The 122,609-nt window shown below is 40.3% G+C and overlaps 1 protein-coding gene across 5 annotated transcripts; it reads left to right on the forward strand.

The window, feature by feature from the left end:
* Positions 1-5,657: 5,657 nt before the first annotated feature.
* LOC149324094 (rapamycin-insensitive companion of mTOR-like) lies at positions 5,658-117,917 on the forward strand. Of its 5 annotated transcripts, none has more exons than XM_089496305.1 (39): positions 5,658-5,746; positions 5,934-5,981; positions 31,380-31,477; positions 40,506-40,570; positions 44,317-44,448; positions 46,388-46,451; positions 50,149-50,275; positions 53,580-53,749; positions 55,125-55,192; positions 55,295-55,362; positions 57,130-57,212; positions 58,031-58,118; positions 64,803-64,893; positions 65,000-65,066; positions 65,183-65,263; positions 66,183-66,283; positions 69,930-70,092; positions 71,402-71,503; positions 71,593-71,639; positions 73,502-73,637; positions 77,889-77,936; positions 78,551-78,753; positions 80,082-80,208; positions 80,808-80,972; positions 81,692-81,768; positions 81,860-81,938; positions 90,700-90,809; positions 90,932-91,019; positions 92,828-92,920; positions 95,383-95,489; positions 97,392-97,621; positions 99,216-100,245; positions 103,449-103,629; positions 104,701-104,785; positions 106,097-106,321; positions 106,705-106,863; positions 107,412-107,535; positions 109,125-109,263; positions 109,803-117,917. In XM_089496305.1, the coding sequence occupies exons 1-39, from the start codon at positions 5,698-5,700 to the stop codon at positions 109,875-109,877; spliced, it is 5,193 nt and encodes a 1,730-aa protein (XP_089352431.1). In that variant the 5' UTR covers positions 5,658-5,697; the 3' UTR covers positions 109,878-117,917. The 5 variants fall into 5 exon arrangements, with proteins under 5 accessions (XP_089352431.1, XP_089352439.1, XP_089352459.1 ...); XM_089496313.1 differs by having other exon boundaries at positions 78,554-78,753; XM_089496333.1 differs by lacking the exon at positions 106,705-106,863.
* Positions 117,918-122,609: the final 4,692 nt, after the last annotated feature.

Here is a 122,609-nt window from a genome sequence, read left to right on the forward strand (position 1 = left end):
CATTATTTCTGAAGAAGGAATAGCCCTCTTTCGTTTTTAGGTGTTCTTGGTGCAAAAAGGTATGAGTGAAGAGGGCTGATTAAAGATTCGATAAATAGCAAATGCTTCTATGATACTTTGGAGGTTCCTTCTTGTTCATGGTTACAAAGAGGCTTCACTTTCTGTGGTGCTTTACCCACTTCTATGGTGCTTTACCCATTTCATTTGCCTCACAGTCTATATGCTTGTGTCTAAACATACCTTCACACTGAGTGGTACATATGATTTTCTCCAGAGCTGCACTTCTGCAAGCCAAATTTCATGTGCTCACAGGCAAAACCTGGCTGCCTATTGCTTCACAACCATACTGCCAGTCTCTCCATTCAATAGTGTTATTTTTAAAAAAAGGCAACAAAGGTTGAACTGGATAGATTTGCATCCTACTTTAAAAAAAAAAAGGGCCTGACATATGAGAAGATATGAGATAGACAATCCATACTCTAATACATTGATAGAAATGTCTGTCAAAATAATTGCAATCTCTCTGTGTGTAAGACTGGGGGACAGTATTTGTCTCTTAAGTGAAAATATATTGTGCCCTCTTTAAGACATATTAATATGAAATCTAACAAGTGTAGTCGATCACAATTTTGTATTTTTGGAAACATTGGTCCAAAATTGACCGGCCCAAAGAGGCGGTGTGATGCCACCCCTGAAAGAGCTGGGTGGGCACCGTGGCAACTGCATGCCATGGCCCCATTCTGGGGTTTTTTTTTGTCACAAAAGGCGGCAAAATGCGGCTCCTTTTTGCACCCGAAAAGGGTGACTTTTCTGCCATAACGGCGCCTTTTCAGTGCTCCTGTGGCATATGAACACCATGCTGCAATGCTGCCTGCCATCTTTAGGGCAGTGTTGGGGTGTGCATCATCCATACACCATGCCCCCATGCCACTGGGAAGCTGGCATATCATGCTGGTCTGTACTGGCCCCTCCCCCCTCTGGAAAAAAAATTACCCCCCAAAACTTGTTCTCCTGGAGAGAAAAATTGCTGTGACCCCTTTCTCCAACTGCCTTCAGCCCTCTGAGGAAATAAAGCATATACACATTTTCATTGTTTGTATTCTTTAGTTTAGAAATGAAAAAGCAGTTTCATCTCAGTAGTCAAAGCAAAATTTTGCTTAGGATAAACAGGAAGTATGTTACACTTTTCAAAGAAGAACAGTCACTTTTCTGAGTAAAACCACACCCTCACAGTCTGAAACTTTGCACATACTATTTATATGCCAAAGTTGCTCTCTTTTATTAGTAGTCTTTTCTAAATCTACAAGTTTTACATTACAATTCTCACAGTCTTTAATATCAGAATACCTCAGTTAACAAAGGCCCCATACAGACAGGCCAAAATAAAGCTGCTTTGGGTCACTTTGGATGTATGCTGTTTAAATGACACATGCATCTTAAGAGGCCAGAAGCTGTGCCAAAGCTGTGCTCCAGTCCTTAGAACTGGAGCATGGTTTTGGTGCAGCTTCTGGCATCTTAGGACACATGCATTATTTAAACAGCAAACCCCCAAAATGACCTGAAGCAGCTTTATTTTGGCCAAAGCCTCTGAAAACAAAGTTCCTTTTGAGTTTTTTATGCCAGCCAACCTCACTTTTCCTCCCTATTCTCTGTCTAGATTGAAGTGTTTTTAGCAGCATCAATATTAGGAGAATGGTAAAGGAGGATAGGTGCCTGCAATAAGCAATTCAATTAAGCTTGTGCCAGAAAAGAGTAGGATTCTATTCTAGCCAATCCTACTGTACCCATTTGTGGCTACCTACAACAGGAAAGATAAACAACTGCTGCCTCCAGGATTTTTGTGTGTGTGTGAACAACAAAGGGGAGAAAAAGGGAGAGCAGATAAACCTGTTTCTCTAGCTAACCCCATATTGAAAAAGCATAGATTTAGAAATCTGAGCATCAAAATGGAAAGTATAAGAAAAGCAGAGGCTGGTGAAAGAAAAAAAGTAATCCCTGGAACAAACCTTCAAATGATCTCCAGAAAGTTCAAAATTTGGTTTACTTACGCAACACATACATGACCTGGTTGGTCAATTTCATGTGTGCATATTTTTAGATCCAAACAAGGAAATTTGCTGAAGTATGTTGAACTGCTATTCTTTTTTGTGGTGCATAAAACTATCTTTATTGTTTTCATTTCATTTTTGCTTCTGGGACCATATTTTCTTTTAAAGAAGTAAAACCCAAGAATACATATACTGTACGTTGTTATCTGAGGTACAGCTGTATACAAATATTGTATTTCTTAAAGTGAGATAACAAGACTAGGACTCTTGAGAAATCTGTGTTTGAATCTAGACTCAGTCAGGAAAACACACTGGGTAATCTTGGACAAGTCACACTGTCTGAAGCCTTGGAGGAAGGCATTGTCAAGCCTCTTCTGAATAAATCTTGTCAAGAAAATCCTGTGATAAGTTGCTGTAAATCAACATCTCATTTCTCAGGGGTTGAGAACTTGTGTCCCTCCAAACGCTGTTGGAGTGCACTCTCCATCATTCCTGACCTCTGGCATTGGAATTGAACAAGATCTTGAGGGCCACAGGTTACCTGTCCAATTTTCATTTCAATGTTTTACACACACCCTCCAGTTCTATGCTAATTTGCAATGACACAAAACTAACATCAGAGGTAAAGAATCTCATGAATGTCCCTACAAACTGGGTTGTCTTGAGAGTACCCATATAGAATCTACCAATCTGGATAGTTACATAGGTTGGTTCTTTTAAATCAGTGCTTTTAAAGCTGCCTGATGCACAGAACTGGCAGTATCCCTCCATGTCTCAGGGACTGGTACCATATTTGTCTCCACTGTGGCAACATTTCTTTCTTTCCTGGAAAATTTGCAGACTTCAGTAGCAGATGGCTTAGGAACCAATATCAAAGACCACCACCTTTCTTCATTCTAAACTTCATCCGGGGATTATAAGGCTTTGAAATGATCATATAAAAGTGGCAATTGCTACAGGGAGTCGCATGATTTAGATCTTCAAGCCTTTTGTAGGGTTTATCCTTTTGAATACTACAAAACATAAAAAGGTGCAGCAGAGCTTAGTGGCCCCATTCATCTACTAATGTTTCTTTACCAGATCTCTGGCACCTTCATGGAGCTTGCTTCGAATTTCTTCTCACCAGGAGTCATCAGTTATTGAATTATCAGAAATGGTTATCACTGCACAGAGATTGATAAGGTATCAAATATAGGCTGCAAACCTATGGCTCTTTGTTGTAAGCAGAGTTTAACTATACTGTACTTAGAATTGCAGTGAGAGCCAGCGTGGTGTAGTGGTTTGAGCATTAGACAACAACTCTGAAGATCAGGGTTCAATTCCCCACTGAAGCACTGGGCAAATCACATTCTCTCAGTGGATGGCAATAGAAAACCCTCCTCTTGACAAACCTGCCAAGAAAACCCTGTGACAGGGTCACCATGAGTCAAACATGACTTGGAGGCACACAGCAATGAAGGGTCAAAGCACAAGAAAGGTCAGTTTCAAGAAAAAGGTACATTTTGCAAATGAGAATTGGTTTAAGACCTTTCTGGCTTTCCTTAATTGAAATTGGCTTAGATGCTGGTATTTCATGGCATATTTATGAACATTCCAACATCTAGGCACACAAGAAATTCTAGAAGTGACTTTGGAATTGAGACAGAAGTATTAGAAACAACATATTCATGCTTGCAATTCCCACTTCTTGCTCCTTCCTTTCTCTGAGGTCTTAAGCCCAAAGCGGTTACTAAAACGTTTTTGGAACAGTAGGTGTTGTTGTTGTTTGTGTCAAAGTCATTTTAGTTTTACGGTGACCCTAAGGTTTATTTATATTTATTTATTTAGGTATTTATATCCCGCCCTTCAGCCCTAATGGCTCTCAGGGAGGCTTACAATTATTATTTTTAATCAGACAGTTCCCTGCCCTCAGGGTTACAATCTAAAAGACACGAAACAAAAGGAGAAAGGAATGGTGGTGGGAAAGGGGATGAGGTCCAGTGGTTCTTCTCTCCCTCTGAGGCCTGGACCAAGGCAGATGGATTGGAGGGAGGGCTCTTCCTTCTTCCAGGCTAGTCCTGATGGAGCTGGACCTGCCTGGTGAACTCCCTCTAAGGTTCAACTATCATAGGGTTTTCTAGGTAAGCTTCTTCAGAGATTTCCCATTCCCATCCTCTGAGAGAATGTTTATGCCTGGTACAATTCGTTCTCTATCTGTTTACCTATAACCACTCTTTAGTACACACAGACCTTGTGAAAGAATTCAAAGACATAGGTTTGTTAGTCTGGAAAATCAGTATGCAAAGGGATCCTGTAGCACTTTTGAGATTAAAAGACAGAAGGAGGTTGGTAGCATGAGCTTACATAGACCAGAGTTTACTTCCTCAGATGCATGCATCAGTAACCTCTACAAAAGCTCATGCTACCAATGTCTTTCTTTCAGTCAGGCTGCATTAAACTACATTAATGAATTTCGACACTGCTTTAACTGCCACGGCTCAATGCAATGGCATTCTGGGACTGGTAGTTTTGTGAGCCATTTAGCCTTCTCTATCAGAGAGCTCTGGTGCCACAACAAACCACAGAAAACCCAGGAATCCACAGGATGGAGCCATGATAGTTAAAGCAGTGTCAAACTACATTAATGCTGCAGTGCGGCATTTCTCTTAGGTGCTACAAGTTCCTTTGCATACAGACCTTGTGAATAGGTTACTTCTTCAAACTACAACTGCCAGAATCCCCCCTCCGACGCAGCAAGGGGCTACACTGGAAGGTGGACAATGGGAAGCATAGTCCACAAAAGGTATATTCCCCAAGGTCTCATACTGTACTTATCAGTTATAATACTTATTATTGCCTGCCCTTATTATTATTATTATTATTGAAGAACTCATATATTATACTGGTAGAATTCAAAGATCTAGCCATGTTAGTCTGTAGAATCAGTACTTCAGAGAGATTTCGTAGCACCTTTGAGAAGTTGGCAGCATGAGCTTTTGTAGACTTATTATTATTATTAAAGTAACAATATATTATTATTACCTGCCCTTGTTATTATTACAAGTAATCATACGTTATACTGATTGCTAATTATATAATAGTAACATTTATTATCACCTGCCCTTATTATTATTATTATTAACAATAATGTTACAAGTATTATATTATCTTTATATATATGTGTGTATATATATATGATGTTGTTATTTGTATTATTGTAAGTAATACTATGCTACACTCCTTACTACCTGCCTAGGACCATAAGCAATGCCAGTACTGATGGCCACCCGCCCAGTCGGAGGACGGAGCTGAAGGAGGAGCATTCCTAGCCGCCCAAAGCTTCACAAGAGTCTGCTCTGAGTGCTCTCAGCCCTAGCGCTAACGGGGCGCTGCCTATTCCCAGCCTCCCTCCCGATCCCCCCTCAGTCTAAGGAGGGAGGGAGGGAGGCTCTCTCAGAAAGCGAGCGAGCGAGGGCGCATGCGCAAACCCTGCGCGAGCCGCAACGGCCCTCTCCAGGGCGACCCTCCTTCCCTCCCTCCTCCTCCCGGTCTCCCAGTTCCAGCCCAAACCCGGGACGCCTTCTAAGTCTCGCGAGATCGGGCGAGGTGTTTCCGGTGTTGTGAGGGAGAGTGTGCGGCGGGAGGAGGAGGAGGAGGGCGGCCGTCCAACATGGCGGTCAACCTCCGCGCCCGCTCTCTGAGGCACCTCCGCATCCGAGGTGAGGAAGGCTTAGAAGCCTAGGCTTTGTGAGGGAAGGGAGGGAGGGAGGCAAGGCGGCGGAGGATGCTTTCCCCCTGCGCTGTCCGCCATGACAGGGCTCCCCTTCTGCTGCTGCTTCCTTTCCCTCTTCACCGCTCGAATAACGCTGCTGTTCTCTTTCCCCCTCTCTCTCCAAACGCCCACAGGGAGGAACGACAGCGGCGAGGAGAACGTCCCCCTGGATCTCGCCCGAGGTAAAGGCAGGGGAGGGGATTCCAAAATGGGAGTGAATGGACCCTGAGAGGCGGGAGAGAGAAGGGCAGCCAGGCAAGGCCTACCTCTCCCTCCCGCTCTCTAAGCCTTTGGTATCCGCTGGGGTTTGGTCCCAGGACCCCAAAACTCCTGGATGCTCAAGTCCTATGAATCATAGAATGGTAGAGTTGGAAGAGAGCGCAAGGGCACCCAGTCCGACCCCCTTCTGCCGTGCAGGAACTCAGAATCAAAGCACCCCCGGCAGATGGCCATCCAGCCTCTGCTTGAAGACCTCCAAAGAAGGGGACTGTCACCCTCCGAGGGAGTTTGTTCCAGAGTTGAACAGCCCTTACTCTCAGGAAGTCCCTCCTAATGCAGAGGTGGAATCTCTTTTCCTGTAGCTTGCATCCATTGCTCTGGGTCCTGTTCTCTGGAGCAGCAGAAAACAAGCTTGCTCCCTCCTCAGGATAACATCCCTTCAAGTATTTAAACAGGGCTATCATTTCACCTCTTAACCTTCTCTTCTCCAGGCTAAACATCCCCAGCTATTTAAGGCGTTCCTCATAGGACATGGTTTCCAGACCCTTCACCATTTTAGTCACCCTCCTTTGTAAACGCTCCAGTTTCTCAATGTCCTTTCTGAATTGTGGTGCCCAGAACTGGACACAATATTCCAGGTGGGGCCTGACTAAGGCAGAATACAGTGGCACTATTACTTCTCTTGATCTAGACACTATACTTCTATTGGAGCAGCCTAAAATCGCATTGGCCTTGTTAGCTGCTGCATCACGCTGACTAATGTTCAATTTATGGTCTACTTGGACTCCCAGATACCTTTCACACATAATCTTGTTCAGCCAGGTGTCTCCCATCCTATATCTGTGCATTTCATTTTTCCGTCCTAAGTGCAGTATTTTACATTTCTCCATGTATGGAAGGCCAGCTGTAATGTGACAAGTTAAAAATTTCCAGCATCTAAGCCCTGTAATTGTTGCAGTGACTAAACCACTGTCTTGAGTTGTTTAATGCCGGTACTGCAGCCACAAGGTTGTGAGTTTGATGCCAGAGGGGCTCCTAGGTTGACCCAGTTGTCCAACCTTTCGCAGGTGGGTAAAATGAGTACCCAGCTGGTTGGGAGCAATTGGTTTACAGACTGTAAACCACTTAGAGAGTGCTTAGTTCACTATGAAGCAGTATAGAAATGTAAATGCTATTGCTTGTGGGCTGGGAGTGCTGAAAATGTCAACCTTGACACTTTTAACTGTCCATTCTCAAAACAGCCTTTTGCCCTGACTTCATATCTAAATCCTTCAGCCATTTACATATGGGCTACTACACTGGTTATATATTTAATATATTTGAGTACTTTTAAGAATTATTATTATTCTTTAATTTGTTTATACCTTCTTCATGAGGCCTCCTCCCACACAGCCCTCCTTTTCCTCCCCAAATGGTGGTCCAATGTGGCTGTATACTGATGTTTTCTTTTGCCAAACAATTTGTGAAGTCGAAGGCTTTCACTGCTGGAATCCATAGGTGGGTTTTTGGGTGAGGTTTTTGGGGGCTGTGTTCTGGAAGAGTTTATTCCTGATGTTTCGCCTGCATCTGTGGCTGGCATCTTCAGAGAATGCTGGCATGCGGGTGAGTGGTGTGTGTGTATACACACAAACACTTGTCCCTCCATATTCGCTAGGGTTAGGGACACAAGAACCCTTTGAATATGGAAAAACCACAAATAACCAAAACACTGTGTTTTTTCCTGAGAGGACACCTCTCTAGGTCCTCCAGTGCAACTCTGTGGTCAACGTCTGGCAGGCACTACCCATAGAACTGCACTGGAGGAGCTACAAATGCCTAGTAGATTATTCTCTCTAGGAATCTTCAGGTCTTTCAGTGCAACTTTTAGTTAAAGTTGACCATAGAGTTGCACTGGAGGACCTAGAGATTCCTAGAGAGAACGTATGAATCAAATCCGTGAATAATCGAAGCCACAAATATCAAAGCCGCAGATGTGGAGGGATGAGCGTATACTGTGTGACCGTTGGTTGAGAGGGAGCAATTTACATGTTAATCTGTGTGTTGGTCTGTTTTTGAGTGGCAAGGCCTCAGGGTGTCTATTTAATTAATGATGCATTGTCTGCTGGCAGACATGTCTGATCCTGGGTGGTTTTCATTTGCACTTGCTGGGTCTTCATTTTGGTGTTAACACAGATTAATATGTAAATCACTTCCTCACAACCAAGGGTCACATAATATATATTCCCCACTCACTTAGCATTCTCTGAAGATGGTAGCCACAGCTGCTGGCAAAACGTCAGCAATAAACTCTTCCAGAACATGGCCACATAGCCTGAAAAAAACCACCAAAAACTATGTGCTACCATGCTACTATGTGGCTGCCATCTTCAGAGAATGCTGGCACAGAAGTGAGTGGGATGTGTGTGTGTGTGTACACACACACACTGTGACCCTGGGTTGAGAGGGAGTGATTTACATGTTAATCTGTGTGTTGGTCTGTTGTTGAATGGCAATTGTTTTATTGCAATATGTTTTTAGAATTGTGAAGCCAAAGGCTTTCATGAGCGGCATCCATAGTTTTTTGTGGGCTTTTCGGGCTATGTGGACATGTTCTAGCACAGTTTATTCCTGACTATATCCTATAAAGTAGCACAATTCTGTGCATCTGCTATCACTTGCAGGAAAAGCATAACAAACCAAAGATGGCAGAACTTATTGAGCTTTTCTGTATATATGCTCTTATGTTTGTTTTTATGCATCTGAATACAATTGTCTCTTAATAATAATAATAATAATAATAATAATAATAATAATATTTTATTTCTATACCGCTATTCCAGCGATCAAATATTACCTTATTTGAATTTATTTTTTACCAAATGGAAAGGCATTTTTTTATTTTTCCCTAGTCTGTGGATTTTTATCCTCCTGCTATTTTAAACCAAAACAGTTTATTCTGTGTGCTTTTTTACTTTTATATTGTGTGTATTATTTTACTATTGGCTTGCTGGTCATCGACCATAATAAAATTATTCATTCATTCGTATTCCTGTGGCTGCCCTCTTCAGAGAATGCTGGCATGATAATGAGTGAGGTATATATACAGTTTATATGCTGGAAGCCGTGCCAGAAAAAAAACCCTGGCGTGCCCCAGAAGAAGTAATGGGGCGTGCCGCGGGCATGAGACCCATTACTTCTAATGGAGCTTGAGCATACACGTTTTCCCGTTATGCGGGGGGGGGTGGGTGGGTCCAAAACCGATCCCCCGTGTAAGGGAAGGGCCAACTGTATTGTGTGGCCATTGGTTGAGAAGTTTACATGTCTGATTTACAAGAATCAGCAAGTGCAAATGAAAACCACACAGGGTCAGGGGATTTCCCAACAGACAATGATAACTAATTAAATAGACACCCTGAGGCCTTGCCATTTAACAACAGAACAACACACAGATTAACATGGAAATCAATCCTCCCTATCCTGGGTCACACAGTGTGTGTGTGTGTACGTGTACACACACACCCAACTCTCTTCAATGCCAGCATTCTCTGAAGATGCCAGCCACATGCTGGTGAAACATTATGAATAAACTCTCCTAGAACATGGCCACATAGCCCCCCAAACCCAAAAAACTTATGTTTTTAGAATTGTTAGTGTGTGCCGCTTTGGGTCTCTTTGGGGAGAAAGATGGGATAGAACTTAAATAAATAAATAAAATACTGTGTGACCCTTGCTTGAGAGGGACTGGTTTACATGGTCTGTTGTTGAATGGCAAGGCCTCATGGTGTCCATTTAATTAGGTTGAGGGGAAGCGATTTACATGTTACACTCATCCCTCCACATTCACTGGGGTTAGGGGCACAGGACCCCCATGAATGTGGGAAAACCCCAAATAACAAAAACTATGTTTTTACCTGAGAGAACACCTCTTTAGGAATCTCTAGGTCCTCCAGTGCAACTCTGATCAACATCTGCCAGAAATTGAATTGATCTGGATGAGCTACAAATGCCTAGTGGAGTGTTCTCCCTAGGAATCTCTATAGGTCCTTTGGTATGACTTTTGGTTAAAGTTGAGCATAGAGGTGTGCTAGAGGACCTAGATGTTCCTAGAGAGGATATAGTAATAAAATCCGTGAATAATCAGATCTGCAAAAGTCAAAACAGCAAATGTGGAGGGATGAGTGTATATACTGTGTGACCCTTGGCTGAGAGGGAGTGATTTACATGTTAATCTCTGTGTTGGTCTGTTGTTGAAGGCAAGACCTCAGGGTGTCTTTTTAATTAATGATCCAGGGCATAAAATGCTATTTGAAAATTCTGGGCCATGCCAACACCTATCAAATCAGAATGCACAGGGAAGCCATTTAAATCCACAAACACCTGGAGAACTCCAACAGGAAAGAAGAAATCCTTAAAGTAAACAGACTTTGGCTATTAGTCATGAAAAACACCAAAACCAAGACCAGCAAATACAAATGAAAACTACCCAGGGTGAGGGGTATTCCCAGCAGACAATGGATCATCAATTAAATAGATACTCTGAGGCTTGCCATTCAACAACAGACCAACACACAGATTAACATGTAAATCAATTCCTCTCAACCAACAGTATATATACTCCACTGTCTTCCATGCCAGTATTTGCTGACGATGCCAGCCACAGCTGCTGGTGAAACTTAAGGAATAAACATCCACAACATGGCCACATAGCCTGAAAAACCCATAAAAGCTAACCATACCTTTATGGGGCCAATCAAAATGCACAATTACACGTTGCAAGCTTTCAAAGTTCCACTGACTTCTTCATTAGGGAAGGTGTTATAAACTATACAGGAGATGTTTTCTTTGAGACAATTGTTAAATGTGGGTAGCATGCCAGCTGTGAGCGTTCACATCTGAAGGGCTCCCCAGTAAGGCAAAGGCTTCCACATGTTGTGTGCATAGGTTCATTGTCAATACTTTATTTCCTCCCACCCCCAAGAAAAATCAGTTTTACAGAGGTATACAGTGGGCCTTGGTATCTGCTGGAGTTCGGTTCCAGGAGGACCAGATTGGTTCCAGGAGGACCCTTTTGACATAAGGGTTATTTAATGCCTTTAAAACCCCAGGACTCATAAGTGCAATTTCTAGAAAGATAAGAGATCATATCATAAACAGGAAAACATTGTTAAAAATCACTGTTGAAGTACAGTGGTCCCTTGGTATCGGCTGGGATTTGGTTCTAGGATCCCTTGTGGATATCAAAATCCATGGATACTCAAGTCCCATTAAACACAATGCCATAGTAAAATTGTATCCCCTATATAAACTGTACTGGCACTCTCTGTATGTTGAATCTTTGGGTCTTTGTGTCCAGTACTCCTTCCCTTCATTGGACGGGAGATATTACTGCACTACGCTCTTATAGTGCTGCTGTTCCACTTTAATTGCTCTGGCTGCCTCCTGTGGAATCCTGGGATTTGCAGTTTGAGGAGGGGCATTTAGAATTCTCAGCCAGAGAACTCTTAGGCTTCACTGAACTACAAGCCTCAGAATGAAACTACAAGCCTCAGAGGCAGCCGGAGCCACAAAAATGGAATAGTAGCTCCATAATATAAGAGTGTAGTGTGGTATTCTTAAATATCACACTGGGCTGCCACCTGTGGAAATCTGGGGTTTATAGTTCAGTGAAGCATAAGAGCTCTCTGGCTGAGAATTCTAAATGCCCCTCCCCTGAACTGCAAATCCCAGGATTCCACAGGAGGCAGACATAGCAGTTAAAAGTGGAATAATCATGCTATAACAGTGTAGTGTGATATTGTCCAAGCTAAGTTTGCTGAGATAAAGAAACTTGCTGCATTTTCTACCTTTGCTGGGTTTGTTGGAATAATAGAAAAGACCTCAAGGGGTATCCTGTCCAACCCCCTGCCATGCAGGAATAGACAGTCAAAGCACCCCTGACAGATGGCCATCCAGCCTGTGTTTAAAGACCTCCAAAGAAGGAGACTCCACCACACTCCTAGGCAGCATATTCCAGTGTCAAATATCTCTTACTGTCAGGAAATTATTGGAATCTCTTTTCCTGTAGTTTGAGCCCATTGGTTTGGATTCTATTCTCTGGAGCTGCTGGAAACAAACTTGCTCCATCTTCAGTATGACATGCCTTCAAATATTTAAAGAGGGCTATCATATCACCTCTTAACCTTCCCTTCTCTAATCATAAACATATCCATCTCCCTAAATCCCTCATCGTGGGGCTTGTTGTGTTGTTGTCGTCATTGTGTGCTTTCAAGTCATTCCCGACTTAGGGTGATCCAGAGGCAAACCTTGTAAACCACCCCTGCATCAAGAATATAATCCATTCAAAGGTCTTTCAGAAATGCCACTATGTATGAAACTCCAAACATCACCTTGTCTGAAGGACTAAATCCAGTCATATTTGAGGTAAGCTTGCCTACAGGGACAGGCAGGTTTGAGTTTGACTGCAACTATAAACAAGCTTAGGCAGCGACAGACTATTTCCAGGCAGATCACTGACAACACAGAATCAATCAATCAGAAGGAGAGTGAAAGGGGAAACAGAATATCTTTGGAAAGACCTGCTGGGATTTGCATATTGGCAACTATTATTATTATTTTATGGTATTTATACCCCGCCCTTCAGCCCTAAAGGCAATCAGAGTGGCTTACAATTATTACTTTTAATTAGACGGTTCCTTGCCCTCAGGTTTACAATCTAAAAGACATGACACAAAAGGAGAAGGGAATGGTGGTGGGAAAGAGGATGAGGTCCAGTGGTTATTCTCTCCCTCTCTGGCCTGGACCAAGGCAGATGGACTGGAGGGAGGGCTTACTTCTTCAGGCTAGCCCAGGTGGAGCTGGCCCTGCCTGTTCACTCCCTCACAGACCGAAGAATGACAGTTATCATGGAGGGAGGGCTACATCAGTGCACAAGCTGGGAAAAGCTCAAATGCTGTTAACAGCTCAGCCAGCATACAGCAATAAATAATAAACTGCAGCAAAGTAAATGATACAAGGCAAGCCCCCTCTGCATCTTATTTCCCAAAGAAAACTCTATTCCCCCCCCCCCCCCGGCCGCCAGTTTTATCACTTGGCCAACGTAGGGGAGAACATTTTACTGCTGTAAAATGAAGTAGTGTGGCATTTGTTTTGAATCAGAAATTGGTAAAAGAATGTGAAGGAATGGAGACCAAACGAAATAGTGAAAAGCAAACAGTTAAAGTTTATCATGTAAGTACTGGGGTGATAGTATTGTTGTGTTATAGGGAAAACAGCATGTAAGACAATGTAAGTATTGGAGTAATATTATTGTATTATAGGGAAGAGGATAGGTCTTCCTCACAGGAGGAAAGAGTGAATTGTTTTCCAAGGGCAGTTTTAATAATGAGGGAAGAGGAGAAGTGGGACCATGAGAACAGCAGGCAGTTGATTTATTGGGGAAAGGGGGCCATGTGTAGGAGAGCTGACATGGTGTAGTGGTTTGAGCATTAGACTAGACTCTGGAGAAGAGGGTTCAAATCCCCACTCAAGCATAAAAACCCACTGGTGACCTTGGGCAAGTCACATGCAGTCAGCCTCAGAGAATGGCCATGGCAAACCTCTGAAGAAACTTGCCAAAGAAACCCTGTGATAGTTTTGCCTTAGAGTTGCCGTAAGTCAAAAATGATGTGGAGGTACACAACATCAAATGTGGTATGTTTTTTGAGTGTTGGACTATGATTCTGGAGAACAGTTCAAATCTCCACTTGGCCATGAAATCCATGGGGTGACCCTGGACAAATCACATTCTCTCAGCCTCAGAGGATGGTAATGGCAAGCACCCCTCTGAAGAAACCTGCAAAGAAAACCCCATGATAGGGTTGTCTTAAGGTTACCATGAGTCCAAATGACTTGAAGGCACATAACAATGTTGCTCTCTCTGTATGCTTTCAAGTCACCTGGTGAGTTATGGCGACCCCATGAATTTCATACGGTTTGCTTTGGCAAGAAAAACTCAGAGGTGGTCTGCCTTGTATGATTTACCTTGCTGCAGTGTTTTTATTTACTACTGTATACTGAACGGGCTAACAGTGTTTGAGCTTTTCCTGGCTTGCGCGTTGATGTAGTTACTAATATGCAAATCCCAGCAGGTCTTTCCAAAAGTATCCTGTTTCCTACTCTCTCCTTCAGATTGATTCTGTGTTGTCAGTGATCTGCCTGGAAATAGTCTGTCACTGCCTAAGCTTGTTTATAGTTACAGTCAAATTCAAGCCTGCCTGTCCATGTAGGCAGGCTTACCTCAAATATGTCTGGATTTAGTCCTTAAGACAAGGTGATGTTTGAAGTTTTCTTCATAGTGGCATTTTTGAAAGACCTTTGAATGGATTATAGTCTTGATGTAGAGCTTTGCTTTGTAGTACATTTGCAGGAATATGCATTTTTCTGTGCAGCATGTTAACTGTTGATGGGCTGTACAAACATAACTAGTTATCAGTGGTATGCAGTACGACAGTTATTTCACTGTTTCAGTCTACTTATTTTTCACAAGATTTATATTCTTGCCTTGTGATTGAATAATCCCCAAGATTGTTTACAATAGATTAAAATAATACACATGTTTACAGCAAAGGTCAGAGTGTGCTTCCTTTCAGCTTCACAGTTCCGGGAAAATAGATAGTCAAAGCAAAGTGTGTTGTTACTTTGCAAGAAGGGGAGAAGCAAGATCGCTGTGCTTCTCCTTCTTTTGCAAATGGATGTGATAGGCTGGCCCACCTTCTTTCCACTATACTGTTGATGGGAAGCAATGACTGTAAGCCTTTAATACCCTGCCCAGTGGCTGGAGTGTTGGTGGGCTTCTTTTTAAGCCCAACAGTCCCAGGGTAATTTAACCATGATTTGTAAATACATTAGCAGCTTACACTTCAGATACAAAATTGCTTAGGTATATTTAATAGGTATTGAGTAGGTCTATTTAATGGGTTCAAGAGTGCTGCGTGCTATAATTCTTAGGTCCTCTTCAGACACTTAGGTACTTGTGCTACCAACAGAATACTTGCTATACTTATTTTCTTGTGAAAACCAATCAATATGGCAATATTGAAGTAGCTGACAAAATAATATGCAGTACAAAGGATAACAGAGTGCCATGTTGAAAATACCTTGTAAAATTCATAATGCTTTCAGGCTTGTGGTCAATGCCTGTTGATGTGTGTATGTATGTAAGAGAGAGAGAGAGAGAGAGAGAGTGCATGCGCGCAGACACACAGATCACCTTTATGTAGGATGGTATCATGTTGGTATCCCTATGCATGTGGTTCTGTCAAAATTTTTTGAAGTCATATGAGACTGGGAGTGGCAACAGAAAATTGGTTTCCATATTGCTGTAATAAGTAAGTGGTATTAGAAGATAGAAGCCAGTGTAGAAATAGTAGGGACTGACAATTGAATTTGTTGATTTAGTAAAATATGGTTTGGCTGTATGGATTAAAATCATATAAAAATTTCAGGTTTTTAAACTTTTTGAAATATCTACATATTTTATTTATTTATTGAAGTTCTCTAGGGAGGTGCAGATACTTTGTAGATAAGTCATTTTGCTTCAAGACAATTTTTTGTGTTTCTTTAGTTTTCTGTATCGAGAAATGCATCCCATCTTGGTGTCATGGGATACTGAGAATTCTTTATTTAGGGCTTCTTGTTTTTCCTGTGTAAATGCAATCATGTGTTGGAGGTTCTGTTACTATAAACAGGTAAAATGAGTGGCAGTGGCTAAGTCTGCACTACAGAAATAATCTAGATTGACACTTCTTTAACTGCCCTGGCTCAGTGTTAGGAAATTCTGGGAACTGTAGTTTTGGGAGACATTTAGCCTTCTCTGACAGAGAGCTCTGGTACCACAATAAACTACAAATCCCAGGATTCCCTAGCACTGAGACAAGGCAATTAAAGTGGTGTCATCCTAAATTATTTCTGCATTGCGACATAGCTAATATTGTATCAGCCTGTTCCTTTTCCCAAACTTGTTTTTTTGGGTTATTCACTGATTCTTGTATAATAGCACTTCGTGTCCCCCCCCCCCAAAGAAATACATTTAACCTTCTTTAATGTTAAATTGTTAAATAAAAGTGAGCTGTGCTTGGTGCTTGTTTATATATTCAGTACCCAAAGGTGGTTATCCCAACACACACCCAGTGTAGAATTACAGCTTGTTTCCTTGACTGTTTCTCTTGTCTTGAAAATAAGTATGTGCATATACAGTGTCAGAATATGTAAAAATGTACGAATTTTTGTTTTATTTCACTGGAAGTTGTATGTTTCTTAATTTTCAAACTATAAAATTGGCATGAATCAGGACACAAAGAGTGAACTACATTCCACATTACCAATATTTTGTGAAATGTCTCTTTGAGGACAAAAGTCTAAAGGAACTATGGCCAGCACCCCACAAATATGCAGTCACAACAAATTTGATTGCAATCAGTGTTAAGGGTTCTGTCTCTCTGTGCCCATCTCATGAAGAATTTCCTGAGAGCCTTCGTGCACCACAGACAATTGGGATGAGGAGAAATATGTACCATATATACTCAAGTATAAGTCGATTGTGTGTATAAGTCAAGGGTGGGTTTTATGGCCAAAATTACGGATTTTGATATTACTCGTGGATCAGTCGAGGGTATAACTTAAGGACATGTAATGACGGATGTGAAGGTTGAAGCAAAGGAAAGAATGCCTAAGAATTTATAAAATTCTAGCAGGCGTAACTACAGTTGGCCCTCCGTTTTCACAGGAGATCCGTTTCGGACCCCCACCCAACCCACCCCCACACCGCAAAAACAGAGACTGACGATATTTAAGCCTCATAGGCTTGATTGGGAGGTTGCCCCTCCATGAATATTCAAGACCATGGATCTCAAGTCTGTGAGAACGGAGGGGTGACTGCATTTGTGCTTATACTAAGGGCTGGATGCCCAAGAGACTAAAAGGGGGTTGTTAGTACCAGGGCAGATTAAACTCTTGCCTTTCACCAGGGGATAGGTGTGTGTGTGTGTGAGAGTGAGTGAGTGAGTGAAAGTATAGTGCTTACATTGACCTGTGGATAAGGCGACTCAGTTTTTTGAAGTCAATTTTTCAACCCACATTTCTAGACTTACACATGAGTATATACAGTAAGCTTCTTAATCCATCCCAGTCCTCTCTACCATCCTGTGCATAGGGATCTGGAAAGGATCATACCCAAGAAAGGTTTGTGGACTGATGATGACTGTGATAGAATTCTGAATTGGTTGCTCCTTTAACGAAGCTTATACCTTATACCCGAAGTCCTGGTTGACTTCTGAAATTGAGTGTTGCCAGGATGGCATGACAATAGGATGGACTGGTTTTTTTATTATAAAAAAACCCTTCTATCTGATAAGTCTAAACATTTAAAATTAAACCGATGTCAACAGGTTATACTAGCAATAGGCAGGAATTGAAAGCCTCATATTTGATATTACTGGTTTAATAATGGTCTGCTAGGGAACATATATGCCCACTATTTAATATATCTCATAATATTGAAGGCTCCCTCTTTCTTCATACTTTTATTGCTTTGTCCTTAGGTTAACAGCCCATCAACCCTAATAGACCCTAGCTCACCATTTGGGAATAACTGTTCTGCATGATTCACATCAGTTAACACTGATATCAAAAGTACTTCTGTTGAGGTCAAGGAACTCAAATCCTTTATAAGTTTTAAGTTTGTGTCCTGTTCTTAACAAGGAGCTCAAAACAGCATGCACTTGGATTGCCTGTGTCTACCCATATACCAATATTTTGAGGTAAATTAGACTGAGAGATCAGCATTATAGTTAAGCAAGGATTTAAATCAAAGGCATCCTGGTCCAGGATGAATGCTGTCCACTACACTGCTTTTGTCACTCAGTTTGTGGATGTAGAAAATAAGAAGTGGAGTTCTGTGGCTATTTTCTCACAGTACCTTCTCCTACTGTGGTTTAAAGGATAAAGAATGAACTGGCTGTGCCCACCCCTTCTTCCTTTTGTGCTAATCTGGTCTTATATATCACTTTCTGGTTTGTGACATCTGGTTTGTGACATGTGTGATTGTTCCAAAGTAGATATGTGAACTGGTTTGGAGTATGTGGGAACATGACATAATGCCGTCATTATCTCATAAAGATTCTGTAACGAACAAGGCCAAATAGATACCTATGTCCTCCACCTGCCTTAACCCTGCAATGTCTTCAGTTCTCAGATTACATAGACATTTTACTCTTATTGAGGAATACTACTTTTCTGCCTTGCTTTTGGAAAGCTACAACAATTGTTACAGTTTGATCTTATGCAAATTTATTCACAAATCAATATCATTTTGTTCTGATAAGTGTATGTAGGCTTGCAAGTAATCTTGCTTCACAGCCTTACATAAAAGCTGCAGTCTCTTTTTTTCTAACAGGAGACAGAATTCTACAGTGTAAATTTTTTTAAAAAAAGATTGTAGACATTATGACCAAGGATTTTTGATTGTGGTCCTAGATTATTGACAACCCTTTTTTGTTGTTGAAAAACCCAATTTTTTCAGTAGTTCTAGCAACCACGTAATGTGTGCCTATTATTCCAAAATCATTGCTTTAAATCAGTTGTCACATTTTGAAAATTTTGTTTTTCTTATTTAATATGTATCAGTAGTTACATACAGTAGAGTCTTGATTATCCGACATAAACGGGACCGGCTTGTAGTCGGATTACCGAATATATCGGATAATCCAGATTTCTCCCCTCCTGCAGGTGCTGGCGCTGGAGCAAACACTGCATGGGGAAAAGGGAAGGGGGCAGGGCTCCCTCCTTTCCCTTCTCCCTGAGATTGCCAGCACTGGCACAGGCACTCGCGGAGAGAAGGGGATGGGGGCAGGGCCTCCTCCTCTCCCTTCCTTCCCATGGGTGCAGCCACCCACGGGGAGGAAGGGACGGGTGGGGGCCGCCTCCTCCTCTCCCTTCCTTCCCGCGGGTGGAAGCACCCACGGGGAGGAAGGGACGGGTGGGGGCCGCCTCCTCCTCTCCCTTCCTTCCCGCGGGTGGAAGCACCCACGGGGAGGAAGGGACAGGTGGGGTCCGCCTCCTCCTCTCCCTTCCTTCCCGTGGGTGCAGCCACCCACGGGGAGGAAGGGACGGGTGGGGGCCGCCTCCTCCTCTTCTCCCCGGGGCTGCCAGGCAACTGCGGGGAGAAGGGGACGGGACTGCACGCCCCAGCGGGCCTCGCGGCTGGAAGTCCTGCCCCTTTCCCCTCGGCAGCCTCCCTAATTGGTTGGGGGGCTGGGAAGGGGCGGGACTTCTGGCTGCAAAGCCCCCTGGGGCTTGTAGGCAGCCGAAAGTCCCGCCCCTTCCCAGCCTCCCAACCGATCAGGGAGGCCGCTGAGGGGAAGGGGCGGGACTTCCAGCCGCAAGGGGAGGCGAGCCGAGAGACTTTTGTCCCCAATCTGACATCCCATGCTTCTTCTCACGAAGAAGCGTGGGACGTCGGATAATCCAGAGTGTTAACCGAGACTCTACTGTATTTGGAAAATGTTTTCACAGCCATTCGATTCCTCACCAGTGGCTGAGAAAGTTCATGTTCCAGCTTTTTAAGTTGACTGACCTTTCCAGTTTTACATATCCATTGGAAGGGAAAGCATTCTTATTTCTTCGTATTTCCTCCACCTTGTTCAGAAAGAGATACTATGTGTGACTATGAAATCATATGAATTTGGTATATTTGCTTTTCAGCAAAAAAAAGTTTCAAACATCAAGTGTTAGCTGTTTATTCTTCCTTTGCTTTTCTTCTTTGGTTTAGGACATGCAGCTCCATTGCATGCCATAAATACCTGCGGCAATTTTGTTCACTGCATGTGCTGCTGTCTGGCTTTTCAGGAGGAGTTGTAGCCACAGTCAATCTAATGTAGATGCTATGTCAAGAAGCCTAGTCACTAGTTGAACTACCATATCTATTTTGATTCTTGTTTTTTGTTTCAGTATAGGGAGTGTTGTATTGCTTTCTAAATGTTGCTTATTATTTTTTAATTCTAAAAATTTAATTCTACATAAAAAGAAGTTGGTCAGAATTGGTGGGGATGATGTGTGTCTTTGCAGCTCCAATTTGATGTTAGATGTCTGAAGAATTGAGTAGGATGCACTTTAAAGCATGTCAAATAGTTGTGTTAGAATTTAGAATAATATCTGATTTATTATCCATGATCAGATATTTAGATTTCAACCCTACATGGATCTGAAAGAACTTTGTTCCTGGATAACTCGGTAACCAGATATCTGGGTTACTACAAGGTTTGTTGTAGTTTTAGACCAGGGGTAGGCAACCTGCGGCCCGCGGGCCGGATGTGGCCTGGCAAGGCCTTGGGACCGGCCCCAGCCCGGTCCTGCCGCCGATTGCCACTGGGGCCTTTGGCCTCTCACGCGAGGGGCATGGTGGGGCAATTGTCTATAGAAGCCTCAGAAACATGCATTTATCTTAACATTTTTTAAAAAATCAGCAATTTTTTTCACGTATCCTCCATTTTTTATTTAAAAAGTGCCCTCCATTTGAAAATTTTGTCCTACATTTGTCCCGGTTTATTTTTTAAAAATTATTTAATTATTTATTTTTTGGCTTTGGCCCCCCAGTTGTCTGAGGGACAGCAACCCGGCCCCCGACTCAAAAGGGTTGCCTACCCCTGTTTTAGACGATAGATCAGAGTTAAGAAGCATAACTTGCAGTAACAAGCTAGAATGGAATTAATTTTTTGCCTATAATCACCATGGCTGCAGTTTACTACTTCTCAGTGGAATGGTAATGAGTTATCTGCCTGTTACTCAATACAAGGTGTGTGTGTGCTATTGCTGAGGGGAAGAGAAAGAGTCACATGGGTAGCTAACTTGAGATGGCAGCTGGGAAGAATTTTTTTATGTGTGCATTTTTCTCAGAATTTCTAATTACAATATTTGTATTGGCGATGTGGAGGAATCAGAGAGCACTTTCTTGCATTTTCTGATAGTGCTGTAGTAACATAAAAGATGACTTGTTAGTACAGTCGGCCCTCCACATCCGCTGGGGTTAGGAGAACAAGACCCCTGAGAATGTGGAAAATCTATAAATCTATAAATGGGAGGGGCAAGAGTAGCGTACACAAGTCCTAAGTCCTCCACCTCCCTCAGGCCAGCTGTCCTGAGGCATTGGAAGGAAGGCGGGGGACTCGCTTACGCACTTCTCTTGCTCTTCCTCCAATGCCTTAGTCACCCACCTCCCTTCCAATGCCTCAGACAGTTGGCCTGCGCTGTCTGAGGCATCAGAAGAGAGGCAAAACAAGTGCACGCTCACCCTTTCTGGCTCTTTCCTCCCTCCTGGGCTTTCCCCCTCTCTCCCAGGGGAAAAGCCCAGGAAGGAGGGAGGGAGGGAGGGAGGCGGAGGAGCACACACAGCAAGGGACTTGCAAATAATCAAATTCATGAATGACAAAGCCACGGAAGTCAAGAGATGAGTGCATTGTATAAATGAGCAGTAACAAAGTGGCAAGTAACACAGAGCCAACATGGTGTAATAGTTTGAGCATTGGACTATGACTCTGGAAAGCAGGGTTTGAATCCCTGTTCAACTGTGGAAATCTGCTCATTGACCTTGGACAAGTCCCATTCTCTCATCCTCAGAAGAAGGCAAGGCAACCCTCTCCAACAAATCTCGGCAGCAAAACACCATAAGTTCACCTTAGGTTTGCCATAAGTCAGAAATGATTTGAAGGCACACACACGTGATGACATGTTGGAGTCACCAAAATACAGGTAAGGCCTATGCTCAAGTACCATGCAAGTGAATGGGGCTTGTGCACGCGGCGGCATGGCGGCGCGCCATGGCGCATGCCCCATTCGTTTTAATGGGACGTGCTGCCCCTTGAGGCCCGTGCGCTCCTGCGCGGCTTGAACACATATGCTCAAACCGTGTATAGTACGCCCGCGTATAACGCGGGCGCACTGTAATAACTGGTTCTTTTTAAAAAGTAAGATTCCAAGCTCTGAGATTCACTATTTCATTGATAAGAGACAAATACTAAATGCGTATTCCTCATGAAAACACAGTCATAACCAAATGTTGCCTTATGTAATGCTAGCTGACTTGAAAGTCTTTCTTAAAATTATTATGCTACACAGTACACTGTAGAGAGCCTCAGTACAGGTAAAACAACTGACTTTGAATGCTATAGTTCCAATTTTGATAGTTTTTTCATGCAGTCTATCCAACAAGAGTGGCAAACATGTACTCTGCCCTCCTAAAATGGTATATCTGTTCTTAGGGGAGAGTTTGACCACAAGGTAATACAGTGGGGCAACGTTATCCATGGGCTTGCCATTCATGGATTTAAATATCCATGGATGGCAAGCCCTGTTGTTCCCAATGGCAGAACGTGCTTGTAGCCGCACAAGCAGATGTGCATGTCACACCAGCATTAAAGACAGTGGGAGTTGAGGTCCCACATTTTTTGGTATTTGTGAGGGGTCTGGAACAGATCCCCCACAGATACCAAGGTCCGATTGTATATAACATCTGTTGATTGGGTAGGCCATCTACTGTAATTCTTGTTATTTACCCTTACTTGATTAATTTGCTGGTCCAGGTCATTCATTCAAAGGTTTAATTGTCAGACTTGAATAGCTGAAAAAGAAATGCCACATTAGGCATTGTCAGCATTCTGATAATACCATTCTTCAAAATAACTTTCCATGTTTTTTATGTGTCTGTATCTCTAGAGTCTAGTGTCTGTATCACTAGAGCATTACTCATATTTATGTTTACAAGGGCCACAGACATCTATTCTGAGTGCCCTAAATGGAATGCTGGAATAGAGGCTCATGACAAAATGATTTTAGCTATTGACTTGCAACAGTGACAGCTTAAGTGATGCTCAGTTGGCTACCTCATGAGGGAAGTATTCAGTCTGAAGGGACTGAGTCAATTTTTTCCTGGTGTCCATAAAGTACCTTCAACAGGAGTTCTTGAAATTGAGAAGCAGTGTTTACTTTCTTCAGCAAACAGTTATCATCTTCTTTGACAATGATGCTTTTTTGATGAAGGAGAAACCACTCTTTCATCTTTAAAAAAATATGTGAGTAAGTTGAGTATGGATAAGATGCAGTAGACCTGCAGTTTCTTAGGTTCTTTCTTTGCTACAGATGCTGACTGAGAGTTTCGGTACTAACTCATGTCCCCCTGCATGTGGGGAAAACCATGGGACCTCAAGTCCTGTTGATTTCATGTTCGCACGTGCCATTTTGGCCCCCCCAGGCTTGCTGTGCACGTGAGCTCAAGTCAGTGTAGAGCAAGCCCACATATGGGGCAGGTGGACTGTATTACAGTGGTCCCTTGGTATCCACTGGGGTTTGGTTCCAGAACCCCCTGTGGATAAAAAAATCTGAGGATCCTCAAGCCCCATTAAATACAGTGATGTAGTGAATTGGTGTCCTTTATGTAAAATGTTTAATTCAAGGTTTGTTTTTTGAAATGTATATATTTTAAAAATATTTGCAAGCCATGTATGCTTGAATCTGTGGATAAAAAGATCTCTGTATATGGAGAGCTGACATTAGAAAAGCCAAGTAGTGCATTGAAACAATACAATTAATTTACAGGATAAAAGACCTTAAAACTATTCAGTCAGTGAACAAATAAATGTATAAATGTTTTTAAAAACTGAAATGTAAAAACACCCAAAGAAACAAACATTTTGAGTCAATGTTGAAAAGAACGCAAAGGCCAGTATCTGACTGAATGAACCATTTGCACAATGAATCATAATGCAAGCAGTTTGACTGTTTTGATAAGGTGGTGTCTTTGCACTGAAGGAAGAGTAGCAATGGTAGCAGTGAAGAGTGGTAGGTAACCCTAGCATATACTGTATGCATATGCTGCTCCTAAGAATAGAGGTGGCCACTTCTAACATGCTTCCTAGCTGATAATATCTGCAGTGCAAAAATTAATTACATGTGCTCCTTTTACTAATTCAAAAAGAAATCTGTAAAGAAGACTGAATCACACAAGGAGCAAACTGCTGCTCTGACCCCATACTAATCTTTGTAAAAAATGAGCCTCATTTAATTTGAAAACCTATTGAAAATTTAGATGGCTCTTGTAATGGATTCTTCTGCATACCATGACTTCTCCCCAAGCTTCTTTCATTTCATTGTTTCATATATCAAATTGTCTGTAGCAAATTTTGTTTAAAAATTGTAAGTATCGTGGCAGACTAAGACATTATCTACATTAGTTTAATTTTGGTTTTTATGTTGACTTTTTGTATGTTTTAAATAGTCTTTTTATATGTAAGGCACCTTTTATAGTTAGAAGACTTGTGACAATGGAGATTATTGCATGAGCTTCCACCTGGCCCCAGAGCGGACTGAAAATTTGGGAAATCTTTTTCAGATCGGGTGTTATCACACAACTCGATCCTCAGACCAGAGGCATCACGATCTGATCTTAGCCAGATCCGTCCCCTATAATTTCCAATTACTGTATTTTCTGGCGTATAAGACTACTTTTTAACCCAGGAAAATCTTCTGAAAAGTCGGGGGTCATCTTATACGCTGGGTGCTGAAACTTCCGAGCTGGACTGGAGAATCTGTGGTTGCCGCATATGGTAGGGGGAGCTCAAAATGGCCGTGGCTGCATCCCCTCCATATGTGCCAACCATATGAAAGCAGGAAGGGAGGCGCTGTACAAGTATAGTAGAATAAAATCTTGGAGACAGGGAGGGCTGGGCAGGCAGGGAGAGCTGACCAATTCAAGCAGGCTTTGCATACAACAAGTTTTCCTGGTAAGTACCTGCATGTCATAAGCACTTGAATTAAAATTACCAGATTGAAATCAAATCTGATGTTTTTTAAATTTTTATTTGGTGTGTGTTGAAAGAGGGGTAGTCTTATACGATGAGTATATCCCAAACTATATTTTAACTGGAAAAGTTGGGGGTCGTCTTATACGGCCAGTCGTCTTATATGCTGGAAAATACGGTATGTGCGATAATCTCCAATACTTGCTAATTAGTGTTACCCCTTATTTTATTTTGTAAAACTATTTCACATTATGCTTTCCCCTTGCTCATAGTGGTTCACATAAAATCAAAGCACCATGAAAGGAAAATACAGTCATCCCTTCCAATTCGTGGGGGATCTGTTCCGGACCCCCCCCCCCCAGCCGCGAATGGAAAAATAGTTGATATTAGGGTCCCATTTATTTCAGTGGCTTATGCGTTTTTTCTTTTATGTGGGGAGGGGTCCGAAACTGATCCCCTGCGTAAAGAAAGGGCACACTGTATCTGTTTCAGATTTTTTCTCTTAGTGAAAAAAATTGTTTTGAAATGTGAAACCTCAGTGAGATAAAGGTCTTGGTTATCTTACAGTTCTCAGAAAATATTTGAGTAGCATTTTCTAACTTAGCTGTATCTTAAAATACTGTTGGTTTCCTGGAATAATTGGATCTACATATTAATATGATTTGACTTTGCTGATTGAACTGTTCTATAATTTTTAGAAGCAAGATAAAATAACAGCTAAAAATAAAATGTGTCATCAGTCAGGGTGTCTCTCTTCTTTACAGCAAGGTGTGTAAGTGTTGTGTACCTTCAGGTTATTTCCGATTTATGGCGACCCTAAGGAAACCCATCATGGGATTTTCTTGGAAAGATTTGTTCAGAGAAGGTTTGCCATTACCTTCCCTTGGGGCTGACAGCATGTGATGTGCCCAAGGCTACTCTGTGGGTTTCATGGCTCAGTGGGAATTGATCCCTGATCTCCAGAGTCATAGTCCAGTACTCAACCCACTATGCCACAATGGAAATGGGTGGGTTGGTGGATTTAATCCATTCCATCTATGTCATTCTCAACAGTTGAAATTACTCTTCTTTCTCCTTCCAAGTCATTAATAGCTCCAGCAAGAAAAAAAGATGAGTAGATAATGGATACCTGCCCCACCCCACCGCATCCCGCCCCAGAATACTTAACAATAATTGGGACGATCTAATTGTTCAGATTGTCTAGGAAAGGGCCCATTCCCCAGCATCACTTGTGTATTTAAATTAACTACCTCTAGCGTTTTCAAAGAAAACATGTCATGGCTAGTGTGGTGTGAAGGCTATTAGTTGCCTTAATCCAAATTACCTTATGTCAGTAGTTCCCAACCTATGAGTCAGGACCCCTTTGGGGGTCCAATGACCCTTTCATAGGGGTCACCTAAGACCATTGGAAAACACCTATTTAATTATAGTTATGAAGTAGCAACTAAAATAATTTCATAGGTTTGGATCACCACAACATGAGGAACTGTATTAAAGGGTCGCAGCAACCACTGCCTTATGTTAACTGTGCAGCTAGTAATATAGGCCTGGTACAGACTGCCCCAAAGTGGCGATCTGGAGCTGATTTTAGGGCTCGGGAATGCAGAGCGTCTGCACGCTCCCAAGCCCTACTACACACCACTGGTGCCATCATGGTGCAGCCCCATCCACATGGGGGCCACCATGATGGCATGAATGTGCCGCAGCGCCCAAATGGCAAAGGCAGGAAGTAATGCCAATCACACTCCTTCCAGGAAGCTGCTTTCAGCAGCTTCTTTTTGCTCCCGAGAAGGAGTACATCGTTGCCACGCCATTTGGAAAAACTGGTGGCACAGAGCCGCTCATCTGTCGAGCCCCATAATTATCTGTGTTGAGCCATATCCACCTAGATACACAACCTTTTGTGTGTCTGAGGATTTCATCTGGTGTTGGGATATATGCACACATTATTACTTATGCCTACTCTTCTCATCTAGTAGTCTTCACTCTTTTGAAGCCAGGGTACAGCACATTTTTCTTCATGTCTAAGCAGAGTAGTTGAGGGAAACAGAATTTGCAGCCTGGCTCATCAGGACATGCACAACTCTCAAGCTTGTGCATTCCCTTTCTCCTCTGGCTTGGTCATCAAGTGAGCCTTGCAGACTATTGCTTCTGTTTCCACCCAATAAGGTTTGTTATGTCCAAATCTGTACAAATACAAGGTAGGATCTCTAAACATATGAGGTGAATTACATGATGCATTGTTTTGGACAAGACACATTTAAAAACAGAAGCAAAAGCTAAAAGAGGAGAGGAGGATAATGCCTCTTCATTTATTGTTATTTCTCAATCTAGGTTGAAAACTGTTGAAACTCATAGCTCTGCTTTATTTATTGTATATCTCTTTGCATTATACATAATACTTCCATCATCTAGGAATGAGACATAATACAGGTGGCTTATGTAGTAAACACATTGCAATATACAGTTGCCCCTCCGTTTTTGTGGGGGATCCGTTCTGAACACCCCCCCTCCACTGCGAAAATGGGAAATTGCTTATATTCAAGCCCCATTGGCTTGAATGGTGGCATGCCTTCGCGGGCGCACATCCAATTTTGTCCCTCTCCATTTGCTTCCTTTGAATGGGCAAGGATGCAGACTTCAAGTCTGCGAAAACAGAGGGGCAACTGTATTATTTTGTAAATGGTAAATTTGTTTAAAGTGTCAGGGGTGGTCTTTTCTTAGTTTGCTAAGTTGAAAATATTTTTCCCCCAATCCACTTCTGTTTGTGTAAAGGTTTACAGGATTTAGAAGTGTTGTTGTTTGAAGCTTATTCAGTGTAGGTCAGCTTATGTAAAAGGCTGGATGTTGTCTGAAGAACTCTCAAGGCAAGATTTTTCTGTGCTTCAGGATGAGTCTTATTCTGGAGAAAAAAGAGCTGTTTTCATCTGCTTTGTTCTTTAGTTTCTTGCTCTAAATCTTTTCTACTTGTTACTACTTGCACAAACTGATGATGGTGTATGCTTGAATGGATGGATGCTATGACTCTTACCTTTGTATACTTTTGAAGTGGTAATCCTATGAGTGTCTGCCTGGGAATAACCTTGGAGTAGTGCGGAAAAATAAGTTTTTAAATTACTGTATGACCCATAGATATCGTCGGTCCAGATGTTGACAACACATTCAACCATCACTTCTGCCTAGCAGGATGTTTAGCACACGGGACATGCCTTACAGGAGAGACCTTTGGTGGCCCAACAAGACCTGTACTGTCGAGAACACTACCAATGCAGGAAGTTTCCAAACAGGCCATCGAGGTGATTCAGCCATCGGCAATGTGCACCTCCTCTTGGACAGAGCCCACTGTACCAGCACAGTTATTGCAGCCTTTCACTTCAGCTACCTGCACTTCACTACCTGGATTGGATTTGGATTGTGATATCATCCTGAGAAAGTCTCATCTGATTCTTGAGTCTTATGTTTGGAAAAAGGGACTGCACCAGACCACAATATATATTACAAACAAACAAATAAATAAACAAACAAACAAGGGCTGTGAGCCAGAGTTGCCTGGAGAACAATTAGCTCCAGATGTCTTGAGCAGGTTTGCAGATAAAAGGAAGTGTTGCATGGAGTGGGGCTTTGAAGAAGGCTACCCCTCACCTAGAATTTTAGGAATTTGATTTATACTAGATTGGATTATTAGTCCACTTATCTCGATACTACCTGTTCTTAACTGGCAGTGGCTTATTAAGAGATCACACAGAGATCTTTCTTATCAGTTGCTACAGTAGAGTCTTGGTTAACCGACCTTCGGTTATCTGACCTTCTGGATTATCCGACGTCCCATGCTTCTTTGTGAGAAGAAGCATGGGATGTCGGATTGGGGACAAAAGTCCTTTGCCTCGCTCTCCCTCCCTCCCTCCCTCCCTCCCTCCCTCCCTCCCTCCTTACTATCCCTGCTTGGGTCAGGCCTCTCCTCGGCGGCTTGGTTTTCTGCAGACTCCCTTCGGCCTGAGGAAAATAAAGCCACCAAGGAGAGGCCTGGGGCTGTCCTCCGCAGCCTTTCCCTTTGGGGGAAAGTGGAGGTCCGGGAAGAAGAGGACTAGGCAGGTTCCCAGGCCTCTCCTGCCTCCCTTACCTTCCCCCTTTGGGGGAAAGGGGAGGTCCAGGAAGAGGAGAACCGAGTGCATGCCCAGGCCTCTTCATCCCTGCTCCAAAGAGCCCTTGGGAGAAAGGGAAGATCCCGCCTCACAGAAGCCACCGCAGAGAAAGCAGGAAATAAGCAGGGAAGGAGGGAGGGAGGGAGGGAGGGAGACTTTTGTCCCCAATGGTGGCGCGGGTGCATGCACACCGTCATTGGGGACAAAATGACCCTCCGGATTATCCGAGATTTTCGGGTATCCGACTATCAGTCGGCCACATTTATGTCGGATAATCAAGGCTCTCCCGTATTTTATCCACTGAACTGGAGATGCCTGGGATTAAACCTCTTGTCATAGATATGCAGAGCTTGTGTTCTAACACTAGTTAAAGTCTCAATCAACTTCTAGCAATATTTTTGGAATTGAAGAAAGGGAGAAAATACAGTGAGAGTTTAGGTAAGATAATTACATTCTTTTAGCAGTCTGGATTGCTCATCTCTTGATAAGAAATTGACAAAGCATAGTTTGTGTTTAGATGCAGCAAGACTCTTTGTACATGATATGTTTTGGTGGGATAGGAGTTTGCTATGATTAAGCTGGTTTTTTGTTGTTGCAAAAAGCTTTACCAAGGTATAATAATAATAATAATAATAATAATAATACGTTTTATTTATAGACCGCTATTCCGCAATGATCATAGCGGTGTACAATAAAAATTGCAATACAAAATTAGTCCCTACCCACCCCCTCACTCCCTCCAGGCTGGACAATGACAGTTGGCTGTGGAGGGAGGGCTCTGTCCCTTCAGGGCGGTCCCGATGGTGTTGGACCCGCCCCCTCGCTCCCTCCAGGCTGGACGATGACAGTTGGCCGTGGAGGGAGGGCTCTGTCCCTTCAGGGCAGTCCCGATGGTGTTGGACCCACCCTCTCACTCCCTCCAGGCTGGACGATGACAGTTGGCCGTGGAGGGAGGGTTCTGTATGCCAAACCTCACCATAGTATGCCCTATGTATTTTGAAAGGGTCCCCTCCCCTCAGTTATTTTTTAAAGGTTGTGTTGAGCAGCTTTTTATTACACAGAAAAGAAAACCACAATTAGTTTTACTTTACTTGCTCATACGACCATGTTAAAATGTTTTCCTTTAGAGAAACCTCATTAAAAAGGCATCCTATTTCATTTTTGTTTTCAAGAATAAAAAACATTCTGGAGAACTTAAAAGACTGGGATTTGGTGCTTAAGGGATACAACAACTCATTTCCAGAGCCAAAAGTTTTAAAAACTAGGGTAGTTCTTCACAGTATTATGCTGAAAGTGCAAAACAAAATAATATGAACCAGTCAAATTGTATTTTCAGTGATGCTAAATTATAGGGAAGAGACTTCTCCCATCTGTTATGTACCCATAAAATTATGGGTTATAAAAAACTGTTAGTGGTACATGTGTATCTACACCATTCTTTTTAATATTCTTTTGCTTGTGGCTTGTAATACTGGATCAAGTGTTCTCTAAAAGGTGTTTTTTTCCACTAGCAATACCAAACAACTCAGATGCAGTGAAGTAGAAATCAGTTCCTTTTTTAAAACATGGAAGCCTCCATATTCTGGTATAATGTTAAGGGAATTTCAACCACAGTGAGGATATCTCATGAGTTTTAATATGTTGCTCTTCACTGAATACTTAATTCTGTCATTAATTACCTCATAAAAGCTGGTTACTGGGTTGGAGAATATCTGTGTGCATGATTGTTGCAGCCATAACTCTTAGAGACCTTGTGCAAGACACCTCAAAATTTAACTGTGCTCATTTGCAGTGTCACCTTCAAGGCATTGCTGTTAAGGTTCTTGAAGTTTAAAAACAAGGCAGGAAAGTGGGAGATGGCTCTTTGAGGTATTGCTGGTAAAATTCCTGAAGTTGTGGAAGAAGAGATATTAGATATGGATATGGTACACTTCAGCTAGTAACATAAATTGGTGTTTTATGCAGTTTTACTTTGTAAAAATTTTAATTTGGCCCTCTTAGGGCATCCCCTCCAAACCTTTAAATTCTCAAGATGGCTGAAGGAATAGTCCACAACCCAGTACACTTAACAAAAACGAAACACTAAGACAGGAATGCGAAAAATGTGGCCCTCCAGATGTTGCTGAACTATAGAGTGCTGAAAAGGGAAATGTTACATTTCACAGGAAACCTACATAAGTAGAAGTAATTCCCTTGCACAATATTGCTTTTTTGAGCAAGGTACTGTGGTATTTTTTTCTGCCTCACTTGCCTCATCTTTAAATGTTGACCTGTGACCAGGTCATTGACAGTTGTCTTAGAAATAGAACATGTTTTAATAAATGCAATGCCTAGTGTGTTTTCAGGGAATAGTCTCTTGGAGGAGATGGTGTGGATACTGTTTCCTTGCACCTGCTAATACATATCTCTTTTGCAGACCCCTCTGATAATCTGAGAGAGATTCTCCAGAATGTGGCCAAATTGCAAGGGGTTTCAAATATGAGAAAACTGGGCCATTTGAATAATTTCACTAAGGTAAGTATTTTGCTGACTGGTACAATGTATGTGTTTTAATTTGTATTAAGTTTTCAAAATCAATAAAAAAGTATTAAGGAAAACTTTTCATGGATGATTGATGTAATAATGGGATAATCAAGGTAATCAAGGGCAATTAGTCACGGATTAATGTATGATTTAATGAATTGTTTTCTATCCAGTTATTAATTTCCTAGCCATTCACAGGCTTTATAATACAATAACATGACCAAGGATTTAAATTTAGTAAGAATAAATTGTGTTAAATAACTTGGCAAATAACTTTGAGGAAAATATTAGCATAATTTATGTATTATCTTTTTAGCTGTCTGTTGAAAGTGAGGTTTTTGTAGCAAAAGGACAGAAATACTGAACATGATGTATCAGTCATCTAAAGGCATGTCAGAAATCCTTGAAATTGTGCTGAATAGATGTATGCAGTTGTGGTGTATGAGCTACATTAATTGCCATTGATACCTGTGGGTATCAGTATTGCTTAAAACATTCTGTTTTGTTCTAACAAATAATAATAATAATAATAATAATAATAATAGGCTGTTGCATAGGAATATGAATTTTCTACCAGATAAATTAGTATACGAAGTATTAAATAAAAGGCTGTCTGTTCAAAATCAATACAGTATTATTTCCCCAACTTAATGTGTATTATTAGATGACCTCAGTTTCCTTAATGATCTTTTGTTGGCAGTAGTGCAAAGGATCCTAAACAGAAGTGCTGCCATCTTATACATATTTATCTTGGAGGAAGCCACAAAACTTACATCTGAGTAAACATGCCAAGGATTATGCATTTGGTCTTCTGACTATAATGTGACTAAATATAAAGGGTTTTTTAAACATGAGAATTTTCTTCTGCTTAAAGTTTCTTCAATTTTGAGGGCAGAAACCAGTGATGGATTTTTGCTGCTGGGAGGATAGTGGATTCCAGTGGAACTGAGACTGGGAACTGCTGTCTCCTACTTGGTCCAGGGCTGAACTGGAGTCAGGCAGGGAGGAAAAAAGTTTGAAATGTTTCTGCAGCAAAATACTAGATTTTGCTCCATACATCTCTCAAAAAGATATATTTGCTTCAACAATTTTATCATGCTGTTAGTTCTAATTTAAAACAAGTTTTTCTTCTGTATTCATGTGATATGTCCCTGTATGTTTTGCTTGAGATCTTACTGTTTGATAAAGCTAGTCTGCAGTTACAGTTGGAATTATATAGTTGGGTGCTGAAGAAAAAAGGGGGGATCTGTTCCCTTCCTCAGAAGAGACAGGCACTTTGATGTCAGACTCTTGTGTTAGAAGTAGTCTTTCTTTCTTTCTTTCTTTCTTTCTTTCTTTCTTTCTTTCTTTTGTTTTTAAGAGGCCTACTGTGTCATCTGTTATTTTCAAGCAATTCTTCATATCTATTTGTACCCCAACTTTTATGGTATATGATACTGCAAATGTGAGAGAAACTGATTTGATCAGTACTTTAGAAACCTATGGTTTAACTGTTATGATACTGTAAAGAGAAACAGCAAAGAATGCTTTAGCTGTGAATACTTGCAGGGAGTTGGATTAGATGACCATTAGGATTATTTCAATGTGTATACAGTTTTGTGATTCTATTAAGCTTGTATTTTATTACTGTTTGTATAGGTAGCATGAAGACACAATCTCATTTTACTGACCAGTGTTAAAATACATTTGCATTTGTATTTTCCTTGCCTGTTACATGTTTATCTAAAATATGATATGTGATGTATGTCACATTGAGCAGCCAGTACTGTGGTACAATTTTCCTAGCTACGTTTTGGAACATCAAGTATTATATGGAAAGAGAAATCAGTGTTTTGAAGCTTTATTCCATGTATTTCTGAGACAGTTTTTACTGAATACAAGCCACTACCTCTCAGTGCTGTCATGTGATGCAAATTATCTGAAGTATATCCTGATAACTAAATCTTCTATTCAAAGGAAAGACAGAGTGAACTAGTGATGTGATCTCCCAAACATGTGAGAGTCACACATTTGTGTCTCACTTGACATGAGTTCACCATATCAAGTTACAAGCATAGTTGACTGCTGACAACCAGAAAGTTAAATAAAAATTTGGAATTGTTTTATCTCCTTTTTCAGCATTCCCAGGAATAAATTGTGTACTTTTAAAAAATTGTTTTCATTAAATTCTTAGACCATTTCTAAGCAACTGATACTGTAAGTCTTACACAGGCTGGTGGTGTACTGAAAAGTTTTAACCACCAGCAGTATGCTAATAGCTGTTTTGATCCTTTTTAATACCAGAGTACATAATTCAGCAAAACCCTCTTTCATATAGACACGTGTACAACTAAGGAACATCTATAAACCTAGAGTTTATAGATCACACCCTGTCACAGCTGTGGAGTTGGATCCAGTACAATTGTCTATTCTCTGTCCAGTAGTTTTTTGGTGTGTTTGACCAAGTTCTTTGACAATAGTCTTTCAAAACTGTGGATCCTAGTTCCTGACATCTAAAAGCTCCATTTCAATCAATCTCCTTATGTCTTACTTGTCAGGGATGATGGGAGTTGTAGCTCTTCACCTCTGGCTCTAACTCACCACCTTGTTATGCACCGGCGCTGACCAGTTTTGGCCAGTGGTTAAAGCTTTGCTCAAAAGCAGCAGAGTTTCAGAGAATAGGCTGAAGACCCTGACAAACTCTCCAAGCCTTCTCACTCTTCTTCCACAGAAGTCTTCCCACTTCTTCAGGATCCTGCTGGCTCTTGAATCTTCACTCAAGACACCAGACAACTCAGTAGTCTTATATAAAAGATCTACTTTATTCTACTATATACAATACTAATGCCCTCACAAATCACAATCTCTACAATCTCCAAACTACTCACAAAACTCCACAACTATCCAACAACTACCCACAAAGTACATTGGGAATCAAAGCAATTATTATAGTCATAGTAAAACACCACCCACTTAGCCAGTTTCCACCCAGTGGGCGTGTACATCTATTTTGATTGGCTCTCATGGTTCAACCCATAATTAATGATTTCATCATTTCACCTTGTCCACTTAACAATTCTCAGGTGCTTTCAATTATACCCTCTACATTTCTGTCCTTGGCATTTAGGACTGCTAATTACATTACCTTTTACACCTGTGTGGCTCCTTAATTGCTTTTGCTTAGTCATGCTGACTCTCACATACATGTTTTATTTCTTTCACTGTATATCCCATGTTGCATTTTCCTTAACATTACTCACTTTGTGAATTTTTTTGAGAATTCATGGCTGTAAAATTATGACACTAGTAAACTAGTAAAACATTTACTATCAAAACAGGAATTGTTTTACATTTGAATTTATGACTTCTAACAACAGTTTATGAGTTTAACATTAGCAGACACAAAATAAATTATGCTTTCCCCAAAAAGCATACTGCTAAAATAAACAAAGAAATCGATTTTGAGACACGAGTACCATGAACTCCATAACATACTCATAACAAATTCCTAATGCCAAAAAGATAAATAAATGGGTTCATTTGCAAATTAAGCCTAAAGGATTACATAGAAGTTTTGGAGATATCAAGAGTGGACATGATTGACTGAGAAGATGATAAAACTTGGTAGTGGAAAGTTGAAGTGAAAGAGGAAGACCACATTGCAGAACTGAGTCAATCAAGAAAGCTATGGTCCTGAGTTTATAAGACCTGAGCAGATATCTTAATAATGGGGTCTCTTGGGAGTCTCTCATTCATAGAGTTGCCATACATTGAAGTCAACTTGGTGACAAATAACCACAGTAGAGGCTGTTTTCAGGTGATCCTTCTGGTTAGGTTAGTAGTTTCTGCAAACTTGAAGTCTCAGTCTCGGGAGTAGGCCATCCCTTGATCCCAAACTGTAAGGTAGGAATGGCCAAAGTGTGACTTTGGGATCCCCAAACATGTTTTTGTGGTCCTGGAGTTACCTACATGGTTCATAGCCTTTAAACAGATTGCAGGGGCCCCTCCACTGTTACTTTTCTCTCAAACCAAAACTAGAAGTGGAGTTTCCTCCTACTTATAGCTTCCCCTCCGCACCCCTTATTTTGGCTTTTGGGGAGAGTCCAAGAGACAGAAAACTGGCTCCAAAAACACATACAAGTTTGACAGCCTCGTGTTCTTTTACTACCATAATTAAATAAGAGGCCGTGGCATAAGTGGACAGTATGTCTATGTATTTGTGCCTTAAAGTCTCCTGTTGACTTATTGTGATCCCATGAATCTCCTAGGGTTTTCTTAGGCAAGAAATACTCAGAGGTGGTTTTGCCATTTCTTTCCTCTGAAATACAGCCTACAGCACCTGGCATTCATTCCTAATTTCCCATCCAAGTGCTAACCAGGACTGACCCTGCTTATCTTCCAAGCTCAGATGGAATCTGGTGCCTTTAGGGTATTTATGCAGAGTACTGCAACTTATATTGAAGGATGGTTCATGTTCTGTTTGGTTGAAAGGGGGATGGGGAACTCAGCTATCTGGTGGTAGTATCAACAGTCATGAAATTTGAGCTAGAAGGTATCAAGGAAATGCTTTGTCCCCTGCCAACATCCGCTTCCTAAAAAAACAGAAACGCTACAAGGACTACTGGAGTGTCAGGTTTAGCCTTTTTCTCTGGGTAATCTTTGAAGGGATAGTGATGATGACATGGGAGGATGATGCAGTCTCCAACTTCAGTGGCATATTGTGGGGAGTGGGTTTTAACTCCACCTTCCCAAATGTTATATCTCTACCCTCCCAAATATTATATCTCTACTCTTCAAGTTGAACATTAGTGAGAAAATGAATGGTTTCCCTAACTTGCATTGGTATCTGGGATAGATCTTTTTGTTTTCTTCATTAAAGGTAGTGGAGAAAAATTGTTTACAGTAAAGCTTGTCTTTTTACTTATAGCTGGTAGGGCAGCTATGTATAGGGTGTGTTTGACAAACTAAACTATACCTGTGCGTTTGACAATCTAAAATTCCTGCCAGTTTGGAAAGTCTTTTGAGAAACCCACTAGATTCTCAGTGGGTAATCCTTTCTACTTCACTAATGGTTGAAAGAATACCAGCAAATATGATATTAGAAGGAAAGTGATAGTTCTTTTTCTTCACTGTTCTGCTGTTGCCAATCTCTTATTCTAATTTTACAATGTGGTTTAAGGCATGGTGACATGAATTGCTTTGACTCAGCTCTGTATGTTCTGACTCAAAATGTTCTAAATCAAACCTGAGAAGTAGCAACATTTAAATATACTTATATTTGAAAAAAGTAAACTACCCTGGTCTCTAATATCCAATACCATGTAAACAGCAGAAATGGTATCAATAAATAAAAGTAACTTCTTCAGAAAGTGCCCTTTTATTAAAGTTAAAGCTTCAGATCCTTGTAAGACAGTATGCCTTAATTTCATGGAACCGTTTTGAAAAACATATTTCAGTCAGCAACCAGACAAATTAGACACAGTTAAGGTTTTGGTAGGCAGTGTATATATGGTAAAGAAGTGTGGCTTTATAATACATATCTAATCCTGTTAGTAAATTTCATCATCACAGTTTGTAACATGATATATTTGCAGTATTAAAAGTGGTAATGCAAAAATGTATGCACTTTTATGCATACATAATTTTTTATGCATCCAGATTAAAGCCATATGTAATTTAAGCAAGATCAAAACATAATGAACAATACAATAGTTACAATTTTAAAAACTACAACAATTTAAAACTATGTATTTGGTAATTTCAAAGTAAATTAGCCCCCAAAGGCTTTTTTTAAAAGCCATCTTTTGGCTTGGAGCCTGAAGGAAACCAGTTTAAGTGCCAGTCAGACCTCTGAAGGGAAGGCATTCCACAATTGGACCACCCCAACCAAGAAGGCCGTCTCCCATGTCATCTCATCCTCATGCAGCCCTCATTTCTCAGGAAGGTATATACAATCATCCCTCCTAGTGTGCAGACTTCCTGTTCGTGGTCTTGAATCAGGAATATTTTTTTTACATGATCAAAAAATGAAACCTGGAGAGATAGAGCCATAGACACTTCCTCAGACTTTATAGTAGCTGTGGAGTCAAGTTCAGAGTGAATTCAAACTGCTTTCCCCTTGAAGTGTCCTGCATAGTTGAGGGTCCACCACAAGACTGTCTGAACTTGATTTCAACAGGCTCTTCATTACTTTATGGTTCTGCGGGATGGCATGTTGATATATGGAGACATAATAAGACTTTTTTCCTCCCCTCAACACTACAGAATTGATACAGTGTTCCTGTCTGTAGTATTCTCAAAATCCTGTTAATCAGTTCCATTAAAATACAGTATAGTGTGCCTTCTGTATCGGCATACTAACCATCTACAGACTCAAACGTCCATAGATTGCTTTGTCTCGTTATAGTTAGTGGGTGACATGTGCACATGGCCATGCATACCCATTGACTATAATGGTGCTTCAGCATAATGGTATTTTTTATCTGTGATGGAGGGGAGGAATGGAATCCTCACAGATGGAAAGGGCACACTGTAGTATGTTTTATTCCTAGAGCCTTCAGTTAGAATTCTCAACATTCTTTGTAGACTTGTTTTCCACAAGCAGTGGACAATAACATTCCATGAACAGTGAGAAGACCATGAAATGTAGGGAAAATTTGAGATGTCTTTTTATGAAATCCGAGAGTAAGAAAATCTTGGAAAATTGGTATGTGGGCACAGCCCTCTGTGCACTCCTAAAGAGCTTTTAGGATTATGCTATCTAATGCTAAAAACAGTTTCTACTAGGAACTCATAAAAAGTATTTTCTGTGCATCTGAAAGAAGGCACTTAAGATAATGCACAAAACAAAATAACCTTTTACCGCCACATAGATACTAACATTTAAATGCAGATTAAGGCTTCAGTAAAAATATAGAGGCTTGATTACAACATTTAAGAGATTACAATACAATGAGCCCTTAGTATCCACTGGGGTTTGGTTCCAGGAAACACCCCCCCCCCCATGGATAGCAGAATAAATGGATGCTCAAGTCCCATTAAATTCAGTGGAATAGTAAAATGGTGTCCCATATATAAAATGACAAGAACAAGGCTTGCTTTTTGGAATTTATATTTTTTTGTAATATTTTCAATTTGTGAATAAAAAAATTGTGGATATTGAGAACCAGCTGTACATGCCATTTAAAGATCTGTACTGAAATCTAAGGCTTTCTTGGCCGGCATCCATAGTTTTTTTGTGTTTTTTTGTTTGTTATGTGGCCATGTTCTAGAAGAGTTTCTTCTTGACGTTTCGCCAGCATCTGTGGCTGGCACCTTCGGAGAAAGCTTTCCTGGAAAAAGTGTGTGTGTGAGCCTGGGAATGCAGGAGTGATTTGCATGTGTATTGTTCTGTGCTGATGGCAGGCTTCAGGCTGGGAGGCTAATGCAAAAGAGGATTAGTGTCTGCTTATTGGTGATCTGATTCCCAGCAGATAATGATCACCAATTAGCAGACACTAATCCTCTTTTGCATTAGCCTCCCAGCCTGAGGCCTGCCATCAGCACAGAACAATACACATGCAAATCACTCCTGCATTCCCAGGCTCACTATATATATATATAGATAGATAGATAGAGAGAGAGAGAGAGAGAGAGAGAGAGACACTTATTTTTCCAGGCAAGCTCCCTCCATAACTGTCATCTTTCGGCCTGTGAGGGAGAGAATAGGCTGGCCCAGCGTCATCAGGGGCTAGCCTGAAGATAGAGCGCCCTCCCTCCATAACTGTCATCTTTTGGCCTGTGAGAGAGAGAATAGGCTGGCCCAGCGTCATCAGGGGCTAGCCTGAAGATGACAGTTATGGAGGGAGGGTGCTCTGTCATCTTTCGGCCTATGAGGGAGAGAGTAGGCTGGCCCAGCTCCATCAGGGCTAGCCTGAAGAAAGAGGCTCCTCCCTCCATAACTGTCATTTTCCAGCCTGTGCGGAAGTTGACCAGGAAGGCCCAGCTCCATCAGGGCTAGCCTGAAGAAGAAGAGCCCTCCCTCCGGTCCATCTGCCTTGGTCCAGGCCTCAGAGGGAGAGAAGAATGCTGGACCTGATCCCCTCCCCCCCTCACCATTCCCTTCTCCTTTTGTGTCGAGTCTTTTAGATTGTAAGCCTGAGGGCAGGGAACTGTCTATTATTCCCTCTGTTGTAAACTGCTCGGATTCCCAGTGATTGGACGGTATATAAATAAAACCTATTATTATTATTATTATTATTATTATTCTCTGAAGATGCCAGCCACAGATGCTGGCGAAACGTCAGGAAGAAACTTTTCTAGAACATGGCCACATAGCCTGAAAAACCCACAAAAAACTGTCTGTACTGAAACTGATGTTCTTCTTTCTCACGTCTACCCAGGATGATTTTATTGGCAACGTCACTGAATAGCACTGCTTTAAAACATTGTGCCACTTTCTTAGATACAAGCTTTTACACTAAATGGTGACCTACTTAATTTCATTTCTGACATTTAAACCATTTTTATCCCCTTTTGTACACTTTTTTTTAAACAAAACAATGACAACACAAGATCTTTAAATATATATATATATTAGAGTAGTGGCAGTGGCCACAAGCACTCCAGAATAGTATCGCAACAGCAGAATAGACAAATGTGTGATACCATTTTTATTAAAATGATAAAATTAAATCTGGATTTACCATTTGTAGAGACTGAGAAAGAAAATAAATTAGTTGTATTTTTATATCTTTTGTTCTGTGTCAAAATTTGATGGTCTTGTAAAAATTTTGCATTGCTTTTAAGATAATTACAGAATTCATGCTAATAATAAAAGGGAAATTTTTCATTTCTATTATATGGTATATTGCTTGCTTTTTCTTGTAAGGATATTTTAAAAGGTGTTGGCTATTATAGAGTGCCAGCTTGGCCATTTTTCTTTTGCTAGTATCTTGGAAAACAGCTCAGATGTAGCAAGACAAGAGAAATCTGAAAAATGTGAGAGAAAAATAAGAGGAAACTGTGTAAAAGAACTTAAAATATATGTTTTAACCTGCAGCTGCTTTGTAATGCTGGTCATAATGAAGAAAAATTAGGTTTTACTTATGAAGACATCATCATATGGTAAGTCTCTATTCATTTTTAAAATACTATTTGAACTAATTATGCATTTTAAAATAGTGTTCTAAATTAACATGTACCTTAAACAACATTTTGAAGGATAATAGATAGAAGTCATGAGTCAGGTAAATGAGTAAGAGGGGTTTTATCTACTGCAGAGTCCTCATATCTGACAAAGAGGAGATGACCAGAGACGTCTCGATCACGATCAGTTGAGGATGATCGTGAACATATCCCAGAAGACTCAGAAAGAGGGCAATGACCTAGATTTTGACTAAGTGCATCTTCCCTCATTTCCTGCCCCTCAAGTAATGTGCAGTTGAAATTTTGACCTACAAAGATGCCTAGTATGTGCCTGACTCCTCTCTCAGATATACCTGCAGAGTGCTGTTTGCTAGTTTCCCATAGTTACTAGTTGCAGAAAATCTGTGTAATTTGTTAACTGAAAATTTGTTTTTGCAAAGTTGGCTAAAGAGCTAAAAAGTACTTCATTTCATTAAGAAAACTTAAATTTTTAGTGTTAAAAATACATACTTTTGAGAGAGAGAACGAGAAAAATTAAGCAAAAAGTGTTGTGAAATATTTAGGCAATTAATTTTTTTAAAAAATATGCTATCGTCGAATTTTTTATGCTTGAAAGAAGAGATACATTCATCATCCTTTAAAATATAAATGGTAAAGGTAGTCTCTTGACATAAATGTCTAGTCATAACCGATTGTAGGGGGCAGTGCTCATCTCCGTTTCTAAGCCGAAGAGCCAGCATTGTCCAAGGACTGCTCTGGTGATCATGTGGCCAGCAGGACTACTTATCTATCTACTTCAATTTGCATGCTTTTGAACTGCTAGGTTGGCAGAAGCTGGCACTAGTGACAGGAGCTCACCCCATCATGCAGCACTTGGGCCTCAAACTGCCAACCTTCTGATCATCAGAACTGGCGTCTTAACCACTATGTTCCTTTTTGTCATAATAGCAGATCAAAATTATGTTTTAAAAAAGCTAAGTAAAAGGTCTTAATATTCAGAACAATCTGTGCTTCTTTGTTAAATTTGCTTACAAGAATATTTATATTTTCCTCCTTTTACCGCTTTACTGTTACAGTAAAATTACTGTGTACCACTACATTTATGATAAATGGGAAATGTAATCCACAACTCATTTCATTTACTGCTACATTCAGCAGGAGTTGTATAGTCATGGGCAAAATACTGCTGTACATTGATATCTAGTCTTAGACATGGACTGGGAGTTTGATTTTTAGTTAATAATAACGAGAAGAAGGAGGAGGAAGAGGAGGAGGAACAACTTTGCATGAGCTTTAATATTTAATTATCATTTCGGTCACAAACACTGTGGCTTTAGTTAATTTATGTTTGTTGTTGCCTTGTGAGACCCTCTGTGGTGTTTTTACATTTGAAATTGCTTTAATGCTCTAAACGTGAAAAAGTTTTAGAGAAAGTATATGTTGCACCAGTGTAACATAAAGGCATTTATTTACCTATTTAGTGTGTGTTCCCTTCCCCCCGGTTAATTGCTGTCAAATTACTTTGACCTGTAGGGACACTTTGAATGAAAGATCCCCAAGTTGCTCAGGTCTTGCAGACTCAGGGCTCTAGCTTCCTTGGTTGCTTTTGTAGTTCATGACCATTAATGGTTTAAGATATAGTTCCTTCTGAGAATAAAAAACAGATCATGCCAGACACTGGAAACATATTGCTTCTAGATAACTTCTGATGCTAGTCATATTAGCAGATGACTAAAAAAGAAGTAATTTACTTTGCAAGATAGTATAGTATGATTTATCTTAGAACTTCTAAAAAAGAAATCTATCGTATTTTCTCGCGTATAAGACGACTTTCTAACCCTGGAAAATCTTCTCAAATTTTTTTTGGGGGGTCTTATATGCCAGGTGCAGAAACTTCCGAGCTAGACTGGTCACCGCATATGGTGGGGGGAGCTGAAAAATGGCTGCGGAGCTCTGCTCTGGGCCCCACAACAAGCTCCAACTCCCAGAATTCCATAGCAAAGAGCCAGACCTAGAGTTAACGCGCTGCCAAACCTCGTTATTTCTCCAGTGTGGATGCAGCCACAGTTCTCCTCCTCCACCTCCTCTTTCTCCCCCTGGATCCCATCCTCCATTTCATGCTCCTATGCTCCTCGGCTTCACAGCAGCAGCGGAGCAATGCAAAGCTCGCAGCTGCACCATTTTGCAAGCAAAGCAAAGGCAAAGCAATGCAAGGCAATGGAGAAAGCGGAGCCAAAGCCTCTCTAAATGGAATGCATGAGGCTGGGGCCGGAGAGGAGCCTCCTTTTTTCCCCTGGCCAAGTCCTGGAAGGGGGGGGGGGTAAAAAAAAGAGGCCTGGCTTTCTTTCTTTCTTTTTTTTTTTTTTTAAGTATCCTCCTCTGACCCTTCTCTCACTCACTCATATAGAAGGAAAGCCAAGAGATAGGGAAAGAGGGGAAAGGAGGGGGAAAGGGTGGATCTTTTATTTTTAAACCCCAGAGTGGGTTTTGTGGTGCTGCAAGGACCCACCTCAATGGCAGGAAATGAGGATTTTGCACTAGAAAGGGAGGAAAGGGAGGCTGCATCCACACTGGAGAAATAACCCAGTTTGGTACCGCTTTAACTGCCCTGGCTCAAGGCTATGGAATTCTGGGAGTTGGAGTTTGTTGTGAGGTCCACTCTGGGCCCACAACAATCTCCAACTCCCAGAATTCCATAGCCTTGAGCCAGAAAAGAGTTAAAGTGGTACCAAACCAGGTTATTTCCCCAGTGTGGATGCAGCCTGAGTATGCTGAGGGGAAAAGGACACCCCTCTCTGAGGCATCTCTTAGCCTTAACATGCGTTGGAAGAGGGGTTGTCTTATATGCCAAATATATGCCAAACTCTAACTTTTAAATGGAAAAGTTGGGAGTCATCTTATACACCAGAAAATACGGTAGTTAATATGTGCTGCCAAGTATTATTCACAATAAGAGCTAAAGGTCCTAAAGTAGATAGGATAGTTTCCTGATATAGCTATAGAGGTAAGTAAAAACCTCTGTTACTGAGCAGTGTTTTCATTGGGAAATAACTTCCATAACCCTGAAGTTGGTGAACAATTGGCCTCTGTACTAGCAGTACCATCCAGCTGAGACTTTGAGAAGTTTAAGCTCTTTAGTACTGAATTTTTTGTAACTAAAGAAGCTTCAAAACAGGAAGCATTGGGCCACACACATTCCACCACCTCTCACTCCAAATAATGACATCACAGATTGAGATGGTAGGTGTTGTTTAACATTCTCTGGATTGTTGGTTGAATTTTGACAGCCAGCTTTGAAGCAAACCAAATTGCTTGTTAAGTTGTGTAAAATTTTGTGTGTTCCACAGTTGTATAACTCCTTAAAAGGAGTGCAGGCATGATCTTTCTCTCCCCCCCCCCCACCTCCCATGATACCTGGTAGTCTACTATGTTTTCAACATTAACATTTTCAGTAGAGAGTATGTTATTTTATGTTCTTCTCTTTCCCTCTGGCTTGCTTTTTGCTACTTTTAGTGTGCTATATGTTGAGTTTACTAATACTTTATGCTTTGTATTATTTTAAAACTTACTGGTGTTAAAGGTCAAACTATAGTAAACATGACTAGCCATGTATTTAAGAGCAGCTCTGGCCCGTCAAATATATGGTATGTGCATGTTGGTTTAAACAAAAGAGATCGGCTTAAGAATTTAAAGCCTGAATGACTTTGTCATCATTTGCATTACAGTTTGCGGTTAGCTTTACTGAATGAAGCGAAAGAGGTGAGAGCGGCAGGACTGCGAGCCCTTCGATATCTTATCCGAGATTCCAGTATTTTGCAGAAAGTATTAAAATTGAAAGTGGATTATTTGATAGCAAGGTAATAAAAATATATGTTAGAATTGTATTGTTTTTTACGATTTGCATAACTTGCTACCATTTATATCAGGCTTGAGCACAGTCCATGCATCACTTTAGGGAGCTAGTACAAATTTGTAACGTCATGACCTCTCCCATGCAGACTTTTATACTATTCCATACAAACAGTTTTGTGACTCATGAAAGAAAAGTTTTTATTTTATTTTCAGTTTATATTTTCTGCATTTCAGAAACTATACCATAATCCACTCTTTTTTCCCGCAGTGACAAGCTCAGGAATTTTTCTTCTCTTAGTTCCTGAGAAAGATTGTGTAGAATTAAGGGAAGCAAAATTTCAAAGTACAAATCCTCTTTTAACTGCACCAGCATACTTTCTCAGTTCTAGAAAAGGGACTGGTCAGCAGCCCATTGTTCAGGCTACTGCTTGTTCAGCTGTAACAGTGAAATAGATACATAAACATGAGGGGATGTGGAGGGAGAGATTCCATAAATACCATCAAGCAGGATCTACGTTTTTCTTGTTTTCACCAATTATGGCAGTTATTTATTTATTGAAAATATTTATGTATCACCTTCCAGCTCACATGAGCTGCTGAAATGAACAAATAATTTTTTTTACAATATTGTTTAAAAACTTTTAAAAGAAATCTAAAAAAATAATCCTTAAAGAGCAGTTAAATGCCATGTAGAACAGCATCATTTTGGCTTCCTGCTGGAAATTCAAAAGAGATGAAGCCAGCTTAACTTCCTTGCATAAGTTCCACAGTTGGGGTGCTGCTACAGAGAAGGCCCTGTTACATATAAATACCAACTAAATTTTATGAGGTGTTGGAACATGCAACAGGATCTCAAGTTTTGGCTGAGTTTATATGGGTTGAGTTGCACCCTGGATCTTTAGGCCCTCACAAAATCTTTCCTGTGCTCTCTGTATGTGAGCCCAGCCCATGGGATGTTCTTTTGAACAAATCTGCACTCTATGTGAATGTTAAGGGATATTTATGTTGAGCAACACAACAACCAACATGTCTATCTTCAGGTTTATTTTAGTTAGGAGTCACAAAACCAAAGATTGATTATGAAGTAGTTATTGTATATCCTGGCTGTATTTTTTGAAAGAGAGACAGTTGCATATAGGTTGAAATGGCTGTGTGGAATCGTTACAGTTGGCCCTTCATATGCAAGGAGGTTTTGTTCCAGACCCCCTTGTCAACGGCAAATTTCACAGGACCTCAGGTCCAGTTCTCCTCAATGATGATGCATTGTGTATGCAACTGTGTTGGCGAATGGAGTGAGGCCATATGAGAATGCTCCAATCCGCAAAGGGCAAGCCCACAGATAGGAAGAGCTGACTATATATATTTAAATAGGGAGAACTAAAAGGCTGCATGGAAAACCTGTGTTAACATAGTGTTAATAATGTACCTTAACTCCTATCAAAGAAGGAGCCATCCTGTTCTCTGAGTAGAGTGGTGAAATGTGAGAGCTTAGTCCATCCTAGAACAACCTAAACAAAGTGCCAACACTTTCTATTTTCTCTGCCATTGCTTTTGATCTTTTTGAATGTCTCGGTGGGCAACTGGCAGCAGCAACTCTTTGGTGTTCTCCTTCAAAGCAGCACCAAGAAAGTACAGATGGGTGGGTGGTGCTTATTTTAGTTTCTCCCAGGACAAACTAAGCTCTAGCCTTTCACTACACTACTTAGAGAAGGGGATGGTTCCTTTTTTGATAAAAGTTAATATTTAACTCTTTACATTCTCCTTGACGTGCACATTTTTTAGCCTCACCCATGCCTAGGTGCCTCCCTTGCACATCACACAGCCTCCATTTACCGTAACTTTTTCCTTATCCATTAAGCCTTTAGGGTGAGCATAAAAAATTATGCTTGCCAGAATGCTAGCTGTAAAAGAATAATATATTTAATCCATATTTTTATTTTTAAGGTGCATTGATATACAGCAAAGTAATGAAGTAGAAAGAACACAGGCACTTCGATTAGTCAGAAAGGTATGTAAATACACTGTTTAATAACAGTTTTGCATGAAATGTTTCATATACACCTTACACACACAGCCTGAAGGTAATTTTATTCATAATATAAGATGGGCAGAGACTGATTGGAATCTGCTGGTAGATCATTAGATGAATGCAGAAGTCTGGAAGTCGATAGCTTTAGAATTCTATTCAGGATTTTTTTTTCATAGCCCCGCTTGGAAACTCTGATATTCTCTGGTGGTATTTGATCCAGATAATAGCCCTTCTTGACCATGTCTATTTTTTGAAAATGGGAGAGAGCCTTCTCAGCTCTAATAATAATAATAATAATAATAATAATAATAATAGTTTTATTTATATACCGCCCTTCTTACAATCAGGGCGGTGCACAACAAATCAAATACAAATTACAAATGCAAATACAAATACAATATAAATACAAATACAAATACAAATACAATAAGACTATTAAAACCCGTATTAAAACCCCATTCTAGCCAGCTACCACTGCTGTCAGAGGGGGGAAAGACTAGTTGGAACTTGTGTCTGGGAATGCTAGCTGGAACAGGAAGGTTTTTAATTCCTTCCTGAACTGGGCCAGGGAGGTGGCCGAGCGGAGCTCTATGGGCAGCGTGTTCCAGAAGGTCGGGGCAATGATGGTATATGACCTCCTTGATGTGGAGGCTAGTCTAGCCCCTGGAACCCTCAGTAGTTGCTGCCCAGATGTTCTGAGGGTGCGGGGCGGAATGTATGGGGAGAGGCGGTCCTCTAGATATCCTGGGCCCAAGCCATGTAGGGCTTTATAGGTTATAACCAACACCTTGTATTGCGCCTGGAAGCGAATGGGCAGCCAGTGCAGATCTTTAAGTACAGGTGTAATACGACTGGCCCTGGATGTACCAGTGACCAGTCTGGCTGCCATGTTCTGTACCATCTGTAGCTTCCGGGTATGGTACAAGGGTTGCCCCATGTAGAGCGCATTGCAGAAATCCAATCGAGAGGTTACCAGAGCATGTACTACCATTTCAAGGTCCCTCTGGCCCAGGTATGGGCGCAGCTGGCAGATAAGCCAAAGCTGATAACAGGTGCTCCTGACCGTCGCATCCACCTGAGATGTAAGGTGAAGCGACGAATCAAGGAGCACCCCCAGACTGCGCACGGAGTCCTTCACAGGAAGGTGATCCCGTTCAGGACAGGTGGAACCACCGCCATTCCCGGACCAGGGGAACCTATCACAAGTACCTCCGTTTTCTCTGGATTCAGACTGAGTCGGTTTTCCCTCATCCAGCCCATTACCGACTCCAGACAGGCCACGAGAGGAGAGACGCCATCCTCAGTCACTGCATCAGTCGGAGACATAGAGAAAACTATTTGGGTGTCATCAGCGTACTGATAACCCCACGCCCCATGTCTCCGGATGATCTCTCCCAGCGGTTTCATGTAAATGTTGAAAAGCATGGGAGACAGAATGGCTCCTTGAGGGACCCCAGTTGTGAGGGCCCTCTTATCGGAGCACACGTCTCCCAGCTGCACCATCTGGAACCTCCCAGAGAGGTAGGAACGGAACCACTGGAGCGCAGTGCCCCCGATTCCCACCTCTGCCAGGCGCTCCAGAAGGATACCATGGTCTATGGTATCGAAAGCCGTTGAGATGTCCAAGAGCACCAACAGGGACACGCTTCCCCTGTCGCTGCCCAGACGGAGATCATCGACCAAGGCGACCATGGCCGTCTCAACCCCGTAGCCCGCCCGAAAGCCAGTTTGAAATGTCTAATTGTGGTATACTCTCCTCTTGGAGGTCTGACTGGCAGAAACATTGGTTTCTTTCTGACACCATGTCAAGACATGGATGTTTAAAGCCGCTTGGGTTTGATTTACTTTGAATGTACCGTATATACTTGACTATAAGTCAAGAAATTTTTGTCCCAAAATGATGTCCAAAATCGCGGGTCGACTTATCTACGGGGCAGTGCGGTACTTTGACCAAGCCTCTCCCCAGCTGGGCTACCTCTGCAAGAGATATCCCAGCTGGGGAGGCGCTGGCAAGGGTGACCGATTACCCCGCAGCCCCCCCTTGGCTCGGCTCCCTCCAATGAGAAAAGCCCAGCGAGGGAGACGATTGCGTGCCCTGCAGCATCTCTTTGGCCAGACACTTTCCCCAGAGAAGGGGTCTGGCAGAGGAGACGCTGGGGAGGGCGATTGCCTTCCCCAAAGCCTCTCTTCAGTCAGGCCCCTTCCTTTGGGAAGGAGCCCTGCCGAGGAGACGCCAGGGAGGGCGATCGCCTTCCCCAAAGCCTCTCCTGGGCAAGGCCCCTTCCCTTGAGAAGGAGCCTTGCCGAGGGGACGCCGGGGAGGGCGAGCGCCTTCCCCAAAGCCTCTCCTGGGCCAGGCCCCTTCCCTTGGGAAGGAGCCCTGCCGAGGGGACGACGATCGCCTTCCCCAAAGCCTCTCTTCGACCAGGCCCCTTCCCTTGGGAAGGAGCCTTGCTGAGGAGATGCCGGGGAGGGCGATCGCCTTCCCCAGTGCCTCTGTGGCGAGGCCCCTTCCCTTGGGAAGGAGCCTTGCTGAGGAGACGCCAGGGAGGGCGATTGCCTTCCCCAAAAGCCTCTCCTGGGCGAGACCCTTTCCTCAGCGAAGGGGCCTGGCTGTGGAGACGCCGAGGAGGGCACACGATTGCCCAAAAGCCTCTCCCTGGTTGGTCTTCTTTTGCGAGGAAAGCCCAGTGAGGGAGACGCTGAGGAGGGCACACCCTCAATGTATCCACAGGTCATAGAAAAATCCATATTTTGGCCCTAAAAGTTGACCTCGACTTATACATGAGGTCGATTTGTACACGAATATATAATAAATAAAAATAAATAAAAACTTTATTTATATACCACTTTCCTGTAGATCAGTAGATATACACCTATATAGCTTTTAATTCTTGCAGCCTTTTAAACTGTTCTGACTTGTCATGTTTGGTATGTTTCTTTCCTGTCTTAATCTGGAATTATTTTAAATTGCATTTTTTTAAACTGCCGTGAAATCTTATGGTAAAGGATGAACTATAAATATTTTAATAAATAAAACCAACTATATTTGAGGTTGTGCTGTATCTAGTTTCTCTACAGACCATGTAAACTTTCACCTGTTACAAGGTGGGAAAAACATTTGGGCGTGGGCCATCTCCTTTCTTAAATGTTGTGCCTGTGTGCGGTCATGGAAAGCTTGGATGAGTACAGTAACAAACTGCATGGCATTTTAACTCACATTTGGTACTATGTGCATATCTTATGTTCCCACATTTGCCACAAAGCTTATTCTTTGAAAATATGTCAGGAAAGGAGTATACACTGATGGGCATCAGCTTTAGAAGCAACTTGTGACTGCTTATCTGCTGTACCCCAACTTCTGTAAACAAATTGAGCACAGTCAGAAATTGTTCCTCATGTTTTAACAATAGCTTTTTTTCTCTTACTATGAGTTCTTCCTCTGGTATGCAAAAAATAAGCCTATCTATTTACTACTGTAGAAACAAAATTAATTAGGGATCTGCAGGTTGAAGAGAAGAGTGCTGAGTCAAAAGATGTCAAGGATGGAGGGAAGAAGAGGTTATTATAAATAATAAAATCATAAAGTTGATCCTATAATCTTACTGTATGTGCAAGCACGGATTCTTAAAATATTTCTGAACAAACACAACACTTTCTCTCACTTTTCTTTCCAGATGATCACTGTGAATGCTTCAATATTTCCTAGTTCTGTTACAAATTCTTTGATAGCTGTTGGAAATGATGGCCTTCAGGAGAGGGACAGAATGGTTCGAGCATGTATTGCTATTATCTGTGAACTAGGTAAGATTTTTTGGGGGGAAAAATTATAGATAAGCACTGAGTGCGGACTCATAGCAATCTGTTTCTATAGAAATGTTCAGAATATCACTAAAATGTGATTGCATGGCATAGAACAATGATGGCGAACCTCTGGCACGCATGCCAGAGGTGGCACTCAGAGCCCTCTCTGTGGGCACATGTGCCATCATCCCAGCACAGAGTTTGCCAGAGTTTGTTACTAGAAAGCCAGAGGGACATGGCACTTTGCAATAAATAAGTGGGTTTTGGGTTGCAGTTTGGGCACTCGGCCTTGAAAAGCTTCACCATCACTGGCATAGAACAAGAGGCATTCTGTGGGGTGGGAGAAGAATATAGTAATACCAAAATAGTAGATGAATGTATGAACAGAAGAATTATGTTACTTGGTGAAACCAAAGTGTTAGTGGTCAGCTAATGGGAAACTCAGACACAGGTAAAAGAGGATTCAGTCTTCTTTCCTCATCATCTTGACAATCAGGAATCTAGTAAACCTTCTTTGAACATGGAAATTCAACTTCTCGACTATACAATAAAATATGCTTCAATTCTATATTTAGTCCTTTTTAAGGTCACCTGTGCTTTGGCCATTACAGGAACTCTGTGACTATGCATTGCATGAATATATACTTCCAGGTTTATTTTCTAACCTGCTTATTTGTATATTTGATTTTATAATCCTGTTGACAGACCCCCATAGGCCGGCTGCTGGTGACAGGTACCTGTGGGTTACACCTAGGTGTGTAGCTTTTAGACATCCTTTTTTTGTGTGTGTTCAAGAGTAGGTTTGTCCAAGAATATGTGCAGGGATGGATAATAATGCAGTTTTCTCCAGTTTCATGCAACCCTCTTTCCTCATTTTCCAAATAACCAATTTTTGTGTGTAAAAGTACTAGGGCTTTCACAATAAACAACACTGTTCACAAACATGTGGAGTTCTGGATACAGAGTCTGGATGCAAAATCTGTTTTTCGTGCAAAAATAACATATTTGTACTAAATCACTTTTCAAAACTACCTGTGGGTTTGTTTGTTTTTTGCAAAGTTGCTGGATTTTACACAGAAAATATGGGTGTAAAGAGGTTTAACAAACAATTATATGGATATATGGAAACCTTTTTCATAAAAAACTACAATTTTCATGCAATAAACTACAGTCCCTAAACCCATTTTTTGTGCAACATTGCTGTTTTTGTGTGGAAAAATTAGAAATATTGCAGGAAAAGATATTTGAAAACCCATATGCATTTCTGCATAGAATAATTTCCTCATGAAATGTGCATTAAAACAGTGCAGAATTTTTACCCTTGGAACATTATTGCTGATAAGGATTTCTGGTATTCTTTTCATTGAAGATTAATGTTGTTTCCACCTCTACTCAAGAGCATCAGGAATGAGCTTGGGGAGTCAGTGCTTTCACATACACAGACCTGTAGCTATTGGTGCATATGATGGGAAGCACCCGGGAACAAAAAAGAGCTTGCAGTACAAAGTATCACGGTGTTAAGATCTTAGGCGCATCTGTACTGTAGAAATAATGCAGTTTGACACCACTTTAAGTGCTGTATTGCCATCCTATGAAATCCTGGAATTTGCTGTTTTACAGGGTCTTCAGTCTTTTCTGACAAATTGTGCTAGTGTCTCATAAAACTACAAATCTCAAGATTCTGTAGGATGGAACTATGGCAGTTAAAGTGCTGTCAAACTGCATTATTTCTACAATGTAGACACACTACTTATCAAAAGAATTTTAAGAGAAGCTTCCAATAAGTACTTGAATCAAATTCATTCCTAAAACAGCTTTTAAAAAGAAAAAAAATAATACAAATTCAGAGATGAAAACTGCTGGTTGAGTTCTAAAAGATAACTTTTAAAAATCCTTTTAAGAAAACTAGAATCGACCTGTTAAACTTTATAGCATGGACATGGCTCCTGACATAAATTTGCACTTCATTCCCAGTAGTCCAGTATCTCACAAGGAATGCATATTGTGCATTGATTACTCTTCTGATATTTTATGGGTGTAAGATGTGCCATTTTCACTATCTCTTGGCTCCTTGTGTTGAGTATCAGCCAATAACTGAAACAGATGAACAGTTTATAAGGCTAGTTTTCAAGCTGTGCAAATGCATTTGGTTCATCCACTTGGGAACCTAAAATCAGTTCGCTAAAACTGTCTTAATAATCTCTGGCATAGATAGAGTCAGACTGCAATCCTGTATTTAGTTACTTGGAGGTAAACCTCATTGAACACAGTATGGCTAGCATGAGATGAACATGTGTAGGAAAAACTTGACAATTATTAAACTACCTAAAGTATCTATTAGCAGAGTAAATGTGTCCGTTCATTTGTTTATTATATTGAACTAAGTATGTCTAAAACGGGTTCCCAACCAGGGGGTCGCAACCCTTTTGTGGGGGTCACGCGGTTGGGAATCCCCCCTCCTCCTCCCCTTTTCTCTGCGGGTGCCGGCACTAGCGCAAGCACCGCGCAGGGAAAAGGGGAGGGGGTGGGGCTCCCTCCTCTTTCCCTTCTCCCTGCGAGTGCTGGCCCTGGCACAGGCACTCGCAAGTAGAAGGGGATGGGGGCGGGGTTGCCCCCTCCTCCTTCCCTCCCTTCCCGCGGCTGCCAGACAGCCACGGGGAAGAAGGAAAGAGGGTGGGGTCCTCCTGCTCCTTCCCTCCCTTACTGCAGCTTCCAGACAGCTGCGGGGAGGAAGGGCCGGTCGGGGCTGCCTCCTCCTTTTCTCCCCGCGGCTGCCAGGCCACTACAGGGAGAAGGGGACGGGACTGCAAGCCCCAGAGGCCTTTGCAGCCAGAAGTCCCGCCCCTTCTCCCCTGGTGGCCTCCCTAATTGGTTGGGAGGCTGGGAAGGGGCGGGACGTCCGGCCGCAAAGCCTGCTGGGGCTTGTAGGTGGCTGGAAGTCCTGCCCCTTCCTGGCCTCCCAACCTGTCAGGGGGGCCACGGGCGGGACTTGCCTCCCCAATGGGGGTCGCGGCCCAACAAAGGTTGGGAACCGCTGGTCTAAAAGATCTCTATCTCTATATGTGTCTATATAGTGAAATGACTATAACTGTGGAAAAATTTAAGGAAATTATAAAATCTGTTTCAGTGTATAAGAAAATAAATTTAGAATATATTTTAAATGAGTGTTGAAACTACAATTTTCTCTCTTTATTAATATTAATGTTTTTGTGAATTGTGATACAAAAATATAAAGTAGATCTTAGTCCTAGAAAAGTGGATGATGATGTTACATGCTTTCATTAGTTGAATCATTCTCTTTCAGCAATTCAGAATCCAGAAATAGTTGCACTTCGGGGTGGATTAAGTACCATTTTAAAAAATGTGATTGATTGTCAGTTAAGCCGTATAAACGAGGCCCTCATAACTACAGTCTTACATCTTCTCAATCATCCAAAGACTCGACAGTATGTACGAGCAGATGTAGAATTAGAGGTAGGAACCTTCTTTTCTACACTCATACTGCTTCTATATTTACTCATTTCATTTCGAAAGAAAGAAAGAGCTGTATGCATTTGACTCCTCTGAAGTATCCTCATGTCACTTACCACTGCCTGGTTGATACAATGATAGGTTAGAGCAGGATTTTTCAAACAAGGTTCCCTGGAAGCCTAGTGTCCTGTGAGAAATTACTAAGGGATCCCCGAGAGATCATGATTTTAAAAAAATAAACATGCTTTGCGCTAGAGATATAAATTCTTTTATGCGGAGGTTCCTTGAGACCTGAAAATTACAAACATTCCTACATCTGTGATCACAATCTGAATATCTATCATGCTCACTATTTTTTTTCCTGTAAAAAGTGTTTGCTTAATAAAAGCTAAAACAAAATAATTATATTAAAAGTAGCAAATACACGCACGACTGCCAATTCAGTGTCTAACTGTTGACAATTGGACTGACAGGGGGATGGACTGGATGGCCCCTGCAGTCTCTTCCAACTCTATGATTCTAGTTTGCTCAGAAACAAGCTTATAGTTTTGATCCTATTCTTTATTTCCCCTTTACTAATGAAATTATTTTGTTGACCCAACAGTCCAAACACTTATTGTTCTTTGTGGTGTGTCTTCAAGTCGAGGGCCAGCATGGTGTGATTTGAGCTTTGGACTATGAATCTGGAGACCAGGGTTCACATCCTGGCTTGGCCATACAAACCTATTGAGTGGCTGTGGAAAAGTCACACTCTTAGCCCCAGAGGATGGTAATGGCAAGCCCTCTTTTAAAAAAACTTGCCAGGAAAACCACAAGATAGGTTTACCTTAGGATCGCCTTAAGTTAGAAACGACTTGAAGGCACACGACAACTAACAACAAAAGCCTTCAAGTCATTTCCAACTTACAGCGACTCTAAGGTGAATCTGTCATGGAGTTTCCTTGGCAGGATCTCTTCAGGGGAGTTTTGCCATTGCCTTCCCTTGAGGTTGAGAGCATATGACTTGTCCAAGCTCATCCAGTGGGTTTCATGGCAGAGCTGGGTATTGAACCCTCGTCTCCAGAGTTGCAGTCCAACATTCAAACCACTTTATGGTATAGTTGGCCACAAGCATATTTCATAACTTGAAAAAAGAAGTGTTTTGTGCTTTTGTTGATAGTATGTATGTTTTCAATTTAGTTAAAAGCATCCTTCAGTAAACCCCAGATTGACTCTATTTTGTGTCAGTTTTTTTAACAAGTGATGATGGCAAACAGGCGGAAATCCAGGCACCTAATAGGAAGAAACTGTATTCTTTTCTAAACCTTTTAAAGTGCATAAGAATAAAGGTGGTATAGTGCTAATAGGAATGAGTGCATTTTTTTCTTATTTCTTTTAGCGGATTTTAGCTCCATATACAGACTTTCACTACAGGCATAATCCTGACACTGCAGAGGGACAGCTCAAGTAAGTACAGTTGCCACTAGTCACATTTTAGTAAGGCTTAAAGTATCAATCTGCTTTGGACTAGAGCGGCTATCTCATTTCACAATCTCATTCTCCAAACAGAGAGGACCGAGAAGCACGGCTCTCCGCTAGTAAAATGGGAATTGTGGCAGCATTTCGTTCATGGGCAGGTAAGGTATTTTTCACAAGATATTAAATGGAATGATAATGTTCTTTGGAGTGTGCAAAAATTCCTATCCTGTTGTTTGAATTCTTTTACTATTGCAAACCAGCACATAAACAGCCTAATTCATTTTACAACTTTACTGCTGTATTGCTTTGTCATCCCACCAGCTCTCCCTGCCTATGCAGCTTAAGCTCTGGCACCTATAGTTTGTGTGAGAGATTGTCACATGTCTCTCACTGCTTCTCTTTATCATTACTCTACGCAGAAGTTCCACTGCTGAACCACTCTCACTGTCATGAAATTCAATAAAAATCTACTGTACTGTAACAGAAAACCATTAGATCTAGTTCTACTCTCTGAGGCAGCAGAGAAAAAGCCTGTACCCTCCTCTTTGTGGTAGACCTTGGGGTATTTAAAGAAGGCAATCATGTCACCTCTCAATCTTCTCTTCACCAAGTTATTCAGCTTGGTTCTCAGCTCCTTCAACCTCTCTTCATATATTTTGTTCTCTGTACCTCTTACCATCCTTATTATCCTTCTCTGAACTCATTCCAATTTGTCTATATCCATCTTAAAACTCAGACCTGAACACAGTACTCCAGATGAGGCCACCTGATCAGCAAAGAATATAGTGTGATTGTTACTTTCCTTGACTTGGAAACTATGCTTATGTTAATGCAGGCTAAGATAGCATTTGCCTTCTTCGCTACAGCATCACATTTTCTGGATCATATTCAACTTATGATCAACATTGATCCCAAAATCTTTTTCACATGTTGTACTGCCTAATCAATTATCCTCCATTCTGTACTTATTCAGTTTTGTTGTCTAAATGTAGAATATTACATTTGTCTCTGTTGAATTTCATTTTAGTTATTTCAGTCCAGTTTTCACGTTTATCAAGGTCCTTTTGAATTCCCATGTTTCAATGTGTTAATTACTCCTCCCAGTTTTGTGTCATCCACAAACTTAGTATGGATTCCTTCCACCCCATCATCTGAATTACTGATAAAAATATTGAAGCGTATCAGCCCCATCACAGAATCACAGAAGACAACTCTTTGAGCACACCTTTCTGCTTGTAGTATGCTTTTCCAACCAGTTATGGACCCGCCTGGTGGTGTTTCAAAGTAGAAAAACCTTAAACCTGGCCTAGTAGCATGTGCAGTTCACTCAACTTGGATTGAGCCACTCCCATTACCAGCCTACCTGTGACATTTCTGCACCAGCCTTGGGGACCAACTTAGAAGTTTAAAGTGCACTATAGTAATCCGGTCTTTAGTTTACCAATGCATTGATCACAGTGTTCACACTATCCTTTTCTGATAACAGCTGTGCCAGTCTTACAAGCCAAACCTTGTAGGGGCATTCCTAGAGATTGAGGATACCAGTGAAAACAGGTTGAAAAGAGAGTGTTGTAGTAAAATAGTTCTGTTCCAAAATGTTGTCTAGTGGCATTCCAATATTTTTTCATTACAAGATTATTATTATTTTTTTACTTTCAGATGTGGAAAAATTCTTATTCAAATCCTGAGCTGCCCTCTTGTACTGCTTCTATGATAAAGAAACACTTTTGGTCATGACCATATAAATCCTCATGATAGATCACTTTTGAACCAATGGTACTTAACTATATGTTGCAGGTTTCCCCTTAAATAATTACCCTGTGGCTCAAAAAAAGAAAGGCCACATGGAAATATCAGTTGAATATTTGCATATGGGTAATTTTATCAGTGTGCTGTTGTGTAACTGCATTTCATTTTGACTTTAGGTATTATTAGTTTATGCAAGCCAGGGAATTCTGGGATCCAATCTCTTATTGGAGTGCTTTGTATACCTAACATGGAAATACGGGTAAGTGATTTCTACAGGAATAATTGTCAGTCTTGGTAGTTCTCAATTCTTCTGATATTTTTGTAGGGAGATGTATGATTTTTTTTTCTCCCTTTGGCATCTGTTCAGTATGTTTCTGAGCGGGAGTCAGATTGTACATGCCCCTTGGGCAATCCTGTTCTTGCGGCCAGAATGCACAGTTACTACTTGTGACTGAGTACACTAAATTTAGTTGAAGGCATTATCATTCACTTTTGATTTTAATTATTATATATTAAAGTTTAAACACTTTATATACCCCCTCTAATGTAGGTACGGTGCCTGCCTACATGATGTTGGTCACTGTCACATTCATTAGAGCCTAGTTTTCCATGTTCTGTCTCTTTGGCATGTATATTCTGAGTACAACAGTCTATGATTGGGTACGATTGGGGATTGGGTAGTCCAGTTTTACTTCTCAAGCTTGTGAATGTTATTTGAGGTTGAAGTCTATAACTTTCTAGCATGTGTGCGGCATCTTGGGCCAAGAATCTGCATGTTTCAAGAAGTGTATCTGTTTAGCATAATGGTAATTTTTCCAACAATCACACTGTACCTGTACATCTCTGGGTGATATCAAAGGGTATTTTATTTCAGAAGATACTTAACTTGGGCTATGTTTCTAAACAAATGTGGATTTGAGATTTAAGAGGGAGCATAAACTGTTGTTAAAATGGTAGCCAATGTGGGGAGTATTTTAGTTGCATTTTCATGCATTTTAACATTTTGAAACCATATGCTCAGTAAAGATTCTTAGTTTTCTTCTGATTTTTGTAATCCTAACCCTTTTATGTTCATAGAGAGGGCTTCTTGAAGTTCTTTATGACATATTTCGGCTTCCTCTTCCTATTGTGACAGAAGAATTTATAGAAGCTCTTCTCAGTGTAGGTTAGTATTGAATGAGGGGGAATGTCCTCTTTTATTTTTTGGTACAGTATATAAGTGGTGATCATATACAATTCATATTTATGCTTGCACTTTTATAGCAAAATGTTAATAGCTTATTCTTGTCATATTTAATCCCATTTATATTGATTACACTTTGCACACCTTTTAAATACCATATATACTCAACTGTAAGTCGACCTCGTGTATAAATCGAGGTCATGTTTTGAGGGCAAAATTTTTGGATTTTGCCATGACATGATAGGTTGAGGGTAAAACTTGGAGGCTCCTTATGTGTGCATATGACAAGAGAGACTCTCATTGAGCCTTTTCTTCATCATTTCAGATTTCATTTCAGCCAGACATGTGGGCAGGAGAGGGACTCTTAAAAACAAACAGCAATATCAATCAATCACCCAGGAATCTTTCTGCTTGGCTCTTTCTTGCTAAACTCTTCTCCACATGGCTTCTGAAAGAGCTGCTATCATGTTTCCATAGTGACCCGTAAATAAGTGAACTTGGGATTTGGGGGTCAATTTTTGGGCATACATTTTTAGACGAGTATATACAGTACATACAAATATTATTATGAAATACTTGCCCTTTCAGATATTGTTGGTTTGTGCCTTCAAATCATTTCTGACTTATGGTGACCCTAAGGCGAACCTATCATGGGCTTTTCTTGGCAAGTTTCTTCAGAGGAGGATTGCCATTGCCAACCTCTGAAGCAGAGAGAATGTGACTTGCCCAAGGTCACTCAGTGGGTTTCATGGCTGAACCGGGATTCAAACCCTGGTCTCCCAGAGTCATAGTCCAACCCTCATACCACTATGCCACATTTAAATTGTGATCCGCTTTGAGTCCCAAATCCCAAAATTGAGATACAAATAAATATATTAAACAAATAAATAATTTTTTCTTAGGTATGTTAGTTTACTTCTAAGAGACTTGCATTTCCTTTTTTAAGCATCAAAACTTCATAACCTTTGAAACAAAATTATTTTATTGAGAATTGCTAACTGTTTATTCTGTGGATGACTGAAGGAGCAATACATGACATACAGGTTTATCTCCACGCACCATCAGCTTGAGGGAGGAGTAAAAAATATTTTCATTTAGGAACGCTGACTCCACTCTCCTCCAGGTTTTAATTTCCTAGTTTGCCAACAGGTAGTTGCTGGGTTTTTTTTGTTTGTTTGTTTTTTGTTTTTCATTTTCTCTCCTCCCTTTTGTTCTCTGGTAGTATTTATAGAAATGGCAAATGAAATTTTTAAAGAAAAAGAGGGAAAAAACCTGATTGTGAGATGGTAGCTAGTGATCTGCAAATGCTATCTGACAAAAGAAAAAGCAAGTGGAAGACAATTTAAATAAATCTCCAGCTCCTATGACCACAGCTCAGTAGGTCACAGAGTGACAGACCGTTAAAAATAATGCAAATCTATTGACCATTGAGAGGTGAGCCTTTCACCTGGCATCTGAAACAGTACTAAGGAAAATATTTTTAGCAACAAATGAGAGTGGTTCATTGAAATCAGTCTTAAAATCACCACTGCAGAAAAACAAACTGGGCGAAATCTAAAAAGACTGCAGATAATGTTTTGTCATTGATGGTAAGATACACTGAACAGAGACTAGAGTTAGCTAGGAAGGGAAAGAAAAACAAAAATAAAGATGAGTAAGTGAGCCGACATATCAGCAGTAAAACCTCTCAGTGTCACTTCAAGGTGATATTTTAAAATGTAGATTCTAAGCAGAGAGGCAGTTCTGAAGCTGAAGATGCACATGGGCATATAACTTATCTGTCAGAAATTGAAGGCTCAAATATGAAGCTTGATTGACAATACAGAGAGTAGGAACAAACCATTTCAGTTTGAAATGGGAAGCTGATAGAGGGTCGTTGCCAACTAGTGGAGCTCAAATGCAAGGAAAATTTATGCAGTATCTGAAAACAGTATTTACCAATTTATATACTGATACCTCATTCAAGCTTTGTTTTCCAGTCAATTCATATGGAATCTCAGTGCACTCAGCTTTTTGAAATGAGTAACATAAACAATTTAACAAAAGAGATGATAAACACACAGAGACAACAGCCCGGCACAGGCCTGGGGCCGATTTTAGTGCTCCGTAGAGCTGGGTGTCCATATGCACCCAGCTGTCCGGGAAAGCAGCCAAAGGGCTGATAAGGCAGCTAGTTCTCAAACAAACAAACCCCCTCCCAGCACAGCAAAGTCAGTGTAAGCTACACAGTCCTGGAGATTCACAGTAGTTCTACCAAAAGGGATTACCAAGAGAATTGTCAGACGGTCCGAGGTTCAGGGCAACAGATAGGCAGGTCGATAAAGCAGTCCAAGGTCAAGGTTTCCGGGTAGTCAAGACAAGAAGCCAAAGGAGCCAGAGACAGAGTCTTTCCTCTAAAAGAGTCAGATATCCACTGGCAAAGAACCACACATGCTCCAGGTGCTTAAGAAGGCAAGGAGCCGGCCTTCAGCTGTGTCTGATTACGAAGACGCTTCTGATAAAGCCTCCGAGATCTTCGAAGGCCCTCTCTTTCTGCTCGACGCTCATTGAAGGTAGGCACACTGCCCAGATCCTCCTCCATGTCCACAGCCTCGGCACCAGGCAAACTTGACTGCTGAACCTCTGGAGGGGCCATAGGCTCTGCTCCAGCAGAACTAGGGCCAGCCTCTGGCTCCTCCATTACAGGTTCAAGCCCCAGGGGCTCTGGCTCCTCCATTACAGGTTCAGGTCCCAGGGGCTCTAGCTCATCCTCTGAGTCCTCCAAGCCGTCCTCCAGGCTGGGCATGACACCAGCCCTACTTTCGGCAACCGTTCTCCATCTTGTTGCATCTCCCGTCCACATGGGCATGTGATGATGATGCACGGGTGTCCGAGCACCCAAATGGCACTTGCCGGAAGTGTTGCCGTAATGGCGCGCCAGTGACATTATGTCGCCCTTAAAAAGAAGCCACCTAGAGTAGCTCCTTTTTAGGGAGCGTGTCGGTGCCACACTGTGCGGCTGGCGCAGCATCGACAAGGGGCAAAAATGGGGTGCATGGAGCCTCCCATCTGTATCCCCCCCCTAAATTAGTAGAACCAGTAGGTAGTTCACAAGGAGACATATTAGGGAAGGAAATTCACAAGTTGAAAACATAGATATGAATGCAATAATTTAAAGAATTTGATGACTTTTTAAAAAAATTGCTTTTAATGAAATCTAATATGCCACGTAGTCCAATATTAATGAATTTAAACACATCTAATGCTCCAAATAAATAAGTTAGGCCCAGTACAGACCATCATTTTGTGGCAGCTTGGGGCCCGAAATTAGGACTTGGAACTTGCTGTTCCGGCACCATTTTGGATGCACACCAATGACGTCCCCTGTGCGCCACATCCAAATGGTGCAGTGCACAAGAGACATCACCGCGCCGCTCCAGGGTGCTAATGGTGCCTTCACAGGGGCGCAGAAAGGAGCTGCGTTTCGCAGCTCCTTTTTGGAGCAGATCGTTGCTGTGCCTGTGCTGTTGCCTTGGCAACAATCTGGGGGAGAAAGGGGCGGCCTCTGGTCACCCCTTTCTTTTCATCTGTAGAGCCCCTTCGTTACACAGAGAATATGATGAGAAATACAGGTGAACAAAATATTAATACAGTATGAGAGAATATATTAGTAAACAATCGTAGAAGTGAGATAAAGGCTGAATCCACTGCAAAAATAATTCAGGTTGGCACCACTTTAACTGCCATGGATCAGTGCTGTGGAATTCTGGGATTTGTAGTTTGTTGTGGTGCCAGAGTTCTCTGGCAGAGAAGGCTAAATATCTCACAAAGCTAGAAAAAATGGTTGAAGCAACCAAGGAAATGTAAAGAGAAGATAAACCATTTGTCTGGCAACAAGCAGTGACTGGAGGAGCAATAAAAGAGCAACAGATGAAATTAATAGGCCATGGTACAGGACCCCTTCTCAATTAGCACTTTTCAATAAAAATCTATCAGCTAAATGTTGGCACTGCGGTGGGTCCATGGGTTTTTATATGCACATGTGGTGGTATTGTCGGTGTGTTCAGAAGTTTTGGGGTGAAGTGATAAGAGAGATTAATAAAGTTATAGGCAAGGATGTTTATTTGAGCAAAGAATTGTATAACATTAAACGTGAAGAATAAGGGACTGAAGAATAATGAAGAGAAGGCAATAAAGAATATATTAAAAGCAACACAGGCTGTGATAGCATCAGGATGGAAAGAAAGTAAAAATTGGAACTTCGCCAAGGTAGATTATTTGGCAGATAACCTGTTGTCTGATATTATTAGAGATAGAAGATTAAAATATACTGGAGAAAGAAAAATAGAAGCTTGGAATTTGGGCTGGGAAATCCTGCTTGAGAAGGTTAAAGGGAATATGGAGTACAATGAAGTCAATAATGTAATTAAATTCCACATATTGAATATTAGGTATTAATTGTAAACAGTGTATTGATTCTAAACTCTATCAAGCCACGTGGGAGGGGGAGGGCAGAGTAGGGAATGGGGCATACAGAACATTGTTATATATGTTAAAATAATTTAATAAAGACATTGCACAGAGAAAAAAACCTTGCACTATCATCCCAAGGAAATATAGTGTGCTGTGTCTTTCAGAACCTTACAAAAACAAATCATTGTTTTTGTGCCTAAGTGTTTATTTTCTAATATAAGGGATCAAGAGATCCAGTTACCAACTTTTTGTCTCAATCTGACTCGTTCATTAGAGATGAAGTGGCATTCAAAGAGCAGTCAAAGTATATATAAGCAGAACAAAGACTATGAGAAGAACGGAGGCACTGTTTATTTCTTCTTTTCTTCCTAGGACACTGGGTATGAGAGCTACAAAGTTAACTATTTCTAGATTCTTTAAAGCATGTATCCATTTGTGCTTTGAATATGCACACACACCATGACATAAGAATGTCTGGGCACATTCTGCAAGACCAGTGGCAGCATCAACAACCTTTCAAAAGAAATACGTAACACTGCAGTTTGTATGGAACCATCAATGTCCATAAGACGTTATAAACTATGTAGGTGCAAGTCTACACGGACTGCTTATTCAGGCAGTTTTAAAGAATAATAGAAGCCAGATCCACCCATGAGGATTGTAGGACCTGAGTACATCCCATATGTTGTGGATTGCACCTTTAGTCATCCAGAGAATGAGAGGTTGGATTTACTGTGAATTGTCATTCTTGAGTGACTGGAGGAGCAATCCACCCCCATCTTGTGGCTGCAAACCCTGCTCCAACACACACAACTTTTCTCTCTTTCAAGCTTCTCTGCCAAAGCATCTGATCTGTTGAACAAGGCTATATAATAAAATTGGAGGGGAAAGGACTCAACATTCCTAACTGAAAAGAATTTTACACTCATCCCTCAAATGCTAGTGCATGAGGATAAACCCATATGCTGTGGATTATTCCTCCAGTCATGCAAGAATTACCATTGATTGTAAATCCAGCCTCTCATTTTTCTAGCTGAAACTGTCTTTCCTCTGACTGAAGTAACATTAAGCTAAACTGAATGCAAAGCAAAATGATAGAACATTGATGTTCTTCATGATCTCTGACCGCATAAAGTATCCATTTACAAATTTACTGATAACTAAATCTGGAAGTGGAATTCTAATCATGGAGTCCACACAGGATCATATAGAGTTTGTATCCTTTACCTCAGAACACATAAATCAGCTAACTATAAAACTAACTGTTACATTATGCATTTGGCTACTTTCAAGCATTTTGATGAAATAATAGTTGTTGAGGGAACCATTTTAATCATTGTATATGCAACAGAAAGACAAAAAGCAGCTACTGCTGTTCTTTTGCTGCTTTTTATGTCTCTGTAGCATATATGAATGAATGAGTAGTTCAAGAGTAATAAACAATCCAGGCCAAGCAGTATTTGGAAGTATTTAAGGATTAATTCAATTTCAGTTTGGCATTCATTTTTGCCCCTTTTCTCTATCCATAAAAATGGTTTCTTGCTCACATGCACTGTGAATTGCAGCACTAAAATGTGTATGTGTATCAGGGGCGGGAGAATGGCAAGTAGTAGCAAACCAAAATGAAATGAGAAATGACAAACTGTACAATTTTGTTTTACTTGTGGCTAGACTGATGCATCATTGTTTCTTTGGAAAGATGTCTATATCAGCAGGTTCCTAGATTCCTTACATTTCATGTAACTTTGAACATAACGTGTGTGGTGTTTCCGTATGACAAAAGAAGAAGGACATTATTTATAATTGAAAGTGAAACCTTAAAACTAGTATACTGTTCAGCATAGAATTTAAGTGAGGGCAAGAAAATAACACATTATGTATGCTGCCTTCATTTAAAATCCCTGCCCCCAATAATTATACAGGAGCCAGCTTGTCAGTCATATGCTTTTGTAAATATGATGAGGTTTAGACATCTTTTTGATCAAGTGTAACAAACTAAATAGGAGCTTATTAGCAAGTGTGTACATAATTTGAGTAATACACAGTAGCAAGGAGAAAGAGGGACAAGCAGAAGACAGTGATTGGTAAATAATGAAGTGAGATGAAAGATGACAACAGATAAAGATGTGAACATACTGTATTGAAAGATGTGAACATACTGTATTGTTTTGAATTTAAACTTAGAATTTTCACTTAAAAGCTTTCTTGTTGCAGATCCAAGCCGGTTTCAGGATAGTTGGAGACTTTCTGATGGCTTTATAGCTGCAGAAGCTAAAGTTATATTACCTCACCGAGCCAGATCCAGGTATTTATTTATTTTGTAAGGAAGAATGCCATTGTTGTCTTGATTTGAAAATGCAAAGAGAGCTAGAAGAATGAATTGATTTTGCTGTCATTGCACTTTGATCTAGGCCTGACCTCATGGACAATTACTTGGCACTGGTTCTCTCTGCTTTCATTAGAAATGGACTGTTAGAAGTAAGTCTTGGTCTTATTTTAAATTATGAACATTTTATTTTATTGCAAGTGTGTGTGTGTGTGTGTTTGTGTGTATAAATGATGGTTTCAACAGAATTTTTTTTTAATTACTCCAGGGTCTAGTAGAAGTAATTACTAGCAGTGATGGTCCGGTATCTGTCAGAGCAACCATCTTACTGGGAGAACTTTTACATATGGTAAGAGAGATTTCATTTCCCTTCCTGTTTACCGTGAAATGTGTTAGGACTGGACTTTTATGTCCAAGCATGGGAAACAAAGGGGATATTCTGAGGGTATTATTATTATTATTATTATTATTATTATACTTTATTTATATAGTGCTGTAGATTTGCACATGCAAAGGTGGCTTATGCTGATTCACACTATTGGTTTATATAGTCCAGTAGTGTCAACCATGACAGATAGCAGCTCTGTAGTGTTTCAGCCAGGATTCTGTACAGAAATCGCTTTTGTTCCTTGGTGATCTCCTGTTCCATGTATTGAGCAGGGCAAGTTCTGAAAGGAGATGGTTTTAGAGAGGTGTGGTGAGGATGCAAGTGCGTTAATTCCCAAAGTTATTTGGTCCCACACAATGCTGTGTTTCATTAGTAGGGGATCAGTACTGTATGTTAAAGATGTTTTTTTTTCCTGCAGTCTAGTTCTTTGTAGTCTTTCTTCAGTTGTGGGCAGTTCACTGAAGAATCTGTCCTTGTCTTCAGTGTTTTGCTTGTGGTCCCTGGATCAGTGGCTCTTGAGGATTGGTTGAAAAAAAGTAAAGTTTCCTGTAGTAGAAAAAACATGATCAGCTGTAAAATGTAAAAAAGGCTTGTTTGCCTTTTTAATTTAGCTAGTTAATTACTTTGGGGAATGGATTTTCCCTGAAAAATTATTAAAGTATTGTCTAAGACATAAGCAATTAGAGAAAAATCCTATTGTTGTTTTTAAAGCCATTATTTACTAACAGTTTCTGTTAACTGGATTATGTGTGGAAGATACTTTTATATGTTCAATGCTCTGCTTGTATTTCATTATAGTTTAGTAAGTTTACACTTTTGCTGGGGGGGGGGGGCAGAATGAGCACTTTTCAAAACCTCTGAAGCTTCATCTCTTTTTCAGGCAAACACCATCCTTCCGCATTGTCACAGCCACCACTTACACTGCTTACCAACTTTAATGAATATGGCAGCATCTTTTGACATTGTAAAGGAGAAGAGACTGTAAGCATAAATTTTAGTAGAACTGTTAAGATACATTGTCAGGGACAAGATAAGATTATTCCTTTAGTGTTGCTACAAATGAAAATATGTCTTTTGTCATATGTTACTTATTTAAATTGATACTGGTGATTTTAAATATTCAGAATATCTATTCCAAGAGTTCAACTCAACAAACAGCACTTCATAAATATTTTTGAAAAATACCATATTGAAAAAGTTCTTATTATAAAACCATATAAACTGGAAGAAGAGTAGGAGAAAAGGAAAGAGGAATGCCAGGCTTCCCTTCCCTTTTTGGTAAACCAACTATCCTGCAGCAGTATTCAGTTTGTCCTCCCACGTAATGGATGAGCTCACAGCACTTTGCTTCTCAAAGTATGCTTTGCCTGAAGGATTGCATAGTATTAGTTTCCCAATACAGAGGGAGGCATTTCTGGTGTAGTTCAGAAGAAGGGTATTAAAAAGGAGGACCTATGCTATAGTAAATCTTCAAGTGTACTTCCAAGGTTGCCCTCAAGCCGAACAGTCAGAATTCCCTGGGTGTCTGGTAGCATGGGGCCATCTAAAATCATGAGCCTGCCTGCCATCAAGTAATGCTGATAATTTTTATGAATATTTTACAACATCTGACTGTATAGATAGAAGTTATCAGTGGACATATAAACATTAAGACATTTTGTTGGTGAATGCAGATAATCTAAATGAAGTTGCAGGATTTCTGCCCCTATGTTTTGAAAGGAAATTGATGTTGCATTGAATGGAATGTTTTGATATGCCTTAATTCAATTATTCAGGTGTGGTATTGTAATTTGGAATTTTACTCAAGCTTTTAAAGCAGTCATAATTTAAAATATTTCTTTTGTATTCTTTTTGTTTCAGAGAGCCTTTTGTATTATATTTGTTTAACTGAAATTTCATGTTAGGTTTGTGGATTTAGGATTGACTCTTCAGAACAAATAACCTTGTCCTGTAGTTTACTCCTAAAAATATAATCGGATTTCTGCAAAACAGGTGGTCTTGGTTTTTCCCAGTTTGACTGCATTTCCTTCCCCATGACACTGTCATTAGGTGGTTTTTCAACTTACATTATGTGACTTTCACCCTATTTTAAAGGTTGGTTGCCTCTAAGAGTTTAAAGCTATTTTTGTTCCCTTTTGCTTTTCACCATGCCAACTGAATCCCCAAGTACTTGTCTGAAATTGGTTTCTCACCCTTGCCTTATAAGTTGACAACCTCAGTGCTACACCAGGGGAAGCTTTACCGTAGGGTTGATTTTAAGCTGAAGAACTGATTGTATACAGCTAGTGCTTTTTCATTGTTTATCATGGAGTTGCTGTAGTATTTTTGTAGTCTTTTCTTGTTTTCTTTCTCCTTTTTTGCCTAATAACTACAATCTGAGAGCACTTGTAATCATATAAGTCATTATATAAGTAGATAAAAATTATGACTAGATAATCAGTTATTCTAGCTTGTATTTACTAGCTGCTTGTACAATAAAAATTATAGTAAAATACTGTGTAAACAAGGCGGTTGGAAAAAATTCCAAACCTGTTCAGTTTAAAAAGTTGAAAGGGTGTACAGTCGGCCCTTCTTATACACTGATTTTTTATACACGGATTTAAGCATCCACGGTTTGAAAATGTTCCAAAAAAGTATAAATTTACCTTGATTTTCCATTTTTTATAAGGGACACCATTGTGCTATGTCATTATATTTAATGGGACTTGAGCATACACGGATTTTGTTATACACGGGGGATTTTGGAACCGAACCCCAGCGTATAACAAGGGTCCACTTGTAATTACTGTTTAACCAGGTTTAGTTAAACCCAGAGTATTTTTATATAAACTGATCTGTTTCCTTTCAAATAAGTTATTCTGATTTGTGCAGTTTGTATCTTCTTTAAATCAGTAGCAAATGTCTCACTGATTTTGCTGATTCTAAGTGGTATCCACTCAAGTACTAAATTTGATTTTGCCCTGTATATCTTTTTTTCTCCAGTGTATCCAGTAGTTCTGTAATAGAGCAGATTCCCCATTGTCTACAACAATCTATTCCAGATCCATTTATTTTAAAAGTTATCTCATTCTAAGCTCTAGGCACTATTGTTCTGTCAAGAAGACTATGATGGGATGTGAATGCTCCCCCCCATCCACCCCTAGACACTTTTAATCTCTACCCAGCCACACATTATTCCTCCCTTGAGTAGTGATGGATAGTTGCAGAGACAGAGGCCACTGCTTGACATTTTACGAGGCAACATACAGGCCAGTACAGCCTCTACCCATTTGTGAGCCCCACATTGCTTAATATGTCACCATACTTCTGAAATTCACCAAAATGGTGCCAAACAACCCCCACTCCTTAGTTTCACTTTAAATATACCACGACATTGCCAAATTTAACCACCTGTGTTTTTACACTGTAGCAGTAGTTCTTAATACTTTTTTAACCAGGGATCCTCTTTAAACATCTTCCTTGTTGCCATGAACGCAACCAATGAGACTTAACTCAAATAATAATAATAATAATAATAATAATAATAATACAGTACCTGAACACTGAACTCTCAGAGGCACTGAAGGGGGAGAGAAGACTTTTCTCTGGCAACATGCAGATCCAACCAGCCTGCCAGCTTTTGCCTTGGCTCCTCTGCTGCGGGAAGGAGGTGGACTGAGCAGCCTTCAAACCTTTACAAACCCCCTGCGTGGTTCACAGACCACAGGTTAAGAACCACTGCTCTACAGAAAGCATCCTGATGGAAGTTGCCCAGTCCTGCCTTGAAGCCTAACCTTCTTGCACTATGATCTCCAGGAAATAATAATAATAATAATAATACGTTTTATTTATAGACCGCTATTCCGCAATGATCATAGCGGTGTACAGTGAAAATTGAATACAATACAAATACAATGTGACAATTAAAGCAGGGAGAAGTCTCGTCCTTCAGACAGTCCCTGATGTTGCTGGGTCTGCCTGATGGCTCCCTCTGAGGCCGAGATGACAGTTGAGGAGGGAGGGGCCTCTTCCTTCAGGCAGTCCAAGATGTTGCTGGTCTGCCTGATGGCTCCCTCTGAGGCCGAGATGACAGTTGAGGAGGGAGGGGCCTCTTCCTTCAGGCAGTCCAAGATGTTGCTGGTCTGCCTGATTGCTCCCTCTGAGGCCGAGATGACAGTTGAGGAGGGAGGGGCCTCTTCCTTCAGGCAGTCCAAGATGTTGCTGGGTCTGCCTGATCTCTCCCTCTGAGGCCAAGATGACAGTTGAGGAGGGAGGGGCCTCTTCCTTCAGGCAGTCCCTGATGTTGCTGGGTCTGCCTGATGGCTCCCTCTGAGGCCGAGATGACAGTTGAGGAGGGAGGGGCCTCTTCCTTCAGGCAGTCCCTGATGTTGCTGGTCTGCCTGATGGCTCCCTCTGAGGCCGAGATGACAGTCGAGGAGGGAGGGGCCTCTTCCTTCAGGCAGTCCCTGATGTTGCTGGTCTGCCTGATGGCTCCCTCTGAGGCCGAGATGACAGTCGAGGAGGGAGGGGCCTCTTCCTTCAGGAAATATAGAGTGCTGTGCCTTTCAGAACCATACAAAGTTAAGCAATGTGATAGGAAGCATATCATTTGGTACATTCTGACCATATAAAATTTTTCTTCTGGCAGACGAGCCAGTGCAGCGCTAAATTGCTTAAAACGCTTCCATGAAATGAAAAAACGCGGACCTAAACCTTACAGCCTTCATCTAGATCACATTGTTCAGAAAGCCATGTCAACACATCAGCGAAGAGATCAATATCGTGTGCAGAAAGATATCTTTATTCTAAAGGTAGGGTTTTCTTACTGAAATATGTGTTCTCAGATTTGAGACTTTACATATTTGTTTATTTAAATTAAAAAATGTGTGAGTATCTGTTTCACTAGAATGGGAAACAGTTGGCACTAGTTTAGACTCATAGAATCATGGAATCACAGTGTTGGAAGAGATCTCAAGGGTCATCAAGTCCAGTCACCTGACATGCAAGAATACACAAACAAAGCACCTTCAACAGATGGCCTTCCAGACTCTAAAATCTCCAAAGAAGGAGACTCAACCAGTCTCTGAAACAGTGTATTCCATAATGTTCTGATGCTGCGTTATACTCTATGCATAATCCGGAATAGCGGTTCTGTTCCCTATGACAGCTGCTTCTCTTGAGTATTTGTTAAATTCAGTTCTCACCCTCTGTACATTGATAGCTCATTTTGTGTTGGTGCACTGTCAATTACTTCCTGTGGTTGTGCAGCTATTTTTTTTAACTGATCTGCCTTCCTAGCCACCAAACATGTGTCCATTCAGCTCCCTGCCTTGGAACGTACAATTCCTATAAAGCAACTCAAAGTGAGTCTGCATTTTCTCTCCCAGTTCCCCTTGAACTCCTGCTTGTAAATCACTCAGAAAATCTTTTTGTTTTTAATTGGTATTTTCATTTTCTTTATTTTTAGCTGCTCTATCATCCTGGCTACAATCCCTTTTAACTGATCTGTTTAATTGCAATGGAGGAAGAGGGAGTACAAGCACCTCTGGATCACTCTCACTGCCTGAAATAAATATTCATTTTATTTCTGTTCTTGCCACTATTTCAGACTTTATGGGCAGTGGCCATCTGAATAGAGCTGGTTTTATTATTGTCATGGCCCCCAATCTACTGACTAACAGTCAGAGAGACAGACCCAGCCACTTTTTCCTCTGCAGTACACTTCTTTCTTTTTTCTGAGGGCAAAACTCCTTTACCTTTCTTGCTTTCCTCACCTGTTCCTTTTCTGCACTCCCTCCATTATTTTATAAAACTAAACTGTGAGTGTGTGAGAGTGAAGGGATACCATGTCCAGCTGGCAAGGCAGAAAATTTAAAAACTGACAGTGATGGGAGTTGGTTAAATGGTTCCTCCATGCATGACTTTAAAATGGACAGTTGTGGTTATTCTCTGTATGCTTCAGAGGAGCAATTGATAATCACATTATATAGCGCAGGTTGTACCCCTCATGTACCAGTGTCTGAGTCAGGAATCAAATGTTCTTTAATCTGTGAATTTGTAGTGTCTACTAATGTGAAAGAAACAGAAATAAATTTCAATTTTTCTGCTTTGTTATTAAAGGACACAGAAGAAGCACTGTTAACAAATCTTAGGGATAGCCAAGTTCTTCATCACAAAGAGAATCTTGAGTGGAACTGGAATCTTATAGGGACCATACTTAAGGTATGTTGTGATGTCCTGATTAATGTTCAAGACATTGAGGAGGAATTGGTATACCATTCTAACAGGCCTCTTTATCTGCTATTTTCTAGTGGCCAAACATCAGCCTAAAAGCCAACAAAGATGAACAATTGCACAGGTATGCTCTTCGAAGAAATATCAATCAGATTGAGAAAACACTTCAATATTTCTTGAACAATACCTGTTCCAACATTATGAAATCACAGATACAGAAAACATTTCAGTTTATCTTGAATAAAACCAGTTCCCACATTGTGAATTCATAAACATTTTTTGCTAGCAATGGCTCCATTGGAACATTCACCTGTGTGTATTATGGAAATGTGCCTATGCTGTAATATTCTATTGTAGGGTGTATTGAGTCATAAGTGCCCCCCCCCCCCTTCTCTGATAGTTCTGAATTTAATTCCCTGAAAGTATTCCACTAACTGTTGGTAGTTTCCATTTTGAGAAATTATATGCAGTAAACTTGTTTTTCAATTCAGCTGTCTTGATAAAACATGTTCAAATATATTTCAGATCCCAAAAAGAAGTTGATAATTTCTTTCTGGCCCAAAACACATGGGCCAAAAACAGCATCTTCCGGACGCTTTGGGGGTGTGGCGTTTAGATGATGCATGCCCCCAACGAAGCTCTGATGCCACCCTCTGGTCCAAAGGACCGGATCAAAAAGGAATTGGTTTAAACTGAATCCTGATGGCACTGGCTTGGGAGCACAGGCGGTGGCATGCTTTGGGAGTGGGCCGTGCGGTCACTGCCCGATCGCAACTAGAGACTGCTCCTGCCTAACCATCTGTTTCACCCCACTGACCTTTACAAAAGAAATAACAATTAGAAACAGAGGGGGGGGGATTTGTCTAGAAGTAAACAGATCAGACAAGAAATAATTCTCAAATGGTGGGCCATCAGACTTCTAGAAATGGGTGTGTCTGGATCCACAAAGCACTAAACAAGGCTTTAATGTCAGCAAATCTGAAGTAATAGCTGAATTCTGAAGGTAAAATAACAGTTGTAATATCATTTTAGTATCATGTGAAGTGCTACCCATTGGAAATTCTGGCTTAAAGAACAAGACATTGTTGTGGCCACAACATTGACTGTGGCCAAGATCCACTGGTGTACTTCTGTGGAATGCATGGCATCAGCCAGAACTGGCAATTGTTCTTTTATGCACCCTAGAAACCCCTGGGATTTTTTTAGTGACATATTGGGGGCGGGGATGCAGCAGAAGAGGCAGGGGAAGAAATGCCTACATCCACTTGCCTATATGCAACAATCAAGATGTGGAACTGGCCCATGCTAATATCTGCAAGACAAAAACAATTTCATAATAGTTTTATGCAGTAAAGGCTAACAATATTCCCTTCTGCAAAATAATGTACCAAATGGATGGATTAGAAATTAGCCTGTATGGAAATGTAATTTCTTGCATTTCCATATAGAATAAAAGGTTTGGAATTTTTTTAGTAATTTTCTTTTGTAACTAGTTAATGGATTGAAAGCATGCATTTCTTGCTAGGTTGAAGTTGTTGTAGGCAGCAAAATTAGCTTCATTTTTATCATTGCCTCAGACGCATGAGTGGTGAACAGTTATTTCATACCAATATGATCACCAACAGTTTTGCCACTTTTTGTAGTCTTCTTTTACAAAAATGTGGTAGGGGTGGGGGTTTGCAGCCTCGCCTTCTAACTTTCACAAAATGGATTTTCTCTCTCTTACCAGTCTCATCATGTAGAGCAGGGACTAATATAGGTTCCCTTTGCTGTAGGTCTTTTTCTGTGTGGATTCTGCAACAGAATGTGATTCCAGTGGACTATAATGCCCCTTCTAAGGTGCATGGGAATTAATATTAGTGTTGCATTTGGAATGCACAAAATGGATTGACTATCTTGTAGATAAAACATAGTAAATTGATAGTTATATTGGTTTGAAATTTTACACTAATTGTTTCAGAACCTCTTTCTTCTGCTTGATACTAGATTTGTTCGACGACTGGTATATTTCTATAAGCCCAGTAGCAAGTTGTATGCCAACCTGGATCTGGATTATGCAAAGTCCAAACAACTTACAGTTGTGGGTTGCCAGTTTACTGAGTTTCTTCTTGAATCTGAAGAGGTAAGATTAGTTTAGTTCAGCCATAACTAACAAATGGCAGCTATTTGAACATTACCGTTTTTTGCGGGGGGAGGAGGTAAACGATTGTGCACATTTTAAAAAGTGATAGAATTTTCTTTAGGCGATGTTTACTAAATCTAAGTACATGGGAACATTTAATTCTAAAAATTCGTTCAAGATACATTTGATTCTAAAGATTAATACCAGGAGATCTTAGGATAGGAATGGATTTCACAAAATTGTTTATTTACAGACTAATATCTAAATGCCATAACAAAGTATATGAAATACATTGGTTGAAGACTTAAGACTTAAGACATAGTTTTTTGTGGGTTTTTCAGGCTATGTGGCCATGTTCTAGAGGAGTTTGTCCTTACGTTTTGCCGGCATCTGTGACTGGCATCTTCAGAGAATGCTGGCATGGAAGTGAGTGGGGGTATTTATATACTGTGTGACCCTGGGTTGGGCGGAGGGTCCTCCCAATCCAGGGTCACACAATATGATATTCAGTTCAATTTTTTTTATTAATGCTTACGCCAAAGGCCATTCGCATGATTAATATGTAAAACCAATAACAAAAATTTGATATTGTAAAATGCTCCATCAAATAACTAACACCGAATTTTATACATTAAACATAATAAAATTCCAGACAATTTACTAAAACCACAATTAAAAACAACTTCAAAAATTAGATAAGATCTTCCCCATGGCAATCAAGTGCAATTTCCGCTATAACTCTTGCCCGAATTTTGATTGCTGCTGAGGCAAACAATAAAACCTTATAAGTTACCTTAGAATCAATGTCAGACAAGAGGTAAAAAAATCTTTTCAGAGGTAGTATTGTAAATTGAACTGTAATAGATCCCATAAATTTAGTTCTTGGCTCAGTATATAGTGAGCAAAAAAGCAAATAATGAGGCAGATCCTCAATTTCTAGTGCTCCACAAATACATAAACTGGATTCTTTAGGTGTGTGTGAATATCTGCCATCAATCATAGCTGAGGGCATTATTTGAAAATGGAGAGCTGTAAAAGCCTGCCTAAGCTTTGGGAATGTAAGCTTCCCTAGGTAATCAGCCATCTGGTGGTCCAGTTTATATAATCTAAACCATTTGGAAAATTTTGAATTGTTTATAGCTTGTCTATCGAGATACACACCCTGGTTAAAAATGTATTCACAAAGCTTCTCTCTTGAATTCCAGATAGAAGGATTTTCAGTTAGAGCAGGGTATGATTCAAGCAACCTATGGTATCTTAATCTCCAAACTTTACAGCTTGGTAAATGGTGGAAACATAACTTAGGAAAAACCTTAACTAGAGAATCTTTTACAGATCTCCAGAAATTAAATAAAGTGAAATAATGGAAGGAAAGCCAACCTCTGCCCGAACCAAAGTTGCAGGAGTGCCAGGTGGAAGTATAAGCAATTTCTTGAAAAATGTATTCTGGAGGGCCTCCAGTTTGACCATTAGTAATTCCAGTTTTTTGTTGTTGCTGTTTTTTTGCAAGCATAAACATGGTCATAGTTGCCACTGCAAATCTCACCTTCATATGATTATTCTCAGTCTGTAGATGTGTAGGAGGGAATTCTGTTACCCTTCTATTTTCCCACTTGTTTGGATTGGCTTCATCTATGGTGGCCTCTGTGATGGGACAGAATTTATATCCCAAGGATGGAATGAAATACACAAAAAGCTGGTTTTCAGATTCTCAGTAATAAAAATATATTTCACTGAATGGCAACTGTCTATTAATACTCCTAAGAAAGACTAAGGCGCATTACACACCGCCATAAGGCCTTAGGACGTCCCATTTTGAAAAAGGGGCGTCTCTTCCAGATGGCCCTTATTCTCTTACGGACAGAGTCTGTAACAAATGGCGGTGGCCATTCCACACGGCCACCGCCATTTTGACATAGTGGACACTCTGCGTCCGCACACCGCAGCCCAGAAGTGACGCCGCAAGTGCGCGCTTTGGCACTTGCGGCGTTTCTTCCGGGTTGCCGGAAGGAGCGCAATTTTCACGCTCCTTTGCAGCGCGGAGGAGTTGCGCGGTTTGGCTGCTGCGACTCCTCCGCACTGCAACCGGCAGCGGCCCGAGACCGCCCCTTTTTGGCGGTCTGTAATGGGCCTAAGTCTTGTTAAGGTCAAGCATTACCAATTGCAGTTTTGCACCACTCCACATGTCAAGTATAACTGGATGCAGCAACAACAGCTGCAGTTCACAAGAATTCTAGCTTGTCAAGGGTGAATCACCATTATTGGTGCATGCCAGCTAATTATTTTCACTTTTTGTGGGAGTGGATAAACAAGCCACAATCAATGGCTTGTTTTTCACGATATGTTGATTCAGAACTAGTTGTCTGAATTCTGTCTCCCACAACTAACTAGCCAGGCAAATAACCCACAGCTGGGTCTAGACTGGGAATGTTGTGGCTCTTGTTGAATGACAACTCTTAATGTTCCTCATTAATATCTGTGCTGGCCAGGGCTGTTGGGATTTGTAGCAATCTGTTACTTTATAAGGATTTAGATTGGGTTATGTTTAAGAAAAGGAAACAAATACTCAACAAGGGTGTCAATACTAGAGAAATTATTACATCAAAGAAACAGCCACAATACAGTAACTTGAGAATTAAAATATTTTCCTATGATGTACCCTGAGTATGAATAAATAGTGCATACGCAATATGTATATACTGCACTCATTTCCATGCCAGCATTCTCTGAAAATGCCAGCCACAGATGCCGGCGAAACGTCAGGAACAAACTCTTCTAGGCTACAAAAACCTATAAAAAAACCTATGGATGCCAGCCATTAAAGCCTTCGACTTAGACATCCTTTTCCAACCTGGTGCTCTCTGGAAGTGTTAGGCTGCAATCCCCAGTACCTTCAAGCAGCATCACAAATGAGCACGGTGGCTGGGCATAATGAAGACTGTAGTTTAGTGCATCTGTAAGGTGCCAGGTTGGGGACTACTGCACCAAAATATTGAAATACATTGATGAAATAGAAAAGGATACTATATTCATGAGGTTGAGAGAGTTCTAAACCTCTCTCTTTATCCTTGTATCCAAAGAAGTCACTTAAAGCAGCGTCCAATTACCTGCCTTTCCACTAGAACTAACTTCTCTCTGATTGGCCAGTCAATCAATAGCCATTATCACATTCTGAGTTAGAATATCATTAGGTCTCTTTCGGGGTAAAGAGACTTCACTGCCACTTCCTACCCAATTCCACAGAAGATTAATACAAGTGCAGTAACTTGGCTGAGAACACCAGAGAAGTTATATGAATTGAAAAGCTATTCAAAAGACACTAGATGGCTTCAGTAAAACAAACAAACAAACAAAAACACTGAAAACCTTAGTTTATTCTTTGAATATACAGAGCAAAAATTATAGTCAAATAAACAAAGAAAATATTGGTTATAACATTTAAAACGTGCCCTAGTTTGTATTATAGTCAACTAGTTTGTCTCTTGTATGCTGCAGAATAAATAATAATAAATAATAAAACTTTTATTTATATCCCGCTTTTCTGTGACAAGACAATCAAAGCGGCTACAACATGTTAAAATCCACATTTACAAATTTATGTCCCAAATTCCCCCCCTTAAAACAGGATTAAACAAATTACAATTAAAACATCTATTAAAAACACAATAAAATACAGCGAGGACAGAGCAGTGGGCTAATACATGATGTGGGGGGCAGTCATTCTGTGGCCGGGCACTTTTATTCAGGAAAGGCCTGCCGAAAGAGATCCGTCTTGACATCTTTTTTAAAGCTGTCTAAGCTGGCAATTTGATGGATCTCGTCTGGCAGACCGTTCCATAGTTTGGGAGCAATTGCAGAGAAGACCCTCTGGGAGGTAGCAGTTAGTCTGGTTCTTAAAGGCTGCAATAGATTCCTCCCAGAGGACCTGAGGGTGCAGGGCGGATTATATGGAAGCAGGCGATCCCTCAAATAGGTTGGACCCAAGCCATGTAGGGCTTTAAAGATCCTTTTTAAGAGACAAGAGTAAATTGTCTGTTAATCTCCCTGTCTGCAGTTATTGCAGAGAGAGCAACATGAACTTCAATGGCATTGGTTAGTTACCCCTGCTGCTTAGCCTTCTGACTGATTAACCAGAAAGCTAGGTTACTTCTTTACGTTGTCTTACTTGCAAAATTGATTCATTGGCCTGACTTTATTCAAGATTTGGGGGGTTAATGCACAGGTCAATCAACATGCCCTTTTGCCCCTCAGGAAGGAAGACAGGAAGGAAAGAAGGAAGGAAGGCAGGTGCAACAAAAGGTAGATATAGACTTACACATTATCTAAACTTTCTACATTCTAAACCTTTGCATCTCTCTCTGTTGTCACACAAAGGGCAGTGAGTCAGAACTGCTCATTCTAATCCCTTTGTTTAACAAAACTCAAAACGTGATGGGAGAGGAAGATAACAGAGGATGTAAGTTCACTTTTGTAGGACCCTGTTCTTGAACTGTTTCCATCTTCAGCTGTCACTATTACCTGTGAGAAAATCTAGATTGCCTGAGGATTGTGTACTGTTGTGACTGCTATAATCCCTATAGGACTAACTTTCAGCATATGTCAAGATCCTCTGTGGGTAGTATCACAGCTGAATTTCCCTCAGATTTCTCATGGAGGAATTCTAAAACAATCTATAGGGTTTCCTTTTTTTTTAAAATCAATACTATAAAGTCTCCATACCTTTTAAAGTCTCCATACCTTTCAGAGTTTTCACAATACAAGTTTTCTTCTAGTTCAGTTTGTTTTGTAGAATTCTTCAATTAGTTTGCTTTATGACAAGAGAGATGTAAATTTATATATTTTTCAGTGATGAAGAAGAAACCTCCCCAAAAAGAACTGATTTTTTAAATTTATTTTGTTATTTTGCTTTTAAGCAGGATGGTCATAACTATCTTGAAGAATTAGTGAAAGATATTGTACAATGGCTTAACTCTTCATCTGGAATGAAACCAGAACGCAGTCTCCAGAACAATGGGCTACTTAACACTCTTAGTCAGCACTACTTCTTGTTTTTTGGTACGCTTTCCTGTCATCCCCATGGAGTGAAAATGCTTGAAAAGTGTAATGTGTTTCAATGGTAAGTATTTTCTTCACTTATAAAATGTTTTGATACAATTTGTAGCTTGGATACTTAATCATTCCCTCATTGTTCTTTAAATTTCTTTAGAACTGAAGTGCACTATAACCAGTTGTTGTTAGCTGACACTTTTAAAACATTTTAATGGTAACAGCTTTGAGCACAAAGCAACTGGAATGCAAATACTATTAAAATGCAGTACCCCTAAACCATCTGTACTTAATCAATTCTCTATGCATGATTTAAAATTGTGCTAGATTCCAAAGTTTAACATTATGATTTTGAAAGTGACAACCCGTTTTAAAAAGAATATATTCATAATGTTTTCCAACATAAATGCCACACATTTATATTGGTTATTTAGATGTTAGAGTATACACATTACACAGTTTGGATCAGGAAAAAAGTCACCTGTGTTAAAACATGTTACTGACTTCCAATGTTTCAGTCCCATAATAATTGTTATTGACCTATAAGTACATAGCATTTTAGGACAATGTAGAGAGACAGTGTAGTGTGATGGTGTGAGCACTAGACTATGATTATGGAGACTAGGGTTTGAATCCCCACTTGGTCATGGAAAGTCACTGGGTGACCTTGAGCAAGTCACACTCTTTGCCACTCTTTACCTCAGAGGAATGCAAGGGCAAACCTGAACAAATTTTTTTTAAAAAAACAACAACCCAGGGTCAGCATAAATCAAAAACGATTTGAAGACATACAACAGCAAGGCAAGAAATAAATGTGTCTGGCAGAAGGAATGTGCAATCTAAAAATTGAACAACAGATGGAGAAATGAAACAGATGGAGTAAAGATGGTGGGATTTTTGAAGTCACTCATACCTTGCCTATGTGTCTGTATTTGGAGAAGGCAACCTTCTGGATTTTGGAACTGAATTGCCTCCCTAATGCATTGCCCTCTTCCATGAACCCCACCTCGAAATGAACTTTTCAACTTCAGATGCCAGTCCTGTATGTGGGGAGCAATTTCACCACATTTTTTTCCTCTGGTTTTTTTTTAGGTGCAGGACCTGGGTGTTGAATCCAAGTTCAATTCCCATTGGTGATAAAAGTCCTCTCCTGGACCTAAAATGGTCCAGGGGTATGCCAAAATATGTCAAAGGTGCTTCCTACACCTAGCACATGTTTGGGGGCATTCAGGGTAATAATAAAATTTTTATATATAAAAATGGTAGTTTGGGCTGGGAGCAACAAAGATGGCTGCACTTTTGCCACTCCCAATCAACATTCTCGGGACTTTGTTTTTCAAATTACTTGTTCATTTGCATATTTTGCAAGGATTTCATCCAAGCATAACTGTTTTTCAGTCTCCTTAATCTTTGCTCCTTGAAGAATCAAGACCACTTGCTCAAACTGACAGTTTCTAGTTTGGACTACAGCAGAGATGGATTAGCAAGAGTCATCCTTTCTAAAATTCTAACTGCTTCTACAGATGTAAGTATCATCCAGTTTTTCTGTGTAACTGGGTGCCCTTGTTAATGTTTTTGCATGTGGTATAGCGGTTGGAACGTTGGACTTTGATCATGAAAACTGATACTTAGATCTTTTCTTTGTGCTCTAAAAATTGTTTGTGACTTTGGGGCAGTTACATTCTGTCAACCTACTTTACTTCCTGGGATTGCGAGCTTATATGTGCATAAAGGAGCCTTGGAAGAAAGGAAAGATAAAAATAAATAATATTGCATTTTAAGCCCTAATTTTACAGGAAGCACATTTTGAGCTTGCTGTTACCATTTAACATGTAAAAGCTGTGTCAGTGAAACACATCAACAGCTTCTCATAAGATTTTAAAAAAAACAGGATGAGATCTCCACTTCTCCTACATTTTGGAGCCATTCTGACAGGATTCAAATGTATGGGCCTAGTCTCAAGGATGTATATGGTTTTATGTGACATCAACATCAGAGCCACCTCAATTATTCTCATATAAATATGACTGTATATTGAGGGACATTAACTGATTTCACATTTGCAAAATATGCTTTGCCATGATTTGTTTCCTGCCGCTAACAAGGCTTTTTTTTCCTTCGTAGAACTGCAGGTTGTATGCTACAAAACACCTCCGAGTACTTTTGAGGGCCAATGTAGAGTTTTTCAGTAACTGGGGAATTGAATTATTGGTCACCCAGCTTCATGACAAAAATAAAGCCATTTCTTCTGAAGCACTTGATATCCTTGATGAGGCATGTGAAGACAAGGTGTGAATCCTTTGCCATTTTACTAGGATCCTACTGTGGTTGCATGCAGTCATGTATTAGTTATTCAAGAAATAAACATCTTCTCTGTAATAAGCCTACTTTATGTGACAGTATAAAAATTAGATGTTGCTTATAAAATATATAATAAGCTGTGGTAGTATGTCCCAAATGCAGTTTCAACAAGAGAAGAAGCCAAGAAGAAACTTAGGTTACATTCTAATCATTCATATATCTTTAACATTTGCAGGGCTGTCTTTAAGGGCTGAAACATACCAGTTCAAAGGAACGGCGTGATTCCATAGCTCCTCTCAGGTGTCTTGCCGCCGCAAAAAAGAAGTGGAAAATTGCCGCTCTTTTTTGCGGCGGCTTTTCCACCCCTGGCGTGGCTTTTTGGCATTCCTGCAGTGCAGTGCTGGAATGCCATGACACTGGCGTATGTGTGGTCAGCTGTGTGGCTTCCTGGTGGCATGGGGGCATGTGCCGTCTGAATGCCATGCCTATATACCACTGCAAAGCTGGCGCTTACAGCCCATCTGTTTCAGCCCAAACAAAAGTATCTAAGATATGCAATTTTATGTCAACAGTTTATATGTGTTCAAATTACTTCATATAAGGAAACAAGCCAAATTGTAATTTACTACTGATTGATGAGAATTAAGTGCATCCATAAATTAACATTTAAGATACTTCTAAAATACCACTCCTGTACTCTCTTTTAGGCAAACCTTCATGCTCTCATTCAGATGAAACCGGCACTGTCACATCTTGGAGACAAGGGTTTGCTTCTCCTTTTAAGGTAAACTTTCACTATAACAAGTCAAATAATTTACATTTCGATAATCAGTGTAAACAATTTATAAAAGGTGTGTAATGGTATATTTTTTCAGATTTCTGTCAATTCCAAAAGGGTTTTCCTATCTAAATGAGCGAGGCTACGTGACAAAACAAATGGAGAAGTGGCAGAAGGTACTTTTTAACAAATCCAGCTCTATGATATTGAGTTTGAAATGTGGCAATCCTTGTTCTGCTGAGGTTTTTCTTAGCTAAAGCCAACCCTCAAACAAAAAAAAATTAATACATACAGCATAACTCAAGTTGAGAATTTTCAGATCTCATTGATAACAACAGGAGAAGATCCTGGTCCAGGGGCTTCTGGTTGTTCAGACAATGCTCCAAATATGGCAAAATGGCCAGTAACGCTCTCCCATGTCTTGCTGTTGGACATTTTGGTGCAAAAAGCAAAATCCCACCCAAGGGCTGCATTTGGCCTATGGGCTGGTTTTTGCCCACTTAGTGAATGAGAGTAGAAGTCTGTTCTGTTATGGAAAACTGTTGTATTTAAGTCGTATGGGAATTAATACACAGTTTGCCATTAAAAAACACATATTAATTGTTCTTCAATATTAATAGTTCTAATATATTAATAGTTCTTCTATAAAACTGTGATGTGGATTTTTTTTCCAGAATCTGATGGCAATGTTCTGTGAGTGAAAGCAGGAGGGATGGTTTCCTTATCTGCTTTGCTCCCTAAAATGTTTTTCTGAAAGGCTTGGGGAAACCCTTGAAATCAGTTTTTCTGTGTCAGAGAGGAAGAGGAGAAAGCTTCAGTACTACCATAACTGTATCATAGGGATGCAAAAAATATTTTAGAATATATATAGTATTTGAAAACAAGGGGGCTGTTCAGACAGCCCTGAAGGGGCAGCATGGAGCCGCCCCTGTTTCAGCCAAATCAGGGCTGCGGCAGCTGTATGCCACGACCCCGATCTGGCCTTTCTGGAGCGTCAAAAGCAGCCTCAAAAAGTGGCTCCTTTTTGCTCCCTGGAAAGGCCGTGATAGCCGTGGCTATACGGCACTCCTTCAGTGCTGCATCCTATGGATGCAGCGCCGGAGGAGCACCATGATACCATGCATCATGTGGAGCGGCACAAGGCAACATGGCACCCTGGTGGGCGGAGTTGGGGCATGCATCATCTAGACCAGTGATGGTGAACCTATGACACATGTGTCAGTGCTGACATGCGTAGCCATTTGGGGTGACACGCGGCGGCCCCTGGGACAAACCTGCTTTTGGGGATCCCCTGCCCGGTTCCCCCCAATTGGGGCCTTTGTCCTGGGCCCAGCCTCTGGGCTGGGCACGCTCATGCGGCCATTACCACGGCCGCTAACGCGGCTGGACGGCCACCCACCTCCTCCTCCAGGAGCAGCATCCGGTCTTTCCCCCAGCGTGGCGGCAGAGAGGAGGAGGAGGACGAGCGCCTGGGGCCTCCTCGCTGCCGCCAGCACCTCTGCGCAGGGGCCGAATGGCAGGCTGGCTTGGCCTCCAGCCCACTACCCAGCCCTTGCACAGAGGCGGCAGAGGATGGAGGCCTCTGGAGCTGCTCCTTGGCCTCCTCTCCACCACAGACAGGGGAAAGGCCGGGTGCTGCTCCTGGAGAAGCACCCGGCCTTTCCCCCAGCCCTTTAAGAGCGGCGGAGGCGAGGAAGCCTGGCCCTCCCTGCCTCCGCCGCTCTTAAAGGGCCGGGGGCAGCTTGGAGGCCAGGAGGCTTCCAGGCTGCCCCCGGCCCTTCTTCCTCGGCGGCGGGGCTGATGAGGGCGAGGGCAAGCCTGGTCTTCCTCGCCTCCACCGCTCTTAAAGGGCCGGGGGCAGCTTGGAGGCGAGGAGGCCTGCAGGCTGCACCCGGCTCTTTCGCGGTGGCGGCAAGGAGGACAAAGCCAGACCTCGTCCTCCTCACCACCGCCGTCACCGGGAAAGAGCCGGGTGGAGCCTGCAGGCCTTTTGGCCTCCACGAGCAGCACCTGGACTTTCCCGTAGTGGCGGAGGAGGAGGCAGCACGGCGACGGAGCAGGTAATCAGGAGGGGAAGGGAGGGACGGAGGGAGGGAGGGAGGGAAAGAGAGGAGGAGGGCGATTTTGTCCCCAATGGCGGTGCGCGTGCACGCGTGCCGCCATTGGGGACAATGGGACTTGAGCATACGCGGATTTTGGCATACGCGGGGGGGTCCGGAACGGATCCCCCGCATATACCGAGGGCCCACTGTATATACAACCCAGGCTTGGTTTTTTATTTTATTTTATTTTTAAATATATACAACCCAGCCTTGGTATTTTATTTTATTTTATTTTTAAATATATACAACCCAGCCTTGGTATTTTATTTTATTTTATTTTATTTTATTTTATTTTTAAATATATACAACCCAGCCTTGGTATTTTATTTTATTTTATTTTATTTTTAAATATATTCAACCCAGCCTTGGTTATTTTATTTTATTTTATTTTTGTTATTAAATAACAAAGTGTCCTCCATTTTGATCATGTCTAAGAAATATGCATTTATATTAACATTTTTAAAAAAAAAATCATTATTTTTTGGCGTGTCCTCCATTTTTCAAAAAATGTGTCCTACATTTGTAAATTATGTTTTTTTGTCGAAGTGACACACCACGCGAGTTATGCTCGATTTTTTGCTGAATTTTGACACATCACGCCGAAAAGGTTGCCCATCACTGATTTAGACACTACACCACAACTCTGCCCCAGGGTGGCCTGAACAGGGCCAAGGTGTCCCAATATTTAAAATCTCCCTCTGAGGAAAGAAAAAACAGCCATGGGATTCTTCACAGCTCAGAAAGTCTATCTGGAACACTGAAACAGAAAATTAATGTTTCTCCCCCAAATCCAACATTCTACTGCTGCATTCTCCTCTGCCTCAAATAGCCAGCAGTAGCTCTTTGTAGCTCCAACATCTTATCTATTTGGCAGTGCAGTAGTAAGCAGGGCAAAGAGAGGGATACAGCCTTCCTCTTTCTTGCTATCTCCTTCTCCTCTGGGTAACATGTCATTCTCTGCTTGTTTTTCTAGTTCTCCACCATTTTGTTATCTCTTGCTCATTCTCTCTTACTTGGTCCCCTTTCCCCCCCCTCCCCACTTCATATCAACCCAGCCCCTTCTTTTGTCTCATGAAAATTACCTAAATTCACTCTCCTTTGTTGAATGGAAGAGAATATGCAGCCTTCAGCATATGCTGAAAGTCATGATGGATGAAGTGGTGCTGCACGCCAGAAGGAGTAATGGTGCGCGTGCCCACCGCGCTGCCACACCGTTTCGAGCACAGGCCCCATTACTTCTAATGGGACTCAAATCATACTCAGAATTTCTTTTACGCCGGGGGGGGGGGGGGGTCCACTGTACTTGCTTTTTTATTGTTTTTATCTTTTTCACATGTACAATATTATATACAAATTAACATCACAGTTTTATTTCTTATAAACTGTATATACATACATCCCCCATGAACTTCCGTTCTTACTTCTATTCCCTTCTTCCCAATCTCCTTCCCTTTAGCTTACACAAACATCAAAATATTAGCCATTATCCATTTATGTTTTTCTCTCATATATTCTTACATTTTTTTCCTCCTAAATTATTCAAATACATTGTTAAGGGTTGCCATTCTCTTTCCCAATAGTCTATTGATTTTTTTCTATTCCACACCGTTATTTTATCCAATTCTCTCACTTCCACTATTTTTTCCAACCGTTCCTCTTTTTTAGGTGTTGTTTTCGATTTCCAATATCTGGCCAAAACAATTCGAGCTGATGTTATCAAATACAATACCAGTCTCCAGTATTTCTTTTCCTTTTCTATTCCTAATACCGAGGTCATATTAAGTAAATAAAATTCCAGAGTACATGGAAATTTTAAATCAATTATCTTTTGTATCTCTTCATGTATTCCATTCCAGAATTTCTTAATTTTTTTACATGTCCACCACACGTGATAGTAGGACCCTATTTTTGTTTGACATTTCCAACATAAATTTTCTTGTATTCTATATATTTTTGAAAGTCTCAGTGGGGTGTAATACCATCTATTGGCTGTTTTTAAATAGTTTTCTTTTAAATCTTGGGAGTCAAATTTATTTGACTGCATCCATGCTTTTTACCAATTTTCAAATGGTATGCCATGTCCAATTTCTTGAGCCCACTTTATCATTGTTTCCGTCACCATTTCCAACTCTAATTCCCTATGAATCAATATTTTATACAATTTAGATACTTTTCCTATATCATTTTCCCATATAATTTTGTCTATATTTTGTTGAATTTCAAATTCACCTTTCTTCATTTCTTCTTTACATTTAGATTTGATTTGATAATATTCCAACCAATTTATCATTTTTCCACTTGTCTCTAATTCTTGCTTTGATCTTATTTTTATTTCTCCCTTTGGATCTATTATTAATAACTCCTTATAACACAGTTGTTTATCTTTCTTTACTTCTCCACTAAAGAAGGCATTTTGAATCAATATCCATAATGGAATCCCACTATAAAACTTTTCTTTAATTACTTTCCATATTTGTATTAATGATCTTCTTATCATGTGGTTTTTAAATTCTTTATCAGTTTTTTCCATTCCATATTCTAAATAGGCGTGCCAACCATATTTCAATTTGACCGCCTCTAAATCTGTTACATTAGTTTTATCCAATTTGATCCAGTTTTGAAACCATAACAAAGAACATGCATAGTAATACAATTTAAGATCTGGCAATGAACATCCACCCCTATTAGATTCTTTTTTTAATATTATCCATTTAATCCTGGCCTTTTTGCCTCTCCACACAAACTTTCCCAGTTCTTCCAATCTCTAAATATTCCATTATTTGTAATAATTGGGAGGTTCATAAACAAAAAGATTAATCTAGGTAGGATGTTCATTTTTATCACCGCGATCTTTCCTGAAAGTGATAAATTTAATTTTTTCCCATTTTTTCAAGTCCATACTCACTTTTTGCCACATAGATCTATAATTGTTTTCATACAAATTGGTGTTTTTCTCTGATAACCATATCCCTAGATACCTTACTTTTTTTCTTTTTGAATGCCAGATCTCTTTACCAATTCGTCCTCTTCATGTTTTCCTAGATTTTTTTGTTAACATTACCATTTTTGATTTATTTATCTTAAATCTAGATAAATTTCCAAAATTATTTATTTCCGCTAAAACATATTCTAGATTCCGTGTAGGATCTTCCACTATCAAAGCCATATCATCAGCATATGCCTTCAATTTAATTTCATGTCCCTTTATCTTTAGTCCTCCTATTTTCTTATTCTCTCTAATTGAATTATTTAGTACTTCTAACACTAATAAATAATAAGGGAGACAATGGACACCCCTGACGAGTCCCCTTATTTACATCAATGTTTGCTGTTTTTTTCACCATTCACAATTACTCGTATTTTTTGTTGGTTATAAATTTGTTTAACACTTTCAACAAAGTATCCCCCCATTCCCATCTTTTCTAATACATCAAACATAAATCTCCATTTAACTTGGTCAAAAGCCTTCTCTACGTCTAACATTACTATAGCTACCTTTTTTTCTTTATGTATATGATAGTACTCAATTGCATTTATTACTGTCCTTATATTATCTCTAAGATACCTTTGTGGCAAAAATCCATTTTGATCTATATTTATATATGTCTTCAGTATATTCTTTTGGTTGGACTAGGGCTGCTTGAAGACCTGTGAGTTTTTGTTCCTCCCTTGCTTCACCACCTGCCTCAGGGAGGATATAAGCAAGCCTGCCTCTTTTTTTTTTCCCCCTTTGTGGGACTGGGCTGCTTGAAGACCTGTGAATGCTTGTTCCCTTCTTGCTTCAACACCTGCCTCAGTATATTCTTTATTCTGTTAGCCAATATCCATGTATATATCTTGTAATCAGTATTCATTAGTGCAATTGGTCTATAATTTCTCACATCAGAATAGTTTTTTCCCTCCTTTGGTATTAGTTTCACATTAGCCGATTCCCATGACCCAGATTTACCTTCATTCGGTATTTTGTTAAACATATCATGCAACATTTCAATAATTTCATCTTGAAAGATCTTATAAAATAAAGCTGTATATCTTTCTGGACCAGGGGCTTTATTTTCTTTTTGAGCTTTTATTGCTTGTTGTATTTCTTCTTTCGTAATCTCTTTATTGATCATTTCTTTTTGTTCTTGTGTAATTTCTTTAATCGTTTTTTATTTAGATATTCTTCTATTTGTTTTCCAATTTCCATATTGTCTGTTTTTTCATTAAATAATTCTGCATTATATTCTCTGAATGCTTTTTTAATATCCTCTTGTCTATTTGTTATCTTATCTTTATATCTAATTTCTGTTATCAGTTTCTTCTCTCTTTCTTATTTTAACTTATCAGCCAACCACCTACCAACTCTATTGGCTCCTTCAAAATTCTTTTGTTTAATTCTCTTTAATTTTTTATCTATTTCCTCTATATTCTGCATTTGTAACTGTTGTTTTAATATTACATATTGTTTCTTCAATTTTTTATTTTTTATATCTCTAATTTTTCTTCCAATATCTTCAGTACTTGTTTGTTTTGTAAATTTCTATCATTAATCATTTTTTTCTTCTCAAAGGCCCTTTTTATCAATAATCCTCTTATTACTGCCTTACCCGTATCCCATATTGTCTTCATGGGAATGTCATTTGTGTTGTTTTCCTTATAAAATAACTTGATTTCACCTTTCAACCTCTCTACGAATTTCTCATCTTTAATTAGATTTTCATCTAATTTCCAGTTCCATTCTTTATTTTGTTGTTTACATGTTATCTCTAATTCTATCAAATTATGATCAGATATTAGTTTTGGCTCTATCTCCATTTTTTTAATCCTTGGTATTAAATTTTTTGTTACAAAAAACATATCAATTCTAGATCTCGATTGATGTGTATCAGAATAATAAGTAAATCCCTTTTTTTGACCATATAATTGTGTCCATACATTCACCATATTTTGTTCCTCTAACATTTCAAAACATCTTCTAGGTAACTTTCCCTGTTGTTTCTTTATTTTCTTTTTTGACTCTCTGTCTCTCTGAGGAACCAATACACCGTTAAAATCCCCCACCAATGTTACATTATGGCCATTTATTTTCAACATTTCTTCATTTAATTCATGAAAAAAAGATTCTTTCTTTTCTAGCGGTGCATATATATAAATAATTTGCATTTTTTCATTATTATGCTCAATCTCAACAGCTGTATATATCTACCACTTTTATCTCCAAAGAGTTTTTTCATTTCATATTTCCTATTAACATAAATTGCTACCCCTCTTTTCCTTTTTTTTCCCATCTGATGACCAAAATATATTTCCCAGTTTTTTATTTTGTATATATTTAATTTCATTTTCTCTAATTTTCGTTTCCTGGATACATAGAATATCATATTGATTTTTTTCAAAATAATGAAATAATAATTTTCTTTTATGTGCTTTATTCATTCCTCTCACATTCATTGAACCAATTTTCATTTTTATTTCACCCCCCATTCTTCCCTTATGATTCCCTCCTCCCCCCTTTTTTTCTTTCTTTCTTCTTTTTAAGTTACTACTCCTTCTTGTCCTGAATTATCTAAGTCTATGTTTATATCTTCTCCTATATCAACAAGTTATTTGCTTTCAGTCTCTCTTTCCTCCGCTTCGCTACTCAGTTGCTCTTTACATCCTCCTTGTTTCAACTTTATTAAACAGCTGTTTCCTTTATTCAATTATCTCCTTCTCAGTCTATCTTTTTAAATTCCTTTTACAAAAAGCAAAGTTCAGTCATTCCATTTATTTTGTTTTTGCCTTTTGGCTTTTAATTTGAAGGAGATATATGTTTCCCCTTGGTATTACTTTACCCTTTTTTCTCTCGTTGCGGCTTGGAGGTTCCCTTTTTCTCCCAGCTCCGCCGCTCTTTCCTCCCCGTCTTTTCAAGCTCTTTCCTTCGGATCTCTCTCACAGCTGTTACTTCCACCTTCTTTCACCTCAGTAACTTTCCTTTTAATGGAGGTATTTTTTTTTTAACCTTCCTTACTCTTCTACTTCTTATTGTCTTTTATTTGGAAGGGTTTCTTTTCTTTCTTCCTTCTTATTTTCTCTCCTCATTTATTTTATTTATCCTCTTTCTTGCCAAATGCGGTTTTATTAGCAGGCCGCTGCTCCGAGGCTGCCTCCAACGGCACTGGCTGCTCTGCGGGTTCCTGGCCCCTTGGCTCCTCCAAACCTCTCGAAGTGTGGGGAAAGGTGGGGGGCTTTGGAACCCCTATTGAGCCCCTCAAAACAGCACTTCTTCGAGTGCTATATCACCCAATTTCTGGGCTCAAAAGCCCCTATTACTGGGTCTTATACCGCTGGGGAGTTTCAGCGCGGGACGAGCTCCCTCTCTGCGCTGTTATTCGCCTGCCCTTTCCGCCCTGCTCTTTTGACTTCCACTGTACTTGCATGGGAATGAAAGCAAATTACATGCCTGCATCCTTGCAAATGGGTTAAAAGTCGGATAATTGAGACTCTACTGTAGTTGAAAAAGGGCAAATTCTGTACATCCCTTGGTATTCTTGGGCAACACAAAAAAATTGCTAAATTAGTCATTCTTGTCTGCAGGAACAAAATGAGTTAAGATTTATATCCCTAGTGTAATTTTCAGTGCACTCTAATCTTGTAAATGTTAGAAGATATCAGCTTACCCATTTATTAGGTATGAATCAATGGTATTTACAATTTCAAGAGTATAACCCATGACAAGAGAACTTTTAACTATTTTACAATTTTTATTGAAAGCAGTAATTTTTTTGAAGTGGTGGAAATGTTCTTACTTGCATCACAACTTTTCTAGAATAAATATGTTTCTGATAGGCTCTGTATTCTGTTACTATCTTAGGAGTACAACTTGAAATATGTTGACTTGATAGAAGAGCAACTTAATGAAGCACTAACTACTTACCGGAAACCTGTTGATGGTGATAATTATGTTCGGCGGAGCAACCAAAGGTAAGTTAAGTAGAACAGAATCGTTTTGTTTTGTTTTGTTGTTAAAGCAGTGGCTACATAGAATGCAATGGCTTTGAGACTGTAATAATTCTATGCAAACAGACCATTCTTTTTTCTACTAGATTGCAGCGGCCACATGTCTATCTGCCAGTTCACCTTTATGGCCAACTGGTACACCACAAAACAGGCTGCCATTTGTTGGAAGCTCAGGTGAGGAAACTTAAATGTAGCTGATTCATAATAAGGTAACATATACATTACAACCTTCTTAGAACTCTCTTTAGCTTATACTTGGATATTACTGCTTCACAGTTGCACAGTGTGTGTTATCCTACAAGGCAAGTTTTTATTTATTTATTTATTCAATTATTTATTGAACTTATATTCTAGCTTTCTCCCAAAATGGGACCCAAGGCAGTTGTTTGCTTTTACTAGCTAGGCCCCATAAGTAAGAGAAGGGAGCCAAGAAATCATAGGTCATGTGTGAGTATTTGTTCTGTGAAATAAACCTCTGCTAGACTGACCAATGTAATTTTTTTCTGAGTATCTTGCATAACCTCTTCTTTTAGCTGATGGGAATAATTTTAAAGTGTATAGAACTGATTGCAGTTTAGATATGGCATTCCTCTGGTTTTTTCCATCTGGCTTTTAGAAATTCAGCCTCAGAGGCTACTTAACCCTGTAAAGCATGGAAGTGTTCTGTTACAAGTGAAACTACTATGGCATACTCGGAATTCTCTCTTCCTCTCTCTCCTCTCCCCCCCCCCCCCCCCAAATCTGTATCTTGTAGGCTGTAAATGTATTTGGGAAAGGTAGTCAAACATAGAGCTAGTTAAGGGTCATCTCTAACTTCAGTGATATTTTCATAATTTAAATTGTCGTTTAAATTTGTCCTTCCAAATTTTTGTGTTTTCCACTTTGTCATTTTTCACAATTACACAGACTCATAAATCAGAATATATTCTTGTTTCATTAATGCATTTGATATTATTAAGCTACTCCATAACCACAAATAGTTTTACTTGAAATTTATTACATTCCTTGGAAGCATGATATGAACATCCTTCAGTATGCTTGCAACTCATAAGAGTCATAAAATCATATGAGCAGCATGTATTCATAAATGTTTGCCCTTAGCTAGGAAAGTTCTGCCTGTAGAATTTTTGCCTTGTGGTTTTCCTACATAGCATGGGAATATAATGAACTTCATATAACGTCCAGAGTTAAAGGTAAAGAAAGTTTTAGCAGCTAATACAGAGTCTGTTAGATGACTAACATGTTCAACTCACTGAGTATAGCTAAGTGAAGAAGGATGAGATGCAAAGAAATTATTTGTTTTCTTATTTCATGCTTCTACCACTGCAACATCTGAGCTGAATTCATGAGATTTGTGGAGCTGCCATGGTGCAATTTTGCAAGTCCAGTTACACCTTCATATAAGAAGTGTAGAAACAAGAAATGCATTCTTATTGTTACCTTTGTGTATCTCCAATTCATCCAATCATCATCTTGTTCTTTCATGCCTGGCCTTCTGGAGTAAAATACAAGAAACAACTGTGAAAGTATTGTAAGAACACAATGAGTAGATTCTGAAATACACCACCAAAGAACAGCTGATTATTTCTGAAATGTACATATCAGTACTGCTTTTAGTTCATAGCTGCATTGATTTCTCAGATTTAAAGCAACTCTGGATTGAAGAAAAAAAGAATGTCAGCTACCTTGTATACTATTTGAGCTATATGTCTCTGAAATGGGAAAATTCTAATTTGTTGACTGGAGTTGTTCAGTGATCTTCCAGTTTTATCAGTAATGGTTTCTGATATAAGTACTGGTATTCAATTAAATTGTTAACATTTTTAAATATATTGCTTCAATTTAATTAATGTTGTAAAATCTATAACCTGTTTGCATTTTCTTTGAACACACAAGCAGGAAGGGAGATTCAGCAATTAAATAACATTAAGCCTGATATACTGAAACTGTTTTGTTATTTTTGTTGTTGTTTTATTCTTTAGAGTATTGTTCCTGACCTGAGTTACACTGTTCGTTCTCCAATGTTGGATAAATGGGAAGGGATTAAGCAACTGAAAGCAGCTCTCTGGGCATTGGTTAGTCTTAAAAAATTCTACCACGCATTGTTCCTTTTATCTGTATTTATATCAGTTTGGGCATCAATAGGTCTGTGGAACAATTTGCTGTCCTAGGGACTTTTCAGAGGCTACAGTGGCTTCTGAAAATGCCACACACACCCATCCCACAAGAAACAACATCAGAACAGGCCAGAAAACCAAATCTGTTTATGAAACAAATAATAATGTGGTTTTATATTAAACACTTTGTGAGAGGGTGCAGTCTGTTTAAAAGGTGAAGTGTTGATCCTGGAGACTTTTAGTAAAAGTAGTTCCCCCTTTTTTACTAGAAAATTGTGGTCTGGGGAAGAAGGGTTGAGGATTGCAAAAAGGGTGCACTTTAGTTATCCATAATCTCTGTTAATATCAAGTAGTTCTAGAATGTTGTCTGTGAAATGGTATTAGATGGGTAAAAGAGCATATCATTAAATTTAAACCAGTATCAGTAACATCGTGACCAATAGTTAAATATTTTGAAATATGCAAAATTTAAAATGTAAAAACAAATCAATGAAACCAGATCAGTAAAAAAAAGTAAATTTTGCCATCAGCTAGAACTAGACACTTGTTTAAATGAGAACATTTTTGCCTTTCACCAGGAAGGAAAATAACCCAGTGAAACTAGTTTAGTATAATTTGTTAGGGGGTTCCAAATTTGGGAGCAGTAATTGAGAAGACCCTCTCTCGTGGTCTTGCCAGATGATCCTTTGGTGATGTCATTAAAAAATCTTGGCTTGTTTACTAATTCTTCTTTACTAAGAGAATGGTGTCCAGGATTTATTGATTAGATTTCAATACATGTGATTTTAATCAGCCAATCACTTTATTTATATCCTTCCTTTCCCCCAAAGTGGGGAAAATCTTTTGTCTTTTTAAACCAAGAAAGAATTTGGAGTGTCTGTCTTCAAAAAGGAAAAAAAAAGTTTGGGTATATGGGCATATTTTCTAACTCTGGGTTGCAGCCAAAGGCTCCTTTACTAAGGAAAAGACAACTTTTCTAATACAGTCAGGAAGACTTTGGTGCCAACCATGTAGTCCTAGTTAGATGATAATTTGTATGTTGTTGAAAATATAGTACTGAAAGACAAATTCAAATATGATCACAAAATATGAAATCATAGAATCATGGAGTTGGAAGGGACCACAGGAGCCATGCAGCCCAACCACCTGTTATGCAGGATTACACAGTTATAACACTCCTGAAAGATGCCCATCCAATTTAAGGATCTGGAAAGAAGGAGAGTCCACCACTCTCTGGGACAGTTTATTCTGCTGTTGAACATCTCTTAACAGTAAAGAAGTTCTTTCTAATATTTAGTTGGAATCTCTTTACTTTTAATATGAATCAGTTAATTCATGTTCAAGTATATGGAGCAGCATGGAACAGGATTTCTCCCACTTGAACACAACATCCCTTTGGATATTTAAAGACTGCTATCACATCATCTCTGAATTTTCTCTTCTACAAACTAAACACGGTCAGATTCCCCAAGCATTCTTCACGAGGCTTGGTTGCTAGACCTTTTACCATCTTGGTTGCCCTCCTTTGGACATGGTCCATTTTGTCAATACTCTTTTTTAGCTGCGGTGCCCAGAATGCTGTATTTATTGGGAAGGGTGTCATAATGCACTAGTAACCTCAAGGCTGGACCTTGCCAATATGATATACATTGAGCTACTTCTGTACCAAATTTGTATACTTCTGTTAATTCAAAATACTGCAGCCAGATTGTTTACTGGTACATCTAGGAGTGATCCTCACACATCACTATTAAAATCACACCACTGGTTGCCAATGAAAAGATACTAAATTGGTTATTACATTTAAAGCCCTATATGGTTTGGGTCTAGGTTGCTTACAGCATCCGCCCTGTACACTCAGGTTTTCTGGGGGATAATTACTCCACTCAGCCAGGATTGGGTTGGCAGCTGTCACCTAGAGCACTTTTTCTTCAGCCACCCTAAGACTATGGAACAACTTGCTGGAAGAGATTCAACAGCTGAATACACTGTTTGAATGAAAACAGCATTAAAGACCAGTATCTTTCAACAGGCCAGCTGATTTTTAAATTATGAATTACAAATGATGAATTTTAAATATGTATTAATTGGTTTAATATGTATTTGTCTTATTTGTACTTTTAAATTGATGTTTTGTGTTTTTAACAGATGTTATACATTTTTAACTGATATTGTATATTAATTTGTTGTTTACTGTCTCGATCCATGGAGAGAAGTGGATAAGAAAATTTTAGGCAGCATGTCCGTGAAAGACTCAGCAGTGGATGTAAATAGAAATTATTTAGCTTTTATGCAAAACCTCTGTAGGAAAATCAAACTGTAGAGTGATTACTACTTCTCCATATTGTACTGTTTCTCCGGTTTATTGGAGTCTCAGCTTAGTGTTACAGGTATGCTCACAAAAAATATTTACATTTCAGGGAAACATTGGATCTTCAAATTGGGGTCTGAATTTGCTTCAAGAAGAAAATGTGATTCCTGATATAATGGCACTGGCCCAGAATTGTGAGGTTCTGTCTGTTAGAGGGTAAGTATAATATGAAAATTAAAAATGCCCTTGTCAAGTGTTTGTAATAGTGCAGGGAAGTTGCACTGTTTCCTTTTTCTTGGACTCATAAAACATGATTTGTCCTTTGGTTTATACATTTATTCTTCACAAATAATGTATGAAAAAAGTGAATCACAAATTGCCTAGAGATACATTTTTTATTTCTGCCATAAAGTGTTTGCTTTCTAGTTTGAAAATGAGATTTCCATGCATGACAATATTAATGATAGTCATTGGTTGCCACTGTCCTTTTGATATAGCACATACATTTGTTTTGCGATGACAATTGTACCTCCATCCTTCCAAACATAGACAAATAGATTGGAAATTCCCAGACAACAAAGACAAAAAGATTTTGCTAGTACAGCGGGCCTTCCCCTTACACAGGCGATCTGTTTCAGATCCCCCCAATAAGGGGAAATCTGTGTATACTCGTGCTCCATTGGAAACAATGGAGTGCGTGCTCAAGTCAGTGCATGCTCCATTACTTTAATGGCAGCACGGCTTCCGTGTAAGCTGGATGCTGTGTATAGTGCTCCTGCATTTGGTGCAGGCACACTGTAAACTAAATTTTTCTTTATATTTTTTATGTCAAGTTCTGTATTACAGTGCGCCTGCATCATACGCGGCTTTCAGCATACGCTGAAAGCCGCCTGGGGAGGAAGGGGTGGTGCGTCCCATAGGGACTAATGGGGTGTGCGCATGGTGTGCACGACACCACCATGCCGCTGCATGCACGAGCCCCATTCATTTAAATAGGGCTCGAGCATACGCGGAATTTGCTTTCTGCGGGGAGTCTGGAACGGATCCCCAGCAAAAAGCAAGGGCGCACTGTATTTGCCCTCCAGTTATTTTAAAAAAATTAATAATAATTTTAAGAGTCATGTACTGCGATTGTTATATCACTTCTCTGATTGTAGTGGCTATGTTTCTGATTTGACATTGTATTTACTTCAGTGAATTAAGAAGTCATGTTGAGATAGACCCCCTATCCAGGTTGGCTCTGCAATTCCAACCCTTGGGCTCCTATTGCTTATCTTTCCTTCTTACTCTTAACATTCCTTGCGGTGACTGCTGAACAAATGAATGTTTTGGTTGTTGGGTTCAATGTAGTAAAGTGTGAGCAATCTTCCTTCTTAACTGTTACATTAATATATCCACATAGAGAAATATAAAATAACAACAGCAAAGACTTAATTGAACAATAAATACCTAGGGTGTTTTATACCGATTCCTCACTGTGGTTTATCACATAGTACATTGCAAAATCTCGGTTTCAAACAAAGAACACTTCCCCATGAATTCTTTCCACTCTTTCAGATCAGAGTAGGGAAAATGTCACACTGCTTGCACAGCAAGGGATTATGTGAGCATTGAACCCCAATAGGACTAAGTGTTCAGAGTTGCAAGCCATATGAAACTATTGGCCTGAATTCCAATTAAAAGTTTAACATGTTTAGGCCACAGAAAGATACCTAATCTCATGTTTGATTAAGGCCATTATAGCATACATTTTCCAGTTTAATCAAAATATTTTTTTTAATTAAAAATGTGAAAGCCAGCATGGTTCAGTGGTTTAGGTGTTGGGCTGTGACTCTGAAGAGCAGGATTCAGATCCCTATTTGGCCATAAAAACCCACTGGGTGATCTTGGGCAAATCACAATCTGTCAGCCTGAGAGGATGGCAATGGCAAATCCCATGTGAATAAATTTGCCAAGAAAACCTTGTGATAGGTTCACTTTAGGGTTGTCATAAGTCAGAAACAACTTGATGGCAAACAACAAGGAGGAAAATATTTTCTATAGCCAAACTATAAGTTGCTGTCTGTTGACCCTAAAGTAAGTATCTGTTTAAATTACATTGTTGTTTTGTAAATATAGGACATGTGTCTACGTGCTTGGCTTAATAGCCAAAACAAAACAAGGTTGTGACATTCTGAAACATCACAGTTGGGATGCAGTGAGACACAGTCGTAGGCAACCATGGCCAGTAGTCCCTGATGACATGGAACAACTCTGCAATGAACTTTCCTCCATTCCCAGCACACTTAGCTTGAACTCTGAATCTACTGGATCAAGGCACAACAGTGAAAGTGAATCTGCACCATCAAGTAAGCATGTGTAGTGGTGTCAGTATAGTTAATAATGTTCCTTCCCATGAAAAATATATTCGTAGGTACAGTTCCAGATATCTCTGCGTAAGGGAAATCAGCATATGCTGGAGCACCATTGGAAGTAATGGGGCTCGCGCCTGTGGTGCAACACACACATGCCACAGGCACACACCACAGGCGCATGGCCCATTAGTTCTTCTGGGGCACACGAGGGGCTCTTCTGGCGCGGCTTTCAGCATTTGCTCAAAGCTGCATATGGCATGCCCGTGTAAAACGCAGGCACACTATATGATCTTTGTGCAGAAAGCATTTATTGTATTTGCATGTCACGTTAAGCCATGAATCCTAATTTTTTCGAGTCAATGTGAGTAAGCTGCATGCTAGTTCAACTTACTTGTGCTCCTCTTGCTCATGCTGGTGTTGAATCCAAACAGGACAGATTCACAAACCCACAACAAATCCTAGTTTAAAGCTGACTTATGGATCCTGATTGACTTAAGTGCACAATCCATAATTCTAGATTCAGACATCAAATTATCCGTTCCTGTTTTAACTGCTTGTAAAAGAGAAAGAGTGAAGTGGAAGCAAAGTAACACAAGGTTGGCAAGTTTTAGACCACTGTTTTTTTCCTGTTGGAAAATGCATTAATTTTCTTATATGTTCAGGCCACTTATGTTCCTGTTAGAAGGTGAAACTTTTAATTCATCTTTTCCTTAGGAACCCTGGTGGGTCAAGCGGTGTTTAATACATTACCAGTCAATCAGTTCTTCATCACACTCTAGTGGGCAAAGGAAGGCAAAGCTTATAGAATAGAGGTAGAAATCACGTGGTCTGCAGGCCTCATGTGGCACTTCAGAAGACTCCCACTGACACCCCACCCTCAGTTTTCAGCTATAAAAAGATCTCTTTTTTCAGAGGGGAAACAAACCCTAAACCTTCTCACACTCTATCACTTTAGAACATACAATATTGGGGACTGTGGTGTGTGCATGAGGGGTGTGGTTTCTCAGTTAAGAGTGGGCCCACTGAATCTGCAATTTACTTCAAAAAAGCCATTCACTCTTTTATGTGGTGCCTTACCTAGTTTGACCCTGAAAAGCATATGAGGGGAATATACAAAACTGTATTAACATTTGGATTGTTACTGTCATACCTAATTGTTATGGAAGTACCAAAAGTAGTGGATATTTAGTACTATAACATAAGTAAGATCTGAATACATTTTTAAAAGAAATGAATCTTCCCAGAATATGTCTATATTTCATAGAGATATACTTTGATAGATAAAAAGGTATATGTCAACAACTGTAAAAGACTAATTTTTTCAGCTTTTAAAATTATATGAAGAGATTTGAGAATAGTTTGCTTTCAGATAATATGTTGTTGGTAGGGTTCAGACTTAGTCATGCTTAGAGTAGAACCACTGGAATCAGTGGGACTAAGAGTCATGAGTTATTTCCCCATTAATTTCTGTGGGCTTGCCTCAGGCATGAGTGAGTGTGGTGCAAACCATATGACTTGTTTAACTGGTGTTAATTACAAAACTTTCATGGATTGAAAATATTTTAGCAGTGCTTTCTTTTGTTTTTAGGCATGTTCATTATGGAAGATGACAGGGTTGGCAGCACCTCTACTAGCACGTTTTTCCTAGATATTTCAGAAGATGGAGAGCAGAATCTCTATGACCAAGTAGGGTCCTTGAAGGATAAAGATCGCAATCCGTTTCCTTTTTTCTCTTCCAGCAGACTTGCAAAGAATCGCTTTTTAAATTCTCTTACTTTACCTAATAAAAAGCATAGGAGTAGCAGCGATCCTAAAGGTGGCAAGCTCTCTTCCTCAGAGAGCAAAATGGGTTTGAGGCGAAATCGTACAGTAACTGAGCCTTCTTGCAGCATGGATTTTACACGGGGTGATGATTTCACACCAATATTCAGGGTGCCTAAAATTGAAACACTGAAGCTGGAAACTTCGTTTGTTGGGAGCAGGCAAAATGAAGATGCAGATAGCACCCCAAGTATTGGTGAAAATGATCTCAAACTTCCAAAAAGTTTTGGCCATGAAAATCACAAGGAAAATACTAGCCGAGAAAGGCTAATAGGGGATGCTTCTACACAAACAAACTTCAAAAGTCGTAGCTTGAGTTTCAATACAGATACCACCACCAGTGGCATAAGTTCAATGAGTTCAAGCCCTTCAAGGGAGACTATGGGAGTGGACACTACAAATATAGACACAGACTGTGGGAGTTTAAGTACTGTGGTGAGTACCAAGACAGTTAAAACAATTCAGTGTTCAACCCCGCAGCCTAATCATCTCCCTCTCTCAAAATCAAATTCGGTCTCCCTGGTCCCACCAGGGTCTTCGCACACCCTTCCTCGGAGAGCACAGTCACTAAAAGTTCCTTCACTAGCTACTATAAAAAGCCTGGCTGACTATAACTTCAGTTATACCAGTTCTCGAGATGCCTTTGGATATGCAACGCTAAAACGCTTGCAACAGCAGAGGATGCATCCTTCTTTGTCACATTCAGAAGCTCTGGCTTCTCCAGCAAAGGATGTTCTCTTCACAGACACAATCACAATGAAGTCTGGTAGTCTAGACTCTCGACTAACCCAAAACAGGTAAATGTGTATTTCTTCAGCTTTTCTCTTAAATATAGCTAAGATCAGGTCTTGTAAAATGATGGCAGGGTGGAAGCATAGGTTATCAGTGCGGCTAACGGTGAAATTTTAGCCAGGAATGTTGCATGCAATTCAAAGAAATCTCACAGAGCTTCTTCAGTGTGTTTACCACAGGAGCTTCTCCTGCCTAAGAATGAGGCATACAAAAGTTTGGCTGCAAGTATAGTCGGCCCTGCTTATACATGGATTTTTTATACACGGATTCAAGCATACACGGTTTGAAAATGTTCCAAAAAAGTATAAATTTACCTTGATTTCCCATTTTTTATAAGGGACACCATTTTGCTATGTCATTATATTTAATGAGACTTGAGCATACACGGATTTTGTTATACACGGGGGATCTTGGAACCAAACCCCAGTGTATAACAAGGGTCCACTGTATTTTGTTATTTTGTCAGCCATGATTCTCAACTTTGGGCAGGGGCCTTTGTTCTCATTGTTTAGGCTTTGAGGAAACTTAATGCCACCTGCCACATTATAATTTAAATACACAAAGTGTCTAAGAATATTTCTACAAAAGTATTCTCTTCAGAGACCTAGGATTTGCAGAGACCTCAACAGTGATACATACTCACCACTCTCACATCCACCAGTTCTGTTCTTCCTTCATTGATTTGTAATTACAATAGCAGGATGGGAGCAACAAATTAGCTGTCCCTTGTGCCTCTCCATTGAAGGTAACTGTCTCACAGAGATTAGTGGGTAAAGCTGGTACTGAACATAAAAGTGTCCTCCATTTGAAAATTTTGTCCTACATTTGTCCTTGTTTATTTATTTATTTAATTTTACAAGCCAAAAAAAAAAATAATTATTTTTTTTAAAAAATTAAATAAATAAATAAACAAGGACAAATGTAGGACAAAATTTTCAAATGGAGGACACTTTTATTAAAAATGGAGGACCCGTGAAAAATTTGCTGATTTTTTTTAAAAAATGTTAATATAAATGCATGTTTCTGAGGCTTCTATAGACAATTGCCCCCCTTGCCCGCCTCCTCCTGATAGGCTAAAGGCCCCACGCCCTCACGCGAGAGGCCAAAGGCTCCGGCGGCAGGACCGGGCTGGGGCTGGTCCCAAGGCCTTGCTTGGCCGCATCCGGCCCGCAAGCCGTAGGTTGCCTACCGCTGCCCTAATAGGACAGCTGGTTCGCCCTGGCAATGGAGAGAGCATACAGCTCTGAACTCTCCTCTAAGAAGGGGTGGCTGGGCAGCGGTAGGAATACCTTCTGGCCAAAGCCAACAAGTGAACTGACCTACCCAGCTAGGGGGATTAGATCCTACCTTGCTCTGGCCTGTGGAGGCAGAAGGGATGCAGGAGGAGAACACATATGCCAGGAGTAGACAGACACATTGGCCAGTGAGTGTGGCAGTGGTCATGAGAGTGAGTGAATGAGTGAGATGCCCTTGTTTCCCTCCTACCCCTAGTCATTGTGCCAGCCCATGCCTCTGGAGCTCTGCCATTGGATCACATTGATCACACAGCTGGCCACAGACACCCGAGGGGCCAGGAATGGAGGGAAATGGGGGATGACCTGGTTCCAAAGAAAAATGGGGAATGAAGGACCAATTAAGAGCAGGAGTTCAGGAACATCTGATGTTGGTCTATAGATATATGTATGAAAGGAGCTAGACCCTGTATAAGGATTCTCTCCCCACCACTGCAGAGAAGCTACCTTCACAGTATGTACCAATGTTTCAGTATTACCTCATTATCAATTACTGTATTTTAAAAGTGACATGAGAATTCCTATTCTCATAGCAGATGAAGTAAATAAGGAAATTCTTACAAGTTCTCTTGCACAGTGGCAGTCTGCAGACTGGTGCTGATCCCTGAGCAGGCAGCTGTCAGTCTCTGGCAAGTTTCTAGTAAAGAAAAAAAAACACATGGTGGTAATATGACATAAGTGGGGCACAGGGCTCTGGAACACTAATAGGGGGAAATTATGGTCCCCTCATGAGATAACTTGAGAAGCACTGCTGTAGCACTTACCACTGCTTAGATTGTGGATAATTTTGAACTGTAATAATATGTTGCCACTTAGCTTTCTGTATGGACATAAACACTAGGGAGCCAGGAAATACAAATGAGCCTGAATTTAAATTTCCTCCTGCAAATTAAGTTAATATCTGAATATAACAAACAGTGATACCTTTATTGGCCAACTGAAATGCACAATATACTTGTTGCAAGCTTTTGAAGCTCCACTGGCTTCTTAATCAGGCAAGATGTTACATACCAAACAGGAGAAAAATTGGAGATGTTAGTAAGATGCCTGCATTTTGTTTCTGTCCTTAGTTAAAATGGTGTGGGGAGGGTATCTTTAGCAGACTGGCTCCTCTTCTGGCCATGTGGCAATAGGGAGATTTCACTAAGGACAGAAACAACAACATGCAGGCATCTTATTAACATCTCCAATTTTTCTCCTGTTTGGTATGTAACATCTTGCCTGATTAAGAAGCCAGTGGATCTTTGAAAGCTTGCAACAAGTATCGTGTGCATTTCGGTTGGCCAATAAGCATATCACTGATTGGTGGGTTTTTGTTTGAATTTACTAAATGGCCAACGCAGCTAACCCTGCATGTTATCTGAATATAATGTGGTTTTAATGGAAAATCCACATATATTAGCATTGGTACTATGGTCCTCCCCATGTTGTTGGATTCAGCCTCCCATCAGCTCTACCCAAGATGGCTAACGTTCAGAGACAATACGAACTGTTGTCCAACATCATTTCAGGGCTACAGGTGTCCTATGTCTGCCTCAAACAATATTTCCTTGAATTTTTTTTAATTAGCTACTCCACAAAGAGTGTACATGTGCTCCCCATTTTGCCCATCTTTAAAAGTAGCCCTCCATATCCACGGATATTTTATTCACAGATTCAGCCATCCATGACTTGAAAATATTTAAAATATGTAAATTCTATAAAACAAACATTGATTTTGCCATTTTATATAAGGGGCCCCATTTTACTATGCTATTTTATTTAATGGGAAATGAGCATTCGATTTTTACATGCATGGGAGGTCCTGGCACCAAACACTAGTGGATTCTAAGAGTCAACTGAATAATGATGGTTAATATAGAGGCAGGACTATGGTTTTTAAGAACGTATTTTCATTTATTTTTATGCCGATACAGGTTCATAAGAGCTTTAAGTTATGCATCATCTCTAGATAAAGAAGATTTATTAAGTCCTATTAACCAAAACACACTGCAGCGTTCTTCTTCTGTCCGTTCCATGGTGTCTAATGCTACCTATGGTAGCTCAGATGATTACATTGGGCTTGCACTCCCAGTTGATATCAATGAAATATTTCAGGTATTGTTCAGAGTGTTTTTACCTTAAGTGATTCTATGTTCCTGTAAGCAAATTTGTCATATATTAATTGTTCAAAGTGTGAAAATTTTGTTTCCATTCCTTTGGAATATTTAGACAGAGGAGGAGGAAGCTTGGTGCAGTTTGCCTGATTTATAGCAGGGATGAACAGCTTTGATGGATCTGGGTCCCATTTTTCTGCACTCAGACCCTGGGAGAGGGGGGGGGCTGCACAAACTGCCAAAAATGTAAAGAGTAATACTAGCAAAGTAGAGAATTATGGACGGGTTACAGACCGCCCTCAAGCGGCCGTTCTCCCACCGCCGGCATTCGCTGCGGAGGGAAGCCCCGGTGGCCAGACCGCGAGGCTTCCTGGCGCAGCGAAAAAGGAGCGCCGAAATGGCGCTCCTTTTCAAAACGCGGAAGTGGCGCCATGAGGGGCGAAGCGCACCCTTGCGTCGTCACTTCCGCCGCGACACATCTGGACGCTATGCATCCAAGACATCAAAATGGCAGCGCCCATGTGGATGGGTGCCGCCATTTACGACGCGCTCCGCGCGTGTTGTGGCCAAGGCCGGTTAGGAAGGGGCAACTCTTCCTAACCCTACCATGCCCCTTCCTTACCCTAGCACGCACGGAACGCGTCGTAAGTGCCGGTTTGTAACCCACCATAATAGTCCATTTTGATGTAGTTTTTCATTCTTCAGTTTTTCTTGGAATTTCAGCATGTAGTAATGGTTTATTCTGGTTTTTAAGAGTAGCCTTTTACATACTATTTTTTCATGTTTTCATAATAATTGAGTTTTGAAAAACAAGTTTTTTCAGGTGTGGTGGGAACTGCAACCAATTTAAAAGGTGTGAAATGCCAATTTTGGAGGCTAACAGAAGAGGTAAATGTTTGGGGGGATTTTTGCCAGAAAAAGGAAAGTCCAAGAAATCTGAGGAGGTCAGGGCCAATATTTATTAAACAATACATTTTTTTAAAATCCTTTAAATTCAGTGTTTAGCAGTATTAGAAGGAGCTTAACATAGTTCTAAAAACTCTCCTTTATTTTTCATTTTAAAATATTCCAGGTAAAGGAAACTCCTTATTTCCAGAAGAAAACTGTGCCTTCATTTGATGATCGGGGCACTCGAGCCTTTGGCCAGGATGCTGGAGGTACCTTTTTCCCAGTCTTTTAATAGCTCACATTGTTGCTAGCCATCATTGTTAAGTTGTATAGCTATTTTGGGGGTTTTTTTTGGAAGATATTATCCCTTAATGTTGGTTTCTGAAATCTGTAATTTGGAGTGTGATCCCTAAATGATTTTTACATACAAGGGTGTATTTTGACTTGTTATTGTTTTTTATTAACTGCTGTCAAGCTGACTTCGACTTATGGTGGCCTTACAAATGAAAGACGGTGTTGTCTACAGCCTTGCTCATGACTTGCAAACTCAGGGCCATGGCTTCCTTGATTTGATCTATTCATTTGTCATGCAGTCTTCCTCTTTTCATCCTGCCTTCTACCTTACCAAGCACTATTGTCTTTTCTAGTGAGTCATGTCTTCTCATTATATGTCCGAAGTGTGACAGACTCAGGTCCAAAACACACTGCACATAATCCAGTTTGAGACCACTTTAACTGCCCTGGCTCAATGCTAGGGAATCCTGGGAATTGTAGTTTATTGTGGCACCAGAGCTCTCCAACAGAGAAGACTAAATGTCTCACAGAAATACAGCTCCCAGGGCAGTTAAAGCAATCTCAAACTGGTTTATTTCTGCAGTGTGTTTTGGACCTCAGGTTTACTCTTCTTGACTTCTAGCTTCATCAGTCCTGGCCCAAACAAAGAAGGAAGGCCTCCCTCCTTGGTCCAGGCCTCAGAGGGAGAGAAGAAGTTCTGGACCCGATTCCCCACTCTTTTTGTGTTGTGTCTTTTTAGATTGTAAGCCTGTGGGCAGGGAACTGTCTAATTAAAAAGACTGCCTGTACAGCGCCATGTAAATTTACAGCGCTATATGAATAAAGGATAAGAAGAAGAAGAAGAAAGAAAGAAAGAAAGAAGAAGAGTTCAGCCTTCTGGCTTTTGCCAGAAAGGGATTACAGATGGTTTAATTGAGATGGGAGTGCAATAAAACTGTGGATATGTTTCCACACAATTTTTAGAAAGGTTTTGTTTTGTTCTTGTTTCTTTGCCCAGTAATGACCCAAAATTGCTTATTTTTTAGTAATAGAGAGAAGTCATATGGAAATATGTAAACTGAAACTCTTTGTTGATTGTGATTTATTTTTGCCAAATTTATTGGCCCCAGTAAATTTCACTTGCACAAGTAAAATTTGTTAAGATGCAGGTTTATCTTTTTCAGTCATAAAAAATGGTACAAAATAATACCCCCAAATTGTCAATCTGCAGGTAGAGGGCAGGAATAAACTGGTATTCATCATAACGTTATTTTCCTGTTGGTTAATACATTGTTCTGGTTTGCCAGGAAGTTCTACGGACCCTGTGAAGAGTCCTTTCCAAATGCTTCGTCAGCAGATCAGTCTTACAGAGATTATGAACACAAGCCGTTCAGATGCCTCTCAGTTCCTTGAAAATATGGAAGACACTGGGCTTCAAGAGCACACAGAAGATAATTGTCTTTATTGTGTCTGCACATACATCCTGGGCTATCAGCATAATAATAAAGTAAACTCTGCATATAGTCGCACAGGTTAGTATCGCTAAGCCTTCTTAGCATTTCCAACCTGCTTCTTGCTTTTGATACTTCATTTAATAAAGTTCCAGAATGTGCTTTATAGGCAAGAGTATTAGAAACCTACACTTAAATTAGATTTAAATTCTCAGGGTTTTAAATCCTATAGGATTTAAAATTTTCTTACTGGTTACTTATGTAGTACTCATATTCAATTGAGCTTTCTTAGAATAATTTTATGTAACTGGTCAGTACATGTTTATTGGACGAGTAATTTACATTTCCTTGGATCTTTTTTGTGTTGGCAGTCATAATTTCAATCAGTTATATCCACTGCAATTCAGTTTTTTTTTTTATTCATGTGTATACCATTCCATATGTCTTGTATCAAAATCTATCAGAATTTTCAGACATTCCTTATTCTGACTGGTGTGGAAAGACCATGCATAATCACTTGGATGTGGTTTCCCATTCCTCAAAGTTTTCTGGAATTTCAGGATGTAGTGATGCTGTATCCCATGGATCAGCTAATAGCACCAAGAGTACAGATCTTGTCATAGGTGAGTGACTTTATCACAGGCATGCCCTGTTCCATATCTAATACTCTGATTATTGTGAAAAAGTTAGATACTTGTGATTCTAAACATTTTTACATGGAAGTATTTTCATCTTCATTGATTATACACCTTCCATTTAAAGACTACAACTTTATAAGAGTTTTGAATTGTTACATTAGATTTGCCAAAGTATAGAATATCTTGTGTTTTGGGGGGGGGGGGCTATTCAGACATTCATTTTCCCACTTTTCCCCTCTCTTCAAAACCCTTCTCTTCTGTGCATAGTGAGATCAGATATTGGACCTCACGCTTTGTTCACTCTCTCCTTCACCCCCCTTGTTTCTTTCAACCTTAGATATTTAGCTGCTGCAGAAGGTCAAGGAGAAGAGGAAATATCTGGCCAACTCTTTGGTTTTGTGCGTGTGCGTGTACGCGTGTGCATGCACATGCACATAATTAGATTGGTCTTTGCAATTCTACCAATGATTTTCATCTAATGCTGATATAGCACTTCATCAAATGTATATATTGTTTAATTTTTGTATCTCAAGGTGTAAAGTCAATCCCAGATGATACTCCAGTATGCCGCATACTACTGAGAAAGGAAGTCTTGCGATTAGTGATCAATTTGAGTAGTTCAGTGGGAACCAAAGGTCATGAAACAGGTCTATTGACGTAAGTAACACTCTTATTACTACTTGCAGCACTGGTTGAGAGAGGCAGTGGAAGGGAAAGCAGCTGAAGCTGGCTTTGGTTCCAGACTCGCCTATTTGTAGTGTAACTGGGGAAGGGAAGAGATATGATGAACTCCTAGCATCTTGAGGTCCTCAGTCATTTACCTGCATGCTCTGAAAGGATGCACGAGGAGTGTATTATCAGTGATACTATCATTGTAACAGTGATAGCCAACTTCTTAGTGGGGATCTCATTTTATGGAATGCTTGAAGAAGGGAGACTATTTGGCCTTTTCACACATTCCAGTCCAGAGTGATAGGTTTGGAGGACTTGGTGAATATGGCACAAAGGTCCTTTGAGAGATAGTGTTGAAGCCAGTGCTCCTCAAAATTGCCTTCACTTCACAAGATGATGCTTTAAGAAAGTGATTCTCTAGCAAGTTAAATTTTATTTATCAGCTATGGCTTCAGTAGTTCAGTTCTGTCATATGGCTTTCTGTCCTGAGTATCCACTTTTGAAACAACATTGCCAGTGTAGAACACATGGTTGGTTAGAGTGTGTGCTATTGTCCAAGGTCTTGGAGTAACATTTGCTTCTTACTAGACTTTGGAGGACACCACCCCATTATTTTTTCACATTTTTTTAAAAACTCAGAATGCCTTGTCACAGAGTTTTGCCATCTTCCACTCTCTAGCTCTTTTAGGCCCAGGAATGGACTTTAAAAAAAACAAAAACCAGGAAGTAAACCTGGTTTTAGAAAGGTTTCTCCTAGGCCTAAAGTAGTTTGGGAGCAGCAAGATGGTGAAATTGCCCCCACATGCTCTGAGGGGTCACACAATTTGAGTAAAACAAGATAAAACAAAACCAAATTCCTGAATCCCAATTACATTTTAAAAAAGTTTTTCCTCCTCTTTCAATGCCATTGTTTATCTTCAATGAGGTTTTTTTTTGTCTTGGGCACGTTACAGAGCGCCCAAGAAGGGTGCTCTGCCGCCGCCGCCGGTTGCTATGTCCAGGAACTGCAGCGGCTAAACCACGCGGTTCCCGGGCACAACAAGAAAGAAGCCCCAAAATGGCGCTTCTTTCTGGGCCCTGGAAGTGGCGCCGCGAGGCGCTAGTCACGTACTCGCGGTGTCACTTCCGCCGTGTGACGTCTGGACGCTACGCGCCCGTGACGTCAAAATGGCGGGCCCCGTGTGGACGGGCGCCGCCATTTTGTATGGACTCAGTCCGTATTAGGGTTGAGGGGCGTCCAGAAGGGACGCCCCTTCTCAATCCTAACACACCCCTTCCTAACCCTAGTACACCCCTTCGGCGCGTCTGTAACGTGCCTTTGATTTCATTGGAAAGTCAAACATATCCCTTTAAACCTTTTAAAGCAAAAGGTGTAAGTGAAGGTTGAGGTTGTTGCCTACAAGATATTGTTGGACTTACAGCTCCTAGCAGTCCTAGCTAGCAAATCCACTATTTGCCATCCAATAATGCTTGGAAGTCCTCTTTGTTTCCCATCCCTATTATAAGTATAAGATTGGTCCATTTCTTAAAATATGTCATGCAAATTAAGTTGCTTTTTCATTTGTTCTTACTAGAATTAAAGAGAAGTTTCCCCAAGCATTTGATGACATATGCCTTTACTCTGAAGTGTCTTACCTGTTGGCTCACTGTACATTTCGATTACCATCTCGACGGTTCATACAGGAGCTCTTTCAAGATGTACAGTTTCTACAGGTGTGTAGAAGTAAAATCTAGTGGACCTTGGGACAGGCTTCCACTGATTGCTATCCTACAACAACAACAACAACAACAACAATAGGTTTTATTTATATACCGCCCAATCACTGGGAATCCGAGCGGTTTACAATAGAGGGGATAACAGACAGTTCCCTGCCCACAGGCTTACAATCTAAAAGACACGACACAAAAGGAGAAGGGAATGGTGAGGGAGGGAGGGAATCAGGTCCAGCATTCTTCTCTCCCTCTGAGGCCTGGACCAAGGCAGATGGACCGGAGGGAGGGCTCTTCTTCTTCAGGCTAGCCCCTGATGGAACTGGGCCAGCCTTCTCTCTCCCTCAGAGGCCGAAAGATGACAGTTGGGGAAGGAGGAGCCTCTTTCTTCAGGCTAGCCCCTGATGGTACTGGGCCAGCCTTCTCTCTCCCTCAGAGGCCGAAAGATGACAGTTAGGGAGGGAGGAGCCTCTTTCTTCAGGCTAGCCCCTGATGGTACTGGGTACCATGAACTCTCTCAAATGCTGTCTGCTTTCTTTTAGATGCATGAAGAAGCAGAAGCTGTTTTAGCAGCATCTGCAGATCAACAAACAACTAGCCTGTTAACAGAATCCTGACCTCTTGTTTTCCATGGTGTGATAAACATGAAGTTGTTGATAGCCTTGGATAACTTCTAATGGACTGGGCAACAGAGAGAAGCATCATCTTCTAAATGGCTGCAGGGCTTCTGGGTACATGTAGTTGGAGTCTTGAGCTACAGAGCATGCCCTCAGTGGAACTTGCTTCCCCAGCTGTCTGAGCCAACCCTATGGGAACTATTTAAACAGTGAAAGAAACAATTATGAAGATATGCAAGAAGAACCAAGCACCAAACACTTGCACAGGTTTTCATTTCACATACTTTAAAATGCAATGTCACAATAGAGGACAGTCTGCAGGGGCACATTTTACACGGTTGACTTCTGGACAAAACGTGATATCTTATTCATTCACCCTGGATCTCAGAGTCAGGGTATCTTAGGCTGTATACCATTGTTGTCAGTGGCGCATGTGCTAACCGTGGACATAAGGGCATTAATTATGGGCCTTCCATGGTATTTTCTTAATTTTTGTGAAACACTACTTGGGGGATTTCTGATCTCAGAGAGAGAATCCTCAGTAACTGGGGATGGTCTTAAGTTATTTTATGATTACTCTAGCAGAAATTCTAGCTGTTAGCAGTCTGTCCAGTTCTGTTGCAGTTAATTGTAATTATGTGTTAACTAAACTAATTAAGGAAGTTCACTACATTGATTTTAAGAGAACAAATCACTTATTCATCTCCTGGAATCAGATTTTCCCTGTACATGTAATGCATGCCTTTTTGGTGGGGTTTCTACATTAATGCTCATCCAGTATATAAATGGGTTGTCTAAATGTGAACCTTTAACAAGCATGACGTCAGATTAAGGGATGCATCCAAGTAAAACTAAGAAATTATATGCCTGTTGCTGCTTTTGATTAAGAAAGATGCAAATAATAATAATTTTCACATTCCATGGCTTTACATTTTCTTGTAATCACTGGACTGCAGGATAATACCAATAATTGTAGTGAAAACCCTTAAACATACAGTGTTGAAGCGGCCACTACTTTGCTTTAATTCAGAGTAACTTTGGATAATTTGCACAGATTATGTGATAGTGACAATGTGTAGGTTAGTTCTCCCCATCCTTTTAAAATGAGATACATAATTCAAGTACAGACTTGAAACCAATGCACCCACATTGAGCCTCCCTAGCTTCAGGTAACTGATACATGCAACCTGGTATATGCGTATGCCCAATTCCTTTAATTGTAAAGGCTTTGGTGGACTATGTTTTATTTCTCATTTCTTATGTATTTAAATCATGCAGCAGGATTGTTCTGAGAATTAGGTTCATCCCCTTTGACCTACCTACTCACCCTTAAAACAAAAATTAACACAAGGATTTGCTTGTCAAAGTGGAAACAGCTCAATTTTGCATATTTTTGTTTGAGCTTAATTAATGTGCTAATAAAATGTTTTTGTGGTATAAATTTGTTCTTACAGGCATGTAGTGTTAGGTGTATAACTGAATTATTTTCTTGTGAAATGCAGCACTGAATTACATTTACTGCCATACCAAACAAAAAGCAAAAGCATTTTGCTCCACAGCACAGGAAGAGAAAAGTAGATGTGTGACAAGAACAGCAACAAAACATTTCTAGAAGTATTCTACCTGTTGCCCCGCTCCCTTTGAGGGATGAGTGATTGCTCCATCAAGTTCTTGAAGGCCTCTACTAACTATGAGGAGGTTCAGTTCCCCTCCCTCCCATAGTAACCATCTTGGACTGTTGGGAGATTGATCCACTGCTCCTTTCCACCACCACATCACTCTCTCAGTCTGAAGAAGGTACAAAAGGAGTGGAGCTCTAATTTGGGGCTTCTCACCAGTACTTTCCACACAGTGAAAAATATTAACCAGTTGACAGTTTCCAGGGAGATAACTGTGCAGGCAGTTCCCCACCCTAGAAATGGCCAGAAATGAAATCTGGGATATCTTGTCATGTACCTTGCAGGAGATCATTTATCCTAATGCCCCAGGTGATGGATACTGTTGTCTGTACTGGAATTTCAGGGAGGCATTTCCTTTAATAGCAATTTGGGGGAGGAGGAGGAGATACTCTCATGACTGTTTCATTCTTGTATCATATACCAGACATAGTTACTACCCTGGCTAGCAGCAGGTCAAGCAATGTCCTTTCCTGAAGTCCCCAGACAGAAATGTATGCCTTTTACATCTAAACAAGAGTTTGTATTATTTCTTGATAATACTTTTATCACAATCTGGGATATAAATGGCAAATACAAGCAAAGTAATTGAGAATCTGACCTCCATAGAATTATTGGGGTGTATTGCTTCAGCACGTGCCATACCTTTGGAGTGGTAGTGGAAATAACTTATAAAAATGTTGAGATCCATTTGACTTCTTATTCATGTAATACTCTCTTTGGTCTCCAGTTCCATTCTAACATGTTCTGCTGTTAGATTTCCCAAGAGGGGTTGTGTTTCAGTCACCTGTAGGGAATGCTCATTCTTCCCTTTGGCTTAGTGATTGCTTGGAATCTAAAGAACTGAGAAGAGAGGTGGAGATACTGGAAAGGTTTGGAGAACATCCTTTTCTTAAAATGATGTTTTGAATAATTCAAGACATTATTATAAGATGATAAAATTCTTCTTACTGTTTTGAATAGGAGGGAGTGTACCTCTCCTACAGGCAGTCCTCTCCCCTTGCATCTTATTTTTTACCCTGAGCTGTGGAGCAAAACCTCATATTTGTACTGGCACTGAAGGTAATCCATTGAGATTACTATTTGCAAGTAAGAATCCTGTCCTGTAGTGTTAGATGGCAGAACTACTTTTATCAAATATGTGCTTTTAATTATAATGTAATTTATGGAACATATGGAGAACCATGGAGGAAAGGTGCTCCCAAGCAGGAATTAGTACCCTTTATGTTTTTCTATGGAGAGCCTGTTTGACTTTGGGGTGGGGGATAGAGAAAGAAGTTTCACGTGTTTCAATGCCTACCCGCTAATTATATGGATTTGATTAATAATTACCCATCAGTATTTGCAGAGATAATCTTTCAGCCTTTAGTACAGTTCCTTTGCAAAACCAAAATACCAGCCACAGTAGACCAAATAGTGGTACATTAGTCCTCCAAAGGACTAATGTAATATTCCCATTAAAAACTGAAATACAGTAGTTGTGAACGCTACCTCAGTTAAGCTAATTAGGCTTTTCATTGGTAGTTAGGTAGTATTTTGCTGTTGTTTTTTGTTTTTCCTGGCTTTGAAGGAAAGTAAATTTTAAAAAAAGAACTAAATCTATATTTAACAAAAAACAAAAAAAAATCTCCAGATAGTTAAGCTTCCTGATTATACCTCTTAGGAAAGATATTAGAAATTATAGAAAGTTAAAAAGTAAACATTGATAGCAATGTGTATATATATACATCAATTCTGATAGCAGTGCATATATATTCAAAATGTTTTTGAACACCAAGAACTCTGGCTTCCATCCAGAATATGGCTGAAGTAGCTCTTCTGGAGCCAGAATATGGCTCCAGAAGAGATTGTTTCAGCTCAATGGGCAATAGTCATCAAGAATTCTGTAAAGTAACGTGAAGTGAATTCTTCAAGAACAAATATAAAGATATACTCAGTGGATTTTTAAATGTGTACATCAGGGATGGGTGACTTGGAGGCCTCCAGATGTTGTTTGACTGCAGTTCAAGAAGCAAAGCCAAATGTAAGACCATCTGGGAGTTGCCACCCAACAGTGTCTGGAAAGCTGCAGGTTCCCACTTCTGTAATATCAAAAGTATTTCTCAAATGGCATTTTATGTTTAATTTGCTATTTGACTTGATGTGAATGATTATACTCTGGTACATGATTTATCGATGGGTTTTTCAGTAAGATGGTGTGTATTCTGAACTGAGTTTACTCACTGGCAGAGTTCTACTAGACCACAAGTTCCCAACCTTTAGTCCTCCTTTTGTTTTGGACTTCAGGCCCCAGCCAACCTGGCCAACAGTCAGGAATTATGGCAGCTGAAGTCCAAAACATCAGGAGGATTAAGGGTTGGGAACCACTACACTAGACCATTCTTTAACATCTCCTTAGATCATTCCAGCATGGCTTCTGAACCATCAACCCAAATGCAGCAAAACAGCCTTATGCTGTGACTTGAGAACCTCCCTTTCTGGTTTTTCATAATTTCCTGTCTTCTTAGGCTCCCAGGACAAAGAGAATAAAAGAAAGACTTATTGAGCACATGGTTGACTTTTGTACTTAGCTGATGGGCTGCACTGGCTAACAATAAACAAATGTGCAGGCATGTGCAAGCTTCTGCACTGACATTTCCCCTTAAGCACTGAACTCAAAGCTCTGGAAGAGGTTCCTTAAAGAGTAACTGATACTCCACAGGGGAGATCTACACTTGCATCACACTTTCAATTATGTGGGCATGCAAGACCATGTCACTCCCTTTGTGATCCCCTACCTCCACTCCGATGGGTAGAGGACTGGAGGTTTGGCTCAGTCTGTCTTGTACAGAATTAAATATGCTGAACAAAAGCAACCAGGCCCTGGACAGATTCCTATGTGGTAGTATCCATCTCCCATAATGAAGTGCATTCAAGCAAAAACCAGGAGACCTTGATGCTGCAAAAGTAATTCTTGAAGCAGGGGTGAGGAATCTCGGTCTTCCAGATGCTATGGGCTATAAGTTTCATAATCCCTGACCATTGACCATGCTTGCTGGGCTTCTGAGAGTTGGAAGTCCAAAACACCCAAAGAGCCAAGGTTCCCTCAGTCCTGGGGAGCTGTTTGGACTTGTGTTCAGTTTGTTTCTGTGCAAGCTAGCAGAAGAGTGAGACACAGATACACCTAAACACTCACACTGGGGGTTCTTTGAATCTGAGTCTTAAATTAGGGCTCTCCATGCCTTTGAAGGAGTAGATAAACAGTGTCCCAGTGGTTTTCCCATTGGTTTTCATTCATCACATTCCAAAATCAAGGAGTTCTGTTTCCTGTAAAAGAGGAGTTTAGTGATAAAGTAGGTGTTATGCTTTAAACAGGCTGTGAGGTAACCCCTCCCATTCACTATCTCTACCTATCTGTATATAACAACACAGCAATAACCTGGATTTAAGATAGACTTAAAAAAAACTTTTTATGGCTTTCAAAAGGCAGGCAATCAATGAATTTTTAATCCTGAGGACCACAGATTTGGATCCTACGTTTGCCCTTCTATTTGTTTTCACTAACTTCCTCTTCCATCCTCAGCCCTCCATACTATTCCCAACAATCCCCCCCCCCCCTCCAAGGGCAGACTTTTTGACGGTCCAGAGAAAAGGGGGAGAGAGGAAAGACAAATTCCCTGAATGTATTCTATCAACAAGAGGAAAGTTAGGTTCCAACCCCTAGCTCATAATCTGTGACAAAGAAACAGTCACTGCTATTTTTAGGTTATGGCATCATCAGTGTTGTTGTTTTTTTTCATTCCCCTAAATTTTTAGTATGTAGAAGATGACAAGTAAATTTATGAGTTTTAACATCGTCCATTTAAAGACAGTCATTTAGGTATGATCATTAAGAGGAGGGTCTTGTGTTTTGAATGGGTTTAATTCAAGCTTCAGCCAGGCACTTAGCTTGGATGAATGTAGGCATGCTCTGTACTCTGCTAAAGGGTACACACTGATCCTACCCCTGTTATCTTCCAGTGTGTTGGTTCTATCCCTTCCACTGCTTCTAAGGAGGTCTGAAGCTGAATGCACCTTTTGAAAGTTAGGGGTGGGGGAAACAGAACCAGCATGTACAAGGACATTGGAGGTTAAGATAGCATGCCTTTAGCCTTCTGTATATACATTGGCTGGAATCCTGTTGGTAGCATTTGCAGACATAATTATGCTTCTATACATGTTTTAGGCCATTATGGAAAAAGATATAGTGCAGGACCCCTTTCTGAGCAAAATTGATCATTTCCATGCCAGAGCATATTCTCACTGCCAGTTAGTAGCTGGACAAGGACAAGGGACATTCAGACATCATCTGGCTGCAATTGTAAAAGACAATGTCATCCTCCCAGATCTTCCGTGAGTAAACGTAAATTCACTTGAGATCTTAGAGGATTATATTTTCTTCTGCTGACTGAAAACTTCCCTGGGGCCTTGCAAACATTCCTGGCCACTACTCAACATCCTTTGGCATGGAAAAGGTTGATTTGCTGAGGCAGAAAAGTGAGGGGGAGGCTGATATAGTATCTGGAATGATCCCATGAAATAGGTTCAGTGCCCTGAAATTGTTTCTCAATCTGAAAAAAAGTAGAAAGTGACAGAAAATACCCTCCTTTCTAGCATCTTATAGTTGCACTCAATAACACTTGGCAGTAGCTTCCCCCAAACTGAAGCCATTTGGGTTTTTGCATTACGATTCCCATCACCTTCAGCTGTCACAGAAAATAATTACCCTGCTTGGACATGATTGTTGTCATCTAATGTATCTGCCAGGTGCCAGTTTGGGGAAGGCCGTTTTACAGTATAAAGATGAAATAGGAATATTCTGGAGGCTTTTCACTCTGTCATAGTTGCTGTTTCTTGCAGCAGTGTATATAAGTTACAGAGGGCTTGATCCAACCAAAGCAAGGCACTTTCAGTTTTAGATAGCTAAGCTTTGCTGAATCTTGCCTTAAATACCTTTATATCATGATAGAAAAAGAAGCAGTTCTTTTGAGATTGTCTACTGCAGTAATCCCCGTTATCTAGTGTGGTGGTTCTCAAACTTTGATCTGCCCAATGTTTAAGACCCCCAGCTCCTAGAATTCAAGACCCTTTGGCTTGCTGTCTGCGATTTCTGGGATCAAAGTCCAAAACATCTGGAAGACCAAAGATCAAAAAGCCCTGAACTGGCCCAGGAGTTGGCCATCTTGTTCCCTCCAGATATTTTATGCTACAGTCATTTCCATCTGGCATGCCAACAGCAAGGAGTTGTACACATCAGAGTTCAAAAACCTCTGGAGGGCACTGGGTTGTTTATCCCTGATCTAATCCTTCTGTTTCTGTACAGAAAAACATAACCCTGTAGATATGTGTTGCAACCTTTTTCAGTTACTTCAGTTCTTAATATTACATTGTGGCTAGGGGTATGCTAGTGGTGATGGGAACATGGTAGAATCCTGGTTAAAAATTATCCTTTTTCTAGAAATGAAAATTGCCCAGTCCTGAATTTATTTTTATTTTTTTAGGTTTAATCTTCCAGTTTACTACTTATTTTTGTTAACCTGTGTTTTTTAAAAAAAAATCCATAAAAGTAAAGAATGTGTTATTTTTTTCTTTTGACTATTTTTGTAAAACAGGTGGATTGCAATGCCACAGCATGCAGAAATTGCACTTTTTGCTTGACTTCCTTGTAAAATAAACATTATTTAATTTGAAAGAAATAATATTGTAATTTATGCCAAAAAAAGAGAGAAAAAGTAACTTGCCATTTTCCCACTGCATAGGTTAGATTAGCACAAGATGCAAAGAACTTTGGCAGGGGTAGAGTTTTATAGGCATAAACATGGGTGGGATGGGATGAATTCTACTTCAGATAGTGGCTGCCAATAACCCAAACAATGTATGTTAACTAGAGATGATGTAAATTAATCATTCTGAGGAGGGGAAGTGATTATGAAAATGTTTAAGACTAGTTTTCCCTGCTCCATGTGGTCATAATTTCTTTATATATATATATATATATATATCTTAGTTGATGAGCTGCTACATATTTGGAAGTTCTATTGTTTGTAGGTCACTGAATGGACATTGAAATCTGATTTATATTGTATACTGTAACATAGAAAGAAAAGTATTTATATATTTTCTGTATGAATATTTCATTGAGCTGTGTATAATTTTAAAGAGGCTTTGTCTCCAAATGGTTCTGCCCATCTTGATTTTTTTGTTTTGTTTTGTTTTGGGGTTTTTTTTTTGTTTGTTTTCTTTTTGTATAGTGTGTACAGTTTGTGTCTTTGAACAGTAAAAGCCTCCTGGAGCATTATCTTATTAAAGGGATGCATTGTTAATAAAATGAACTTTAAACTTCAAACAGTTGTCTTCTTGCCTTAGAAACCCTTCCCTGCTTCGATGGATTTGTTCATTTTTCAGCTCACCAGGCCTGTGAAAGCTATATCCAGTGCAACAAATGGTTTTTAAATAATTTAAACAATTTAAAGTGGCGTTTAAAAAGACTGTTTTAAAAATCATACACCATATCCGATAGTACAGTTTACTACCCAGGAGAGGTTCACCAAGAATGGAGTCAGCTTGACTTAAACAAATTCCAAAATGCTGCTACAGAAAACCTCTTCCTGCCAGTAAGCAAAGGGGGAAAGGAGTATACTTAATGTCACAGTGAGACTACATGGTCTTAATGAATATAGAGGCATTTCAGATTTGTAACTCTAGGTTATTAATCCATATCTGCAATACTGAATGCCTGCCAACGTGTATACTCACCACCCTACTGAAGATCTCAATTCCATATTCTCTCATTCAGAAGAAAGTCTTTCAGATCATCTGGTCCCAAGCTGTTCGTACAGCCAAACCAACACTTGAACTGAACTCTGAAACAAACTGGATGCCATCTGAAGCTGGACAGAGTCTGTTGGGGTCATAACAACCACCTGGCTTTCCAAGAGTACACCCAAACTCAAAATCAAGTCCTTCAGGAGCAGTGCACTCCCAGTTAGTATTGTTTTGTCATCCCATACTACTTGCACTGAGTTTTCCTATGCACCCAGTTGCCTTTATGGGAAATAATTTTTACAGTTTCTTTTGATGAAGGTCCATGGTTCATATTGGACTTCAGAATCTAAAAAGAAAAGAGAACCTAGACAATGGTAGAGGATTCTGGGAGCTGTAGTCCAGTAACAGCTTCAGAGACAAGTTTGGGAATACTAGTTGAATCATTTGACTTTGTTGGACTGTAACATATTCAGTATACATATACTGTTGATATCCAAACCAATCTGAGAGAAATGGTATTGTTTGCCCTGCCAGTGGCACCTATGCTTTAAAACAATTTTCACATGTCTTCAAGTTTTCTTTATGACCATTAGGTGGCATTGTAACCTAATACTATTGAACTGTAGCTGGAATTCTCAATTAGGAAATCAAAAATTCTTCAACCCAAGCTTGTAGTGGTGTACCTGATATTAAATGTCTAGAATAAGTGTGTGTCCAGTCCAGCTCTGAGGCCAAATAAAGTCCATGTGTTAGTTTTTGCAACCCTCTACCCTTTCAAACGATCCTTTTTTTCTGGACAATAAAAACAAACAAAAAAGAAAATAAAAATGAATGGCCTTTCCTGGAGCCGATTTTTCATCTTTTAAATAGGTTGCAAGATGCACTCCCTGCACTTTAGCAATTTTTTAAAAATAATTTTTCAAAACTAGAAATCGACTGTAGACCTTAGATGGTCAGACTAGAACCTTGGCTCCTTAGACCTGGTATGCTTTCGTACGCCTAGTCTAGAGAGATCTGCCTTTCCCTTTAAGGCTGTCAACCAAAGGGCCAGCTACAAAGGGAGCATATTGTTATTTTAATGAATTTAGCCACTCATTCCACATTTTGTGGATGTTGAGCCGTGTTAGATGTGCTAAGAGTGTAACACATCAAGTTCATAAATAATTTAAAAGTGGGTTATTGCTGAAAGACACAGTCTTTTAAGTACAAATGTTTATAAGAGACACAGAAAGAATCAAGATTAGAATAGAGAAAGGTAATATTAAACAGGTAGCTCCTTTCCCTCCCCTCCCAAATGGGACCATGCCAGTAATCAGATAGGTAGAGCATTTGACAAATCCTCTTCTCCAGGATTGGAGAATGTGTGGCCCTTTACTTGTTTGACTGGAACTTTAATTGTCCCACACTCTTGCTGTAATTCTTCCATATGCAAGTCATGCTCCACATGCAGGGCCAAAATGTCACTACTGCAAAATAGATATATCGTGCCAATAGTGATGGAAGCAACTTTGTGCACACAGCATGTTCCTCTGTGCCTTGTCTTTGCAAGTTGAGTATTGAGTATTCCAGGGTGTGCATCCTATGCTTTGCATTGCAGTTATATATCATATACTTTGTTCTGTTTTCACATTGTGCATTGTGGTTGTGCATCCTACATTTTGTACTGTGGTTGTTACATGTGCAATGGCATCTACTCATTGATGCGTTGCATAATGTAGCTATGCAGCATTGAGATTGGACAATGTTTGTGTAGTGCATTTCCACATGTGGGTATTTATGCTATGCTAAGGGGATATTCAGGCCCATCAATGCTGGCTAGAGTTAGTGTGGCTTGCACTCCAAACAACTTAATAGAATTCCATCTGGGGCATCACACATTCTTAAAATGACTAAACTGAAGCTATTGTACAGCAGACGCATCATGACCTGACATCACTCACTTGAAAAGACAGTAATGCTTGATAAACTGGAAAGCAGTAGAAAGGGCAGGAGACCACATTACAGGTGGATTCACAATTGATGAAGCCAGAGTGCTGCGTTTGCAAGGCCTCAGTAGGGCTGTTGAAGACCAGGACTCTTGAAGGCCAGTCTTTCTCCTCAATTTTATTGGGCTGAATTTCAAACCTTTATTTCTTCAATGAAGTAGTGCCACTCTATTCTGCTTTGGTCAAGCCTCAGCTGGAATACTGTGTCCAGTTCTGGGCATCACAATTCAAAAAGGATATTGATAACCTGGAGCATGTTCAGAGGAGGCTAACCAAAACAATGAAGGGTCTGGAAACAATGCCCTACAAGGAACGACTTAGGGAGCTGGGTATGTTTAGCTTGGAGAAGAGAAGGTTAAGAGGTGGTATGATAGCCCTGTTTAAGTATTTGAAGAGATGTCATATTGAGGAGGGAGCAAACTTGTTTTTGCTGTTCCAGACAATAGGACCTGGAGCAATGGATTCAAACTACAAGAAAAGAGATTCCACTTCAACATTAAGAAGAACTCAGAAGGCTGTTGGACAGTTGAACACAATCCCTCAGAGGGTGGTAGGGTCTCCTCCTTTGGAGGTTTTTAAACAGAGGCTGGATGGCCATCTATGTCAGGACCATGTGGCATATTTGGCCTAGAAATGACATGGATGTGGTCACTAGGTGGAACTACAGCAGAGGTAACTACAGTTCAAGTGGCAGGTGTGTATGAGTCAGCATTTGGAAGCTGTGCATCATGGGACGTCTGATGCAACATGCACAGTAGGTGAAGTCAGTGAGGGGGTGCAGCATGATAGTTTGTTGCAAGATGCACTAGGTATGAAACCAGCAAGGTCTCATTGGTGGCATGGCTAGCACATGACCACAGAAGACCATCTGCTGTATATAAGGGAGAAGGTGACTATCTCTGTTGTTGGGTTGCTGTGGTTGGTGGCTGGCAAAGCATTTTGCTTGTTTGTATATATAGCTGTGAGTATCTGGTACTCTGTGCAATCTTGTAAATAGCGTGCAACAAGTGACTAAAGCCCTCATGTCCGAGATAGCCTTGCTGTCCAGCAGTGTTATTTCTTCAAGCTGGGAGCACAAGGCTGGTCAGCCTGCATGGGAGGAATTTTTCCTTCTCAGCCTGATGCCTTTGCAGACGTCTCTCCAAGAGCCTTCTCGTGGCGTCCTGTCTGCGTGGATCAACTATGCACTTGGTCGTAGTGAACCCAGCGCCTCTCTCTATGCCCCAACAATCTAACAGGGGTGTTTTGATTGTGTATTCCTGCATGGCAGGATGTTGGACTGGATGGCCCTTGTGGTCTCTTCCGATTCTATGAAGTTCTAACTTTTTTTTTAAAAAAAAAATAAAGTCACAGTTGACTTATTTTACTTGAAGGCACAGAACAATAGCAATCCTCACTACCTGATGTATCACTAGGGTTGGCATCACTCAGTGCAGTAACTCATGGTGTCACACACCTGATTGATCTCTATACAGAATCCATATTAATGTTTTTTTAAAAAAATCACTGATACTCATAAATCATTTGTTGTTAACTGCCCTCGAGTCGATCTTGACCCATAGCAACCCTATGGATGAGAAACTGTTCAAGAAAAGTTCAAGATTCTCCTTAGGACTTTATTGCCAGAAGTTTCATTTCAAGGCTCTACAGGTAGGTAAGTATTCATGGACCAGTTTTTGCTGTTTCTGTTTTCTACATATTTTGTTTCTTAGTGTTATAGGCAGAAAGGAGACTGCAAGGCAAGAAAGATGTCAACGAACAGACCAGATGACACTGCAGTACTGCAGGCCACAATAACAACAATAATGATAATGTTTTATTTATATCCTGCCTCTCCAGGATATATCCCATCTCTCTGGCATATTCCCACTTACATTCAAACTGGTTTGGGACTTGCCTTCGCTCCGTGTTGGTAAATCAATTCCAAAAGGTCCATCGTTCCCATTATGAAAGCGGATATTTTCATTATACTCTTATAATCACTTCTTTTTTGGCACGTTTGTCATTCCCACTAGTTTGTGCTGCTTCAAAATGCATGTCAGTCATCTGTGTGTTATCTGTGATGTAAGCAACAGCCCAGGCAGCCTGGCTTGGGAACTTACTTGCTAATTAGCTTACTTGCTGTTCACCACTATGATCTTTGGAATAGCGGTATATAAATAAAACAAATTATTATTATTATTATTATTATTTATTTAAAATAAATTGATAGAAGATTCAATTCATTGGTTTTGCAACTACAGTACTTACCTCATGGATTGCAAGTACAGTTGCGCCTTTGAACTCGA

Source organism: Sceloporus occidentalis, unplaced genomic scaffold (assembly GCF_023333645.1).
Source record: "Sceloporus occidentalis isolate IW3139 unplaced genomic scaffold, rSceOcc1.0.p SCAF_1, whole genome shotgun sequence".
NCBI classification, from domain to species: domain Eukaryota; kingdom Metazoa; phylum Chordata; class Lepidosauria; order Squamata; family Phrynosomatidae; genus Sceloporus; species Sceloporus occidentalis.

Excerpts from the sequence above, each read along its gene's own strand:
- LOC149324094 (XM_089496305.1), top strand. The coding sequence starts at position 5,698 with ATGGCGGTCAACCTCCGCGCCCGCTCTCTGAGGCACCTCCGCATCCGA. Across the intron at positions 31,478-40,505 it reads ATTTGAATAATTTCACTAAG|CTGCTTTGTAATGCTGGTCA; the intron begins GTAAGTATTTTG and ends TTTAACCTGCAG. Across the intron at positions 77,937-78,550 it reads GAAGGCAGGTGCAACAAAAG|CAGGATGGTCATAACTATCT; the intron begins GTAGATATAGAC and ends TTTGCTTTTAAG.